This window comes from Lucilia sericata, unplaced genomic scaffold, assembly GCF_015586225.1.
Source record: "Lucilia sericata isolate MDLA Ls3-8-SP2 unplaced genomic scaffold, ASM1558622v1 Contig000627F_arrow, whole genome shotgun sequence".
In the NCBI taxonomy this organism is placed as follows: Eukaryota; Metazoa; Arthropoda; class Insecta; order Diptera; family Calliphoridae; genus Lucilia; species Lucilia sericata.
The window spans coordinates 30,615-174,793 of record NW_023994633.1 but is presented as its reverse complement, the minus strand read 5'-3'; the positions used below and the strand labels follow the sequence as shown (position 1 = coordinate 174,793).

At 29.5% G+C, this 144,179-nt stretch overlaps 7 protein-coding genes across 13 annotated transcripts; 3 read left to right on the top strand and 4 right to left on the bottom strand.

The window, feature by feature from the left end:
* Positions 1 to 10,694: 10,694 nt before the first annotated feature.
* On the top strand, positions 10,695 to 13,018 carry LOC119606832 (solute carrier family 35 member G1). Its single transcript, XM_037960467.1, has 3 exons — positions 10,695 to 10,971; positions 11,041 to 11,298; positions 11,375 to 13,018. The coding sequence occupies exons 2-3, from the start codon at positions 11,090 to 11,092 to the stop codon at positions 12,210 to 12,212; spliced, it is 1,047 nt and encodes a 348-aa protein (XP_037816395.1). The 5' UTR covers positions 10,695 to 10,971; positions 11,041 to 11,089; the 3' UTR covers positions 12,213 to 13,018.
* A 53-nt stretch (positions 13,019 to 13,071) lies between these two features.
* On the bottom strand, positions 13,072 to 16,972 carry LOC119606831 (exonuclease 3'-5' domain-containing protein 2). 2 transcript variants are annotated; one of them, XM_037960466.1, is made up of 5 exons: positions 16,637 to 16,972; positions 15,627 to 16,579; positions 13,737 to 13,905; positions 13,286 to 13,609; positions 13,072 to 13,222 (listed from the first exon to the last, which is right to left on the bottom strand). In XM_037960466.1, the coding sequence occupies exons 1-5, from the start codon at positions 16,831 to 16,833 to the stop codon at positions 13,207 to 13,209; spliced, it is 1,659 nt and encodes a 552-aa protein (XP_037816394.1). In that variant the 5' UTR covers positions 16,834 to 16,972; the 3' UTR covers positions 13,072 to 13,206. The 2 variants fall into 2 exon arrangements, with proteins under 2 accessions (XP_037816394.1, XP_037816392.1); XM_037960464.1 differs by having other exon boundaries at positions 13,072 to 13,227; positions 16,637 to 16,970.
* Positions 16,973 to 18,409: 1,437 nt separating this feature from the next.
* Positions 18,410 to 20,097, top strand: LOC119606841 (transcription factor Ouib-like). Of its 2 annotated transcripts, none has more exons than XM_037960486.1 (4): positions 18,410 to 18,622; positions 18,754 to 19,496; positions 19,567 to 19,812; positions 19,873 to 20,097. In XM_037960486.1, exons 1-4 carry the CDS (start codon positions 18,503 to 18,505, stop codon positions 20,045 to 20,047), a joined length of 1,284 nt encoding a protein of 427 aa, XP_037816414.1. In that variant the 5' UTR covers positions 18,410 to 18,502; the 3' UTR covers positions 20,048 to 20,097. The 2 variants fall into 2 exon arrangements, with proteins under 2 accessions (XP_037816414.1, XP_037816415.1); XM_037960487.1 differs by having other exon boundaries at positions 18,424 to 18,622; positions 18,865 to 19,496; positions 19,873 to 20,086.
* Positions 20,098 to 24,678: 4,581 nt separating this feature from the next.
* Positions 24,679 to 121,509, bottom strand: LOC119606835 (furin-like protease 1). 4 transcript variants are annotated; one of them, XM_037960478.1, is made up of 11 exons: positions 120,769 to 121,285; positions 88,104 to 88,834; positions 65,956 to 66,204; positions 65,758 to 65,886; positions 64,812 to 65,686; positions 64,568 to 64,741; positions 59,517 to 59,635; positions 51,892 to 53,034; positions 51,533 to 51,696; positions 46,813 to 46,891; positions 24,679 to 25,850 (listed from the first exon to the last, which is right to left on the bottom strand). In XM_037960478.1, the coding sequence occupies exons 2-11, from the start codon at positions 88,740 to 88,742 to the stop codon at positions 25,135 to 25,137; spliced, it is 4,287 nt and encodes a 1,428-aa protein (XP_037816406.1). In that variant the 5' UTR covers positions 88,743 to 88,834; positions 120,769 to 121,285; the 3' UTR covers positions 24,679 to 25,134. The 4 variants fall into 4 exon arrangements, with proteins under 4 accessions (XP_037816406.1, XP_037816403.1, XP_037816405.1 ...); XM_037960475.1 differs by lacking the exon at positions 51,892 to 53,034 and adding an exon at positions 121,399 to 121,417 and having other exon boundaries at positions 24,720 to 25,850; positions 120,769 to 121,187; XM_037960477.1 differs by lacking the exons at positions 51,892 to 53,034; positions 120,769 to 121,285 and adding an exon at positions 121,399 to 121,509 and having other exon boundaries at positions 24,720 to 25,850.
* LOC119606836 (leucine-rich repeat-containing protein 15) lies at positions 68,802 to 71,044 on the bottom strand. The gene has a single exon (XM_037960480.1). It carries the CDS (start codon positions 70,936 to 70,938, stop codon positions 69,547 to 69,549), a length of 1,392 nt encoding a protein of 463 aa, XP_037816408.1. The 5' UTR covers positions 70,939 to 71,044; the 3' UTR covers positions 68,802 to 69,546.
* Positions 102,615 to 106,189, top strand: LOC119606837 (uncharacterized protein K02A2.6-like). The gene is made up of 2 exons (XM_037960481.1): positions 102,615 to 103,263; positions 104,955 to 106,189. The coding sequence occupies exons 1-2, from the start codon at positions 102,615 to 102,617 to the stop codon at positions 106,187 to 106,189; spliced, it is 1,884 nt and encodes a 627-aa protein (XP_037816409.1).
* Positions 121,510 to 126,040: 4,531 nt separating the features above from the next.
* Positions 126,041 to 142,598, bottom strand: LOC119606840 (probable cytochrome P450 313b1). Of its 2 annotated transcripts, XM_037960484.1 has the most exons (7): positions 142,389 to 142,598; positions 140,476 to 140,673; positions 135,032 to 135,214; positions 134,332 to 134,401; positions 132,028 to 132,154; positions 131,680 to 131,961; positions 126,041 to 126,911 (listed from the first exon to the last, which is right to left on the bottom strand). In XM_037960484.1, exons 1-7 carry the CDS (start codon positions 142,543 to 142,545, stop codon positions 126,237 to 126,239), a joined length of 1,692 nt encoding a protein of 563 aa, XP_037816412.1. In that variant the 5' UTR covers positions 142,546 to 142,598; the 3' UTR covers positions 126,041 to 126,236. The 2 variants fall into 2 exon arrangements, with proteins under 2 accessions (XP_037816412.1, XP_037816413.1); XM_037960485.1 differs by lacking the exon at positions 140,476 to 140,673.
* Positions 142,599 to 144,179: the final 1,581 nt, after the last annotated feature.

Genomic DNA, 144,179 nt, shown 5'->3' with positions numbered 1-144,179 from the left:
TTATTACTTACTGACACGGAATCAATTCGTTAATCCATCATTTAAATCTTCCAAATCAATCAAAACTAATAATTATGTATCGCAATTCAGTATTTTATTTCACCAATTTTTTCGTTAAACATAATCGAAAAGCATCGGCAGTGTAACGACCAATAAAAAGTTCACGTTAATAATTTTATAATTTAAAAATATTCCAATACATAACTTTTGACATTCTTATAGTTTTCCGATCTTTGTCTTTAAAATATTCTACGGTCGTTAAAAAGTTAGGGAATTGAAAATTCGTTAATGTAACCGATATTTGTCATTACTTTACGATATTACTGAATTCCGGTACTGATGTCCTACCAATATTTTTCCAGGTCAAACACCAATATCAGTACATTTTTTGGCATATCTTGAGGTGTCTCCAAGCATTATTTACACATGTTTTTATATTCCCAGTTCGTTGTTTCCTCAGGAAAGTCCTTCAATTTAATTATTTTGAAAAGTTTAAATAACGAAAAACCTTCAATTGAAAACTCTGAATATAAAACTGAAGTCCTACTTCTTATAAAAATATTCGATTTGGTAACAATCGTAACGATGTTATAACAAAATAGATCATTATCTCATTCACAATTTAGCACTTTACATAAAAATATAAAACAATAAAATCCTATTTTCGCATTACCTGAGCCTGTTTGCATACTTATTTGTTTACAAAAATCTTATTAAAAACGACAAAAACAAAACATCATGCCAAAATACAAAAAGAAAACAGCAACAGAGAAGTTAAACGTTTCTCCACTCTCCTCTCTTTTTTCAAAAAGCCGCGTTGTTTACTTTTTTGTTTTGTTTCTTGCTTTGTTTGTTTGTTTGTTTTTAATTTCAAGAAAACGTACGTGTGACTATTGTTTCTATGTATTAGTAACAACTTTAAACGTTTATAGCTCCTAAAATTCTGAACCGATCTCATTAATATATATATTGTGCACATCTGTGAACAAATACCTTTAAAATGATATATTTTTTGCCAAGATCAGATGTATACGGTAAGAGTAAAAGGGGTCACAAAAAATCGTCTTGCCTATTAATTATATAGAAGATATCAAAGTTAAAACTCAAACGATTCAAATCTGCATTCATTTGTCCCAGAAAAATTGTGCTTTCAAAAAGTATCAAACAATTTACTCGAATTAGGTCCTATATAGGCCTTAGTACTCGAATTCCAAAATAATATACCAATTTAATATTATTATTATTTAAATTTTATAAAAATTGGCTCAATGAGTTTGAATAAAATTAAATTTTCCACTTTTTGGTACTTTTTTTCTCCAGTGAAAAGGCAAAAATTTTATAAAAAAAATTTTATAAATATTAGAGTTTTTTTTATTATTTATTAGAAATAATAAAAAAAGATTGAAATTTCTGGATTTTGTATGAATAGGATTGGAAAAAATTGAAACACGAACAATTATTTTTGAACATTGCCCTCGGAAATGCATTTGTTTGTAATTTTAGATACAAAATGAACCTTTATATATAATCCGTGTAAATACCCAGCTAGCATTTGGAAGATTGTTGAATGATTAATCAGTAAACTGACTCATTTTTGACTCCGTTTGATGACCTAAACGTGATTAATAAGTTGAGCGATTAAAAAATGATTCGAAAATGATGAAAACTGATTATTTGAAAAATAATAACAAAATGTATAGCAATCATAAATTGATCATCCTGGTGTTTAAAATATGATGATTTTAAAATCTTATTTTGTGATCATATTTCGAGCAGTTGGAAGATCAAAAATTGTTTCTTATGTAATTGTTTTTGTTTGCAATGGAATAGCAACACTTACACTTAAGAATGACTCAAAATGAGTCGAAGCTGATTAGAAAATGGGCTCAGAAAAGACTCTTTTAGAAGAGTTGGCAAAAAATTTTGTGTGGCCTAAAATGAGTTGATATAATTCTCATTTCGTTTATAAAATTAAATGTATAAGAATTTCAATTTGTGTGATATTTATAAAGTCGATTTTCTGTCAAGGAAATTGAAATTATAGTATGCTTTAATTATAATAATTTTATATGTTTAATGGTCTTCTACGGAAGATAGTTGTGGGACTAATCACCAAACTAAGTCTAAATAATTCCAATTAATGTTCAAAATCTGATTTATTTAAAAAACAATAACAAAATGTAAAGCAATCACAAATAGGTCTTCCAGGTGTTCGAAATATGATTGTTTATAAATTTTTTATAAATTTCAAGCAGTCGGAAGATCAAAAATTGTTTTCTGTTGTATTGAATTTGTCTGTAACAAACATAAAAATTACTCAGAAAAGACTCAAAAATGACTATAATATGATTCGAAAATAATTCTAAAACGACCAGTCGTCTCATTAATGACTCAAAAAATATTAAAAAATGAGTCAGAACTGATCAGAAGTGGGGGTCATAAAAGACTCGTTTGGAAGAGTCGCGGGTAGGGTACCATTTTCTGTCGACGAATGTATCATTTATGATCAGAATGCTAGCTGAGTAGAAGTGAAGAAAGAATGGATGATTTTAACACATCAAACAAATATTAGATATCAGCTCATATGCAGTGCTATAAGAATTTATAAATTGAAGATATTTACAGGATAAGGTCGAATTAACATAGTAGCTGGTATAACATTTATTTAGGAGTTTATGTCGTTGATTCACATAACACATTTCGGCAAACAAGAACTTATCTTTATGTTCAACAATATATGTAACTCCATCAAAAAACTTACAAGCTCTCATTCTCATAAAGTTACGTACGCGTGAAAGAAGAAAAACCAGAGAGCTCGCTGCGTACGTATGCTTTACGATATGTATTGTGCATTACGATCATAGCTACGTTTTTGTAAGTTGTTTTAGAACTGGAGAAATTTAATTTTTATATGCAAGGAATATGCATATTTCATAGAAATCGCAGAGGGTAAAGTAGAAAACCTGTTCGAAAAACAAACCAATGTAGAAATAAACAATTTTTTAATAAATATTTTACACTAAAGCTGCTTAAAATAATAACTTGTATTTTTTAATAAAATTCTATTGTAATTATGTTAAATAATGCTTTTTATACAATATATTGAAGAAAAATTAATCATATTTTTAAAAAATTTTAAAAATGTTCAGTTGTTTTTAAAATATAAAGTGGATAGCCCATTATTGTCATAATTTTTTATATACATATGTATGTATTTAAAATTGTTATTTAAAATTGTACAGTAAAATTTACTCCATATCATATGGGAAAACTTCATTAAAGCTCTTACATTTTAGCATGTAATTTATAACATCAATGAATGAAATGTCATTAAATATTTTTTTTATATTTTCCTGCTGCTCTTCAAGTGTTCCAAATTCTGTCGATGTTCTATTGGAGCAACAGGAATGTTCCACCTACGTCTGCTTTAAAGCTCTGATGTTCTTTTACAAATATAACACAATATTTATCTGGAGTCTAAAAAATATTGTATTATATTTGTAATAGAATTTTAAATTTATATTTTTTCATACAGATTGTACCCACCAAAAACCTTACAAAGATGCGAAAAAAATAAGAATTTACTCCATGGAAGTACTAAAACAAACTGCAGAAGCAATGATTTTAAAACAGGCTCATCATAGAAGGGATATCCTTTTTTAATGATCCATATTCACTACTTCTGAAGTAATGCTCAAGAAGAAATTTGTATGTTCTTTTTTGGAAATGATTTGGAATGCGATTACATATTTTTCACTTTTATAAACCAAATATTTCCTTACAAATAAAAAGCCTGTTAAAAGTGAGGAAAGAGATGTGGAAAAGTAATTACAAATAACATATTTGAAGTACATCAAGATTTGGTGAAAGAGTAGTGAAATTTACATAAGCGTGTCATTAAGAGCTCAGCAAAAAAATTTTGCAGTAGTGCAAAGTGAATTCTAAATGCCTTCCTAAATTCAACCTATTCCGCAGTTAATAAAATCATTTAAAACTTCAAAAATTAATTCAGATTGTTATTTTAATCAAATGAAATTTATGTGTTATTAGAAATATTTTTGATTATTAATATTATTTTATATATTTTCCCAAGGTTATTATAATATTTTCCTTAAAAATATTTCAAATATCCTCCAAAAATACATACAAAACAAATAGCTTGAACTAATGAAACATCGTTTTCGAATCATTGAAATTGCATTGGTTCGATTATTCGAAATTCTCGCATAAACACATGATCTTCAATGACACGCTAATGTTAAAATCATGCATGTTTCACCTAAATCGAACCACTTCTTCATCACTTGCACCTCTGATTAAACAACATCTTTGTCATGTAACTTTTTGCTGGGAGAATGTGTTTTAGTTTTGACATCCAAATATCGGATTTTTACTGCTTCTAAAAATAAGATTATATGTAGTTCAAAGTTGACAAAAATGACACGCTAATGTAAAATTCATAGGTTTTACACTCAAATTTGAAGCACTTCGGTTTACTAGTTGTGGTGCAAATACTACATCTTTTTCCACACTTTTTTTGCTGGGTATTAATATAGTAATGCAGCAACAATTTATTTCACTTAAATATTATTTATTTATTAAATAGTACTAGCTATATGTGCTTTGCTACCCTAGAAACAATGATTTCAAAATTAGTTTTTGATAAAAAACGTTTCTAGTAAAACCGCTTCTAAAGGAACCTTTTCTAGTGGAACCAGTTGCAGTATTAATCAAGTGAGAACCTGTGTTTAATTTATATGGGAGATGCAACGCCCGCTAATGATAGTTAACCCATTTTTTTCAAATGTTCATATGATATGATTTCAACGTTGCCTATGGAAAATTTGAGATATCTTATATTTAATGCACATGGCAGGTGCCGTGCCCCTACAACACGTACAACCTTCGAGGATTTTAGTTCCTATATTTTCTTAGGTGTAAAAAAAATTTATATAAATAAATAAAATAATAATAAAAAAATAAAATTTAATTCATTTGATAGTTCGGTTATTTTTTAATTAATTCTTATAGGAGGGACCACGCCCCCATGATCCGCCAATTCATTAGGCAAATACTAACATGGATGTCAAAATAAAAATCCCTTATACCTGTGTGTTATACGCATTAATTTATCATTTTATGAAATGTTTTATTTAAATGCGAAATATGTCAATCTAGTAAAATCCTTAAGATGCATTACACCAATACGATAGCTTTTAAAACAATATTTCATTTTTATTTGTTTTATTTTTAAATTTTAACAAAAGATATTCAAAATTTGTTTCTTGATTTTTCATTTTTTCCTAATATGTATTTCAAAAAGTATACACTCGACCCATATGAGATTTTTAAGGTATATTTTCAGATGACTTACTTATAAACAAATGAGACAATCATGAACATCAATCTACTACAATTATTATTAATATATGATATATGTATAAGCTTTACATTTAGCCAGATAACAATAATGAACTTTTTCACTTCCTTAATATATAAATTTGATAGATTGCATTTTTTGCCTTTATTATTGAATTTTTTTTTTGTCTTTTTGGTATGAGGAGTCCAATTTTTAATGGACATTTGTTTTGATACGGCTCGATAAAGAAAATTAAAAAAACTGCCAGTACAGTACTACTACTTGTGTAAAATTCTCAGATTTGAAAACAAAAATTATACCAAATACAAATTACTTACATGTTTTTTAAGGAGTCGCTAAATAACAAATATAAAAAGTGGCACTTCTTCTGAGGGTGTTCAAGTTGCAGATTTAAAGAATTGTTTTTTAACTATCTTTTTTTTTACAAAAGTGATTTAATAAATCTTAGAAATATGTTTTTTACAACTTTACTTTTTGCACAAATTTATTTTTCCATTTATCCGTTATGTTTTCACGACGAATTCGGTAATTCGTCTCGCCTGGCAGCATAGTTGCCAGATGATTTGGGTGCAAAATCCGTCAAATTTCGGGGAAAAAATCCTCAACAACAATCCTTTACAACTTTACTTTTTGCACAAATTTAATTTTCCATTTATCCGTTATGTTTTCACCACGAATTCGGTGATTCGTCTCGCCTGGCAGCATAGTTGCCAGATGATTTGGATGCAAAATCCGTCAAATTTCGGGGAAAAAATCCTCAAAATCATCAATTGATTTTTGGAAATCGTCAAAACTATTTGTTATAGATAATAAACATATTAGATGGTGTTTCTACTAATTTTTTGTTCATTAGTTTAACTATCGTTTAACGAGACGTTTTTATCAATTTCGATTGATTTTAGTTGTCATTATCTGCTTAATTGAACAATTATGTTTTTTTTCATTCAACTTTTTTACATGTTTTTCATGAATTTTTTCATAATTTTTATTTAAATGAAAAAAATTTAAGAATAAAGCATATAATATGATCTAAAAAACTCGAATATGCTTTAAATATTCTATTAAAATCGAATCATGTATATTATGCTCTTATGGGTTAGGTTAGGTTGATAGAAGGGTGTTTACTACATCAAATCCGAAAAAATACACCTAGACCATCGAAAAAATACATCGTGCCTGTTGTGTGCTCTTTTTCATGAAAATTTTTTTTCACTGAATGTATTATTTTTCAATGTTCAGAAACTTAGTTTCCCGGACGAAATTCCTAAGATTATTAAATCAGTGTTAGTCAGGAATGTTATTTCCGGAATGACATCACTTCCAATATTCTCAATGTAACTTCGACGAATGCCTGATAGTGGCATAGAAAATGCTTCAGAATTTCATTGTCCTCTCCACATGCTCTACATTCGTCTGAATCCGCAATTACAATTTTGTATAGATGTGCTCGTAATTCTCAGAATACGTACAGTCATACTAACCGCGGACTTGCTCATTTTGAGGAGATTTCTCGTCTTGCTCTCATCAGGGTCACCCCATATGATCTTTGTGGTTCTACCCGCCGTTTCATTATTCCAACAGGCCTTATGGTATTCTCTCATCCATATTTTTAATTTAGCTTCTGTTGTCACGAACGTTAAAGCTATTACAATCGACCTTTCGTTGCCGACTAATTTGAAAATTTATATAAAAATCAAATTTCAACAGGCTATTTTTGACACTGAAAATCGTCAAAATGACGATAAATCGTCAAATCTGGCAACAGCGCCTGGCAGCAAGATTTTCATGGCTTTTTTGAGTGGAAGTACTATTTTAAAATTTGGCAGCACTGCATCATTTATGTTATATACCAAAGGTAATTGTTGTGAAACTCCGGCAACTTGCCGGAAGTCATGATGGTATAATAACTATAAGGAGGATAGGGTTAAATATCGGCCGATCCTCGTTAAACTTGGAGAAAGGATTTGTTTTTAATTTTTAAGAATTTTTTATTCATCCCTGCATAATTTCTCACACAACTTTGAGCTTGCTCTGTTTTGTTGTTATAAACAATATATTTGCTTCCGAAATTCCACTTTCTGATCTCTCGGATTCCGTTTTTATTTAAAAAAGTCGATAACTCGACTATCGTCTGTGAAAAAAGTCGACTTTGTTAATAAAAGTCGAAAAGTCGAAAAAAGTCGAAAAAACTCAAAAAGTCGAAAAAAGTCGAAAAGTCGACTACATTAGAATGTTTTTACAGTATAATTCAATGCACGAAATCTATATATGTACATACATACGTACATATATAAAATTCTAACGTTACTGACTGACTGATTCATCATCGCACAGCCTAAACGATTTTAGCTAAAGAGCTTAAATTTGGACAGGAGGTTGGTCTCCCACCAAATAGATCCACTAAGACGGGATTTTTGGAAATTCGATTTGGGGGTTAAAAATTGTAAAAACGAGTAAATTCGGTAACCTCATATCTCCTAAACTATAAAAGATACAAAAACAGTTTAAAGCTTATCGTCATTCATTTAAAATATAAGCGGACTATAGACTAGTTCTAGTACTTATTTCAAATTCGGCCCATTTGGGGAATAAACGGGTAGAAATTGTAATTTGGTACTTTTGCACCCCATGTATCTTTGAAACCAGAGAACATTCAAAAAATATTTTTGAATCCTTCATAACTTGACGAACAAGTAAAAATATGAATTTAGTACTTTTTGGATATTCGGACGTTTAAGGGGTGAAAATTGTACCTATTTTTGGTACTTTTTTTTATAAAACATTGTTTTTGGTTTATTAACTTAACATATGAATACATAATAACGGGCTCCCAATACGATGTTGCAACTGGTACTTTTTTGACTTAGAATTTAGAAACATGTAATTAAGCACTTGAGAATCTATAAAAGTGGACTTTTTGGTACTTTTTAGTTCTTCAAAAGGCACTTTTTGAGTTTTCTATTAAATTGAACATAGAAACATGAAATTATGTACGTAGAGCCTGGAGTAAATGAGAATCTATAAAATGGCACTTTTTGGTACTTTTTCGTTCTTTGACTGGTACTTTTTGAGCTTGCTACAAAATTTGAACCTCGAAACATGAAATTAAGCACTTAGAGCCTGGAGTAAATGAGAATCTATAAAATGGGAACTTTATCGTACTTCGACTGGTACTTTTTGAGTTTGCCATAAAATTAAACCTAGAAACATAAAAATAAATATGTAGAGCCCGGAGTAAATTATAATCTATAAAAAGGGACTTTTTAGTACTTTTTCGTTCTTCGACTGGTACTTTTTGAATTTTTTATAATATTGAACCTAGAAAAATGAAATTAAGAATGTACAGCCCGCATTAAGTGATAACATTTAAAAGGGGACTTTTTCGTACTTTTTCGTTTTTCGACTGGTACTTTTTGAATTTCTTATAATATTGAACCTAGAAACATGAAATTTGGAATGTACAGCCCGGATTAAGTGATAACATATAAAAGGGGACTTTTTGGAACTTTTTCGTTCTTCAACTGGTTCTATTTGAATTTTCTATTATAACGAACCTAAAAACATAAAACTAACTAAGCAATCAGGGACTTGAGTGAATGAAAATTTAAACTGGAGTATTTCTGGTAATTTTTCGTTCTTTAACTGGTACTTTTTGAATTTTCTAAAATATTGAATATATAAACATAAAATTAAACACGCAGTATCCTAATTGAACGAAAATTTATCTCGCTTACGTCCATTTTGCAAAAATGGCTCGATATCAATCAAAATTACTATAGGCCATAATTGACCCTGCCCCCTTCAATAATTGATTTTAACGTTTTTTACGTACTTAATAATACCATAATAAAACAATTTTTGTTGGAACGAAAATATGTAATGCAAATATGTATATGAAATCTTCTTGAGAAAATGACTTAAACGCACATAAATGGATTTCAAATGTCGATGTCGACGAAAAAAACATTTTTAGGAACCGAAAAATAAAGTTATGAGGATCGGTCCGCCAATATAACCCTCTTACAGAAAATCAGTTTATAGCTAATACATCATTCCAAAAGTTATCATTATGATAGAATTAAAAAAAATACTTTAAATTATATATATTATTGATCCAAATCCACATTTAAGTCCCTAATCTGAAAATCACGGTGACGTTCTTATTAATCTAATTATCGGACCACTTCCCTAATTTGCTGTTTTACGACATATGATTTGCCGAATATAACTCTTACTTCTTACTTATTTTAATCATAAATTACCGCTAAAATAGGAATAGTCTGCCTTTAAAGTTGCGAGTTTTCATACATTCTAATAATGTTTTCAAAGTGAAACTTTTGGAATATTTTTCAATCTCTTTGTGATCCCTTTAAATGATGTTGTTCTGGAAGAACTTTAACATCCATGTAAACATTTTGGGTAATAAATTGGGGGACTACCAATGAGGGGAGCGGAACCTCCCATATGAATTAAATACAAAAATTCGTTTATCTGGGAAACTAATATAACTAAATTCTTCAAATTTTGCACGAACAACTTTAATATTCATCTGAACATTTTGGAGAAAAAAGGGCGGACTTTCATCTGGGGGGCTTGGAGCTCCCATATGAATTAAATAGTAAAATTCGTATATCTGAGAAACTATTAGAGCTAGAATCTTCAAATTTTACTGAAGACCATTTAGAGAACTTTCAATGGGGGCTTGGCACTTCCCATATGAATTAAATACAAAATTTTGTATATCTGGGAACTATTAGATTATTCAAATTTTTCATAGATTAAATTAAACGTGGAATCTCCCATATGTAACAAATTGTATATCTGGAAAACTATTGTAGTTAGAATCATCAAAATTGTTAAGTAGGTTTCTTATTTATATTGCTTTTAGGGTAGCACAGCACACTGGGTATAGCTAGTAAATAAACAAATAAAATATCTTTGTTTTTACGTTATTGATCATTTTCTTAATGCAAAATTTTTTAGAAACTGATTTTCTGCAAGATGTTTTATATGGAAGATAGGGTTAAATATCGGCAGATCCTAGTAAAACTTGGAGAAAGGATTTGTTTTTAATTTTTAAGAATTTTTTATTCATCCCTGCATAATTTCTCATACAACTTTTGAGTTTGCTCTGTTTTGTTGTTATAAACAATATATTTGCTTCCAAAATCCTACTTTCTGATCTCTCGGATTCCGTTTTTATTTAAAATCGTTGAAAAATTAAAAACTAAACGTAGTTGAAAACTTAGCCTGCTTACAGTCGATTTTAAGCCGCCGCCGACATATTTAGTGTCAGTCGCCGCCGTCGTTAATATTTGTCGGCGCAGGGCTCTGATCCCGAAGAAGGAACTAAAACAAATAATAGGAAAATTATTGTGGTATAAAATATAACGAAGGATTTACTGTTATTCTGTCAACAAAGTTTATAAGACAATCCAAATAAATACATCATAATTGGATCAAAATAACCATATTAGTATAGGAAATATAAAAGATATACTATAAATAATTATTCAAAATAATGCAAATAATTGAACATTTAAGAAAATGCAATAATTTTAAAATAAATATAAAGAAAAATTTCTAGAAGGGTAAAAATCGATTTTAACATTGCGTTAGCACCTTAATTTTATTTAATATTTCTGGCTTTGTCTTTACAGGTAAAATGAAATTTATGGGAGAATAAAAAAGCTTGTGTGTAAACAGAAAATGCCTGAAAATCTTGAATTACATCAGTTTGTGGATGGTTTTCGTAATAACGAAACCTCCAAACTTTGGTTTACTCGAATAAAGTCAAAGTTAAACTGTCCATATTTGGGCATTATATTAGCTACGTTATCATCGTTATTCTTTTCACTATGTTCTGTGATAGTAAAAGGACTAGTAGATATTAATCCTATGGAATTAGCATCATTTAGGTGAGCATTTCTTTCAATTATGATTCAACTAAATATGTAATTATTTTCATATATGTATGTATGTATATTTGTTTAGATTCATTGGCGTGTTATTGCCAGCTATACCCATTGTTGTATACACCAAGCAACCTGTGTTTCCAGAGGGTAAAAGAATCATATTACTATTACGATGTTTCATGGGGACCACAGGACTAATGCTTAGTTTCTACGCATTTCGTCATATGCCCTTAGCTGATGCCAGTGTAATAATATTTTCAACCCCTGTATTTGTGGCCATATTTGCTAGAGTTTTTCTTAAAGAGCAATGTAGTTTATTTAATGTCGTTACTATTGTTTTGACATTGGTAGGAGTGGTGCTAATAACTCGCCCGCCTTTTGTATTTGGCGATGCTGCACCTTCTCTCGAAGCCGAAAGATATGAAGGAAAAAAATATGACATTTGGGGTCCTGTTGCAGCCATTTCGTCAACATTATTTGGTGCCAACGTTTATATACTTTTAAGAGCATTAAAAGGATTGCATTTTTCGGTTATTATGACAAACTTCGGAGCGTTTGCTTTAATATACACACTAGTTGTTTGTGGATCAATTGGTGCCGTTTGTTGGCCAGCTTGTGGACGCGATAGATGGTTGGTAGTCATTTTAGGTATTTTTAGTTTTCTTGGACAAATTCTTTTAACACTCTCTTTACAAATGGAACAAGCGGGACCTGTGGCTATAGCTCGTTGCGCCGATATCGTATTTGCCTTCATATGGCAAATAATATTCTTTGGTGAGACTCCTACTTTCTATTCATTAATAGGAGCATTACTAGTAGTAAGTTCAGTTATCTTAGCAGCTCTTAAGAAATGGGCGCTTTCCCTACCCCGAGAATCTACAGTTCGAAAACGACTACGTTATTTTATTTTTGAGTAAAGATATTGATAAAATTAATATACATACATAAATTAATGAAGTCTTAAATAACAATATTATCATCGACTTTCAAATAACTAAATGCATTGTGGTTTCTTTTTTCTAATGTAGTAATTAGTATTATAATCTCATTACTTTAATAGGAACATAGATTTAAATTGTACTCCTCTTAATGCAAATCAAACAAAATAATTAAACCAAATTGAACCGATATTTATTCATACACACATAATAAATATTCTAAATAAATTGCAGTTCTTTTACCAATTGTTAAGACTTTTTGTAAGTTGCTCAAATAAAAAATCAAATGCTTAGTATAGAAAATGTTATAATTTGTATTCAATGAAGTAAGAAAATCTGCATATAAACGCAGAGGCCTGGCATTAAAAGAAATATAAATAAACGTACATAACATACGTACGTACATACATACATAATATGTATGTACATATGTATATCTAAAATACCTAAAATGCAAGCAGGCGTAACAACCAAAAAATTGAACAATTATTTTTGATTTTTGTTGCAAGTTCTAAGAACACTTGCCAAAAACAACGAGTTTATTAAAAACAAAAGCAAAAGGGCGTAACAACAAATAAGTTATTCCCACAAGACAAAATTGCTAAAAATCAACATATTAAACAATGTCTTGGCGGACACTTACATATATTAAAACGCGTTTGTTGGGAATGGCATATAATACATGTAAGAAAAAATAATTTTTATAACAACAGTTAATTTAATTTGGTTTTTTGTATCTCCTGGAAAATTTTGAAACGTTGTTACGTCCTTTTGCTTTTTAGGTGACGATATGTATGTACATATGTATGTATGTATGTAGTATGTACCATGATAAAAATATGCAAATAATATTAAAAATAATTTTATTGGAATAAATTATTTCAAATTTAATTCTCACTCCTTTTTGTTTAACTTTTGCTCTTGTCCCAAAATTACACCAGCTAAAATTAGATCCCCTTGATTAATTCTTCCTTCATTGGCTTTGATTTCTAATCTAAATAAATATTGTAATATTGCATATGCCAAAGTTTACTAAATATTATATTCCAAACCTGTTTGCGTTGTGATTGATATTCCACAGAGGAGGTAAGTATTTTGGCTGCATAGTATGTATAAAATGTTCTCGCCAAATTTTTTCCAACTCCAAGAGACCACCAAGATTCTTCTGAAATTTTTGAACAACTTTTTCTCCATGTTGCGAATAATTTTCATTATTTTGTTTTGTATCAATTTCCGAAGCTTCTTGCAACAGATTAAGGCAAATTTCAGTTTCCTCCTTGTAGTAGTTTAAAACAATTGATTCTAGTTTTTTTCTCCTATTTTCAGGAATTTGATCTCCACATTTCAATAATGCCCTAGCCGCTGATTTCACTTGTCTACAAAAGTGCATTTAGTTTTAATACTACATATGATTATAAAGTATCCAACAATTATTTACATAGATACATACATATGTGGGTATTTGTTATAATACATACATATGTATATTCTTCAAATACAAACCCAAGTTCAGGAATTTCTATTAATTTATATGCACCTTCCTTATAAGTAAAAGGTGCTTCGCATATTTGACTTAATTTATGACGTACTTTCAAATCGGAAATATTACTTAACTGATGACATTTTGGACATAATAATAGAACATCATGAGAAGTATGCGATTTCATTACATCTGTTTATGAAAATAAAGTACATAAGAATTATTATATACATACAGTGGCGGCCATGAGGTTAGCACATTTGGTATCTGTTAAATATAAAATCAAATATTTCCTATAGTTCTTAACTTTTTTAACAAATTCTTTTTTATGCGTAACACATGTCCTTCGAGGATCACGACACATTACATTTTGTTCCACTACTTTGTTGCATATAGATTTTTTTCTTTCCAAAGTACATCTACCCCCAAAAAAATTTGGACATAAGTTTAGCACAAAATAAAAAAAATCATTAAAAAATTAAAAATAAAGCAAAGAAACCGGATAAATTTATGTAATTGCACTTAAAATTTTATATTTTGTAGAATAGTTGCACATTTTGATAACATAATTTCTTCTCCTGGACATAATCTTCACCAGTACACACTAGAAATTTCATGACATAAATTTTAACTTTCAGCCCATAAATAGGCAAAATTCTTAGGAATTTGTGTTTTATTTGTTGCACCATTTCGTTTAATATGTTCCCTATTGGATTGGGATCTAGAAATTATTCTGGGCGCTGCAAACATGTCAATCTCGCTCGCTTCCAAGAAGCTCCTCTCTGTACTTTTAACATATTTTGGGTCATTGTCGACCAAAAAACGCCATTTAACTGAACTTTTGTCCACTAATTTTTTTACAAAAATATTTAACAGTCTATTTTGATAGTCATACTGATCCATTTGTGCATCCACCTTTGCTTATAAAACCTCCACTACGCCCGGAAAACGCCTCCGAATTCGTCATATTTCACCCATTGTGTTTTATGGTTTTAAATGTACACTTTGGTTGTTGCTGCATGTTTGGAGTACAGCATAATTACATTTTTCCATCAAATTTGATCCTATTAATCTTCAACTAGTATCCTCCAATCATGCAGATAAAGCTAAAGTGTTCCAGAGAAATCATATATCACAATAGGGGGAAATTTCATGGTATTCATTGCATTTTCTTGGCGTGCTGTTGGTTCTATATTGATGTTGGATGCAGAAATGGATCCGTATGACTATCAAAATAGGATCTTAAATACTTTATTAAAAAAAATCGGAGGACAAAGATGGCGTTTTTTGGTCGACATCGACCGTAAATATGCTAAAAGTGCTGAGATGAGCTGCTTGGAAGCGAGCGGGATTGTCATGTGTGCAGTGCCCAGTATATTTTCTCGATTCCAATTCAATAGAGAACATATAACATGATATGGACCAACAAATAAAAGCAGAAATCACCAAGAATTTTGCCTATTTATGGGCTGAAAGTTAATATTTATGTCATGAAATTTCTAGAGGGTTCTGGTGAAGATTATGTCCAGGAGGAGAAATGATATTATCAAAATCTGCAACTATTCCACATAATATAAAATTTTAAGTGCAATAAGATAAATATAGCCGGTTGTTTAGTTTTATTTTTAATTTTTTAATGATTTTTTAATTTTGTGCTAAATTTATGTCCATATTTTTTTGGGGGTAGATGTACTTTGGAAAGAAAAAAATCTATATGCAACAAAGTAGTGGAACAAAATGTAATGTGTCGTGATCATCGAAGGACATGTGTTACGCATAAAAAATAATTTGTTAAAAAAGTTAAGAACTATAGGAAATATTTTATGTTATAGGCAACATATACCAAGTGTGCTAAAATCGTAGCCACCACTGTATGTAAATATATATTTTTTGTTCTAAAAGTAATACTTTACCGGGGAAATGTTTACGATATTCTCGCGGCACCACATTTTTTCTTATGAAGGAATCCCTATAACCACAAACAACGCACCGATTTTCCTTTGGCGTTTGGTAATATTTGCCAACTTCTCCCACAGCTCTTCCAGCAGGTTCAAAATTAAGCCTGACCGTGAAGGGATCTAACATCACTTCAGTTCCAAGACCCTGGTCTAAATACCATTTCGCCTTGCGTCTGTCTATAGTGCATAGCAGCTCACCATCAGGTGCTTCCAATAGACAATTATCATATAACGCTTTCGACCTAGTACTTATTCCTCGAACTTGTGATTTTTTTAAACTCTGGTCAATTTTACTTTTGGAATTAACCATCTTTTTATTGGTTTTTTCTTTGTTTAAATCCTTAATAAAACCTTCTTTAAAATTAACTTCATAAAACGGTTCCAACTTCAGACGGATGCGTTCAAAATCATTTTTCGAAAGCCAAATGCTTTTAGGATTTAGATCCTTTGATAATTTTTTAAAGATTTCAACAGCAACTAAAGCATCATTTGCAGCATAATCTAATTGTTTCTCGCTGAGATCTTTAGCTTCCCAATTAGAGCAAACTATACGCCAGTGTTTGTCTAACTCTATATTTAAGACAGATTTTGACATCTTAGCAAGCCCTTCTGGCTTTTTACCAGTTAATAATGCTAGGAATCGTAAATCGAAGGTACTCGCCACGCCCACACCATAATCATGAGCCAACTTCTTGGCATCATCTTGAGGCGCAACACCCACTTTAACGACTTCATCGTCTTCTAATAGGTCTCTTAAACTTTTAGGAATTTGTTTCATACAACATAGTCTAAAAAGAGCACACAATCCCTCACCAGAAGACAACTGAAGCAATGCTGCTGGACGTCTGCTACCCCCAACGGTTACCCACTCGCAATCAAATCCCAAAACTTTTAGTGTATTACAGTGCCTGCAGATTATTTAAAATAATAAATTTTATTAATTTTGTATGTTTATAACTACTTACTTCTTTAATTGGTTAACTACCCTATGACAATCTTCTACTGTCTGAATAACTTCTATACGCCTGTACTTCAGAGGATCATTTACTGATTTCAAGTATTGGAAGATGCGTTTTCGCTTTGTGGCCACTACAATTAACAATCCTAAACCAGCAGCAGCCATTATAGCTGTTTTTGTAAATTTATTTTTGGCGTTCTCCATTTCGAGAATTTCACTTAATTACAGATCAACAAATAAATAATAAATTTCACATCCTATGACGAAATTAAAGTATGCATCAAAATGTATTAATACAGTGGCAACTAATTTAAACGTAAAAGTAATAAAAACAACAGGGAAACTTTGACAGCAAATTAGATTATAAAAAAGCAAGTAGCAATTTTTGACAATTCGGTAGTTATTTGACAAAAACAATTGTAGGTGGTTGTTGTTGATGTTTGTTGTACAACAAGTAGTATTGTCACCGAATACTCTGTGCTGTCATCACTTTATTAATACACGTTGTCTGTGTACTGACGGCCAATATATATTAATTATTATATATTATAATTAATATACCTTGCTGACGGCTATATGTCTTAAAAAGGGTTTCTGAGGGGACATGACCTACAAACACGTCCTAAAATGTTTCTTCATAGTCAACGCACGATTGTCAATTTTTATTATATAGATTTTGAGAACCGTGCGCAGAAAAACGTTTCAGCATAAATTTTGTGAACTGCTTTCATTGACAAAAGTTATTAATATTTAAGAAGAATTTCCTAAATGTTATTTATTAATTTTTATTTTTTTTAATCATAATCTAGAAGCGGAATTTTAAGAAGAATATATGTTTAACCATGGTGCAAGAACTAAAATTTGGATTTAATCTATCCAATTGATTAATAATGCGACGATTATCTCAGAAATTTCGTTATTGCTGAACTGCCACCACCTTATGTGAATTAGCCTTGATACTTATGTATGTCAAAAAATTTACATGTTGCCATCGTGATTTTTTTTAATTTACCTTAATGTTTGTTTACCTATTAATTTTTATTTTAAAATACATTAAATGTGGCAGCATTGCAATGTCAACCTTAATCGTCTGTTTTGATAACATACACATAAAAAAATGTCCACTTATTTTTGAAAATTAAAAACAAATTTATTTTAATTTTGCAAATTTTACAACGTCTTTTATATTTACGATAAATGTTATTCGTATAAATAAAAGTCGTATATATAAAGCACCTGATATATATGTCATCAAACATATGTTTCATATACAAAAATTTTGATACAACAAACAAATTGTATCGAATCAGTGTTCTATGCATCTTAAAGCATAAAGTTCTTCAAAGACCGGCTACTACGAAGAGACGGTATTAACTAAATTTCAGACGTCTTTACAGGTGCAGCCAACACCGGTTTCGCTAAAAATGGGTTATCTTTTTATATGTAAAAATTACAACTTTGAAAGACAGCTGATTGATTTACATATTTTTGGAGACCCTGATTTGCACATTTTTTCAACAAATTGTTTACCTTTAGAGCACCTATTTCAATAAAAATAACAAATCTAATTTAATAAAAAAAAGGCCCCATTTTGAAAAAAATTAAATTTTACAAACAAAAGTCGAAACTATTTTTTTTTTAAATATTTTTTCCTAAAGATTGAAGATAATTGTTTTAAGTAATTTGGAACAAATTTTGATAAGAATAATAGAAATAATAAATAAAACTTTGACCCACTGTAACTCAGAGGCTTCTTAACCAATGTTATTATAAATAGGTACCTTGATTTTTTTGCGTGTAGCTATTTCATGGCAATTGTTTGTTTGTACTCGCGATATTTTTATTGTTTTTTGAAGTTTTAATTTTCCAAAAGATGTGTGAGGACCAATGTAGAATATGTGCTAAAACTGTGCAAGAGAAAGATGCTACTAATCTCTTCGACATTCAAAATAAAAATATCTTGCTTCAGCTCAAAGATCTTACTGGAGTAAGGGTAAGTTTATTGTTGATTTTAAACAAAATTCTTCATGAAAATCTATTATATGTACATACATCCATACATATGAATGTATGTATGTAAACTAAATATTAAATAGAGTTAATTTCTGAATGTTCCAATATTAGCTGAAAAACAATTTGGGTTTCCCCAAACTTATGTGTTACGATTGCAAAAAGGATTTAATTAGTGCATACAATTTTCGAGATAATTTTCTTAGAGTTCAGGCATCTTTTAAGGTAAAGAGGTCAAGGGGATATCGAAAGCCAACCTCTGAAGTCTTAATAGAAGCCACTGAATTTGTGCAAGTGTTTGCCGTAAAGGAAGAGAGAAATATAGTAATTGACAAGCATGAAGTTATTTCTTCAGCAGATGAAGAGAAGGAAATAAATATTGAATCACAAGATTTAAACAAAAGACAAATATTGACATTTGCTAAAGGAAGCAGAGACGAAATAAATGCATTGGAATTAAAACCTAACGAAGAAAACACGTTAGAAGATACAAAGATTTTAATAGAAGAAGTAATTTGTGAAAAATTAGACGAGAATTTTGATACTTCAAAGCCGGTAAGCGACGAAGAAGCCTTATACATTAATGATAGTGATGTAGATTATAACCCAGAAACTGCAGAGTGTCCAGTAAAGAAGCCGAAAACTAACCGCAAAGGCAAAAAGGCAGAGAGACTACTTGGTGAAGGACAAAACACCAAAATAAAAAAAGAAATAACGAAAAGCAGGAAAAAACGTAAAGATGCTTACGAACATCCTAATATTTTTATATGTGATCAATGTGGAAATCATTTTACTTGTCGTCACCATTTCAAACTGCATTTAAGGCGACATTCAGGTGATAAGAGATGTGCTTGCGAGTAAGAAATAAATTGTTGTTAATATATATCTGAACTTTTAAATAGCATTAGTATGACTTTTAATTTATAGGCTTTGCCCCGACAAATTTTTCACAAGTTCTGAGCTTAGAAGACATATGAGGAGGCACACGGGAGAAAGACCGTTCGCTTGTAAATTTTGCGACAGAAGATTTACTGATTATAGTACACGTATAAAACACGAAAGGACACATACTAATGAAAGACCATTTATGTGCTCCCAATGTGGTAAATCCTTTACTACATCTTATATACTTAAAAATCACATGCTAACACATACTGGCGAACGACTTTTTAAGTAAGATTATTAACCTTATCTATTAATCAAGTAATATTTAATTAACATTATTTCATTTAGGTGTGATGTCTGTAATAGATCTTTTACCAGGAGAACTCATCTTGTAGTGCATTTTCGATCTATCATGCATAAGCAAGCTGTTGAAAAAGATAAACGTCCCACTTCACAAGAGGAATTGACTCAATCACGTTGCTTAATACCACAGTCAACAAATGTTTCAACTTTTCTTGTTTAGAATAGACATACGAATAAAAATAAAACATGTATATGAGGGGTTATTAAAAACTTATTCTACTAAACTAATTCCTTTGGATGGAATCGTTCGTTAAATTTAAAAAAAATTAACATCGTTTGTCATTAGCTAGGTTCAGCTCACTAGTTAAATTAATATTTCTTCATTATTTTATCTGAACCTATTAAACCTCAAATCATGAAGGTACAGCCAATGTGTTCCTGAGAAATCATATATCACAATGGAGGAAATTTGATGATATTCATGGCATTTACATGGCGTGCTGTTGGTCCTATATTGCTGTTGATGCACAAATAGATCAGTATGAATATCAAAATATTAGGAAGACAAAAGTTCAGTTAAATGTCGTTTTTTGGTCGAAAACGACCGTAAATAAGCTGAAAGTACAAACATGAGCTGGTTGGAAGTGAGCGGGATTGACATGTTTGCAGTACCCAGTATAATTTGTGAAATTAGATAAATTTAGCTTGTTATTTTGTTTTTAATTTTTTATGATTTTTTTATTTTGTGCTAAATTAATGTTGTTTTTTTTAGCAAAGTTGCGAACCAAAACAAATAACGGTGTCAGAATTATTAAATTATATTAAATTTATATCGGTATTTGTACCGGTGTTGTTTAGCGTTTTTATTAATGCTGAACACAAATCTTCCAAAATATTTAAAATCGGTTTAATAGTTTTCGAGATATCGCTCATTATGATACTGGTTTGATTAATTTTATTGCAGTGTTTAACCATATAACATTGATTTTGAACCAAAACCTTTTCAACATTTTATTTTTTTTATATTTCTATGAAAAACTCTCTATCTGAAGGATGTAAAAATATGTTCGTAGAAAAAAAGCTCTATCTGATATAAATTTGCAATTAATGCAAAATTTAAATTCTTTTTATATAAGGATTTAGAATATGGTCGTAAAAATATATTGTAGATGAAAAAACTTGTATTATTTTAGATAGAGACTATTGAATATAGTCCCTCGATATATTTTTCTTAAGTTTCATTTAAATCGGTTGAAAACAAAATAATATTCAAAACTATGGTTTCAACAAAATTTCCTAATACTGCATAGGTTTACTTTGATATTCACAGTTTATGGGTTATCATTTTTCGATTTTTCTAAATCTTCAGATGTATGTTTCATATTATCTGGAATTTTATATTCTGAAAAGATTTTATAACAATATAGAATTAAGGCTAAATTAAAAAATAAATAAATAAATAAAAAAGTGATGTTGATCAATTTTTTTACTATTTTATTTCCTTATTCATTGTCCATGAAATGTCTGTTCAATAACAAAAAATTTTTACAAATTATCACAAAATGTTTTTGTGTTTCAATACAAATTTCAAATATTTTTGTGATAATTAAGCTGGCTACACACCATAATATTCATTAAAAGGACATGTCAAAATTTTCAAATTAAATTAAAAATATTATAGTGTAGATACAAAATGTAATAAAACTTACTGAAAATACGGATGGAAAATTGAAAATCGTATGATTTTTTAAATTTTTTTGAAAAATTTCAAAACGATTAGATTTTTTCGTTTTATTTTAGTTTTATATTTATTTAAACCAAGAAAAACAGAAAAACAGAAACAAATTTCAAATAAAAACAGAAACAAAATTAAAATTTACGTTTTTTCTTTGAATTTTTTTAAATTGAAGTTTCATTTTATTTCAAATCGAATAGTGTAAAAACAAAATATATCTTCTATTTGATTTTTTTTTTTTTTTTGATAATCATACATTTTATTTTGTTTTGGCAGTATGAAAATCTAACGACTTCTCTCATAGTGTAGGCAGCTTTAGTAACATCTTTTATTTATTGAAAAGACATAAAATAAAGTTTGAAATTGGCATTTTGAAACTGTCATCTTATTCTCATACTGATTACCCTAAAATAAGGTTTACGTTATCTAATGAAGATAAAAACGCATATTTAAATAAATACGAATATATTTAATGTAATTACCAAAGTTGGCAACCGAAATAAATAACGATATCGGAATTAAATTTTTTATTATTTCGGTATCGGTAAAGGAATTTAAATTGTAACGGTATCGGTCGGTATCAATCAAAAATTTAATAAAACTAAAAAAAATTAGAAGAAAACAAGTAAGTGTTATATTCGCCGAATCTTATAGTACAGTATTACAAGGTATTATTATTATAGGGTCCTACAATAGAACTTATACATACAATTTGGAAAAGTATTTAAAATGTATGAGTGCCACTTCAATGGGGATTAAAAGGGAAAAAATTTTTTACAAATTCTGAGTGCCACTTCAATGGGGATTAAAAGGGGAAAAAATTTTTACAAATTCTGCAACATAAAGAAAGACAACGTTTTTTTCTTCAACAGTTAACAACAACAAAATACTGTGATATTTGTTTAGAGATAAACAAGTATCTTGTGCATAGTTTAAGGCTTAACGAATATAAAAACGTAAAAATAATATTTTGAGTTGTGCGATATGTACAATAACATACATGGGAGTAGTTAATTATATCGACTAATTAATTGACGATTTCATTAGCATTAAATTGAAAAAATTATAATTATTTTTTTTTTCATTAGCATTATTTTGTCTAATGGTAAAGCTTTTTAATGAAACGATTTCATTTGTAATTTAAAAATAAATTTTCATTATTATTCTATGGATATAAACATTTTCGAACATTAGTTCGAATTTCGAAATTAATTTCAAATATCCGAACATTATAATGTATTGTCATTAGGTGCAATAATGCATGCCAAATTTCAGCCCATTCGGACTAGAAAATTAATTTTAACAGCTTTAAAAAATTTTCGAACACCTGTGCTCGAATCTTCAAAAAATGTTTCTTTAAAATTTAAGAGTGCAAAAAAGCTTTTTTTGCAGACCAGTGTAATAGATTGAAAATAAAAAAAAAAAACTTCGAACACCTTGGCGACACACCGAATTGTTTGACTCAAACGGTAAGTTTTTTGATTGTGTTGGTAAAAAAAATTTTGTGAGTGCCCAGCAGTTCGACGGGACAGTCCCGAACTGACCACTTAACCTACCACTTGTGGTGGCCCCTAGCCACCTGACTACCCAGGTGACCAACCATTTTAACATGGGCTTGTCCTACGAGGAAGTCAATCGTCACTCTACACCCTACAAAGATACAGTAAAGAGACGATTGCCTCCGCTCTCGCTTACAAAGGGGATACTAAAATGACGACTGTCTTCATTCTCGTTTACAAAGAGTTTATTTGTGACGAAAGACCAAAAACATACGAATAGGAGGTGGTAAGATATTAAAGGAACTAAAATTTAAAAATTTCAAGTGTCTACTCTCTAGAATACTATGGGACAATAATGTGATGATTGACCCGAAAGATATAAATTTGAGTCAACCAGATGGTGGCACATTAGTAGAAAGTAACAATCATTTCTCCAAAAGATGGGTAAAATAGCTACTTTCGGAAGTACAAAAAAAAAAAAAAAAAAAAAAACAACTTTTAAGAGTATAATCTCTAGGTTACTTGAGGACAGTAAAGAGACGACTGTCTCCGCTCCCGCTTACAAAGAGGACACTAAAGTGACGACTGTCTTCATTCTCGATTACAAAGGGTACATTCGTCACGAATGACCCAAAACATACGAATTACGATCATCCAGGTGGTTAACTATTAGTGGAAATTACTCTTTTTTGTCGAACTGCTGGGTGAGTTTTTTCACTCACACAATCAAAAAACTTACCGTTTGAGTAAAACAAATTTGATGTGTGGCGGTGTCGCTTAACCATCACTGAAACATATACATACATATGTATGTATTTTAAATTTTGTCATATTACGTGCAGTAGTTCCTTAGTTTATCGATTACGAACAAACATTACTTTCCCAGCAGTTCGACAAAGAGTCAATGCATACGAAAAAGACAGTAATTTCCACTAATTTCGTATGTTTTGGGTCATTCGTCACGAATGCACCCTTTGTAATCGAGAATGAAGACAGTCGTCACTTTAGTGTCCTCTTTGTAAGCGGGAGCGGAGACAGTCGTCTCTTTACTGTCCTCAAGTAACCTAGAGATTATACTCTTAAAAGTTGTTTTTTTTTTTTTTTGTTGTACTTCCGAAAGTAGCTATTTTACCCATCTTTTGGAGAAATGATTGTTACTTTCTACTAATGTGCCACCATCTGGTTGACTCAAATTTATATCTTTCGGGTCAATCGTCACATTATTGTCCCATAGTATTTTAGAGAGTAGACACTTGAAATTTTTAAATTTTAGTTCCTTTAATATCTTACCACCTCCTATTCGTATGTTTTTGGTCTTTCGTCACAAATAAACTCTTTGTAAACGAGAATGGAGACAGTCGTCATTTTAGTATCCCCTTTGTAAGCGAGAGCGGAGGCAATCGTCTCTTTACTGTATCTTTGTAGGGTGTAGAGTGACGATTGACTTCCTCGTAGGACAAGCCCATGTTAAAATGGTTGGTCACCTGGGTAGTCAGGTGGCTAGGGGCCACCACAAGTGGTAGGTTAAGTGGTCAGTTCGGGACTGTCCCGTCGAACCGCTGGGTTTATTTATATACATACATAGATTTTTTGTACATAAAAACAAATGAAATAATCCCAACCAAAATTTATACATTACTTGAAAAACTATTATATGTATGTAGTTGATAATGAAATTTTATTTTAGACTGTATGCGCAGATTATATATTTAAAATATTACTTAAGGTAAATAAAATACAGTAGTATTTTTGTACCATAAAAGCAAATATTTTCTTGTATATCCAAAAATCCAATAAATTTATGCATCATTTAATTATTAAATTCAAAATGTTCCCAATGGCGTTAAACGTCGCCGCCACCGCCTTTGTTATATTCAAGCCTTAATAAGGAACCAAAATATACATATATACTTTTGTGGTTCTACGACCAATATTTTGATATGTCACAAACGGTATGTATGTATGTTCTTTACCAATGGCATTAATTTTGGATATACTTTAATCGCAATTCGCAAATGAGCAGTATATGTATACATATGTACAATATTGTGAATAATTTTTTTAATTTACATATCAATTATTGATAAGATTGTCGTTTTCATTGTCGTCCGTGTACATTTTAATAACACACGTATGCGACTTCAGATCATCGTCGTCTTCCTGATTATCTTCATCTGCAAATAAAGCAACTCTATCATAAGTATACGTTGGAATGTCTTCATTGTCATTCAGTTCTCGACGGCAAATTAATAAACATTTTCCTTTTCTATACGTAGCGAAAGAAATGCCTAACAGTACAATAATGATAGAAGGAACTAAAATTAACATAATTGACTTAATATTGAATTCACGAGTTGATGAATTAGTAAAAGCATTTCCGGAGCTTCGCTCTGAAAAATTAATGCAATAAGTTTCATTTGTATGTTTCATTCGTTTCAGTTGACGTCCAAATGAACAACTGCTACATTGTGAACTTAGGGGGCCGTAACATTGTAAGCAGGATTTGTCACATGGCTCGCAACTTAGCGTCACTATATTGTTTACTGTGGAATCAGCCCTTTTCCGATTATATGCACCTGTTTTAGATGTATTTCCATACAAATACATACTTCTCTTCTTCCGATCAATTGATTGTAGCTCTTCTTCATCCTGCAAGTTCTTGGGTCGATTTATTTCTTCATTATTTTCCAATGTATCACTTTCCCTGTTAATATGACTAAGAGCGTAAGTGCGAATTGGGCAAATATCGTAACATCGTCCTCTGTAAAACAGGTTTGGTGGAGCACAAGCTATATTGGAAATAAATAAGAACGTGTTTAAATAAATTGTATATATTATACATATGTATGAATATAAAAAATAAAGCATTTTCTTAAAAGCGTTCAAATTAAAAAAATTGGAAATAATTAAAAAAATAAGATATATTGGAAATAAATAAGAACGTGTTTAAATAAATTTAATATATCATACATATGTATGTATATAAAATATAAAAGCATTTTCTTAAAAGCGTTCAAATTAAACAAATTGTAAATAATTAAAAAAAATAAATACATACATATGTGTATATTTTATAATAAGATCTTTTAATTCTCAATCTGTTTAATAAAATATGTATATAAAGTCCAAAATAAAAACAAAAAATATTTTAATATTTTTTAAACTGAATAGATATACAAAAATATATAATATTATCCTCATCCTATGAGGATAATACATATATGTATATGTAAGTATGTACATTAGGGTTATGACTTTTTTTGTGCGCCAAAATACCATAAGCACTGTCTTAAAGCTAATACTGTCCTGATAATATAAGGCTATTTTTTAGGTCAATTCGGTTAAAAAACTTCCCGCACCGAAAGCAATTTCTAAAATGCTTTCGTTCGTTATTTTTCAAAAATTATTTTGCAATATTATCGCGATTTGTTAAAATTTCCATAACAAGGATTTAAAGAACAATGTTCTCTTTAAGATAATGCAATAAAAATGAAAAAATATTTATTTTTCTCATATAAAAAAGTTAAATTTATACAAAACTTCATCGCCTTCATCGGGAACTTTTTTCACGATCGCGAAAAAATAATATGTATATTACTTAACATCTGTTCACGCCCTACAAGCTCTTGCTATGGTATTTTTGATATTTACAAAAAGTCAAAACCCTAATGTACATACATTACTTAGAAATACATATTTACTTTAGTAATGAGAGATTTGATAAATATTTGATTTTACGAAAAAAAATCTATTTTTGCCAGTTTTTATCAGATTTAAACGTTTCATATCTTATTTTATTCATAAAAATGGACTTAAATAAAAAAATATATTTTCAAATAAAGTGTGGGTCAAAAATTATCTTGAATTGTAAAAAAATGAAAAAAATATAAAAATGTGTATTTAGATCTAGATATTTTACACATTTCCGTAAAAAATATAAAAGTGTGTATACTTTTTAAAAAGGACAAAGGAAACTCTTTTCAAAACAGTTGAAAAATATTAAATCGGTTAAGAAAATTTTGAAATATAATTTTTTGGTCTGCTAGTCAACAAAAAGCTTTTTTCCAATATCTTCCCATTTTTAGGGTATATTGAAGATTCTAAAAATGGTGAAATCATCTACTCATCTAGGTCTATAAAAAGCATTATATATTTTTGAGTGTCACACAGTGTTATTTATTAAAGGACAATAATCTCTATAAGGCAAAGAGAGAATTTTTAAAATGCATATGTGTATGTAAAATATGAAAGAGAACATAAATGAAAATATGTGTGCTTTGTACTGAAAAAAATTATATGTTTGTACTTATTTGTGTTATTCATATTATTTGTATTATAAATGAACAACAGAGGGAATGTATACATCGATGTATGTATGTATTGATGTAAGAATGTATTAATGCATATTTTGATGTATTTATGTACATATGTATGTATGTCCGTCTATAAGTGTTCAAATGATTAACCGTTAATCGATAAAATTTTGGCGATTAATTTCTTGAATAAATGACAATACAAATATAATTGTAAATAATTATTTACCTAATAAATCTATCTATCAAAAGTATTTATACAAACATTTATTTGTAACGGCTTTTGAAAATATTCTCTGCGTATCATTTCATGAAGAGCAACTAAATTAAATTGTTTTGTGTATAGTTTGTTTTGTTGCTGAGAATCAGTGTGACCAGGTCTCAAAAAATGTTGCGGCTAAATCCCATCCAAAATAATGCTAGAAAAAATGCTAGATTGATTTTAAAATGCAAAAAAAAAAAAATGCTAAAATTTTGTAAGTGTTTTTATGAACAATTCATATTAATTTGTAACTGGAATTCATTGTAATTTATAACAAATAAGAAAGTATATTCTGCCGTTGTTGACCATATGAGTATAAAATTTGATTTATTTTTCGTAATAAAGCATTTATGTTGAATTGAACCTTGGTTCCGATATATTTAAACTAATTTTCTGAGAAAGGCATTATACATTTGTATATGTATGGGGGCTAGGTAAAATAAAGGACGGACTTTAACCATTTTTAAAAGGTTTTGTCATTGGATCAAAAGAGTAGGGTAAAAAATTAAGTTCCGTGGTATTAAGATAAACAGAAATGCTAAAAATTATTAAAAAATTTTTGTAAATTTAGCAATATGTAATGTCTCTAACTTAAAAATATTTCTGCATGCAAAAATTACATTAAAACTCTATTAATTACACTAGTTGCTCATGGTATAAAACCTATATGTGTTTTCGGAAGGAAAATTATAATATTTCTAATTTTACTTTTTTTATATAAACAATTTTATTTGTCTTCCTCAAAACACTTTAAAAATGGTTTTCATGTCACAAAAATATTGAAAATTCCATTGAAATAATTTTAAATCTCGATGAATAGATGTCAGGTTTATAACTCATACTTCCAAGATGTTTTCGGAAAAATATATATGAGAAGGTATGAAATGAATTGAGAGATATATTCAAATCCGTAAGTTTGTAATTCTGGAATAAATTGTCAATAATATTTTCGAAATTTATGTATTTTTTTTTTAATTAAAAAAAACGTGTCAACAAAATTACTAAAAATTTGGTAAAAATAAAAAGAACAGAAAGTAGGATGAGAAAGTCTTAATTATATATTATTGATTTTTTTCAATACTTATTTTCAATAAATTAACAAGAACTCCTGAAGGATGATAAAAATTAAAACCTCTTTATTCCGTATAGGAAAAAATAAAATTTGTTAATTAACCGTCATATATAGCCTTTTCCAAAATTATATGTTTCATTCCATGAGCAAACAAAAAGTATTAGTTTGTATAATAGCGTACTGAACGTATTTGTAAAAATATATGAAATCTCTTGAATTATTTCTATCACCTCGAATTTAAAAAAGCATTGGGTTCCAGAAAAATATTTTAGAATACAACATTTTAAAGTATTCACTTGTATTGGCGTAATTTTAAGTTATTTATCTTCATGAATCTTTTTGCATTATTTTGAATTACAGTGTAAATTATTACATTTCTCATATTTCTTGTTGCTTGTGTTTGGGTAGACATTTAATTCTGATTCTTTCCGGTTAAACCTATTTCCAATATAAATCTTTTTTGCAAAAATTTGTCTTTTTTTGTTTATACACTAAAATTGCAAAAAACAAGCTAAAAATGCTAAAAATATTTTATAAAAATGCTAAATAAAATGCCAAATGCTAAATTAAAATTCTACAGCTAAATCAAAATAAAAAATGCTAAATCTAGCTGCAAAAATGCCAAAATGGTCACACTGCTGAGAATATTCGTATTGCATGTGTATAAGTGAGAATAATACAATGCCCGCAGGGGCATGTTTGGCCATCATTGCTATAAGGTAATGTGAACAAATTGCAAAATGTTAATTTTGCACATTTAAAAAAAGTGATATTTATACAAAACTTCATCGCATTTGGTGCGGGAACTTTTTTCACGATCGCGAAAAAGTAGTATCCTATTCCGTAATATATATTCAAGCTCTACAAGGTCATGCTATAGTATTTTTGATATTCGCAAAAATTGCAAAAAGTAATTACCCTAATGTATATATTAGGGTGATCAATTATTCGACATTTTCCAAAAACCGGTTTTCGAATAGTTCAAATAGTTTACATTTCAAACAAACCGGTTGATATTTTTCAAATTCAGAAAAAACCGGTTAACCGGTTTTTCATTATAAATAAAAAAATATATTTTTATTTGAAAAAAATGTATGTTTATGTTTAAATTTGATCAATAAAACATGGCCCGAAATGATTTTTAACAGTTCAACAGATTATAACTTTAGATCTAGTCGTCTGATTTACATTATTTCTTTAATATAATTAATAAAATTAGGAAAAAAGTGGGACACTTCTGTTAAACATAAGGTACTATGTAATCCTAGCTTATTCTAAAAGCCCTGTTTAGGAAATTTTCATAGGCATTCCAACACAACACCATAATATTTCAGCCGTAAATTAATTATTGTAATTGGAATATAATCTTAAGATTGATAAAATTTTATCAAACAGTTATCAATTATACAAATAAAATTTTTTAAATAATTAGGAAAATCAAAAAAGTTTAACCAAAGGTGATTTAGAAAAATATACCTTAGTTCCTCGACTAGAATATTTTTAAAATTTATTCGAAAAATCAACATTTAGAAAAAACCGACACTGGTAAAGCAGAAAAAATCGGTTGAAAATCGAGTCGATCACCCTAGTATACATATATATATATGTACCAAGGACCTAAAATAACTGTTATCAAAATTTTAGAAATACAAAAAATGCCCTTTTTTAAGAAATATAATTAAAAGTTACACAATAACTGTTTTAGGCAACATAAAAAAATAAATGTTGCGCGTAACTGTTATTATTCAATTATTTATATTTTTTCTATTGTTTTGAAACACTTATATTTGACAAATATTTTTTTTTCTTGTCAATAAAAATTTTCTAACAGCAAATGTAATTTTTTTATTATTTAAAACTATTTTAATTGATATAGAAGGAATGGTCAATAATGGACTTAATCTTATAGGAATGAGTAGATAAATGTTGGTTCCTTTAGAGCATTTGGGCTATGATCAAATAATGATTCTAGTCCCAAATTTAGTAGGTAAATAGATTTTGGTTCCAACTTAGAAAACTTCATTATGTCGAATTTTATCGCTATAAAAATTAAAAACATTACTCTTAAAATTAGTAAAAAGTAAATGGACGTTAAACTTGTAAAATCTTTCAAGAATACAAAAGAGTGATTTTTAAACCGTCCATATGTTTACAAATGTTGGTTTACAATTAGAATTAAAGTGTTCAAAATAGTAAAAAGCATCTATCTGCATTTTACGCAATATCGAAATAATTCACTTCACAAACATTTTTATTTTAAAACAAACACAAAAAAAGGTAAACCAAACCCACCTGTTCAATTGTATGTATGTATATAGGATAATTATTACTACATAGTACAAAATAGAACTTGTGTAGTAGGGTGTCCCGAGGACCACTTTTTTGGAGGAATACCTGTCAAACGATGCGTTTAAAATACGAGAAAAATAAAAAACAACATTTTTAAAAAGGTCCTCATTTCCCTACCTGCGATTGAACATATTAATCTCAGTACAATATGTTAAACAAAATTTCGGCAATCTTTTCGAAATGCCTTAAAAGGCTTCATTTAGAAATAAATGAGTCTCAAAAATTCCGTAATTTTTATCTTATCGCGGGAAAAATAATTAAATTTTTAAGATATTTTCTATATTTAATTTAAAATTATTTATACCGTAATCAATAAAAATTACTGAATTTTTGAGACCTGTTTCAAAAAATCGAAGATATTTTATTTTTCACAAATTATACTGGTCAGGATTTTCAATCGCTGGTAGGGAACTGAGGACCATTCGAGGAAATTTATTTTTTATTTTTCTCGTGTTCAGGCCAATATCACAACCTCCGTTTATTGTTTAACAAGTAGATTTTTGTATGTAAACTGGTAATTTTTGTATGTAAACTGTTAATTTTTGTATGTAAACTTTTAATTTTTGTATGTAAACTGTTAATTTCTCGTTAGAACAAAAAATAACAAAATTTTTAAATGATACGATATTCATTTAGTTTAGTAATCTGAAATTTTCAAAGCTATTTCATTAAATAAATAATTTACAGTGATACACGAAAAAAAATGTAGGGATTCTCATATACCAATTCCATTTCGTTATAGTCCATAAAGTACGAATATACTTACTAAATATATTAAAAAAAGAAATCCAAAATTTACGGTCAAATGTCTGAGATACGGCCGTTTAAGTAAAGAAACTCACTATTTTTTCACAATTTTTCATTTTCATCATGCTCTACGTTGGCGATGAAGCAGTAACTTCAGCTTTTATGTTGGGTTTCCAATGCTGGAATCGATAAATAAAGTAGTGTGTTGTGCTAAGTTTTGTAAAAATATTGCATGTTTTTTCCATACAAAAACTTTCATTTTTATACTAAAATATGTAAATTTGTACGGAAAAATGAAAAAAATTCGATGAACATGTTATTAGAAAACATAGCATAACTCATCCAGTTTTTTATAGATTGAAATGACAAGTTTTGGAAACCTTCCTTAATGTGATTGTTTCTTTACGAAGGTAATAAAAGATTAACTTACTGTCTCATGCCCAAAGTAGATCATGATGAAAATTAAAAATTGTTAAAAAAAGTGTGAGTTTTTTTACTTGGACGACCGTAACTCAGATATTTGACTATACAATTTTATATTTCTTCTCTTGGATTAACAATCGGTTGAAAACTACCAAACTTATGATTTGTTTGGTCTTAAAAAGTTAGTTAACGAAGTGATAGGAGAAAACTAAAAATATATTCGTACTCTATGGACTATAACGAAATGTAATTGGTATATGAGAACCCCTGCATTTTATTTGTCTTCACTTTTTATCACAGTGTTATCTATGTTTTACTGATTTGGTAAATTTTGTCTGTCAAGAAGAAATTGTAAAGAAAATGTTTTTTGATTACGTAATGTGGTAAATGGCTGTAAATAGTTTACAAATTAAATATTGAAATGTGTTGTAATAAAAAGCTTTTAAAATATAACAAGTAAATAACTAATAGGATACCATTGCAAGCAAATTAAAATTTTAGTTTACACAAATTAGCGAAAACATGCTTTTTTGAAAACTTTAAAATAAAAATGTCAAATATCAGCCACCAAAAAAAAAAAATTAATAAATAATAAAGTATTTAGATATAAATATGATGTGTTATTAAAATGAAGATCACTTATAAAAAGGTGAGTTTAGGTGAACAATGGAAATATTACAAATAAATAAAACAAAAAGTTGAATTATTTTAACAAAAATTCAAACATGTAAATAAAAATTTTAATACAAAAAAAAAGAACATTGCCAAATGAGGACAATAAACATTATCATAGCAAATCATCACTCACCTTTTTTATTGAAAACGTCTTATTTATATAGCGGCTTTAATTATTTTTTTAAATATCGCGTGCAATGGCACGACAATTAAGAAACATGATATACGATTTTATTCGTTTAAAACATTATTACTGAATATTTGGCCTAAAATGGTCAAATTAGTAGTATTAATTTCAAGCACATTTTCGCTTACCTTGTAAAAAAACTAATAAAATTTTAATGTTACCAATTTTGTGAAAACATTTTCATTCGTTAATTTTTATTTTAATGCTTTTAAAATTACTATAGTGTACTACATATGTATATATTTACATATATTTTTATCATACTATAGTATTATTTCTAGGTATTTACTTTGTTTCATAATCTTATGTATTAATATAATTATATTTCCTTTTACAAATTTGTTAGTAGTTTCTGTAATTATTATAAATTATTTTTATTATTATTTTTTAATGTACATATGTTATTTAGCATTTTGTATTTATGTCTTAAGATTATCGTTTTAATAATTAATGGTTTAGTAAACGTTATTTTTCCCTATTAATTTTTGTTCAACAATTTGGCGTTTTTTTTCTTAATCTTAAGTACCATGTTAGTTCATAAAAAAATTATATAAATTATATCGTACTTGTAATAATAAAATTTGTCTATTTGTTAATGTGTGTAATTATTAAAAAAACATTGTGCTATTATATATGTATGTTTATTTTCCATTGAAATAATACGTTCAAAGACGAAGTTTCATGTGTATGTGTTACAAACATATATACTTTATAAGGATAAAAAGTAAGAATTTTGCTTGGATGAGTCTCATTTTGTTCATTAGTGTCTAAAACTAACTGGTGTTAAATTTTAGTCCAATCGTATAATGGGAATCCCTGTCGGAAATCGATTAAAAAGTGTAAAATTGGAAAGGACTTTTTAATTTCTTTAAAAATTTTATCTTCTAAAGAAAATTATCTTTCCAACAAGGTATAAAATATTAACATCGTGCGACAAATAATAATGTTATAGGAATTTTATTTTTACAAATATGTACCAAAAACGACTAATAAATTCATATTTTATTCGTTTTTTTGTGTAGATATTTTTATATACATCAAAAAAAAAAAAGACCAAACAAAACAAAAAAAGCATGATATGGATTCGGTAATCTTCTCTAGAAGATAACATTTGGTAAAAATAGCTAAATTTTTGAAGAAATTAAAAAATCAAAATTTTACACTTCTTAATAGATTTCCAGCATGGGTTCCTGTTATGTGTGATCGGGCTGAAATTTAAATGTGTGCGTGTATGTAGTTACATTCGGAGACCAATAATAAAACTAATTGGCAAATATTTAAACTTTTGTGACGAAATACATACCCCAATTTGGAAAGATATTTTCCTATGCCATTATTACATATACTTATCAAGTTTTTTTAATTAACACAAAACTCTAGCCGTTTACTCGATTTTTGAGCGATATGTTCCACTGTGTCGTAAACTAAATGGCTAAATAATTAATTACCTTATTAAATTTAGCCTTACTTTTTACGTTTTTTTAGGTCCAAATCTGTTTATTAAATGTCATCATAGAGAATTTGTTAGTTTTAAATTTAATATGGAACAATAATTAACTATTTTTGAACATTATTTACTTTAATCCAATCCCGCCCTTGAAGCCATACAATTTTTTTATTATATTTTTTAAAAAGACCAAACATTAATTTGTGGTTTAATATTACTAAATCCCCCATTTTATAAAAACACATATACCGGATATTATGCGTACAAAGGTTTTAAATCTTTCTAAATTGTAGATAGTTTACAGAAATCATACATATGTATGTACTAGTTTAAAAACTTGGAAGATATGTTTGATTCTAATTTACTAGTTTGAAAATTTTCCTATTTATCAAATTGCTTCACTAATTAGTTTATTTGTGTATCGCCTTCGTTAAATAATAATAATATATGTAATGTTTGATCTAACCGACTTATAATTCCTCATTCACCGTCGGCTATAATAATTTAAGCTGTCATTTCGAAACAGGAACGAGGAACAACAATATGTTCGATTTAATAAATTCTATGTAACTTAAAAATTAAACATAGCAGTAGATAGATAAAAGCAAAAGTAAAAAATATCATAGAAATAACATGAAAAAACAACAACAACTTTTCAAGTATAATGGAAGTCATACATTACAAACGACATCTTAATCACATCCAAAAATGAGATTACATATTTTTTATTTTTATAATCCAAGAATTTCTTAAAAATTAAAACACATTTAAAAATAAACAGATATAAAAAAGTCAATAGTGAAAAATCAATGATATTTAAACAAGCGTGTCATAGGAAGAATGTGGTTCATTTTTTTAGTCCAAAGTTGTCAAAAATGAACAACATCACTCCTAATCCCAGGAAAAACTTACATAGAAAAGTAATACGTTAAAAAGCAGATAAAATCTCTTTCACTACTTCTTCATTAGCATTTTAAGTCAATATTTTAACACAGTGATGGCATTGGAGGCAAGTACTTTCACGCTTACAAATAGGAAGTTAAGAAGTACTTGCAATTTCTCTTATAAAGAAGTTGTTTTGTTTTTAATAATAAAGAGCCAGCGAGAATACAAACCAGGGACTTCGGTTTCTTAGTCAAATGTGTACTCACTACACCACTGATTAGCTATTTTATTGCGTTTTAATTTTGTTTTATTTTTTCTAACACACGATTCTTAACACGCAATTTAATAAAATGTGCAAACAAAATAACAAAACCGAAAATGAAGGACTTCTAAGTAATGCAGACGGTAAGAAGTTGACATTGAAAAGTTTGTTGTTGTACAATTACAAGTCATTACCAGATTTTTGCTGGGAATGTAAATTTTATTGGTTTTTCACTAAAATTAGAAGTACTTCAAGTATGTTATTTGTGGTGAAAATTCTACATCTTTTTTTTTGTTGGATTATGTTACATGTTACATAAAAATAAAAAAATAGGTTATGTCGTTATCCGTTGACATACATTATCAGCAACAGTTATAGATTAAAATCTCACTATAGAAATTTTAAAAATTTACACGAGCGAACAGCTGATTACTATGGTTTTTATACATATTAACTATTTACCATTTATTATTAAACTCTTTCATTTAGTTTTATATATTTTCAAAATTAAAACTAAGAGTTATATTTGTTAAGTAAACATTTAATTTGAATTTTGTTGAAAAAATATTAGTCTTTTCTATCTAAATTTGGTTTTTCAAATCTCATGATTTCTTTCAAAGTTATTTAAGAAATTGTAAAATGCATAAAACATTAAAAGCAGTTTTTCTCGAAACATTCTATTTTGGATTATGCCATCTTGTAGTAAATGAGCGATATGTTATTTGACTAGCGTTGTCGGGATAGTGAAAAAACAACGTTACAGTTACCAACATTTAAAAATGTTAATATTTTTTTTTTTTGCTTTTCTAAATACTGTTTATCTAGTTAACTGTTTTATATGATATACTTCGTTAAAGCTTTTTTTAACTTAAATGTAAACTATTAATAATGAACTCGAGGTTTGTGGTACATGAAAATGTGAGAATATATAAAAACACAGGGAATATATAAAAAAGGCATCAAAAAATAAATTTGAATATATGTGATTTCGAAATGACGTTCAATTATTTAGCCTTTATAAATCTAGATTAAAACTAAAATTTGGAAATTACATGTACATATATTTTTAAAGTCGGAGAGATCATCATAACTTTAACATAACTTAAAACCAGTAGGATTTTTAACAAATAATAGGGCTATTAAATTGTACATTGTGCATAGAAAAAGCTAATTATTTATGTTTCATATAAAATAATTAAAAATATGTATGTACGTATTAATTAAATTGATAACAAATAACTAATATAAAGAACATAAATACATATTTATATGTATGTTATAGTAATAATAAAAATATTGCACATAAGTAACTTTGATTTCATATACATAAACACGATATACATATATGTATTGAACTTACTGTTCAATACATACATATGAATGCATATAAGAATTTCATATACATATTACGCTTTTAACTTAATACTATTTTTCTTTATTAAATGTATAATGATATGAGTTATTATTTAACGCAAATTAAACAAATATTTCAATACGCATGGAAAAGTAAATTGGAGCATACTTAACGATCAATAAAAAATCTGAATTTGTAAATAACGCAACCCCGGGGAAGAAAACTATACATTATTTATTTAATTATAAAAAAATTGAAAAGTTTTTCAAATTCGTGAAAAAATATAAAGAACCAACATATTTTAAAATACATATCTTTAGTGTTTTGAATATAAAATATATACTTCTTTATCCTGATATTAAATTATTTAGTATCTAAAATAAATTGCAGAAAAACTTTAGACTAAATATTAATGTAAAACATCATTTACAAGTATTAGTATATTTCTGGGACGGGTTTAGTTATTCGATTCTCTTTAAAGTTTACATCAATTAGTTTTAGGTCCTGATGCAACATTGATTATAATTTATAAATAACTGAGTATACAGATATGCTCATATGTGAAAATGGTCATTGCATTTTTAAATAAATAATAAAAATATATAAATCATACGGCTCTTATTTTAATCTTTAAATACTGGTGGAATTTCATTTTAAATAGTAAAATGATGTCTTATATATTACTTGAAAGACAAAAATTATTAGTGCAATGCTTAATAACTGATTTTTAATTTCTTTTTTTGTAAAATACTACCAAAGTAAATTAATAAAGTAGCATCACTTGAACAGCTGACTATTTTTTTAAACTAGATAAATGAAGCAAATTGTCAAAGTTTGTTTTGAAAATTGTTAACATTGTTTACGTCGCCATTTTCAAATTGTGTTTTGCTATTTGTTAAAATTTGTGAAAAGTTGAAAAAGTGAATTAAAAGTGGTTTTAAAGTAGTTTAAAAGTGTAATAAATTGTATAATATATAATAATATAATTAAATCGTTAATATCTTTAACTTAAAAGTAATATTTTTTATTTATGTTTTGTTCACATTGTTTTTCAAGGAAATTTTATTTTGACACAATCTTAAATTATTCCAAAAACAAAATACATGTGGTTGTTGTAGATGTTGTTGTACAACAAGAGATGTCGCTACTTTATTAATATACTTTGAATACTACGTTTTTGAATAATATTATTTTGGCTTATTTGAATAGGTTCATTGTCATTAATTAACAAAGACAACAACAAAATGCAACTTTTTTAATTTTATAGACATTTTTATAAGGTTTTTGAAAATATTTAGTAATTGGTATATCCGACGTTATTCGATATAACTTCGAAAATTCGAGCTGATAAGGAATTATTAACATCTCAATAAAATGTAAGGAATTTCGGGCTAAGCTTTTTAAATTCCTTCCATTTAGGCTTCTTTTGTGAAATACTGTCTGTCAAAACATCCCAAACAATTTCAATAAAATGGAATTGCTTCTTCTTTTTCTTACGATTCCGTTTTTTGTTGGAATACCAATTATCGATCGTAGCGTAACTGAATGCGGAAACGTTATCGAAATGCAGAATAGGGGTGAATAAATAGGTCAGGAGAGAACGGAGGCCATTACAAACCTTTTACATTCTGGCTTCGAACCCATCCTTTTACGGCCCTAGCGGTATGTATACAGACGACTCTTCCTTTCAAAAATCGTAAAAATAACAATTATAACCATCTAAACTTTCTAAATTAAACCTTTTTTCGTCAGAAAAAAACAAGGTGTTGCTATTCCTGCAGACAAGCCAACTGGATTCACGGGATTAGTTATAAGTGTTGAAATGTAAATCATAACATAGTCTGAATAAACAATATTGAAAAAACTAACCCATTTACTTTCAAATAGAATCAAATAGAAAATATATTTTGTTTTTACACCATCAGATTTGAAACAAAATGAAACTTCAATTTGAAAAAATTCAAAGAAATAACGTAAATTTTCATTTTGTTTCTATTTTTATTTGAAATTTGTTTCTAACTCAAATAAAACGAAAAAATCCAATCGCTTTGAAAATTTTAAAAAAAAATTTAAAAAATCATACGATTTTCAATTCTCCATCCGTATTTTCAGTAAGTTTTATTACATTTTGTATCTACACTATAATATTTTTAATTTTATTTGAAAACTTTGACATATCGTTTTACTGAATATTATGGTCAGTAGCCAGCTTTAGTGATATATATGAGATCATTTTACTATTTAAAGTTTTAAAAGAACTAATAACTCGATTATTTTTTGCAAAAAATTTATTTGAATGAAAAGAAAATAGTGAAAATATTTACTTAAAAAGTGAACCTATTTTAGTAATTGCATCTTAGAGCATGTGGCAAATGATAGCAAATTTCTATGGTGCATTGTAATTTTCCTATGTTGGGAACATTTTTACATTTTGCCGTGCCAAACAATATCTTTTCTTGCTGTGATAAAATAAACATTTTTTACGTCCTTTATGATTTTTATATATAAATCGCTTTAATATAAAATGGATTTTGAAATGAAATTGTAAACTTTAAAAGTTTTGTTTTTCATTTATTTACTATTTGTTTTGTAAATTTTTTATTTCTATTTGTCAGAAATTTATGTAGCCCAAAGAGCTAGTAACATTTATTCACCTCATATCTATCAAAAATTTACTTTTGTCAGTAAATTGCTATCGTTTGGCAAACACTCTTAGGATGTAATTAGAACATCCTGAAAATAAACATTAAATGCAATTCATAGGCAAGAGTGATATCTGTTTCTAATAACACAGTGATACAGCAAAAAAATGCAGGGGTTCTCATATACCAATTCCATTTCGTTATAGTCCATAGAGTAAGAATATATTTTTAATTTTTCCCGATCACTTCGTTTAGTTCCTTTTTAAGAGCAAAAGATGTGAAAAAGAGCTATTTTTGAAGTTTTAACTTAAAAAAAATATATGTTTGGTAGTTTGCAACCGATTTTCAAATTGAATATTTTGTTTTAAAGATACAAGTGTTGTCTTTCAACCCAAAAAAATAAATCCAAAATTTATGATTAATGTCTTGGTAACGGCCATTTAAGTAAAAAAACTCACACTTTTTTCACAATTTTTAATTTTCATACTGCTCTACGTTGGCCATGAAGCAGTGACTTTAGCTTTTATTACATTTGAAAAAAGGCACATTAAGTTGGGTTTCCAATGATAGTCAATTTATAATAATCGATGAAAAAGGTTATGAGTTGTGGTAAGTTTTATAAAAATATTGCATATTTCTTCCATACAAAAACGTTCATGTTTCTGGTGTTCTTTTTAACAAGTTTAAAAAATGTTTATAAACATTTTTATACAAAAATTAATTTGTATGGAGAAAACCAAAAATTCGAAGAACATGCTATTAGAAAAATTGGCATAAATCATCCAGTTTTTCATAGATTTTTATGAAATAACAAGTTTTAGAAACCTTCCTTTAAGTGACTCTTCAGGAAAGTAATAAAAGATGAACTCACTGCCTCATGGCCAAAGTAGAGCATGATGAAAATGAAAATTTTTTAAAAAAGTGTGAGTTTTTTTTTACTTAAACGATCGTAACTCAGGCATTTGACCATAAATTTTGGATTTCTTTTTTTGGATTAAAAGGCAACATTTGTATCATTAAAAAAAAATATCGGATTTGAAAATCGGATGAAAACTACTAAACTTATGATTTTTCAAATTTAAAACTTCAAAAATGGTTCTTTTTCGCATCTTTTGCTCTTAAAAAGTAAGTTAATGAAGTGATAGGGGAAAACTAAAAATATATTCGTACTCTATGGACTATAACGAAATAGAATTGGTATATGAGAACGCCTGCATTTTATTTTTCTTCACTTTTGTATCACAGTGTAATTGATGTCATACTTTACAAACGACATCTTAATCACATCTAAAAATGCGATTACATATTTTTCGCTTCTACCCAGCAAAAAAAAATTGATGTCATATTTTACAAACGATATCTTAATCACATCTAAAAATGCGATTACATATTTTCCGCGTTTATAAACCAAATATTTCCATACAAATGAAAACCCAATTAAAAGTGAGGAAATAGATGTAGAAAAGTCATTACAAACAACATATGACAATAACAAAACATCAAGTTTTGCTGAAAAAACTAGTGAAATTTACATAGCGTGTCATTGAAAGAATGTGGTATATTTTTGACATAAAAATATCGGATTTTTACTGCTTCTAAATATAAGATTAGATGTAGTTCAAAGTAGTCAAAAATAAACAACATCCCTCCAATGACACGCTAATGTAAAATTCATAGGTTTTCACCCGAATTTGAAGCACTTCGGGTTATTAGTTGTGATGAAAGTACTACATCTTTCTTCAGACTTCTTTTGCTGGGTATAAACCAAATATTTCCTTACAAATGCTTTTAAAAATAAGATTAGATAAAGTTCAAAGTTGTCAAAATTGAACAACACCCCTCCAATGACACGCTAATGTAAAATTCATAGATTTTTCACCAAAATTGTACTTCCAATTCAAGTATGTTATTTATGGTCAAAATTCTACAACTTTTTCCTCACTTTTTTCGCTTGGTTATTTATAAAATTAGGTACATTAAGGTGGTCCGTTTTATGGAGAAGAAAAATGTTTTTTTAAATGTTTGTACTGTGTCAATATTTGGTGTTTTTATTAAAGTTTTCAAATTCTCGTATATTTCGAGCAAAGGATTGTTATGAAATGAAATCCCAGCAAAAAATAATTGATGTCATACTTTACAAACAACATCTTAATCACATCTAAAAATAATATTACATATTTTTCGCTTTTATAAACTAAGTATTTCCTTACAAATGAAAACACAGTTAAAAGTAAGTAAAGAGTTATAGAAAAGTCACTATAAATAACATATTCGAAGAACATCAAATTTAGATTAAAAACCAATGAAATTTACATAAGCATGTCATTGAAAGAATGCGGCTTATTTTTGACATCCAAATATTGGATTTTTATTGCTTTTAAAAATAAGATTATATGTAGTCCAAAGTTGTCAAAAATAAACAACATCCCTCCAATGTAAAATTGATACGGTTTTCCCCCGAATTTGAAGGGTTACTAGTTGTGATGAAAATACTACATCTTTTTCCACACTTTTTTTGCTGGATTGAAATGTTATGATATCATGTGAAAGATCTCTTAATTTTTAATTTCTTAAATTTCTTAATGTCATTAAGTGAAATTAATCATCATTAAATTTCACCGAAATTTTTTTCTGTTTTTGTTTAAAGATGGTAGGCTTAATAATGTTCACCCATATTCCGCATTTCGATTACGTTTCCGCATTCAGTTGCGTTACGATCGAAAATTCCGAGAAAAATCGGAATCGTAAGAAGAAGCAATTCCATTTTACATCATTGCTTTACGATTGTGTGTATTCTGCATTACGATCGTAACTTCGTTTTTCTAAGTTATTATTTTAGTGAGTGAGCTTCGAATTGATATGCAGAATACCAAAGTTGCCAATCGGAGAAAATTTCGATTCGAATTGAAATGCAGAATAGGGGTGGTTATCCTAACATCATAGGAGAACATTATTCATATTAATTTTAATGCAGTCTTAGTAAAAAATTTTGTAAGCGCTGAATACGATTGTCCAGATTGATGTATGTACATCATTGTTCGAGATCTATAATTAAAAAGGTCTGGTATATAAGCGGCGTAGATTTACCAATAAAATGAACAGCTGATTGGGTTATCGCCAATAACATAAATTGAAGTATAAAAACATAAAATTATAAAACTATAAAACATTGGAAATTGATTTATTGTCCAGCAAAAAATCTGTAAAAAGATGTAGTATTTTCATCACAACTAGTAATTGGGTGAAAAACCAATGAATTTTACATTAACGTGTCATTGGAGGGATGTTGTTCATTTTTGACAACTTTGAACTTCTTATTTTTAGAAGCAGTAAAAATCCGATATTTCAACGTCAAAAATAAACCACATCCTTTCAATGACACGCTTATGTAAATTTCATTGGTTTTTAATCTAAATTTAAAGTTCTTCGAATGTGTTGTTTGTAGTGACTTTTCTACATCTCTTTCTCACTTTTAACTGTGTTTTCATTTGTAACCCAGCAAAAAAAGTGTGGAAAAAGATGTAGAATTTTCATCACAACTAGTAACCCGAAGTGCTTCAAATTCGGGTGTAAAACCTATGAATTTTACATTAGCGTGTCATTGGAGGGATGTTGTTCATTTTTTAGAAGCAGTAAAAATCCGATATTTGGATGTCAAAAATAAAACACATTCTCTTAATGACACGCTTATGTAAATTTCACTACTCTTTCACCAAATCTTGATGTACTTCAAATATGTTATTTGTAATGACTTTTCCACATCTCTTTCCTCACTTTTAACTGGGGTTTCATTTGTAAGGAAATATTTGGTTTATAAAAGTGAAAAATATGTAATCGCATTTTAAGATGTGATTAAGATGTAGTTTGTAAAGTATGACATCAATTATTTTTTGCTGGGAAGGTTTAAAAAAACGAAAAATATTTAATCGCATTTTTAGATGTGATTAAGATGTTGTTTGTAAAGAATGACATCAATTATTTTTTGCCGGGTGGTTTATTTTGAATATATATATGTATGTACATCATTGTTCTAGATCTATAGTATAATGAATAAGCGGTGTAGATTTACCAATAAAATGAACAGCTGATTGGGTTATCGCCAATAATATGCATGTATGCATGCATACATACATACATATATACATACATACATACATACATACATACATACATACATACATACATACATACATACATACATACATACATACATACATACATACATACATACATACATACATACATACATACATACATGCCTATAAATGCTTCTACGGAATGTTTGGCAAGTTTGGTATTCTGCATTTCGATTCGAAGCTCCGTCACTAAAATAACAACGCAATAGTTAGGCATTGAAATAAAATGCAATTGCTTCTTCTTTTTCTTACGATTCCGTTTTTTGTTGGAATACCAATTTTCGATCGTAGCTTAACGGAATGCGAAAACGTAATCGAAATGCAGAATAGGGGGGTTTATTTTGATAAACTTTAAAAAGTTTTTCATTTGACATAAATAAAGCGAGGACCTAAAATAACCGTTATCAAAATTTTACGAAACGAAATAAATGCCCTGTTTTAAAAAATAGCATTAAAAGTAATAGGCAATATAAACGTTGGTCGTAAAAGTTATTATTTAATTTATAAAAAAGTTAAAATGGTTCTATTTTAAGCCAGAAAGTGCGCGTTAACTCTGAGAAACGTATTAATTTTGTGCGAAAGTGAAGGAGAAAGAAATGTCATTCTTTTTATTCTCTTTCCTGCAAAAGCAAAAAGTTGCGTAACAAAAGTTGCTAAGTGTGACAGGCACCTATGCCACTACTTTAAATAATATTAAATATTATAATATTTAAATAACAGTTATTACGATTTAAATATTATAACAAATAAAAGTATTTCTATGATAACTATTATGACCTAACTGATTTTTTTTATTTGTTATCAGGCCAACGAAATGAAGGTTTGTGAAAACTTTAGAAACCAATTCGACTGATTTTAAAATTTTAACAAAATATTGTTTTTTCCGAAATTTTCAAAATTCAAATCGCACGTACCGCTAATATGTGAGATATCAACCTAATTTCTATACTATTTTATTCCATTTTTTATTGCCCATAAGTCACATGGAGATTTTCTTAAAAATTTACAATTTGTTTAACAAAATTGTTAAAAGTTTGAAACTGGAGTTTTGAAACTGCCGTCTGAAGGGTTTTCCATTTATGATTACATATATCCCAAAAACGGTTTACGCTGTTTAATGAGGGTAAAAACTGACATTTAAATTAATACGAATATATTTAATGTAATGACATGGTTTTATTAGAAAAATTTCCCAAAATTTGTTAAATCCCTGTAGGATTTTGTGAGTTAACTAAAAATCAAGTTAGCTTTTTCCTAACTTATTAATGACTAGCTTCAAAATAACTCAAAAATTATCGAGGAAATGAACAAATGATGTATATGGTTTTCATCATATTTCTGGCAAATAAACCATACGTAAATTTAGTATCATATGAAAGGTTTTTGGGAAACGGTTTCAATGACAACACAGTTTTGTATATAAATCCAAAAATATTACAAATGTTGTAATTTTTTTTTTAATTTTTTCTTTGCATCAAAGTATTGTTTTTAGTAAGTCAGCTATTTGTGTCATTTCGCTGCGTTTATAATACTTGTCGATGACGTGTTGAAACAGTATGCATTGTCAATGTTTTTATAGAAACAATAGTTTTCATTTTATTTGAGTTTTTGGCTCTCCTGTAAAATTTTTAAAAGAGTTGTTACGCCCAAGTGTCCCCAAGTCACCAGTTTGGTCGACTATTTTGGTGACTTATTGGCGACATTGTCAACGAAGCGTCACTAACAAATGATGACAGCTGATTAATGTGTCGGTAGCATAATCGTTTATAAATCAAGTATTTTTTCGATTGCAATAAAATAGTTATTTAAAAAATGCATGTGATTCACTGGTTCCAAAGTCTACAACATATGGTCCTAAAAGAAGTACCTAGTCAATAGTACCTGTTAAATGTCTATAGTAGAAAGCATTGCATGTCATATAATAAGTCACTAGCATTGGTGACTGCGTCAATAGTAAGTCAGTACAGTTTCACTATTGACATTTCCTGCAGGGTATTTATGAATTGAGTTTGGATTTTTAACAGATTTCAAAATACATACATATGTATGTATGTATCTATAAAACAGAAATACAAATGTCACACTAATTAAAAGGAGACAAAACAAATTACTATTGTATATGGGCATTTCCACCGAAAAGTCAACTTTTGTCACATCACGTCATGCACAATTAACATCTTATATCTAGGGAAACAATATACATATTTTTAATTTGTTTATATTTTTATGTAGAGTGCTAATAGCTCTATGCATAAGATAAAGGGGCGACCGATCAAAAAGAATGGTCCTAAGATATTGTCAATTAATGTCCGTGACGTGATGTGACAAAAAATATACTTTTCGGTGGAAATGCCCATATACAACGGCTTGATATGTTAATTATTAATTTTAACTACATACAGTATATCAATTAAGTTGTTTGTAACCTTTTTAAGAGTTTTTTGCTTTTTCGTGCCTTTTGCTCTTTACTGGCAGTAAATTTATATTGTTCAATTGAAATTAGATATTGAAAAAATCAATAAAAAATATTAAAATATAAATTTTTACAAGAAAAATTTATCGCGATAACATTTTGCTAAAAATAATTTACTTTTTTCTTAAAAATTATAAAATTTTATATAGGCAAATAACTTAATTGATTCACTGTACATTTATAAGAAGACGGTTGATTAAAAAAAGATATTGTATTTAAAAATATGTATAATGATTTTTTATATATCGTTAAGTACATTTGCGGAAATATCATATATTGATTTCCAAATAATTTGTTCCTAAACATTGTTTTATGTAGTCTAATTAGGATCCCTTAATATATATGCATTTATATACACATTTGTATATTAACTATAATTAATATACAGCCTATTTTATTATATTTAAAAAATTTCGTCTGGTTGTTTAAAAAATTGCGCTTTTTTTAAAGTACTTAGCTTGTTGCATGTTTAAAATTACTAAAAAAAAAGAAACGTAAACATAAAGTTATTAACAAAGACAAACCTAAGCACTGCTGATTAATAGTGGTTTTCACACAGCTTGTATTTGTACGGTCGTGAGTCATCATACTTGGTTTTCCCATCTGAAAAAGAATTAATATAGTAGTGTTATTTATTTCACTATGAATCTATAAGTTTATATGTATGTATATACATATGGGTAATTTCATGTCAAGTGACCCAACTCAAAAAATCGATTTTGACGAAATTTGCACCATTGGATAGTAGGTCAGAGACACATTTTCAGCTCTATCGGTCAAGAACTGCCGGACTGAAAGGGGGTCAAAGTTGGACATTTTGGTCCTAGCAAAATTGCCCAAAGGAGTTCAGATAGCTATTTCTTCACTGTTTCCAAGAATTTTTTTTAAATTAAAAAAAATGTTTTTCAAAATGGTCCTTTTTGTGTCTGTCCTACTATCCCATAGTATTAACCTTGATGCAAATTTCATCCAAATCGGAAGATATCGATTTTAAAAGTTGGGTCACTTGACACGAAATTCCCCATATATAATCACTTAGATCTATGACTATTAAGGTGGTCGAGTCGGTTTATCAACCTGTTTTATAAGTTTACTACTGGGCTGAAATAGCTTTTTTTAACCGGATTTCTAAAAAAATTAAAGTAAAAATTCAAGGTGGAAGTACACAACACGCATTGAGGCGGCAACGCGTTTTACGCTTTTCAAACTTTTCGCGCTTTACAAGCAGCAAGTTACACACCACGCGTCATTTTGATCTTTCTTTTAATGTTTTTTAAGGGCCAATATTTAGGTGAAAGATTAGCGATTAAATTAAAATAAATCTTCGAAAGTTGTTTTTGAGTACTCAATTAGTTACTTTTGTCAAGTTTAAGCGCTCTATTTATTAATTAGTATAAATTATGGACACTTCAAAATAATTTTTTTTTGTTTTAAATTTAAGTTTTCATTAATTTTCATATTAAATTTACAATTGATTTATTCTTTATTTATTAAACATGCATTGTTTTGATAACAAACAGTGACGTTTTGTTGTTTTGTATGGCAACACTGCGAAGTTTAGTCTTGTACTCAAATACATCAAATGGGTTAACATCAGATTAAATTTATTTTTAGATTAACCACCTCATTTTTTAAAACTTTCGTTAACGTAAAATGAAGAATACTGGGAAATTTTTAAAAATTTGAATTTTTTCCAAACAAAATAAACGGTTTATAAATTAGATTTTGTATGGAAATTTTGTTTTATAAACCTTTTATAAAATAAAAATGTTGTTTGTGAAAAAAGGGGTAAGACTAATATACAAAGTTGAACAAAATACAAAAGTTACTAACGTATAAAGAATGAACATGTAAAAAGAAGAATAAGAACGTACATGTTGCAGGGTAGCAAAAGTGTAGCTAAAACTTATTTCATTTTAGTTCTTGTTAAATGAAAATACACTATTTCAACGTTTTTTTGACAGAAGCCTACAAAGCGTTGCCGCGTACAACGCGTGTTGTGCACTTCCACCTTTAGGATATTAAATATTTCCATTATAAAAAAATATTTTGACACTAACTGTTGAGTTTTTTTGTATCAATGGTGAAAGAAAGTGGTTTTTGTTGGACAATAGTTTAGTGTTTAGAATAGGAAGTCAGGGACAAAGACAATGTGCCGGAGGAATTAGAAGAAAGCATAATGAGGTTAGTACATGAGAAGTATAGTCATGTTCGTATTGGGAAATGTATGGACAGAATAAGCAAATATTATTGGTTCCCTAATATGAAGGACATATTAAATAAATTCATAAGAAACTGCCTTAAATGTATTTACTAAACATCTGCATGGGTATACTTGTTCTTAAATTCACAGTACTGCATAGTATCAAAATACACGTACACTATTGTGAAAATATTAAACAAGCATGTGCAGGATGTGTAGGTTCGAACAAATAAGTTATAATCACACACTACTTGCTTAATTTAGAAACGGAATATTACACGTCTCGCTCGTTGAGAGTTGTGTAGTGTTTGATATAGTTAAGCAAAAACATCTTCATGATAGCAAAAACATCTCGAAATCTACGAATGATCAGTGTGATCAGTTCGAACTTTTACATACAAACAGCCTTAATGCCAGGGTGCACTTATAAGGTGAAGTCAATTCAACAGCAGATCACTCATTTTTTCATTTGAGGTAGATACAACTGTCAAAGTACACTATTTAGAGTTGCCACAATCCGAAAAAAATATGTACATCTATCTAGGGATTCATTATTTTTTTTAGGACAAAAAATTAATAAATAAATTTTATATTCATTTTAATCCGTAGTAAATTTATGCGAAATACTCAAAAATTGCACAAACTATTTGTCTTAAATATGCATCTATTTTATCAATTATAGGGAACTTTTTACTAATCAATTGAGAGTACAAACATCCCACAATTGTAAATAAAATTATTAAAATTTTTATCATAGATATCTTAACTTTGGTCATTTGGACATTATATATTTCTTATACGACAATAGTAGAGACCTACACGGTATTATAAGTTCCCAATATTGACTGATAAAAAATAATATGTATATAATTTGTATTTTTGCTACTACTTACAATTTTGTAATCTAATACTAATTTTTTGTTATTTTAATTGAGAATTTATTTACTTTTTTAATAAGTAAATAATAAATAATATTCTAACCCCCTTATTCACAAACAACATTTTTATTTTATAAAAGGTTTATAAAAAAAAAAACAAAAAATTTCCTACAAAATACCGTTTATAAAATAAAAATTTTGTTTGTGAATAATTTTTCAATTTATGTATAATAATAAACAGTTGAAAAATATTAAATCGGTTAAGAACATTTTGAATTTTTTTGGTCTGTCTAGTCAACAAAAAGCGTTTTTTTCTAATATCTTCCGATTTTTAGGGTATATTGAAGATTCTAAAAATGGTAAAATGATCTACTCATCTAGGTCTATAAAAAGCATTATATCGCATAATGAGTGTTTTTGAGTGACACACAGTGTAATTAACGTTTTCGTATTTATCATGTGTAATTATTATCTCAGTCAGGTGAAAGATTAGCGATTAAATTAAAATTAATCCTCGAAAGACGTTTTTGAGTACTCAATTAGTTAATTTTGTTTGCTAGTTTAAGCGCCCAATGGAGGTGATTTAAACTTGAGCAAGAAATGCTAAAGTGTAAACAGCTGATGCAAAAAATTTATTACAATTTTTATAAAAATTAACATTAAAATGTTTGATTTATTGATTAGTATAAATTATGGAGACTTCAAAATACATTTTTTTGTTTTAAATTAATTTTCATATTAAATTTACAATTGTCTTCTTCTTTTTTATAAAATATGCATTGCTTTTAAAACAAACAGTGACGTTTTCTGCTGTTTTGTATGGCAACACTGCGAAGCTTAATATTGTACTCAAAAACATTAAAGGGGATTAACATCGGATTAAGGTTATTTTTAGATTAACTAATCTGATTATTAATTGGCATTTGATTGCCAACTCAAAACCCGCTCTAAATGTGGTTTTTGTCAGAAGAAAAAAATTGCATGTATGTAATTCTTAAAAATTTTTTGATTTTTCTCATATGTATGTATTTGAAATCTTTTTTTCGTTTACAATACGAAAATTTTTCAGTTTAAATTAAAATTAATATGCCGTTTACACCAAATCAAAAACTCATTGTGGTTTCAAAAACAATATTTTAAAAACCAATGTGTTTATACCAAGAGTTTTCGATTTGGTTTGTCATATTCTTACCTTAATTTCTACTTTTTTGCTCTTTTAGCCACTTCAATATTATTTTTTAACTATAATATTACACAATAAATAGTTTAATTAATAAGATTTGTTGTATATTCGAAATTTGTTTAAATATTATTTTTTTCAATTTAACATTTTCTTTTGTTTTACTGAAAATCCAGAGTTGGATGTTCTGTTTTTAGATATTTTTATTGGTTTTTGTTCTGATTTTCATCAAAAACTAGCTGAAAGTAGTTTTATTTGTATGGAAAAACAAATGAAATTTTAGTAGTTTTTGAATCGAAAACCACATTAATCCAAAAACTACTAGTTTTTCGTTGGTGCAAATGGCATATAAATTTCAAAGAATAAAAAATATTTTTTTCCTTTGTAAAAAATACTTTTCGGGGTATTAAATATTTTAATAGTGTTGAAAAAAATATAAGTGATAAGAAAAACTATAAAGTGCTATGATCCTCTAATTTTCGTGAAGAAATTTTTATATTTCATTTAATTTGTTTCGTGGTTAATGAGAAAATAATAAAAAACATCAACGAACCGGTTGACATAAGTCTGAAACTAGGGATTAAATTAAGAAAAATTTCGTTCACAATTCTTAATTTGTAATCCTGTTTCCTCGTAAAACGACTTCAAAATTTCAAAGGATCACATTAAAAAAAAAAAAACAAAAATTTAAAATACTTCTGCTTATCCTACTATGCCAAATTTGGTGTCAAATGACCAAGAAGAGTTGTAAAATACATTAAATTTATAGTTTCAGACGTATATCATCCGGTTCATGTCAAACAATGTTTTTCTCTTTTTGTCGGACGGTGTTAGCAGTCAAAAAATTAAGGATTTCTTTTATGACATCACGAATAAAAATATGTGCTTTTTGTAGAAGAAAAGGAAGTAGTCTTTCTTTCGAATTCTACTTACTTTGGGAGTTAAGTTATTGCTGGGTAGAAATCAAAGTATTAAAATGTTACCTGTTGCATATTATTCCATTGATCATTAGGTTCATAGTCAATGTCATTGTGCACCATGTCATTTCTAAATGGACTAAATTGTTTAGAATTTGAAGGCGTAGGGTCATCTGGTTGAGCAGGAATCTCCGTACCATAGAATATAAGATCCCATTGAGTAATTTGCGCTAAGAAAATGAGAATTTTATGTTAAATATAAATGCAGAGTAAAAATATAAACATCTGAAAACGTCTATATTCAAGCTACACACATAAATAAATAGATAAAAAATAAGTTTGCTAATCTACTAAAGTTTACAAAAATCGAGAAAAATAAAAATAATATTAAATTTAAATGTATAATAAATGTAATTTTCCTATACCATTGGAATGTTTTTTATTTGATGTAGCTATGGCCATACTGGGTACTTGTGTTGCGTCAACACCTGCCGCTGCCAAAAGTAATTGCTGCTTCTTCAAAATTTGTTTATCAGGCACAAAACTTGGTGACGATTTCTTAGAATTTTCACGTAAAGGTTTAGTAATGGTTGTACTATCAGCACCTATGTTGGACGCAACTTCCAAAGGTCCCTGTTTAGGTGTGCTTTTTAAAACAACAACATTGTCATTTTTGTCTTTTAAAATTGGTTGGTAAGGCTGGAATTCTGGGAATATGGATTGAATCTTTTCATATCGTTCGAACAATTTAGTTATACGCTGATTAGACTGCATAGAAATAGATCCTTCCCGAATAGGAATTATTATGTCGGTAGTCAATAAAGGCTGTTTTGTGGATGATGACTCTTTTACATGTTTTGTGGCCTTTGCTGCAGATTTTGAGTTAAATTTTCCATTATTAATGTTTGTTGATGAAGTTGATTGCAAATCTCCAATTACTTTACGCCCCGCCTTTTCATCAGGTGATTGGAATCTCTCACTTGATTGCTGAAGTTTGTTAATTTTTTGTTTAATATTAGCATCAAGAGGGTTTTGAGATTTTGAACTTATAGCTTTACTCTGTTGGGAAATGCGGTAAAATTTATTTTTATGTGAACCAGGCGTAACCTGCGTAGAAGATTCTTTTTGCTTCAAAGGTCTTCCGCCATTATTTGAATTTTTATTTGACTTGTTGTTTTCCAGTGATTTCCCTTTGCCATTTTTATTAACTTTTGTATTTTTTGAGGACTGTTGTTGTTTTTTACTGACGGGCCCTTGATTTATGGCTTTAAATAATGGATCATTTCTTATATCGCTATTAGCAGCGACATATACAGATTTATTTAGAGGTAACTTCGATGAAGAAAGTTTACCAGCCAGGCCAAATTTTGAGAAATTTAAGTTATTGTTGTTTGACATACGAGGATATTGGGCAGAGTAAATTTGGTGTAAATTGGTGCTCGCGGAACTAGAATTGGGCGTTGTAATATCAACAAGTGCAGTACGAGCAGTTGATACAGGATCGTTAGGGTAAATAGGTTGTGTTGTGCCGTAAAATATAAGTGACCATTCCCTCAACAACGCATGACCTTCGTTTATATTTAAATTATTTATATACAAATTTCACAGTGTTATTATTTTTATATTGTTTTATCCATATTCCATGGCGGCAATGTTAAAAAATAAATAAAGATAACTATTTAAGCAATATTTTACCACAACCTATCGGTTTTAATGACTTTATGCGATATTTATCAATAATACATATTTAGATTTTTATACAAATGCTCATTTGTAGTAAGTAAATCAGAATCACTTTTAACTTTTTATCTCTTTCAATCGAAGAAATATGTATGTTATACCAAATTTTAAATAGTAATAACACAGAAAAAAGTTTCAGCATAAATATTATGAACTGCTTTCATTGACAATAGTTAATAACAAAGAATATAAAGAAATTGTGGCTTGTCAGTTGATACCTAAAAGAGTTGTCATTCGGTACCTAACTCTAAGAATGTATTGGTAGAATTTTTGTATAAGTATTGGAGCTCCAACCACTTTCACCACTCTTTCCAAACATACATACAGTTGTTTTCGCTTATAGTCCACAACTACAGTTGCACAATTTTTGTGGACTATAAGCGAATTAGGACTATAACCGAATTTCTTTTTAAGCCACTTTATGGACTTTAACTGAATCCTGATATAATACACATTTTGGACTATATACAAAGTATGTACTTTCTTCAATTAAACCACCTTTTTATATAGTCCATAAAGTGGCTTAAAAAGAAATTCGGTTATAGTCCTAATTCGCTTATAGTCCACAAAAATTGTGCAACTATAGTTGTGGACTATAAGCGAAAACTACTGTATTGTGGCAAAGGAATTGTGCTAATGCTTAAATAACGCTTAATATAAAAAATATTGTTAATTTTAATGCAGCTCAAATGCAGTCTAAATACACCCTACATCACACTAATGGGAACGACATTTTGATTATGTCTTGAAGTTAGTAACACCTCCGTCGCTGTAATGATGTTATCCGTCCATAAAATTAGCCTGTTAAATTTTTTTGGAAGCGGTATATGCTATATTTCTTTATAAAATTCGACTGAACAAATTTTATATAGATATTCGTATATTTGACTACATACTTTTATATTCAGTTATGTAAACATCTCTTGAATATAACTTCTACATTAAAAACTACTATATAACTTATTGGAACTTAGTCGCAATGTAGGTATGATGTATTCGGATATAGGTATGATGTATTCGGATATGATGTATTCAAATATACATACATACCGTCATATGAAATCCCAAAAGTCCTAAGTTACAAAAATACGTGTTCCTGCTAAATTTTACACTCCAATTAAAATCAACGTCCCTATCAAAGAAATTCTCAAAGGTTATGTTCTAAAATTACCTTAAAATTCATGAAAATTTTAAAATTCTTTAGAATTTTTAACTTCGAAACTGGGAAATGTTATAAGTTGGCATCAAATAAAATAAAAATGGCACTTTTAGTGAACCCTTGTAATTTAGAGATTATTTTAACAGTTTTAGAATTTTTTCAAAGAAAAATTCCAATATCCGAAAAACAATGGAGGCCTAAGCCTTCCATGTTTCGGCCTATTTGACCAACAAAAACCGATTTAAATATAGTTGAAAATGTTAAAACTTACTATTTTTTAATGTAACTTACGACCTTTTGGGTTGAAGAAAAAACAAATTCTCAATGGCGTAAGTTTCATATCTCCGTAAGTAAAACAAAAACCGCAAATTTTTCTTTAAATAATAATTTGTCAATAAGAAATAAGCTTAACTTGAGAAAATGTTGAAAATTTTTGGTTTATTTATCATTTTAGACGGCTTTTTGCTTCTCCTGAAAAATTTGTTCAATGTAACTTAGGGCTTTTTGGATTTAATATGACGACACATACGTACATACATATATACATACATACATACATACATACATACATACATACATACATACATACATACATACATACATACATACATACATACATACATACATACATACATACATACATACATACATACATACATACATACATACATACATACATACATACATACATACGTTCCTACCGGCAAAAAAAAAATATTTGGATTTAGTGTTGTCCATTCGTGAGCTGGACAGATTTCTAGAAAATATCCTAAAGGGGACACGATTTTTCATGTTCAATTCAATTCCAGCTTCAAAAAATCGTTGTCTTGTTTTATGATGTTTCCCAAAATATTATGTGTCTATCGATGGGCGTTCATGAGCTGGACCGATTACAAAAAGTACCCCTTATACTTATTTTTTTTTAATTTAAGTTTTTTCTTAAACAAAATATACAATATGTAGTATAATTTGAAAGGTTTTTTGATGCCGTGTCTAACTGAGTACAAAACTTGCAAAAATAATACATACATTTTATTTATTTAAACTAAATTTTTTAAATTTTATCTACTATTGTATTAAAACTTCATTATGAATTCATTCGCTAGTTTAAGCTTCTTTCGTAAACGTTTGCTTTTACCTTAATATATAAATGAAATAATAGAATTAACAGGTTATGGGCCAAGCAGCTTCCAACGCGTCAATGAAATAACTATTGGACATTAGAATTTACGAATTGAATTAAGTTAACTGAAGGAATACTTTTAGTACGAAAAGTTTAAGTATGAACAAAAGGAAAAAGTTTTTTTTTCTCGGAAGAGCGTCGTGATATATTACGACGCCATTGTCGAAAACTGGAAAACGAGTTAAAATACGATAAGAATAGAACCTTTAAACAAGCATAATTTTGATACGTGGAAGATCCAAGTATAAGCTCTATTGGTGAAAAATTAATCCTGGAAATACGATTGTGGAAAATCCGTAAAGCCGGAGGATGCTGCCCAAGCCATTTTGCCGACGGAGAAAGACGAAAAAGCTAAATCGGATCTTATACTAACAATCAGTCCATCAGAACTACAACAAATTAAAAACTGTGGCACATCAAAAGAAGTTTTGGACAAGTTGCACACAGTTTATCAATCACGGGGGCCTGCCCGTCAGGCAATGTTGCTGAAGTCTCTCATTTTGACAAAAATGCAAAGCGGTGATGAAATGCGTGATCATGTACGAAAATTCTCCGAAGTTGGCGATAAACTGAACGAAATGCAGTTATTATAGACGAACTGTTAGCTATACTTTTGCTGTATAGCATCTCGAATAAATACGAAACTTTTAGAATCGCCATCGAGTCGCAGGAGAAATTGCCTTGAACGGAATTTTTAAAAGTCAAACTACTTGAGGAATCCGAAGCACGTAAACGGAATACAAATGAACCCAAACACATCTAAGGATCAATGTATTCCAAGAACAGAACACATCATGTCAACAACAATTACGTTAACGGGGACAACAACAAGAACAACAGCGGAAAAGGTAAATTCAAAAAGTCTTGCCACACATGCGGAAAAGTTGGCCACATGGCAAGTGACTGTCGCTCAAAAGGTTTCAACAAGAAGAAGCAGTACATCAAAACAGAAGTTTCATGTAACGTGTACGAAGTTGCGAACAACATAGAAGACTATCATGGTAAGTAGTGTTTAGATTCAGGCGTCTCCGAAATACGAGGTTTGGGAAACGTACAATTCGAAAGCTCGAACTGTAAGGTGAATTTAAAGGGGACATTATTCGAACCCGATTTGAGAACAAATATTTTGTCTGTATCGAAAATTACTCAGAACGGTTTGGAAGTACTCTTTAAACGAGATGAGTCCGAAATCCAAACAACAATAAAGAACTCTTGGTTGCAAAGCGTGTTTGAGGATTTGTACTGCGTAGGCGAAGATTTGGAAGTAGCCTCGGTTTCACAGATAAAATAAAAATCACTGCAAGATTGGCATGAAATGTTTAAACACTTGAACGAAAGAGATCTAAAGGAAATGATGAAGAAAAAGTGAGTGGTATTCATACAAATGTTGAAGCAGTGTTACCAGCATGTGAAGTTTGCATTCAGGGGAAGCAATCTCAAAGTCCGTTTAAGCCATCTCATAGCAAATGTGGGGAATTACTGGAATTGATATTCAGCGACGTGTGTAGCCAAATGCGTGCGCGGTCCTTTGAAAAATTTATTGGGTATAAAAATATGATGGAAAAGAAAACCGGTATGAAGATAAAATGTGTACGTAGTGATAATGGCACAGAATATGTCAAAAATAATATGAAGAATGTTTTCAGAAGCCATGGAATTCGTCACGACCTGACCATCGAATACACTCCACAACAGAACTCTACTGGATATGGCAAGGTGTATGCTAATTCATTCCGGCCTATCACATATATTTTGGGCAGAAGCTGTGAATACCGCCAACTATATAATAAATCGTTGTCCATCTCAGAGCCTAAATGGTAGAATCCCATATGAAATATGGATGAATAAAATCCAAGTCGTCGGAAAATTTGAACCTCTGTGGTATCCAAGGCGTATAGATAGATAGCCAGAAAAATATGTCGAAGCCGAGACGTAGTATTTACACCATCGACCACCCAAAACGAATTTGAGGAATTCATGTCAGTTCATATTGAGCACACTTCGACGAAAGTTCCCAAGAAAGTTCAGAGCCGCCGGCCACTTCAAATCAACAACCAATGAAAAATTAGGATTCTGATATGGTCAATGACAGTAAGAAGATTGAAAATGACGGCAAATTTACCAAACAAGAAGGTGTTTACTGGAAAGAGGGGCAGACCAAAGAAGGTACATAATACAGTTACAGAAAGTACAACTGCAAATGAGCACTGTAATTTTCAGATGATTTTCTAGGTTTCAATGGCTCTGACGTCGAGCAGTACCAATCGTAGAATTTTGTTCAACCTACCGATCCAAAAATTAGCATCGATGCACTCATTAGCCCCTAAGCTGAAGAATAGCTTAATGCAATGCTGAAAATAGTTGAAAGACCAGTTGGCAGAAAATTTGTCGAATCAAAGTGGGCACTACGTACAAAATACAAAATTGATGGCACAGTGGAATGTAGAAAGGCCAGACTCGTCGCAAAGGGATTCACTCAGCATCCCGGTATCGACTACAATGAATCGTTTGCACTAGTCACCAGAATGAGCTCTATACGTTTCTTAATGGCTATCTCTGCACAATACGGTTTAGAGATTCAGCAACTTCATTTTGTTGTAGCCTCTTTGAACGGTGTGATCGAAAAGGAAATTTACATGGAAATGCCCAACGACCTAGATAAAGTCCTGAACGAAACGAGGCATCAAAATATGATGGTAGAGTGTGCCTTCTCAAAAAGGCTATATATGGCCTCAAACAATCTGGTAGATTATGGTACGAAAAGTTGGACAAAAAGTTGAAAGAAATGGATAATGGCAAAATTTCCTTAATCTCCATTTACGTTGATGTGCTTGTGGTAGCATCATGTGATCCAAATAAATTGAGGAGTTTGAAGATAGAAATGGCTAAAGCTTTCGAAATGAATGACTTAGGATCCATTAAATTTTGCCTTGGAATTGAATTTGGTCAAGACATGAAATCAGGAACGATTTCCATGGCGCAGTTAAAATATATTCTACACATGCTTGACAGATTCGGTATGTCAGACTGTAAACCCGTCAGCACACCTATGAATGTTAGCGAAAAGCTTTGCAAGCAGATGTGTCCTAAATATGAAAATGAAAGACTCGAAGCGGGAAAATTGCCGTATCAGGTCTTGGTCGGATCCTTGATGTACTTAGCCGTTTCAACAAGACCTGACATTGCGCACGCCGTGAAGGCATCGGACTCATTTATTCTTCCAGTAACAAACCAATAGAAGGATTTTCAGATGCGGACTGGGGTTCGAACATAGATGACAGAAAATCGTATACAGGTTACGCTTTTACTTACGCAAATGGTGCCATCAGCTGGGAATTCAAAAAGCAGAAAACTGTGGCCGTTTTTAGTACGGAAGCTGAATATATGGCCCTACTGGATTCTACAAAAGAGCCCATTTACCTCAAACGATTTTAACTATCGAACGATGCATGTGGATATCCGTCACCACTTCAAACGTGATTCCATTGAAAGAAGCGAAGCCGAAGTGAAGTATATGAGTTCAAACGATATGCCGGCTGACGTCTTAACCTAGGCACTGGTGGCTACAAAGCACAACAAGTGCACTGGATCTCTAGGATTGAAATTATGTGAAGTCAGGTTTGAGGGGAAGTGTTAAAAATTGCAAAACACAATAACCCTTATTATTTTATATACTATTGTATTAAAACTAAATTTTGAATTCATTCGCTAATTTAAGCTTCTTTTGTAAACGTTTACCTTAATAAATAAATGAAATAATAAAATTATCAAATATATTGTTTCAGAACAGAACTAACATTTTTTAAAAATAATTTAATTTGGACCAGCTCACGAACGGCAATCGCTAGACTTAAAATATTTTGGGAATTATCATAAAACAAAGCAAAGTATATTTTAGAGGGGTAACAAAAACACGTTTTTGCTTTCCATTCAGAGTGAGTCGTAAAATACATTTTATTGAAACTTACCCATATAACGTCCCTCGTTGTGTATTTCAAGTTGCCAATTTCCATGCGGCGATTCTCCCCAAGTATGGACGGACATAAAGGGCCACTGATTAAATCCAGAGTGAGAAGTGTCGTGAACTCTATAAATATAATGTGAATATTATTTCAATTATTTCTCAGATAAACGACATTAATTAATCACTTGTGTAATAATTTCATGTATCATGTATCATAAGTGTTAGAATTTATATTTTTATGTGGAAAATAAGATAGATGTATGAGAAGAAATTGAACCAGAATTTGTAAATGATGTGAATGTTTTAACAAATAATGACCCCTATTCTGCATTTCAATTCGAATCGAAATTTTCTCCGTTTGGCAACTTTGGTATTATGCATTTAGTTTCGAAGCTCCGTCACAAAAATAACAACTTACAAAAACGTAGTTACGATCGTAATGCAGAATACAAACAATCGTAAAGCATTGAAATGAAATGCAATATCTTCTTATTTTTCTTACGATTCCGTTTTTTGTTGGAATACCAATTTTCGATCGTAGCGTAACTGAATGCCGAAACGTAATCGAAATGCAGAATAGGGGGTATATTCTCGAAGGGAAAAAAATTACCTTACGAATATGGTACATAACTTTCATATTCCGAATATAGTAATACATATGTATTTTAAAATCTTGAGTGTGTAGTTTCCACTCAAAATATAGATTTCAACAAGCAGAGTTACCATTTCATTAGCAATAAATACACGGTGTGACATAGTGCAGTTTGTAGGTCCCGAAAATCGGGAGTTTTCCCCAAAATTTTTATCTCAAATTGTTTTAATAAAAAAACAAACTTTTTTATTATTATTTTTTTTAATTTACACACTTCTTTACAAACCTAAGTGATTTATTGGAACTGAATCAACTTTCTTTTTTTTTACCAATTTTGTTAACCGACACTTTATTAAGAAAATCAGTTATCGATATCGAGTGGCTTATCATGTTACTGCAGCAGGCGCATCATATATTTTGGACTGAAAAAGTGTAATTTGTTGATTTTTATATACAAAGAAATCGTATTATTAACAATAATAACTCGATTAAAATAACAATATCTCATTTTAATTGGAAAAAGATTTGCCAAAAGAAAAACAATTTTAAAAGTTCACTTTTTATAATAAATTGTTGCTCAAAATTGGGTTTAAGTTCCAAAAAATTATTAAAAGAATAAAAATGGATTCATTTTCCATTAACTCACTTATGTTTAAATAGTAAAAGAGTTTGTATTTTTACTGCCGTGTAAAAAATTTAACCAGATTAAAAAAAATGTTGATCCAAATTTTTAAGTCCGACAACAATTAAAAATCCGTTTTTCTGTCATAACTCCCGATTTTAATTATATTAAAAATTCTAACTTATATCGATACTCGGTCATTGTTTACAAATTAGGTGAAATTTTTGTGTTTTCTAAATCTGCAAGTTGGTTTTTTTATAATTCTGTATGCTTCTCCTACTTTTTTTAGGGATTCCGCAGGGATCTGTTTTGGGTCCCCTTCTGTGATGAATGTGATGTACTGGAATCAAACATAAATTACAGTCTTAGACGCTTTGCTCAGTGGCTGCATGTTTGTTTTCCAGTGGTATAACATTTTGTTTCATTTGCTATTCTGTGGTGATCTGTATATATTAGGGTGATCGACTCGATTTTTCAACCGGTTTTAAAACCGGTTTTTTCTGCTTTACCAGTGTCGGTTTTTTCTTAATGTTGATTTTTCGAATATCGAATAACCCGGTTTTTTTTACTTTTTAAAACCCGGTTTCGAATACTTTTATTTGCTTTGTATTCAAAGATTATTTAAATGAAATTTTTAAGTAAATAATAATACAGCCCGTCTAAATTTTAAAAATATTCGAGTCGAGGAACTAGAGTACATTTTCTACAGCTCTTTTGGTTAAACTTTTTTGATTTTCCTAATTAATTAAAAAAATTTATTTGTAAAATTGATAACTGTTTGATAAAATTTAGCAATCTTAAGATTATATTCCAATTACAATAATTAATTTACGGCTGAAATTTTATGGAAGAGTTGGAATGCCTATGCAAATTTCCTAAACAGGGCTTTTAAAATAAGCTAGGATTACATAGTACCTTATGTTTAACAGAAGTGTCCCACTTTTTTCCTAATTTTTTTATATTAAAGAAATAATGTAAATCAGACGACTAGATCTAAAGTTATAATCTTTTAAACTGTTAAAAATCATTTCGGGCCATGTTTTGTTAATCAAATTTAAACATAGACATTAAGTTTTTCAAATTAAAATATATTTTTTTTAATTATAATGAAAAACCGGTTAACCGGTTTTTTCTGAATTTGAAAAATATCAACCGGTTTTTTTTAAATGTCAACTATTCGAACTATTCGAAAACCGGTTTTTGGCAAATGTCGAATAATCGATCACCCTAGTATATATGCACGATGAGTAACTTGTACTGGTTGATAACCATAAGCTCAGCGATTGTCATAATTTTACTTTTAAGAGCGATTTAAAGAAAGTTATGATAAATATTTCGTGTGATATATTTATATTTCTTTTAGTTTGAGCAAACGTTTGCAAGTTTTAATTGTGTATAAGTTCTCTCTCTTTCTTTCATGTGTAAACTCGGAAAGATATTTGTTAAATATATTCTTGACTAGGTACCATTCTAGTCGATTAATTGATTAATTTAATTTGTTAAGTGCTTTTTCATTGTTTGTTATAAATTTGTTAATTTTCACATATGAAAAAATCTATGTGCACAGGAAACTGTGGACCATTAGTATTAACTCTGTATATTCAGTTTTTCAAAATCAGCTCTGCTCCTGTAAAAGGACTTTAAGGTTTAATGGACATACGATTTCAAAAGATGGAAACTGTGGACCATTAGTATTAACTCTGTATATTCAGTTTTTCAAAATCAGCTCTGCTCCTGTAAAAGGACTTTAAGGTTTAATGGACATACGATTTCAAAAGATGGAATACCAAATGTATATAAAAAATTTGTTAATATTAATATCAAATGAAGCTGAAAACCTCTGCTTTAAAATAATATTATTTATTTCAATTCACCAGGATTAAAATAGAAAAGGAAGCATAAAGAAAATTTTTCACAAAAAAGTAGTTAAACATTTTTGTTTTAAAAATTAGACCTTTTTTAAATTAATTTTTTTGATTTTTTTTTCTGATTCAAATAAATAACATATTCCCAGTTTTCATTTGATAACAGTATTAGCATCATACATATAAATATTTATAATATTCGTTTGAAGTCCTTTAAACTTAGGCTTCCTTTCAAAAAAACGTTTTTATGATATGACAACTTTTAGGAAGGTTTTGTATCAATAACACCTTCCTCTACATAGAAAAATTTCGCCCAAAATCAGTGTTTTTGCTTCAGATATGTAGATGAAGAAGTTTGAATTTAGCAAAATAAGTACGCCAATGTTATTACAGATCGAAACACTTTCAAAAAATTATACCTGTAAAAGGACTTTAAGGTTTAATGGACATACGATTTCAAAAGATGGAATACCAAATGTATATAAAAAATTTGTTAATATTAATATCAAATGAAGCTGAAAACTTCTGCTTCAAAATAATATTATTTATTTCAATTCACCAGGATTAAAATAGAAAAGGAAGCATAAAGAAAATTTTTCACAAAAAAGTAGTTAAACATTTTTGTTTTAAAAATTAGACCTTTTTTAAATTTAATTTTTTTTGATTTTTTTTTCTGATTCAAATAAATAACAGATTCCCAGTTTTCATTTGATAACAGTATTAGTATCATACAATACATATAAATATTTATAATATTCGTTTGAAGTCCTTTAAACTTAGGCTTCGTTTCAAAAAAACGTTTTTATGATATGACAACTTTTTGGAAGGTTTTGTATCAATAACACCTTCCTCTACATAGAAAAATTTCGCCCAAAATCAGTGTTTTTGCTTCAGATATGTAGATGAAGAAGTTTGAATTTAGCAAAATAAGTATGCCAATGTTATTACAGATCGAAACACTTTCAAAAAATTATATCACAATAACAAAAATATTGCGTGAACCCTAATATACGTAAATATATTTTAATCAGGATTTTGCCTTTGTTATATAGTTAATTGGCCTATTGAGGCTTTATATATTATTTTATTTGAGTTTAAAATAATAAATAAAATAAACATGGTACTTGGACACATGCTGAGTAATTGTTTGCTTCACGGTGATTTTATTGTAAAAAATATATTTTTCACTCGATTTCAGCAGATTATTGACATACACTACTTATATTCAAAAAGTACTAAATCATAGCCTATTTTTCAGGAGAGCAAAAATATTATTTAATTCGTGAAATATTGCACAAAAAAACAATACATTTTTAACAATCTATATCACTTTTTGGTTGACAAAAAAATAAAAATCGCCAATATTTTTGGAATACATTGGAGCGTATGAATTTTGGGGCTAGTTGATAAAATCTTAAAAACATAAAATTTCTTTATATTGAAAAATATTTCAAATGAAAAGAAATAATTTATAATTTTTGAAAACTAAAACTGAATTAAAAAAATTTACATAGAATTGAACTCAAAGAAGTGAAAAATTATAATTTGGTTTGTTTTAGGAAGAAAAATGTTATAAAAAGCAATAAAATTAATATAAAACATCTAGTTTCCTTTTATTAGATTAAGCGAATTACTTCGAATTATCCGATTATTAACCGGCTAACTAAACATATCAAATAACTATTTCTTGAATAAACCGAATAAGTAAAAAACCTGACAAATTGAATACCTATAATATAACTTGAAAACAAAAATTTTGACACAACCGCTACACTTTTTTAATAAACAAATAAAAATCAGCTGCCTTTACATTTTCACCTTACATAGTGCATCCCGTGAATACCCTAGTAATAACACTTAAAAAAAATATTGAAATATATACACAATGTTTGAAGTTTTAAGCATTTTAAAATGGCAAAAACGGGAGGAAATATGCTTTATAAATAGTGTTAATAAACATTGAACAGTCAACTCACCGTGGTGTTAATAGAGTAACTTTAGTGCCTGCTGGTGATATAAGGTTTAGTTGAATATCTCCCCTTCGTTGTGATGTTAAAGTTATTTTAGCTTGAACATGCTCCAAAAAGTTAATATTCAAGCAATTTTTTACTGACAACTGTAAGGTTATATGACCTTTGGGTGGAATAACTCTAGAAATGTATAGAATTATGTAAATGTTATTGCTATGTATTGTTGTTGCATTTGTCGTATAAAATTTACTTATCAACATGTGGAGCATTTATTTCACAACGTTGTTGTTCCGGCACGGTTTTCCAATTCCGCGCTAACCTGACCATCGCTGATGCATCCATTAAACCATAACCAAATGAATGACTTACTCTACGTCCCACTCCGTTTTTAGACCAGTTAGGATCAATAAGATTGGCTGGTTTTGCAGTTCTAACAACAATATGCTGTAAATCCCTCCACGTTAAGTTGGTATTTGATTCCAACACTAAGGCAGCAATGCCCGCTGCTAAAGGCGCCGAAGCTGAAGTTCCAGTGTGAGAGACAGTACATGAGTGATGTAAATCTGTCGTAACAACCTGTTTTTCTGTTTGGCTACCGCTACTGTATGTTGTTGCTAAAGTGGAACTACATTTTTCCGAATACCAGGGAACATGACCCTCTTCGGTGGCACTAGATATTGACAGTGTCCAAATTGAATTTGTATAACCATCACAGTTACAATTGTCTAGTTCGCGTCCTCCATTTCCTGAAGCCCATATAAATATGCTTCCTTTTCCGTTTCTTCCCTTGGTTACTCCTTCTATAAAAGCCCTAGATGCTAACTCTCCTGGACCATCAACTGTTTTCCCATCATCGTCTGGACCCCAAGAAGCACTGTATATATCGATGTGTTGTGGATTTAGTGAAAGCGATCGTGCTTCTACCGCATCTGTGACATCACCATCAAGCATTCGGACACCGCCAACACTGGCACCAAATGCAATACCCACAGCACATATTGTATTGTTGGCAGTAGCAGCAACCTCTCCAGCACATCTGGTGCCGTGGCGGTTTGAGTCTGTTAAATCATAATGGGGCATTGGATCCGGATCATGACTATTCACATCATACGATGCTTTGGGATCCTAAAATGTCAAGAAACCATTATATTTATGAATGTATATTATATCGTTCGATTTATAACTTTAAAACTTACATAATTACTAATAATATCTGGATGATCAGATTCCAGACCATCATCCAAAATTGTTACTACAATACCTTTGCCAGTTATACCTTCTTTCCAGGCTGGTATTACATTCATATCCAAGTCACCACCGCGGTTCTAAAAACGTTAATATTCCAATAAGAAATGTACATATGTATATATTAATATCAATATTAAAATACCGACCAAATACCACATTTGTGGCCATTTTGGATCGTTGAAAGGAACTGCATCCACCATAGAATAAGCTGATATAGAAGAGGTACGTGAAGGTCTCATATGTATAAAATCACGCTTTCGCCGAGATTTTGCAATTTGTTGCTGAGCCCAACTAACTCGATCATCTTCATCTAGTCGAATTTGATGAGACAAAGCAGCCGTCAAAGAACGCTTAGAAACTTTACGATGAGCGAAGTGATAATGATCGTCGAAAATCTTGAAATATAAATGTTAAAAATATTTGGTAGAATTTAAATTTTGACTTGTAAATATTTTATTTATATTTTTTTCACAAATTATTTCACAATTGTAATTATTAATATAATTTAATTTTTAATTTAATTAATTTCACTTAAAAATCATTTTTCGAGGATATATAGTGACAATACACTGGAAAGAGATATTTCAGAAATAAGTAGCTTCTTGACTTCTGATCATTTTCGGCTCTAAACAATCAAAATTCAAACAGATTTATAAATTTAGACAACATTATGTCTCAAGCTAAGGAACTTAAATTATTAAATTATTTGAAAAATTTATTAGTGAGAAAATGGATATTGGTTTAAATGATGACTATATACCAAATTTGTAAGTTGTCTTTAAAAAAGGGCATTCGACTGTGGACGCTTTATCAAAGTTCCAAAAGCTTCTTGTGGAGTACCTCAAGGCTCAATTCTTGCACCTCATTTATACAATATTTTAATTTATGACTTTCCCCACAACCTATTAAACTCAATAGGTGTACTCTATGCAGATGATTCACTACTCAATGCACACAACGAATCTCCCCCAGAAGCACTTAAAATTGTCTCTGGACACTTAGTTAAAGTTAAAGAATTTTATGATTTTTGGGGAATAAAAATAAATGCCTCTAAAAGTGAGGCAATTTGTTTAAGAAACGCGTCTGGCAAATGTCCTTACTATGTTGTCCCTGAAAGTAAAAAACTGAAACTGAAACCAATACCAAATGAAGTAAATTTGGAAAACTATAACAGCTACAGTTCCCAATAAAAATTTTGCACGAACAACTTTGACACATATATGAATAATTGGGGAAAAAAATGGGCGAACTAGCAATAGTGGGTGTGGCACATTCCACACCCATATTGCTAGCCAATACCAAATCACGTAAATTTGGAAAAATATAACAGCTACAGTTCCCAATAAAATTTTGTGCAATAATAGACGGATAAGAAATAGTGTGCGTGTCATCCCCCATATAAAGTTAGTACCAAAATTCGTATATCTGGGAATCTATAAAATTTGGAGCACTCAAATTTCGTCCGAACGTGGTACTTCCCATATGAATTTAATACAAAAATTCGTATATCTGGGGAACTATTGGAGAAGGATGCTCAAATTTTGCAAAAACAGTTTTGACATCCATGTTAGTATTTGCCTAATTAGAATTATATAAAAAATTTGTATATCTGGAAACTATTATATCTAGAATCCTCAAATTTTGCACGAGCAACACTGAAATACATGTGAACAATTTGGGGATAGCAATAGGACATGGTACCTCGCATATGAATTAAATTTTTACATCTGGAAAAATATAGCAACTAGAATTCTCAAATGTTGTACGCGTTGTAGGGGGCGTACTGCTGATTGAATAAAAAACTAATATAGAGAATAGTCAGGTACTTTTCGAATATATTTAAAATACTCAACTTAAAAACATAATATGGGCTTTTTTAATCACTGGATTTATTTTGCATTTATTTTATTTCAAAAAAAGCTATCTTTGAAGGCTGAAATTTCATCCTTATCTGAAAATACACTGTATAAGCTAATATAATTTTAGTGCATAAATGGCGGTTTTGCAGCTAAAAGAAGTAAATATAATTTGGATTTATGAATTTGTATTTTTCAAAATTAAAATTTCAAAATGGCTCTTTTCACATTTTTTGGTCTTAAAAAGCAAATTAACGAAGTGATAGGGGAAAACTAATAATATATTCGTACTCTATGGACTATAACGAAATGGAATTGGTATATGAGAACTCCTGTATTTTATTTTTCTTCACATTTGCATCACATTTTAATTATAGTTAAATTTTGAATAAAATAATATGTATTACTTTGGAATAATGTGCACATTTCGCTGGTTGATTAAACCAGCTCATTGAGGTTACAAAAATAATCTAGTACATACAAAAAAAATTGAGAAGAATTTTTTAGAATTTACAACATTAAAAAGTATGTACTTTAATATACAAAAGTCCGAAATGAATCACTAAAAATAGAATAAGTTTATTTTATATTATACGTTTCATACAAAGGTTTTTTATTAGACTAACATTAAGTTGCATATAATATGCTTATATTGTACGGTCCTTAATATTAAATATTCCTGAATTATAAACTAAATATGTAATATAATAATATCCTCATTATTGTTGAATTAAATTTAAATATAAAAAATGTGAAGTATTCTTAATACAACATATTTCATTTAAAAATAATTAGTTTTATGAAATGAGGATGTGATATAATAAATAGAAGGATAAAATGTGAGTAATATAACTGATTAAAGTGATTAAAATAAGTTTATACTTTTTTATTGATATTTAGATGATCCCATCCCAAAACCGAAACAATGATTTTACATTTGATATTTCCAATTTCAATAAACTGCACAGATAAAGTTTTCAAATTTAATGAACAAGAAAACTTTTTACAATTAAATTCTTAAATAGAATTTATTATATTGATATAATAATATATATATATATATATATATATATATATATATATATATATATATATATATATATATATATATTAAAATTAGATAGTAATTACCAAGTTTATGTAAAAAATTGCATATGTAAAAATATATAAGATAATGTTTAGTTTTTATGGAAACAAACAAATTAAATTTCGAAATATAAAGTTTGTATTGATAAAATGATAAACATTTGTTTTTAAGAAACAACTTTTTTATCATTAGAAGTAGTCAATAATAACAAAAAAAAAAAACATATATATTTATATTAGTAATTAGGTACATACATTTATTATGATTTTAATTATTTATGCCCCAAAAACACAAAAGTTCTATTAGAACTATTAACACTCTCTATTATATCTAATTTAGATATCGTAAATAGTGTTTTATATATTCTCAAATATTCGATTCGTTTAATACTTTACATTGGTCAATCTTTCCAAATATGAAAACTAATTATTATACTATACTGAATTTATCTTTTCTATATTGTACATACTGTTAACAAAAGTTTTTGTAAAATTGAAAGACTTCGATGCGATTTTTAAAGAATTTTTGTTTTCGAGATACACACTTTGAAACAAAAATATATGATATTGTAAAGCTAGCATATGCGCCAATCAAACTGAAAAGGTAAATCGATTTATAGAAAGTTATCTACATACACTTTTTGAAATTTGTTTTCTTTTTTGAATTTTCTTCAAGTCATAATTTGGACTGCAAAGAGTCTGTGATTAATTTTATTGAAATTGCAAATGACAAATTCAACTGCTGCCGGCATTGACATGGATTCTTTCAACTTATGAATATCATATTTTTCATATTTATAATCGTATTTTCATTTCTTCTAATAACCGATAGACTTTGACAAATTTTTTTTCCATTGTATCCATCATTTGCTTAATATCGTTCCGAACTATCGCCAACTCCAGGGCTGCATCAGAACCATCGTCACACTTCTTAGGATTTTTATTATTATATTCATACCAACACGCAATTCCATCTACGTAGTCATCTACTAGTTCAGGAGCAACTGAGTCTTCCATAAAAGATATATTGAGTTTTTTAACGAATGAATTCATTAGCAGTTGTAAAAAATCACAATTCCAATTATTCTGCTGAAAGTGAAAATATTGCAAGTTTTTCAAATTATCGAATACGATAAATTTCAAATTGAATAGGGAATTAGATGATATATCTAGTAACTTTAATTGAGCTTGTTTTTTAAATACACCTTCACTGATCTCGTGCATGTTGGTACTACTTAAGTTTAACCGCAACAAGTTGGTGTATCTCCTGAAAGGATGACCTTGTAAACTACCCAACGGATTCAATGATAAATCCAAACTTGTGAGGTTAAGAGCATTTGGAATATGAGGGATTTCTCTTAAGGAGTTATTACGCAATTCTAGCTCTTTGACGATGCCATAAACATTCAACTTACGTAAATCGCAATTATTGACTACAACAGAATCTAAAATTGGTAAATTTAGTGTCAAATCCTGCAATATATTCCCAGAAAGATCCAAAAACGACAGATGAGTTTGAGTTTTAAATAAATCTGATTCAAAAACTTTAAACCGATTCCTTGCTAGACTAATTCGTTTTAAGTTGACATTTTTCTCAAAAATATTCCTTGGGAAAAGTTCCAACAGATTTCCAGCTAAATTTAAATCGAATAAATTGTTCATATGTGCAAAAATTCCCGACGGCAATATGTCTAACTGATTGTTTTCCAATGAAAGTTTTTTTAATTCTTTTAAAGCATTGAAACTTTGATTATTTAATATTTTTAATTGGTTGTTATTTATAAACAGCGTGTTTAAATTATCAGCTCCCAAAAATATATTCTTCGGTATATCCTTTAGCAAGTTTTGTCCCAAAAACAAACTCATTAAATTGCTAGCACCTTCGAACTGAGGTTTTTCAAATGTTTCTACCGAACAGTTTTCCATGCGCAATATTTGAAGGTCTGGAAAAGTATCAAACATTAGGTGTGGTATTTTCCTAATTGATGAATTGACGAAAGTGAGCATTGTTTGCTTTTCAAAGGGCTCTTGAGACATTATAACGTAATCGTTTCGTCCAATCTCAATTCCACTGCAAACTCCATTTTGACAATGATCTTGCATCCATATCCTTCGCAATTGTCCACAGCGAACTTCATTTACCAAAAGGACTAAAAATAGTCCCATCGATAATTTTAACAGACTCATTTTTTGTTGTTTAAAAAAATCGGTTTGAAAATTTCTTGTGCCTTAATAAGGCATATTAGACTGCGGCAAACCGCGTCTATGATGTGCTTTCTATGATCCCTTCTTTTCAACTAAAATTTCGTTTAATACAATTTCCACATAAAAGACAACGCCATTCACATTTCATGCTGAATATGAAAAATCCCCTATTAAAAATATATTTTAAATCTTCTCGGCTTATGTTTTAATACGTAGTTATGATACATGTATTTATAATTCACCCTTGTTTTTTGAAACGTTATAGCGCTGATTCCCTGATTTGTTTATAATTACATTCATATGTACATAAGTATCCGTTGTGATCACTCGATCTAATTTAATTTAGTACATTTTTACAGCTTCTTTAACGATCGTACAGTAATTCATTTGTTTATATTTTTATTGTTTAACCTAACTTTTAGTTTCATTGATTTCCTCTTTGTCTTCTATGTATATACATACATACATACATACATACATACATACATACATACATACATACATACATACATACATACATACATACATACATACATACATACATACATACATACATACATACATACATACATACATACATACATACATACATACATACATACATACATACATACATACATACATACATACATACATACATACATACATACATACATACATACATACATACATACATACATACATATCGCTTGTTTACTACAAGACCGGCATAACCCAAAAACAGTCGTTTCGAGAAAAATGGCTTTGAATGCTTAATGATATTTTATTATTTTTTAAATAACTTTAAAACAAAACAAGGAATTTAAAAATTAAACCAGATTCAGATAACAGAGTTTAATATGTTTCTCACCTACATACATACATACATACATACATACATACATACATACATACATACATACATACATACATACATACATACATACATACATACATACATACATACATACATACATACATACATACATACATACATACATACATACATACATACATACATACATACATACATACATACATACATACATACATACATACATACATATCGCTTGTTTACTACAAGACCGGCATAACCCAAAAACAGTCGTTTCGAGAAAAATGGCTTTGAATGCTTAATGATATTTTATTATTTTTTAAATAACTTTAAAACAAAACAAGGAATTTAAAAATTAAACCAGATTCAGATAACAGAGTTTAATATGTTTCTCACCTAAATTGAAATATAATTTTTATTTACCTAATTTTCGTGAAAACATGAGTTTTACCCCCCCATTTTATAAAACATAACTTTCGTTAACGTAAAAAATTTGTATGAAGAATATTGGGGAATTTTTTAAAATTTGAATTTTTTCCATAAAAAATGTTCAAATGAGATATTTAATTTCGAAGATGACGAAAATCGTGATACACAAAGTGATGTCGACTTAATTTCTAATAAAAAAGACATTGGTTCAAAAATTATTAAAATGGTATCACGATTTTCGTCCTACTAGAAGAAGTGTTAATGAATTACTTAACGTATTAAAATCTGAAAATCTAAGCACCCTACTACTTGTTATGGTCTCCAGATACTTCAAAAGACGATTATTGTTCTATAAAAGCATTTGTCCTAATGTTATTATAGGATTTTCTGAAGAAAACGGAGGTTATATTAAGGGAACAAATTCACAAACTTGGATGAAAAAGTTATTTAATTCAAATAGTTTATAATTTTTTTATTACATATTTAATAAATGACATACAGGAATGATTTTTTTATTTTAATCTATCTTTAGAAGATGATCTTTTATCAGAAGGGCTTCCAATAGATCTTCAATAGGTCACCTTCAAACATCCCTACTTCGGAATTCATTTTATCATTCCTACTTTAGGCTTCCTTTTATCATCCCTTCTTTAGAGGGCCTTTTACCATCCCTACTTTAATATCATTTAGGAGGCCTTTATCTTAAAGCCTTTTAATATGCCTATAATTAAAAACCGTTTAGAAGGCCTTTGCCGGAAAGCCTTTTAATAAGACTATAATTAAAAACCTTTTAGAAGACCTTTATAAGAAAGCCTTTCAATAGGGCTATAATAAAAACCCCTTTAGAAGCCATGTAAGTAGAAGCGAGCGAGTAAGGCCTTGCTCGCAATGACAATTCCTAACTAAGGAATTGGAGACGTAGTTCTTGTGTTTGCTAAAAAAAGGCCTCTTAGAAGGCATCTTATCTTTTACATACCTGTCCTATCGCTTTTTAACTCCCATCGGGGCATTGCTATATACATCCGCAATGAAGTTGTGTCTAATGGCAGCAACCACCAGGCAGGTATGACACCGAATTTGACTGTCTCTGGGTTAAGTCAGGGTACACTATTTGCACTTCGGGTTTCTTTACAGAAGTTCAAGCTTCGACGCCCTTTATGATTCCATTCTGAAGATTCTTAAGAGTTGTCCGAACAGTGAAGTTGTAGTTTTAATGTTCAATACAGTGCGATGTCCGCTGGACTAAACACATTTTTCAAGTGTCGAAAGAAGCATTCAAGTGTCTTGGCTATTTGAAATGATGTAAGACATTCTTCACTCCATTCCTTGATAGACTAATTCGTTTTAAGCTGACATTTTTCTCAAAAATATTCCTTTGGAAAAGTTTCAACAGATTTCCAGCTAAATTTAAATCGATTAAATTTGTCATACATATGTGCAAAAATTCCCGACGACAATATGTCCAACTGATTGTTTTCCAATCAAAGTTTGTTTGTTGTCATTTATAAACAGCGTGTTTAAATTATCAGCTCCCAAAAATATATTCTTCGGTATATTCTTTAGCAAGTTTTGTCCTAAAAACAAACTCTTTAAATTGCTAGCACCCTTGAACTGAGGTTTTTCAAATGTTTCTACCGAACAGTTTTCCATGCGCAATGTTTGAAGGTCTGGAAAAGTATCAAACAATGGCGACTTTTAGTCTCTTAATTAAGACCCCCAGACAAAGCCTCAACCATATAGTAGCATATATGCGAAAGGAATTGTCAAAGACCTAAGTCCGATGTCAAAAACCTAACTGGTGAGAATGTATTAGTAGAAGCACAAAAATAAACACAGTTGTTCAAAAGGTACCAAATAATAAATGTATTTTTGATACGTTACTGGCATTTCATATACTAGTAAATGAAAATATTAGTTAATTATTTTTTTTTTCAGAAGATATTTCATCTTAAAACATATTATAAACACGTCTTTTTGTTATTTTTTTCCTCACTAATGGAAAAAGAAAAAAAGTATGTGAAATACTTTTTTCATTTTCAATACAAAAATTTCCAACTTTTTTTTTCAGTTTTAATTAAAATGAAATGCCAAAGAATTAAAAATATTTTTTTTTTCGTTTGTAAAATATAAATTATTTTCGGAGTTTTAAATACAATAAAAGTGTGCAAAAAAATAATAAATATTAAGTTTAAGTGATAAGAAAAACTATTAAGTGCTAATATCCTCGCAATTTCGCGAAGAAAATTTTAAGTTTTGTGAGTGCGTTTAGTTCTCTCAAGTGTGTTTTATTCTCTCAGAACCCGTCTGTGTGAAGAGAATAACAAGTTTTGTTTGACAACCCCTCCAGTTTCGCCTATATCCCTACTATATGGCCTCAACAAACTCCAACACACATGTAAAAATGTCACTCTCTCTCAAAACTTCAAAACTTTGAAGCGAAAATTCGTGACTTATAGCACTTTAAAGTATTTTTGATCACTTAAAGTTATATTTTATTATTTTTTTGCACAATTTAAATACATTTAATAGCCCGAAAAGCAAAGAATAATAAGAAGTTGGACTATGACATTGTTTTACAACAATAACATTTCCTTCTCTTCACAGACGAGTTCTGTGTAAATTCAACACACTTGTGAGAACTCAATTCTCTCACAATACTTCAAAACTTTTTCGCAAAAATACCTGGATAATAGGACTTGAACGACGTTTTTTCACAAACACATAACTATTTTTTAATTTCTTTACACAATTTTATCGCATTTAACAATCCGAAATGTTTTTATTTTTCACAAACTAAAAAAATATTTTTTTAATTTTTTTTGACAATTAATTTTTGTGTGTTGAAATTAAAATTGACAAAACAAAGTTGTATATTTTGGTATTGAAAATGAAAAATTATTTAAAATAAACTTATTTTTTTGCAAAAATAGAGATTTTAAGTCCGAAAAATATATTTATTAAAAGTTTACTGATTAGATGTGGGCAAAATAAATTAAAAAATCTGAGAATGTAGAAATTTAAATGTTATTTATTTTTCCTAAAATTTTTATGTACGATTTTATGCAAGTATGTATGTTTGGAAAGTGTGGTGAAAGTGGTTGGAGCTCCAATACTAATACAAAAATTCTACCACTACATACTTAGAGTTAGGTACCGAATGACAACTCCTTTACGTACCAACTGACAAGCCCCAATTTCTTTATATTCTTTGCCGAAAAGAATCTATTTTTTACAAACGAAAAAAATATTTTTTATTTTTTTGACATTAAATTTTTGTTGTTGAAATTAAAACTGAAAAAGTGTTGTTGTTTAAATAAATTATGTTGCAAAATATTTAAAGAAATCTTTTAAAATAAAAATTTAAATGTAATAATTTTTTTTCAATATTTTTAAATCCGACATTTTGCAACTATGTTGACTTGAGAATTCTACTAATACATTCATAGAGTTAGGTACCGACTGACAGTAGACTTAGGTACTTTTTGACAGCGTTTCGCTTCTTGATGTTCAGTGCCATAGTAGAAAAAATAAAGGTATAGCCGTTCTCTCTTTTTGTAGCCATATTAAACTTCTGACGTTTGGGCGAATTATTATTTTATTGCTTATAATCGTGCTACCATATCTTCCTTAAAAACCTATGTTTTTTGTTTACTTTTATATTTCTTTTTCAAATGTATGTAAAAAATATTTTTTCAAACATAAATTAAAAAATATTATAAATAAAACAAATAATCCGTGAGATTACAAAATATAAATAATACTATCTACCAAAGTCTGTTGCTTCCAAATTTGAGTGTCGGGAGATGCTGGCCAGTCTCACTGTTTCAACATACCATCAAAGAAGAAAGTTGATGACGTCTTTGTTCTAGAGAATATAATTTTGTTTAATAAATAGCGAAAATGTTCTGATCAATCTTATATCGTACTAATCTAGCAGCGCTCACGATATTTGATAGTTTTACTTCTTCAGGACCATCGTATATATTGTGTGTGTGTATGTCCGGTAGGGCATTTATTAACACTGTAAAGTCTAATAATATCCCTTTTAATCCCGTGGCATACTACGTTTTACAAAAAGGAAAATATCCTTATTTTGACCTGACTTTAAAACGGATATGCCAGTGGATTCTATTTTCGATTTTCATTGCACACAGGCGACAAGATCTAGGAATACCAGTAAATCAACCAGTACCTTTTAGCAATTCAGAAGCACGTCCTGAAGTCCCTTAAAAACCAAATGAAGAAATTAGGTGGCGTGTCATAATGTCCATGGACGATATGACACACTAAATTAAGTCATAATGCCATGGGCGTTGACAATTTCAAAAGTGTCACAATGTCTACGAGCAAAAGGACATAAAAAAGTACATTTATCAAAAATGTCTTAATATAGCGAAGCCGGTATTCGAAATACCCTAGAATTTAAAACCCCCTTACGAGGACACTTTTTTAATCCAATCCAAAATGCAACATACACCAAATTTAGGAGAAACACTTTTCGGGATGAGTGTCCCTTTCTTTAAATCTAAATAAAATTTCCAAAACTTTTCTTATTTAAAAGTGTCATAATGTCCATGGACATTGTGTCACTGGACATTATGATACGCCACCAAGAAATTACCATTGGGTAGAAGAAATTCCAGCGAATTTATGGTTAATCAAATTCATTCGTTCGTTGTAAAGTGTTAGTTTATATAAAAATATAAAACAATAAAAAAACATAATCGTTTATATTTGCAATTCACAACAGTTACACTTTTGTAGTAAATAAAAATACACATTTTTTAATTCTGATTTCCTAAATATAATTTTCCTTTTAAACTATGTGGCAACATTTTTATTTATTTGTTTACAAAAACTAAATATCAAAAAATCTTATTTACGTCAAAAAATTTTTCATTAAGAGAGAACGGAGTTACCTTGTTTTCTTTATACCATGTTCAGTGCCAAAGAATAATAAGAAGTTGGACTATGACATTGTTTTACAACAATAACATTTCCTTCTCTTCACAGACGAGTTCTGTGTAAATTCAACACACTTGTGAGAACTCAATTCTCTCACAATACTTCAAAACTTTTTCGCGAAAATACCGGGATAATAGGGCTTGAACGACGTTTTTTCACAAACACATAACTATTTTTTAATTTTTTACACAATTTTATCGCATTTAACAATCCGAAATATTTTTATTTTTCACAAACTAAAAAAATATTTTTTTAATTTTTTTGACAATTAATTTTTGAGTGTTGAAATTAAAATTGACAAAACAAAGTTGCATATTTTGGTATTGAAAATGAAAAAATTATTTAAAATAAACTTATTTTTTTGCAAAAAAAGAGATTTTAAGTCCGAAAAATATATTTATTAAATGTTTACTGATTAGATGTGGGCAAAATAAATTAAAAAATCTGCGAATGTAGAAATTTAAATGTTATTTATTTTTCCTAAAATTTTTATGTACGATTTTATGCAAGTATGTATGTTTGGAAAGTGTGGTGAAAGTGGTTGGAGCTCCAATACTAATACAAAAATTCTACCAATACATACTTAGAGTTAGGTACCGAATGACAACTCCTTTACGTACCAACTGACAAGCCCCAATTTCTTTATATTCTTTGTTCAGTGCTATATAGCTTGAAGTAATACATATGTATATAGGCGAAACTGAGGTTGTCAAAAATAACTAAACGCGCTCACAAAACTTCAAAATTTCTTCGCGAAATTCTGAGGATACCAGCACTTTCTAGTTTTCTTATCACTTAAACACAATATTTATTATTTGTTGCGACGCTCAGATCTCCAAAAATAATTTATATTTTACAAACAAAACAAAAATATACATATATATATGTATATATTTTTATTCTTTGACATTTCATTTATTTGAAACTGAAGAAAGAAAAGTTGTAAATTTTCGAATTGTAAACGAGAAAATATACTTTTTTATTTTTAAATTAGTGCAGAAATATGTGTTTATAATATGTTTTAACATAAAATTTTAGCGATTATTAAATTAAAATTTCCATTCACAAGTAACTGAAATCCCATTAATAATACAAAAAAAAAATAATAATTTACTATTTAGTACTTTTTGAACTGTGTTAATTTTAGTGCTTCTACTAATACATTCTCACCAGTTAGGTCTTCGACAGGGGACTTGGGTCTACAATTTAATAAAAAAAGTACAATTGTTTATTAAAAAAAATTAATTAAATTGTTCTAAAAACGCTAGATTGACATTGGTTGTTATGGTTGTTATGTTTCGTTTGTTTACATTTTTAAATATTAGTCATTTATTGTGAACTTCTAAAGAAAAAATATCCAGTAAAAAATTTTCTATCTCTGTTAGAAAAAAGTTAAAATTTCTTCTCTGTTATTCGAATTTGTGTTTTAAATCTATTATTTTTTTATTATTTAAAACATATCAATTATTACTTTCTTCCAATATCCTCAGATACTTCATTTTCAAGAAATTTGCCACCCTGCGACGAAAAATAAGAATGGCAGTATAGTTTTTTAAAAATCGTTCCACAGCGGGGCTAGATAAAGCTATCGAATAGGTACATGACGGAGCATTACAGACAATTAAAACATGTCCTTCACATTTTTATTCTTTTTTTTATATCGAAAATTCATAAAAAAACTTTCATTACAGTGATTTCTAAATAAAATTTTAATAACTTTAAAGCATTTTTAATAAACGCATTATTTTATACATGACAAAGGCATCTCAATCTCTTACAGTAAAATTTGCCTTTTTGAGCTTAATAAATTTACTTTCAAATTATCTATGAAGTCCTTAAATAGCGGTTCTATGGAATATTTGTCTATGGTCATGCTTACACCTATAAAATTTTGGTAAAATACAATAAAAGTATAAAAAGAAGTACAAATACTAAAAAGGGTTATGCAGTTAAAAGTACAATTACTAAAAACGTACGCGTACTGCTGAAAACAGTACGTCTGGCAATCCTAGGTGAATGTCTGATTCTCTCACAATACTTCAAAAACTTTTCGCGAAATATGAATATAATTTCAATTATTACATATTTTCTCACACACATCACATTTTAGCAAAGTTGTACTCAGTTAAATAGCCCTAAATAGTTTTATTTTTTGTAAACTAGAAATACCCCACAGAAAATTTTCAGAGTACTCGGAATTGTAACCAATGTTGTGTGCCTTACTTTGTGTTACTTATAATTTGATTTACTTGTATATAAAATCTGGATATATTTTTAATAAAATTTTTTGCATTACATCTTAATATATGTACTTGTGATTAACATTATATATGAGAACAGAAAATTAAAATATAAAAAAATCAAGTGTGCTGTAATTTAACCAACAAAAAATTTTTCATTTATTGAAAAATATTTTTTGGATCAACATTTTTTCAATGTTTAGATGAATTTTAAGCAAAATTTATTGCTTAAAATTAGGATCATGATCTAGCGATAATTGGAATGGCCTTATACTTATGAATGAATTTGTAGATACATGTATTTGGGTAGCATTTTTTTTTAAAATATACATATTTAGATACTTCTTCATATACATGTATTTAACCTAGAAAGTTGTTGTAGATACTTTTTGATACACTTGTGTTCCAGCTAGAAATGTGCTGTAGATACAATTTTACTTACTAGGTATATCGGTAAGAATGTAGGAATAGCTACCTTTCCACACACAAGTATATTATAAAAAAAGTGTAATCTACACACAATATCACAAACCAAGTATATCAGTTAGTGTGTCATTTTGAAGCGGCCATACCCTGTGTAAAGTAAGCCAGAGTGTGTGTAAGTTTGTAAGCACTTTCGAATACAAAATAAGCAACACAATATCAATGTAGTAAGCTATAAATTTTCTGTTGGGTACATATATTTTTTTAAATAATTTTTTAAGAAATGTAATTTACACTAAAGGGCCCTTCAGACGATCACACTTTACGTACGACAAGTCTAATGAAAAAGTAAAATGAAATTTGCAATAAAAAATTTAAAAATATGCGAAAGTAGAAATTTAAATGTTATATATTTTTCCAAAAAAATGTAAGTACGATTTTATGCAACTATGTACATATGTTTAGTAAAAGTGGTGAAAGTGGTTGGAGCTCCAATACTTATGCAAAAATTATACCAATACATTCTTAGAGTTAGATACCGAATGACAACTCCTTTAGGTACCAACTGACAAGCCCAAATTTCTTTATATTCTTTGCATTGAACCATGCATGTTTCACCTTAATCGAACCATTTGATCATCATGTGCACCCAGCAAAAAAGTATGGAAATAGATGTGGTATTTTCATCACAACTAGTAACCCGAAGACCAAATTCGGTGAAAACCTATGAAAATTTGATGTACTTCGAAAATGTTATTTGTAGTGACTTTCCTACATCTCTTTCCTCACTTTAACTAGGTTTTCATTTGTAAGAAAATATTAGATTTATAAAAGCGAAAATATAAAATTGAATTTTTAGATGTGATTAAGATGTCGTTTGTAAAGTATGACATCAATTTTTTTTAGCTGGAAACTAGTAACCCGAAATGGGTAAGGATATACTTGGTTTATAAAGGCTAAAAATATATAATCGCATTTTTAGATGTGATTAAGATGTCGTTTTTAAAGTATGACATCAATAATTTTTTTGCTGGGATGTGCATTCAAAATTAATATGTATTCAGAAATTTTACAAATAAATTATTTTATTATTAATTTTATTTTAATATGTATTCAGGAATTTTACAAATAAATTATATTATTTTATTATTTTTGTTATTTTTCTATATTATATGGACTGTTAACTATTAAAATCGTTTACTTTTGACGTGCCAAATGTATCACTGTGCTCTTTATCAAAAGCAGAATCGGGTTTTTGTTACTCTCTCAAAATTTACCTTTTTATGATTCGAAATTATTTTGAGTCTAGCCGTTCGTAGGACCGACTTCAAAAAACAATTTTTTAAACATTTCTATTCTATGTTCACAATTTTACGATTTTTGTTCACCATAAAAAAAAACATTTTTAATGATACCCTAATTGTATACTTTCTTTTAGAAAACCAGAAAAATAATAAAAAAGTAACTAAAAAGAACGTTTTTGAACTTAATATTCTGTCCCTTTTTGCGATATTTTTGAAACGGTCCAGCTCACAAACGTTCAAAAATAAATCTAAAATATTTTGGGTGACACCATATGTCATAACGTACATACAATAGTTTGAGAAGCGTATTTTTGTGTCGGTCTAACGTACATATCTCTATACTGGTGTTGTTGATGAAAAATAATGTATTTTTGAGTAGGAAATGTACATTTCTCAATTCTGACAACAAAATGTATTTAAAATTTAATTTAAAATTACAATAACCTGTATTTGATGTCATTTGTGTTTTTAGATTAAAAATGTCGGTAAACCCAACAAGAAATTTTAATTTATGAATTTTGTTTTTTTGTTTTATATTACATATTCACATTTAAAGAATACAAAAAACCGTTTTTTTAAACCGAATAATTCGAAAAATTTCATTTTTCGTTAGATCTACTTCTTAACAAAGAAATATCTTTATGGAGTGTGCTCGATAAAATGCTGTTTTACAAAATTTTAATGAATATTATCTAAGATTAAATTAATTAGGATAAAAGGACGTTCCTCGAAATTATTTTTTTGCATCGTAAATGTTGACGGTGTGCAACTCACTATTTATAGAAGTTTCTTCATGGCCTAAAAATTAAATGATTAAGCCATACGAATACTGAACCAAAATGTGACTATATAAAATGCAATAACAGATGACACTTGTCAAATATTTTCGTGAAAAATTATTAATGGAACTGAAAGTAAACATAGCAGAAATTAAAATATGAACTATTCGAAACCGGTCGGTTTTCAAACAAAGAAAAAACCCGGTTAACTGTTTTCAGCTTTCGAATACTCCACTCTAAAGAAAGGTCCACGAGAGTGAGAATTGACATTTCGTGAAATTATATAAAAATTTGATTTAAAAGTTTTTTTTTACATTTTTTCTAAAAACAAAATTCAGAATCAAGGTAGATTAAGAAGGTATACTCATCAGCACAGCTGATTATCAGCTGCTTAAGGCCAATTTTTTAAAATGTTTGTTTACGTTACTATGGAAAATTTTAAAATTATTTGAATTTGAAAAATCTTTCAAAATAATTGTGAAATATTGTAAAAAAATAAATTTAAGTTTTATATTTTTTATTAATTCAATTTTAAATTAATTTAAAATAATGGAGATTGGATAATAATAATATTGTGTGTGACTTCAATGTGGCACTCATTGCTTTTATGTACCCGGAGTTAAGACTTAACGTGACCTATGTTTGTGTGACACACAAACATAGCACGCATGCAATTTACCTACTTTTATCTGTTCTAGTTTGGCGATGATAATTTTAAATTAAACAGCATCCCAGGAACTGGTTCTGTAAAAGCTATATAGAAGCGACCTTTGTATAAACCACCAATTTAATCAACGAAGTTCGATACCTCTGTAAAAGTTTTAGGGACGCTTGATAACAGATGCACTCACATTCTTACCTACAGTTTTAGAATTAGTTTAATTTTCACCTATTTTTGTTTAGACTTGTTATGCAGATGAAGCTAATTCAGAGAAATTATGGAAAAATTATCATTCTGTTATGCTTTATCTGAAATTGTTACTTACATTTATCTAAAAAATCATGACTTGATGTTAAAATGCATTAACAACCACAAAAGCTGAACGCTAAATTTTACGATATTCAATATTCCGGACACTTATTTACGTAAACATGGATGCAAATAAAGAAATTTCTTATTCTTTCAGTTCTTATTTTAAATTTTTAAAACAAAAATCGCAAATTTCTGTTGTGTTTATTTATTGTTTTTCTATTACACACACACATTTTTTTTGACAGTTTGGCCTATTTTACAATAACAAAATGCCTGTTGTTTTTGTATTATTGTATTTGTTGTAGCGACGAGACTACCTTGTTAAATATACCATGATTCAGAATTATAAAAGAAAAAATCTATCTTTATTTTATTTTTTTTTATTTTTATACTAGCTATACCCAGTGTGCTTCGCTACCCTCATCGTAATGTAATAAAATAAATATTATTATTGTAAATGTATGTATATACATATACATATCTGCAATATCAAAAAGTCCGCTTTTATATACATAAGTTTGATTTTATGATTGTAGACTCAATAATTCAGACAATTAAAAAAAAAAACGGTTGAAGAACGAAAAAGTACCAGACAGTGCCTTTTTATAGATTTTAATTAAATCAGGATGATGCATGTTCGATTTTCAACCAGAAATTCCTCGCAAGGAAGCTGCGTGTCCAAATTTATGTTTTTAGGTTCAATATTATAGAAAATTCGAAAAGTATTAGCAAAAGAACAAAAAAGATAGTAACCTATTTAAATTTTCGTTCAATCAGGATACTGCGTGTTTAATTTTATGTTTATATATTCAATATTTTAGAAAACTCAAAAAGTACCAGATGAAGTACGAAAAAGTACCAAAAGACCTCTTTTATTTAATTTCATGTTTCTAAGTTCAATATTATAGAAAATTCAAAAAGTACCAATTAAAGAACGAAAAAGTACCAGAAAATACTCCAGTTTAAATTTTCTTTCACTCAAGTTCCCGAAATAGAAATTCAAATAGTACCAGTTGAAGAACGAAAAAGTACCAAAAAGTCCCGTTTTATGTGTTCTCACTTACTCCGGGCCCTACATGCTTAATTTCATGTCTATAGGTTCAATATTATAGAAAATTCAGAAAGTACCTTTTGAAGAACCAAACATTCTCCTTTTATGTTTTGTCACTTACTCAGGACTGCATGCTTAATTTATTGTTTCTAGGTTCAATATTATAGAAAATTCAAAAAGTACATTTTGAAGAACGAAAAATTACCAATTGCTTAATTAAATGTTTCTAAGTTCAATTTAATAGAAAACTTAAAAAAGTACCAGTCGAAGTACCATAAAGTACCAATAAGTCCCCTTTTATAGACTCTCATTTACTAGGGCTCTAGTTGGTTAATTTAATATTTCTAGGTTAAATTTTAAAGAAAACTCAAAAAAGTACCTTTGTAGAACGAAAAAATACCGAAAGGTCCCCTTATTATTAATTTCATGTTTCGATTTCAATATCATAGAAAACTCAAAAAGTACCAGTTGGAGAATGAAAAAGTACCAAAAAATATCACTTCACCGGTATTCCAAATAACATCCCATTAGCATATTTAGTGTTTCTAGATCTAAAAATTTTATATAAATTGTGTTTGAATAAAATCAAATTTCCCGTTTTTACCCCTTTTGGTACTTTTTGCCTCCTCATTAACGAAATAAAAATTCTATTCCAAAAAGTTGCAACATCGTATTGAGAGCCCATTATTATGTTTTCATATGTATCTAAAAAAAAGTTAATAAACCAAAAACAATGTTTTATGAAAAAAGTACCAAAAATAGGTACAATTTTCACCCCTTAAACGTCCGAATATCAAAAAAGTACTATACTCATATTTTTATTTTTTCGTCAAGTTATTAAGGAGTCAAAAATATTTTTTGCATGTTCTCTGGTTTAAAAGATACATGGGGTGCAAAAAAGTACCAAAATACAGTTTTTCCCTATAGGGGCCGATTTAAAAAAAATAACCAGAGCTTTATTATGATTGGAACTATATTCCGATTATTCCCATCTTGGTCACTGTAGAGAAGCCTAGCGACTTTGTGGAGCCTGATAAACGCACGTTAGTTAGCTACAACAAAGCCAACTGGCATGGCTTTACAAACTTTATTGACGATTCCCTACGTCAGTTGCCGCCCCCACATGTGCCAGAAAGGGTGAGAAAGCTTTGAGAGAAACTATTCTAAAGGCGGCAAAGCGTTTTATCCCCGCAGGAAGAATTCCTAATATAAGTCCCAATTTTCCATCCATCACCTGCGTGCTAGCAACCCAGCTGATGAACGGATTGTACAGTTGACGAGATAAATAATCTCGTAAATGAACATCGCCGCAACAAGTGGTTAGCCCATCTCGACCAATGTACATCTTATAGAATTTCTATATATTTCTGGTCTACTATTAGAAATCTATCTGGATCAACAAATAATAAAAATCTCGCCGCTGTCACCTTTAATAACATACAATATACAGATGACAGGAAATGTGCAACTCAGTTCTGCCGACAGTTTGCCGAACACCCCACCTCGCAGAACCGGGACAAAAGAGCTATAATCCGGAGAACCAAGAATCTCAAACGAGATTCTGAGCCCTACTCCTTCACTCCTACTGAAGTTGAGAAAATCATCTCCAATTCCAAACCATCAAAAGCTCTTGGTCCTGATGGCATCTCAATGCTAATGTTAAAGAAACTTGGTAAAGTAGCAATAGAATTTCTCACCCACCTTCTCGAACTCTCGATTCGCCAATTGGTGATTCCTGATATTTGGAAATTTGTGCGAATTATTCCCATTCTTAAACCTGATAAGCCCGCTACAAACGGAGAATCATACCGTTCGATTTCTCTATTATCACCGGTAGTAAGGTTTTAGAATCGCTACTATTACCATCCCTGGCTTCAGGGAATCTCATAGTACCACTACAGCACTCAATTTGATAACTACCCAAATCGCTAACGGCCTTAATCAGCAGCGACCGTGTCAACGCACAATTGTTGCGGCTCTGGACCTATCCAAAGCTTTTGATTTTTTTTATTGATACCAAACACTTATATCAAAACCTTGTAGTTTATTAATCGCCACTAGAGTTCGCCCCGAGGCCGAAATTCGACCGGAACCATTGAAGTAAAGATTTTATTCTTATACTGCAAAATAAAACCCTACTTTTATAGTCCAAATGTCTGAAAAAAATTATTTCAATTTCTATTATCAATGCGTATAACTTGCTTTGATCAACGTATTCTTTTAGAAAATATGATAAAATTTGGTTAAAATTCTGAAAGAAGTTTAAAATCTAAGTTCTAAAATTATTTATGCAACATATTTTTCAAAAATATTTGAACTTTTTTAAAAGCAAAAACAACGAACATTTATTTTTTCGATTTATTATCCCCTACATAAATGTTCATAAAATCTATGCAAAACTTACAATATAATATATTCATTCCTTACAATATGATATTTTCCTATGTTTAACAATCTGCCAATTCCTCCAGCAATCATCAATGCCCCTTGTCGTAAACAATGTCGAACCTGCCCAGCACTATTCCTATGTAACCTGTAATAATATTCAACCTATATATCTATATCCCAGCAAAAAAAAGAAAAGATCTAGAGAAGTGATGATTTTAACACAGATTATTTATAGGTGGAATGTCTCTTTTATTTGATTCCAAATTCATTACTCCTGAAGTCATTCTCAAGAATAAATTTTTATAATATATTTTTTATAGTTGAAATTGTAATTTTTTATTTGGCTTAAATTTAAATGTTTTTTAATCGAATTTAATAGTAGATATTCTATGAAGCTGTACTACTTATAGGCCTTTAAGCGAAGACCTTTTAATAGGCATTCTATTAGCTTTCGCATAGAAGTGCATAGGCAAGAGAGATCTTGCAACAGGGATAGATTCTTGAATCTGGAGAATAAGACTTAAACGCCTCTTTACTTCAAGAGTTTGTCCATGATTTAGTTATTATTTAATTTTTCATAATTATTTAAGTACTTCTTAAGAAATGTTTGAAAGAAAACGTTAATAAACTATAAATTCCAGCCTTATACCTATTAACATATGTAAGTTTAATTGCAAGTAAAAGAATAATAAACGATAAATTGCTAAAGGTGGTATTAGACGACATGTATTTTACTCTTATACCACCTTAAGAAAGGGCAGTCATCAACCATAATTTATATTTGACCCGATTCAACATTTTTCTATTTTTATAAAACATATAAGTAACCATCGCCTACACTACAGTTTTCACTTTACACTACTATTTTAACAACCGCCTTTTTCCTAATTGGTTAGAATAACCGGAAAAAGAAGAATATCATCAAATCCTCACTGTGCTAAACCTACGTATTAGCGATATACTGATTAATTTATTACGGTGTATCATGTACCGACATGACAAACTAAACTATCCTACTTGTATTTTAAAAGGCTTTGTTTTTGTCCTTCATTAAAATATTTAAAATCAATAAAAACTAACATTTATGTAGAATTATTGTCCCACCACTGTTTCCCAGGTCAAACATCATCATCCTCTTACATCATTAATATAATAATATATCATTATTACATTCAAAATTGATCACTTTACACTTTTAAAAAATAAAAAACAATAAAATCATATTATCGCTTTGTCTAAGCCTGTCTGTATACTTATTAGTTTACAAAAATCTTATTAAAAACAACAACAAAAAATATCATTGCAATTTGCAAAATACAAAATACAAAAATAAACCATCAACAGAGAAGTAACATGTTTTTACACTCTCCCCTCTTTTATGAAAAAACAGTGTTGTTGTTTTGCTTTCTTATTTTGTTTTCTATTTTTTAATTCAAGCACATGTTTGTGTGATTGTGTATTGGTAGAAACTTTAAACGCTTATATTTCCGAAAATACTGAACCGATTTTGATCATATATAGATTCTGCAGTGATGCTCGCGAATCTACATTCATCAAAAAAAGAATCAGGAAAATCGGTCAAGTAATAGAGCCGGAAAATGTTCCCAATCGTTTTGGCTTTGCGTATTTATATATAATGATGATGATGATGATGTTTTAAGTACCTTTACCCCAATGTGCAAGGTATTATTTTAATTTTCGCTCTTTTCAGTTTTAATAAATTATTTGCAACCTCTAGTACTTAATTACTAAAATAATATTTTTTTTTGTAAGTAACATACCCTTCCTAAATTTATAAATCCGTGATCATTAGCAACTTTTTCTGCTTTTCCGTCTTTATCTCCATCTGGAATATGTACCGCCCACGTATGTGTATAATGTCCACCTATGTTGTTAAGACTTTCTTCTTCATGCAATCCATGTATAAATTTGTGTGTATCTGAGCTGGGAAGAACTTTCTCCTCAAGGTTGGCACTTGTCACGAAACCGATATTTAATGAACACAAAATAACCAGGACACTTAATTGTAATAAAAATAACAAACGAGTACCATAGCTATTATAAATATTATTGTTGCTTCGTCTTCTTCCTTTACCACCATTCAATTGCTGGTAGAAATATTTTTGGCTCTTATCCTTTTTTAAAAATCTACTAGAGTTAACTATATCTTGCACTAAATATAAGTCATACACATTAGTATCACATTTGACGGATAGATTTTTTGATTCATTAAATGCTATGGTTGATAATAACTCATGTGATGTTGTTTTGTCCACATTTTTATCTTTTTCTTCTTTGCAAGAGCACAACTTATGAACAGTTCTTTTATATAATTTGTTGTTATTTGCATAAATATGTTTATTATTACAGCTATATAAATTGCAAATTGTTGAGGACCATCGAACAACGTCGTTTTGCATTTTAAATTTTACTATTTTTTTAGATTTTAAGAAAAGAAATAAAGCGAATTGTGCTTTTGGCCTTATATTGTCTTCATAGGTATGTAGAATATCTGCAAAGAAAGATTAGAATAACATTTTAATATAAGAACATACATAATTATTTGAAAAAACCGATCCGATGAGAAACTTAAAAAAATAGTATCACTGCCCAGGTATTTATTTTTGTCGCACAGTGTTATTAGTGCAAAATTTTGCAATTTATATATTTAAGTATTTATTCAAACAAGGCCTTCATAGGCTAATTAAACTATATTACAGAGGCAAATCCTGAATAGCATACATATGAAAAAAAAAACAAATTGATAATACTACATATGTATGTATGTATGTATGTATGTATGTATGTATGTATGTATGTATGTATGTATGTATGTATGTATGTATGTATGTATGTATGTATGTATGTATGTATGTATGTATGTATGTATGTATGTATGTATGTATGTATGTATGTATGTATGTATGTATGTATGTATGTATGTATGTATGTATGTATGTATGTATGTATGTATGTATGTATGTATGTATGTATGTATGTATTTTAGATGTGACAATTATAATTGACTACTTAAGGTCTAAGATATTTCAATTTATTATGTATGTATTTTAGATGTGACAATTATAATTGACTACTTAAGGTCTAAGATATTTCAATTTATTAATGGGTATACTTTCTTCGGTTTAAATTTCTGTCCCCTATTACGGTTTACATCTCAACTCAGTTGAGTTGAAATGAAAACAACTCAACTTTTTTTGCTTACAACTCTTTTAGTTGAAATTGTGTTGATGGTTTCAACCTAAAAAAAGCCGAATTGAGATTTGATTATTTAGATGATGCTTTTTTGTCATAAAAGTTTATGATTTGTAATTTTTTTCAAAAAAGTTGTAATAAATTTCAAATTTAAATTTTAGGTTGTTATCGATAATACTAAATCGCTAAATTTCAATTAACGAAAAGTTGAGTTGTAAACCATAATAGGGGCATTCCTTTAATAGTTGTTAGTACTAAACATTCAGAAGTGAAACGCTGTCAAAATGTATCTCAAAAAAATGTCAAGTATATCTCAAAAAAAAAGGTGTCTTCGATTTTTAAAATTAGAATATAGTCTCAGTGATCACACATAAAGAATGGGACTATTATATTTTTTTAGTGAAATAATCAAAAGTATTTTGAATTATTTTTGTTTATCAAGTTTTAAACTGGAAGTTAATTTTGTAAAGATCTTCATGGTCCCTTCAGATTTTTTGTATATGATGTGTTGACATAATAATTTAATTTTAATATAGAAAAATTCCATTTTAAATTTCAAAACAATTTCCCATAGTCACCGATTTATACAAAATTTTGTACACACGTAAAGGAAGGTCCGCGAGAGTGAGAACTGACATTTTTTTACTTAAATATTAAAAACTGTGGCAACCCTATAGCTTTAAAAGTGCTTAACAGTTTCTTAAAAAGTGCCATAACTTTTACGTGTTCATGATAATTAAAATTTTATTTTTGCATAAAATTCTTCAAAACAATCATTTTGTGAAATTATATAAAAATTTTATTTATAATTTGTTTATGCATATTTTTTTCTAAAAACAAAATTCAGAATCAAATAAAACAAAATATCTACCTTTATTTTTTTTAATTTTTATATTATGTAGCCACATAGGTTTTATAGCCTTCTTTAAAAATTTAGATTGGGATACCTACTACCTAGGAATACTAGTGACTAATCCATTACATATAGGTGTTTGGAGCTCATAAGGAACAAAGATTTTCATCCGAAGAGCAAAAAGTTGCTTAAGTTTCGAACATCTATTTATGGAGTTAATTCAGTTTTTATTTTTTTTGTTACTCAGAGCGAAATGGAATTAAACTTTTGTTGTTATTATTATAATGTAGAGACATAATATTATAAAAATCAATTATGTTATTTCGAATCAGAGATGGGGGTAGTGCACTAAATTATTAGTTAAATCAATATTTAACTAGCACTAAATATTATTTCAAAAAATATATTTTTCACTAATTTTCAGGAGCTTAGTGGTAGTGAAGCTTACATTTTTAGCACTAATATTATTTAGTGATAATGTTATTTTTTTAACTATAACTCAATTGAGAGGTAGTGTAGAAAAAAGCACTACACTCAAATAGTTCAAAATTTGAACAGTAACTAACTAAAAAATTAAAGAATTTGTAAGACAATAAATGATTCAATTTTTTAAAAGATACATCTATTAAAATGGAAAATACAGATTTTGTTACCGATGACACTATAATGGACCCTACATATGCAGTTACCCCAACAACATCTCATGCTTTAAAAATAACTTCAGCTGCGTTGCAAAAATGATGTGGTTACTGGATGTTTTTAGGCAATAGCTTGGAAACTTTGTAAATAATGAACGTTTTACTCATTAATAATATTCGTCCAATGAGTTTTTGGTTGACTTAAACCATTTCTAGACTGACCTATTAACTTAAACTCTCAAATGAGTGAAACAATTCTCTGTTGAAAAAAAAATAGCGCAAGAATATTTTTTGAACTAATAATTTAGTGTAGAAAAAATTATTTCACTAAGCAGTAAAAACAAATATTTTAACTATTTTTAAAATATTTTTAGTTAAAAATTTTAAATATCACTATTACTATTATTGAGTGAGGCTTATATTTTTCAATTCATCACTAAATATAAATAAAAGTAGTGAATAATTTTGAACTACCACTAATTATTAGTGATAGTTAAAAATTAGTGCACTACCCTCATCTCTGTTTCGAATAAATCAATTAAAATAGAAAATATAGGTCTTTGTATAAATTAACAAAAAAAGTTGCTTAGGTTTCGAACAATACTGTATATCAGAAAATATACAAATTTAATGCCTTTTAGAAAAATATATCGTCACCTAAAACGCAAACGGCCCTATCTAACATTTTTAAAATTTTACAGGAGAGGCAAAATACTATTGAAATTGGAAAGTTTGTTTCTATCATCGCTATTTATTTTTAGTAAATAAACAAATTGTTTAATAGTGAAACCGTTATTATGATAGTTGACAATGGCGTATACAAAAATGGATAAATTGGACTTTTCGGAGGAGGAGGACATATGTTTTGATGGACATATGTTTTGATGCAATACATTATAATCAACAATAAAATCGATTTTGAATTTTTGGTTAGTTAGGGCCGTTTGCGTTTCAGGTGACGATATGAACTTTGAACCTCGATAAAATCAAAACCGTAATGAATTTGGAAATTTTGAAGAACTTTTAATTTTATATGTATGAAAAGAATTTGTGAACCGAATTTCATTAAAATTACAGAGAGAATGCTCAAAATTTTTTGATATGTATTACATCCCAGCAAAAAATAATTAATGTCATACTTTACAAACTACATCTTAATCATATCTTAAAATGCAATTACATATTTTTCACTTTTATAAACCAAATATTTCCTTACAAATGAAAACCAAGTTAAAAGTGAGGAAATAGACGTGGAAAAGTAATTACAAATAACAACTTGCAAAAGTCATTACAAATAACATATTTGAATTACATCAAGATTTGGCGAAAGAGTAGTGAAATTTACATAAGCGTGTCATTAAGAGAATGTGTTTTATTTTTGACATCCAAATATCGGATTTTTACTGCTTCTAAAAATAAGATTAAATGTAGTTCAAAATTGACGAAAATGAACAACATCCCTCCAATGATACGCTAATGTAAAATTTATAGTTTATAGTATATATAGTTGTGATGAAAATACTACATCTTTTTCCACACTTTTTTTGCTGGGATATGAGGAAAATTTCCTGAAAAAAGCGAAATTAAAAATGCCTAGCAATTAAAAATACCATCTAACATTTTAAAATACTTTTAGGAATTTGGTCTATTAATTGTCTACTTTCATTTCCCTTTGGTCTCATTCGGGAAAATTTTTAATTTAACACAAGCGTTTTGTTTTATTGCGTCCTGTAGACGAAGTGTACAAAATTTGGTAAGTGTCGGTCGACAAAATCTCATAGGCCCTATACAAGTGGCCACGGAATACAGTTTAAACAAAAATGTGCAAATTATACGCAAACGTGATGAAATTTTGGTCTCATGTGTCCAGAAGTTATGTAGTTATGGCGGACATCGGACTATATCACTCCCCTTCAGATAATAACTTTAACACTCACAAATTCCTTAAAAAAATCAGTATAGCAAATACAATTGCTATATTAAAAATCTTATGGGTTTCAGGCCATAATTGACGATGTTTAGTATTTTATAATCTCAATAGATTATGTTTTAACATGTGGTTTTTGTAGTAAATGTTTTATTTTGAATAAAATATTATGAGAATTGAAAAATCAACAAATACAAATATTACTAATATAAAAATACAATCAATATACAAAGTATTATACATAACATAACAATTTAATTCAACACTTTCCCTTGTTATGTGATGTTGGAGATTTCTAAACCGATCTGATTACAAAGCATCTTCAATCTTGTAGGTTGTAAGGGTTTTGTCATCAAATCCGCTAATTGATCTTGAGTAGAAATTTGTTGAATTTCAAGTTCTCTTTCACTGACTTTTTCACGAACAAAGAAGTGCTTCAAACTAATATGTTTTGTTCGTCTATGATATTGTGGATTTTGGGCCAATCGTACAGCAGCAGAATTATCAACGTAAAGTAATTCTGCATATAAGCGCCTTATCCAAATAACTTCTTTTGTTGCTTCTGAGGCTGCTACTATTTCGGCTTCCGTTGTGGATGTAGCAACCATAGTTTGCCTTTGGCTTAACCATGAAATAACTCCTCCAGCAAATTTCACAATAACACCTGTTGTGGACCTTCCTGTTTTTAAACATCCACCAAAGTCTGCATCACTGTAGCATTTAAGTTCTTGGTCTGACTTGTTTTTATAAGAAATACCGTACTTTACTGTTCCAGATATGTAGCGAAGAACTCTTTTGACACGGATAACATCATCATTGGAAGGATTTTCTAACGTTCTAGACAGGAACCCAACACTATAGGCTAAATCAGGTCTTGTTCCCAACATTAAATACATGATGGCTCCTACGGCTTGTCTATATGGAAATTGAGAACCCTTCATGTTTTCTTTCCCTGGTTCGAAACTTTCACCTTTTAACATTGGCGAGGAAACCGATCTGCTTTCTGAAAATCTGAATCTTTCTAAGACCTTCTTTGCGTACGCCTCTTGGTTAATAAAAATGCCATTATCATCTCTTTTTATTTCCAATCCTAGAAAATAGCTTGCATCTTTGGTAGTTATTTTGAATTCTCTTCTTAATTCTGTTAAAAACACTTCCAACTCTTTGGGATCTGTAGCAGCTACTAGGCCATCATCTACATATAGGGCAAGTATTAACTTCTTACCATTTTTATCTCTCATATATAAGCATGGATCCGCTTCACTAGCCTTAAAACCAAGCTCCAATAAATACTTCCCAAATCTTCGGTTCCAGCATCGTGGGGCTTGCTTCAATCCATATAAACTTCTTTTAAGTTTGCATACCTTCTTAGTACAATCATCAAAACCTTCGGGCTGTTTCATATAAATAATTTCCTCAAGATGACCATAAAGAAACGCTGTTGAAACATCAAATTGAGATATATGCATGTTTTGACTAGCAGCTACACTTAGAATAGCTCTAATTGTTCCCAATTTGGCTACAGGGCTAAATGTTTCATTGTAATCTACACCTTTACGCTGTTTAAAGCCTTTTATTACCAATCTTGCTTTATATTTGTCTATACTTCCATCAGGATTAGTTTTCACTTTAAATACCCACATTGATGGCAGAGCTTTGGAATCTTTTGGGAGATCAGCCATTTCCCACGTTTGGTTTTCCTTTAACGAATTCATTTCGGAATTCATGGCTTTCATCCATTCTTTCTTTTCTGCGCTATTAATTGCATCGCCAAATGTAACCGGAGTTTCAATTTGACTTACGAAATCTTGGGACGCCATAACGTAATCATCAAATCTTGAATTATGTAATAAGGTGCGATCTCTAAGTCGTTTGCTCATCGGTTCCTCATCGTCATTAGTAAATGATCTCTTACGCTTATTTACCTCGAAACCGTGGAAATCACTTACATCTGAGTCTGAATAACCATCTTCTATACACTCTTCATAAAATTCGTTTTCTTCAGTATCTGAATTATCTTCCTGGTGACTAGGTTGGGATTCGCTTACAGCATACTGACTGTCCTGAGAAGTGCTTGGCTTGCTTAGATCCACTTCCTCAATTGGCTTTTCGTAATTTTTAAATTTTAATATAATTTCACCACTCCTGTCTTCCGAAATATTCTCACTAGCATCTTGAAAATCATCATAATTTATTAGTTCTTCACTAAACTTAACATCTCTTGATAATAATATACTGTGATTTTCTTTTACATAAATTCGGTAACGTTCTTCTGTGTCATATCCAATTAAGTAGCCCTTGGTTGCTTTTGGATCCATTTTCTTTCTCTTCTGACTAGGAACATAGCATTCACTTCCAATTATTCTTAAATGATTTATTCTAGGCTTTGTTCTAAACCATAGCTCATGTGGGCTCTTACCTTCAACAGAAGTCTTTCGAGTTCGATTTAGTATGTATATGGCTGTGCGAACTAATTAAGCCCAAATGGCTTCAGGAAATTTAACGCTCTTATTTGAATACTTAAACGTTCGAGCCATTTCAATCACTGTTCTATTTTCTCGTTCACTTGCACCGTTTTGTTGTGGTGTATAAGGAGCAGTCAACCTCTGTGTCACTCCATATTCTTTTAAAATTTTACGTATTTCATAATTATCAAACTCACCTCCATTATCACTCAAAAATTCTTTAATTGGATTTTCTTGGTTCTTTGCAAGAGCTAAAACTTCTTTCAGTGCATCTTTAACTTCAGATTTTTCTTTTAGTAAGTAGCCAAAACAGTATTTAGTATATGAATCTTTAAATATAACTAAATATTTCTTTTTACTAAAAGATACTGGAAATGGACCACATACATCGGATGACATTAACTCGCCTGGACTACTAGCCTTCTCTCTAGTTCCAAATGGTTGCCGATGAGACTTTCCATAAATGCAGGATTCGCATAACTTGTTGTCTAACTTAACATTAATACCAAGTTCTGTCTTGAGTTTTTGTTGAACATGTCGTTTATCTTGATGTCCCCATCGCTCATGATATAATTGCAAGGTATTATCAGCTTCTGTAGAGTTAATTTCATTTATTGTTCTTGGGATGACTGGTTCGATATCTGCTTTGTATAGGGAACCTCCTTTTTCTCGATGTCCAACTAACAAAACTTCATTGTTTGATAAAAGTTTACAGATAGTAGCAGTCGACTTAAATTCACTATTATTTATTTTATCTTGGGTAGACAATACGGAGAATAAGTTCCTGGATATGTTTGGAACATACCAAACATCTGTCAGATCAAATATGAGTACCTTGTTGTTTACTTTTGATTTGATCTCTATAGTTCCCTTCCCAAGGACATCCAAAATTTCTTTACCGGCAGCCTTAATTTTGCACGAGTTATTAAATTTTTCAAAGGTTTTAAATAAACTTCTATTATTCGTAACATGGCGGGTTGCACCATTATCAATCCACCAATCATTTGAAAAATCTTCATTAATTGCATTTATTTCGTCACAAATTAATGGTAGTATTCGGTGAGATGTACATTTTACTTCACTAATCTTTTCTTTTACTGGCTTACCGTCGTTGATCCATTTTCTGCAATCACGTACCCAATGGCCTTTCTTGTTTCAATAATTACAGACATCAGATTTCTTATTCTGTTTGTTACTTGCTGATGATGACTTCTTTTTAAAATTATTCACCACTAAAGCTTCATCATTTTTCACATTTGCTCCTTTGCAATTTCTTTCATACATACATAGTTGTGCTGACATTTCATCAAAATTCTTTTCTTCATTCTTGGTTAAAAGCATCCAGCTTGATTTAAACGTATCAAATTGTGTTGGCAAAATCTGAAGAATTTTACATACTAATAAAACATCTGGCAGTTGATTTTCGTTCCTTGCTTTTAAACCGTTGTTCAGTTCCAACCATAAGCTTTTTAGTTTTGCAATATGTAGACTCACATCTTCATTTGTGTTCCACATGAACGAAAAGAAATCAATACAGATTTTGAATAATTGATCTTTGGATCTCGCTTCAAATTGTAGCATTAATGATTCCCAAGCTTCTGCAGCAGTTTCTTTATCCATTATCTTTTGGTATACTTCATCACTTACTGCGCTTGTAATCATAGACTTCGCATAACTATTTGCCTTTCTGAACAAATCTGTTTCATCTCTGTGTATCTTCTTTTCTTCAGCTGTTGCGGTGGTTGGTAGTGGTATTGGTTTCACTAACTTACCATCTATAACATCAACTGCTCCTTCATGATAATCCAATAAATCACGCATCTTGCGTTTCCAGATTGGATAATCCAATTCATTTTGAAGAGGCTTGATGTGTTTTGAAAAATCCATTTTTACTTACAGATTCTTCTTATAATCTTGAAGTATTTTAATCTTGATAAAATGTCTTTAATATCTTGTAAAAAATCTTGCTTTTCTTAATATCTTAAAAAAATTTTCTTTATTTGAAGTTTCTTGAAAATTTTCTTAATTTAATTTTCTGAGTTTCCTGGGCACATAACCTTTTGTAGTAAATGTTTTATTTTGAATAAAATATTATGAGAATTGAAAAATCAACAAATACAAATATTACTAATATAAAAATACAATCAATATACAAAGTATTTATTGTAATCTCTTATTAAAAGGCAGTTATTTTATATTTAATATAAAATTCGTAATCAAATTTATTTAAGACACAAAACACAAATTCTATTGTAACGATATTTTTAACACAATGAAAATTTCTGACAAAAATATTTCTACTACAAATTCTCTGATTGCTTTGTTTTCAACACCCCCTCTCAATCAGACAATCCCAGAATTCTAACAAAGTTTTGGAAACGCGTTGGATCAGTAGCTTTTGTAAATATATCTGCCAGCTGTTCACTTGTATCAATCGGATTTATCTTAATTTTGTTATTAGTTACACAATCCCGAACAAAATTATGTGTTATGTCAATATGTCTGGCACGTTTGCTTTCTAAATTTGTAGCCATTCCAATGCAGCCATGATTATCTTCATATAGTACAACAGGAGTATCTTCTGACATAACATTCAAATCGTGAAGTAAACCCTTTAACCATATTGCTTCCGTTGTAGCTAAGCTCAGTGCCATATATTCAGCTTCACTAGAAGATTTTGCTACGGTTTGCTGCTTTTTACTGCACCAGGAAACAGTTGATCCAAATATCTTAAAAACGTATCCACTTACAGATTTTCGATCTGCCACATCTGACGCCCAATCCGCATCAACATATCCAACAATTGGTTCTGTACTTGAGACTTCAAACTTTAATTTAAATGATGATGTTCCTTTTATATACCTTACAATACGTTTTAAGTGCTGCCAATGAGTTTCGTTTGCATTTTGTTGGTATCTTCCCATATAACCTACAGGATAACAGATGTCAGGTCTTGAGCACAACATAATATACATTAAGCTTCCAAGTAGTTCTCGATAGGGTTGGTTACATTCAGATCCTGGCTCTTGCTTTAATTGCAAACCCTTTTCCATTGGGCTTTTTACAGCATTGCAGTCTACCATACCAAATTTTGATACTAATTTATTTATACTAGCCTCTTGTGATACTAAGATTGTATTACTATTGTGTTGAATCTTCATACCAAGAAAAAACTTGAGAATTCCACAATCTGACATCTCAAAACGTTTGGATAAATCCTTCTTTAATTGTTCAATACTTGACAGCTTGTTGCCGGCAATTAGTAGATCATCAACGTACATTATAACAATAATATCATCAGTGTGATTGGGACTTAATCTTGTATAAAGACAATAATCATGCCGCGATCTTTCAAATTTAAGGGAAATCAGGAAATTGTTAAATTTTATGTTCCAACACCTCGGCGCTTGTTTTAAGCCGTACAACGATTTATTTAATTTACAAGCCATACCATCATTAGCTTTAACTCCATCAGGTATACACATATACACGTCTTCATTCAGATCACCATGTAGAAATGCTGTCTTTACGTCAAGTTGATGAAATATATATTTACGATATAAACCAACTGCTAAAACCACACGAATTGTTGTTAATTTGGCGACAGGGGCATATGTTTCAAAGTAATTTACACCTTGTTTTTGTTGGAACCCTGTAGCAACGAGCCTTGCCTTATATTTAGTTGGATTACCATTTTCATCAACTTTGATATTAAATACCCACTTTGACTTTAACAGCTTTGTTTCCTTTGGAACTTCTACTATGTTCCAAACTTTATTTTTGTCCATTGATTTGAGTTCTTCATCAACGGCTTTGAACCACTTATCAGAATCTTTTACAGATGCAATATCGTAATAAGTTTCGGGTATTTTATCATTTGAAACAGTAGCACCTAAACCAGTAATATAGCTTAGAAGTTTACTGGGTAAACGTCTTTCACGGCTACTTCTACGAACTGGAACTGTAACTGTTTCTTGGATTCCATTGGCGTCTTGAGAATTAGAACTGTCTTGGGGTAAAACTTCTTCATCCTCATCTTCAGTCAAATCGATTGTATCATTGTAACCTTCACCATTTATATTTTGCTCGACCAATGCTTCATCATTAAGTACTTCAGACACAGCACAATTATTTTCACTTTCCCCCTCTTGCTCGTGTCTTCTTTGGACTATGATACTATCTTTGCTGATTTCATTGTGAAATCCTTCAAAAGGGAATTCGTTTTCTTGAAATTTTACATCTCTTGCAATTATCACTTTTTGTTTCTCTAAATCCCACAGCCGGTAACCATTCGGTGCATATCCAATCATCACGGACTTCTTGCCTCTATCATCAAGCTTTTTCCGACACTGGTGGGGAATCCATACATATGCTTTACAACCAAAAACTATAATTTTATCAAATTTTGGTTTGACGCCTTCCCACAACTCCGAAGGAGTTTTTAAATCTTCAAGACTTCTTGTAGGACATCGATTTATTAAATAAACAGCAGTAAGAGCTGCTTCAGACCACATTGTTTTAGGAGCTTTTGATTCAAGTAACATTGTTCTTACTTTTTCTGTTATCGTCCTGTTTAACCTCTCTGCCACACCATTCTGTTGAGGCGAATAAGCTACCGTAGACTCTATTTGTATGCCTTTTCTTTTGTACCAGTTAGATTGTTCAGTAGATAGGTACTCTCTGCCTTGATCAATTCTAAGATTTGAAATAGAGGTGCCACTGAACTTACTTGTAACAAGTGCTTCATACTCTTGAAAATATTTGAAAACCTCCGATTTCTTCTTCATCAGGTATATTATGGAAAAATGTGTAAAATCATCTATGAAACTGACAAAGTATTTACATCCGTTCCATGAACTTGGACTAATGGGGCCACAAACATCAGAATGTATCCTTTCCAGCACCCTTTTCGCTCTTATGCGTGTGTCATCAAATGGTTCTCGACATTGCTTACCTTCAACGCAAATATCATAAAATCCAAGAGATTTTGATTTAAGATTTAGTCCACTTATAAGATTCGCTTTTTCTAACTTCTGAAGACCACTTTCGCCAACATGTCCAAGTCTACGATGCCATAGGACAGCATCATTTGAATTACTCAATAACGCAGATGAATTATTTATATTAATCGCCAGTTCATATAAATTTCCACATAATTTTGCAGTAGCAATCACTTCTTTATTTTTTAATATAATTGCTTTATCATTAATGAACTTTACCTCTAAATCAGCATTATTAAGTTTACTAACAGACAGCAAATTGTCTCACAAATCAGGGACATACAGTACATCCTTCATAGATATTTGAACCCCTTTATTACTAAGGCCGTTAATCTCTCCATGATGTTTTGCTACAATAAATTCTTTATTCTTGGCCACATTTATTTCAACTGGTTCTTTCAATTCTTTTAAATTTTTAAAACACCACTTTTCATTTGACAAATGATCACTCGCACCTGAATCCAACTTGAATATAATTTGTCGGCTTTGATCATTGCGTCTTTGTTTATTATTACCGCCAACCATGAAGCATACACCCTTATTAGCAACTTGAGCATTAGCACTTCTACAATCTTGTGCCCGGTGACCAAATTTGTTGCACTTGAAGCACTTACCATTGAATTTCTTGAACTTATGGAACTTCTTACCAACAAAAGCTGTTCTTTGTTCAATATCTTCTTCGTTTCTGTCTGACAATTTGGCTTCTTCTGACATTAACCTCTCCTTAACTAAGTCAAACGACAGCTTACCATCTTCAACATTTTGTAATGCTGTTACCAATGGATCAAATTTTTCCGGAAGGGTTAGAAAGAATTGTGCCAATAAATCAGCCTCTTCAATTGTAGCACCAGCCATCTTCAACTGACGAATCAAATTCTCAAAAGCCATTATATGAGCTGTCACATTGTCACCTTCATTCATACGCATTCTTGATAACTTCTTACGCAAAAGTAATTGGTTTACCACTGATTTCTTTGCAAATACAGATTGCAAACTATCCCACATTTCTTTCGCTGTATTCTTCTCCCGAACATAGCACAAACAATCCGAGTGTAAAAATCCAACCAAACGATCTTTTGCTTTCTTGTCGTTCTTCATAAAATTAGGAATTGCATCCGCATTTGTAGGAGGAGCGCCGGTTAGAACGTCCAATAATCCTAGAGAGTCTAAATGCAATTTGACACGAAACTGCCAATCATCGAAACCAGAGCCGTTAAACTGTGGTATACCGTGAGATTCTTTTGAGTCGCCCATAACTATTGTAATCTCTTATTAAAAGGCAGTTATTTTATATTTAATATAAAATTCGTAATCAAATTTATTTAAGACACAAAACACAAATTCTATTGTAACGATATTTTTAACACAATGAAAATTTCTGACAAAAATATTTCTACTACAAATTCTCTGATTGCTTTGTTTTCAACAGTATTATACATAACATAACAATTTAATTCAACAGTGGTGACAACAAAACCTTGTAATCAAATGGTATTTTATTTATATTCTTCAGTCAACGAAAAATGTCTCACTTTCTAGATATACTGTTAGGGGGTAACCCTATTATGAGGCATAAACATGACAATGTGGCATCACTATGAAATGCAACGCTGCATGCCTCATTAGCTTTAAGTTTTTTTGTACAATTAATATAACCGTTTTTACAGCAAGTTGTGACACGCTAAAGTGAGCACACCTCAATCAATGAATTAAAGTTATTTTATTATTAAATTAAACAAATCGTCTTTTATTCAACATAAAAGTACAACAAAAGTGGCGACGAGGACGGTGAAATAAAAATTATCTATTTTTATATAAAATGCCGCAAACAACAATGTCCGACGACAAAGTTCTTCAACTGTTGGAAGATCAGCAAAACGCTATGCACCAACAAACCCTCTTGCTACAGCAAATGGCACAATTATTACAGGCACAAGGTATTGCTTCAACAAGTAATCCAGGTACGAGTTCATCAAAAGCTACACTAATGGAATCATTGTCGCACTCAATGACAGACTTTGTGCATGAACCAGAAAGTGGTTTAATTTTTCAAGCTTGGTACAACAGATATGTACATGTTTTCGAAAAAGAGGCGAACACTCTAGAAGACCATGACAAAGTTGCACTACTTTGGCGTAAAATGTCTAATTACATGAAAGATTTTCAAACTACATTCTGCCAATGAAACCAGTTGACATGTCTCTAAAGGACACTGTTGACAAGATGAACAAACTATTCGGCAAAGCTGAAACACAAGTTTCACAACGCTACAAATGCCTGCAACTTGCAAAAGCAGATGGTGAGGATTTTAAAGAGTACGCAAGCCGTGTAAATCTTCAATGCGAGCTCTTCAAGATGACAGACTTAAAAATCGATCAGTTCAAGTGTTTAATTTTTGTATTGGGTCTTAAATCAAGTAAAGACACAGATATTCGCGTACGTTTATTGAAAATTTTGGATGAATTTTCCGAAACAACAAATTTGGATAAACTGGTAGACGAAACACAGCGTATAATGGATTTGAAATCTGATAACATAATGATTGAACACCAACCAAAATCAATTTGCTTTGCTAACAAAAAGGAGAACAACAACAACAGTCACAAACTTCCGAAGACACCTTGCTGGCTCTGCGGGGATCTACATTTCGTAAAATTTTGTCCCTACGTTAAACACAAATGCACCAAATGTCAACAAATTGGACACAAGGACAACTACTGTTCCAGCTCCAAGCCCATTAAAACAAAATCAACACAAAATTACTACAAAGACAAATTTCAACGGAAATCAAAATTTCGTACCAATGCAGCATTCACAACAATGAAGCTTCAATTCAAAGAACTTCGTAAGTATACAACTGTGACGATCAATAATAACACTATTCGACTTCAGATAGACACAGCATCGGATATTTCAATAATTTCTGTTGAGACATGGGAAACCATTGGCAAACATTGATGCAAATACCAACAAAATTAATCTCCTAGCTATGTTTGAATGCGATGTAACAATGAATGACGTCACAAAAACAGTAAGCTGCTATATCACAGATATAGACCAACTGAATATCATGGGAATCGATTGGATTCAAGCTTTCGATCTCTGGGATAAACCAATATCTACTTGTTGTAGACAAATTAAATTCGATGACGAAATAGCTAAACTTAAGGAAAATTATCAACCCGTTTTTGATAACAGTACTTTGGAACTTTGTACAAAAACAAAGGTACATATTCAACTGCTTCCAAATGCAAAGGAAATTTTCGTTCCTAAACGCCCAGTTCCTTACGCAGCAAGACTTGAAATCGAATCAGAACTACAAAGATTGGAAAATGCAAACATTATTTCTCCTGTGGATACATCAAAGTACGCCGCACCAATTGTGGTCAGTAGAAGAAATGGTAAAATTAGAATTTGCGCAGATTATTCTACGGGACTAAACTCAATAGTTGAACCGAATTATTTATTTATTTAAATTTAATCGTTTAACACCTGGTATAAAATCAGCTCCAGGAGCATTTCAAAGGATCATGGACCAACTATGCTCTGGCATAGAGGGCGCCAAGGCTTATATAGACGATATCATGCTTGCAAGTAAGTCAATTGCAGAACATAAAACTAATCTCAATCTGCTCTTACAGAAAATTCAAGATTTTGGATTCCGTCTAAAATTTGAAAAATGCCAATTTTTCAAAAAGCAAATTACATATCTTGGACAGATTATAAACAGTAATGGTATTCAGCCTGATCCAACGAAGATTACAGCAATTCAAAATTTGAAAACACCGCAAAACATCTCTGAAGTACGTTCACTCCTTGGCTCGATAAATCATTATGACAAATTCGTGAATAACATGCGAAACCTCAGAAAGCCTCTTGATGACCTATTAAAAAAGGAAAACACATTTAATTGGACTTCAGAATGTCAGGAATCTTTGGATAAATTTAAACAAATTTTGACCTCAGATATGTTACTTACACACTACAACCCAGATTTACCGATTCACGTAGCAGCTGATGCATCATCTCACGGTATAGGTGGCGTGATCTATCACACATTTCCTGATAACAGCATGAAGGCAATTCATCACATATCAGAACGTAATTATAGCCAAATTGAGAAGGAAGGGTTAGCACTAATTTTCGCCGTACAACGCTTCCACAAGATGTTGTTTGGACGCAAATTTACGTTGCACACCGATCACAAACCACTGCTCGCAATTTTCGGCTCAAAGAAAGGTATTCCTGTGTACACAGCCAACAGACTACAACGCTGGGCTTTGACGCTGCTAACCTATGACTTCGATATCAAATATACGAACACTAAGGATTTCGGTCATGCGGACGTATTATCCAGACTCATCAGTGATAATTAAACCAACCGACGAGTACATAGTAGCTTCCGTATCGCTTGAGGACGACATTCGCATCGATCTGGACGAAGCAGTATCTACATTACCAGTATCTTTCAAGATGATAGTCAAAGCCACCAAAAGCGATAAACTCTTCAAAGTGTTATACAATATATGAACACAGGTTGGCCAGAAAATAGTAAAAATATTCATTCTTCAATTGTACCATATTTTAATCGAAAAGAATCGTTATCGACGACAGATGGTTGCGTTATGTTTAACAATCGTATTGTAATACCGGATCCATATCGTCAAAAGATTCTCAGACAACTTCACAGAGGACACATTTCTGCAGAAAGATGTAAGTCAATCGCTCGCAGTTACGTTTATTGGCCTTGTATTGACAAGCAAATTGAAGATTTCATCAAAAAGTGTCAAAACTGTCAACAAGCCGCAAAGAATCCTGTCAAAACCGACCTTTGCTCGTGGCCAATAACAACACGACCGCTCGAGAGATTACATATTGACTATGCTGGACCTCTTAAGAATAAGTATTATCTAGTTAGTATCGACCCATTTTCTAAATACCCTGCTATTTACGAAACACCAACTATTACATCATTTGCAACAATAAAAATTATGAATGATTACTGTGCACAATTTGGAAATCCTGAACAAATAGTTTCGGACAACGGAACGCAGTTTTCCTCAGAACAATTTCAAAACTGGTGCAAGGAAAGAGCTATAGAACACACAAGAACTGTACGTTTCCATCCCAGCTCCAACGGACAAGCGGAAAGATTCGTAGATACACTAAAACGCGCTCTCAAAAAGGCAGAAGGGGAGGATACACCTACCACATCACTACAAACATTCTTGGAAGTCTATAGATCAACACCTAATCCAAATTCTCCAAATGGTAAGAGTCCTGCGGAATCATTTATAGGTCGAAAAATGAGAACAGTTTTCGACATCATCAAAAAGCCTAAAGTTACCAATCGTGAAACCAATCAGAAAATGGAGAAACAATATAATACCAAACACGGTACCCGAAAGAGAACATACCTCCATGGCGACCAGGTCTACGCTTTAAACTTCAAAGGAAACAAACAACACTGGGTGCCAGGGGAATTCATCGAGAAAATTGGTAACGTAGTTTACAATACCCTGATCTATGTTGCTAATAGAAAAATTCTCGTAAGATCAGACACAGACCAACTCCGACTTAGGTATACCGAAAGCGACAACTCATCAGAAAAATCTAATCTACCTTTGGAAATATTGCTTGAAGAATTCAAAATAACCCCACCATTGCAAGAAGAAACTTTTGCAACACCTACAGCTTCACCATGCCCAACTCTAATGCGTATAACCAGCCGTAGAAAACCAGTGGAACCATTTTCAAGATCACCGCAATAGTCTTAAGGAGGGAGATGTTAGGGGGTAACGCTATTATGAGGCATCAACATGACAATGTGGCATCACTATGAAATGCAACGCTGCATGCCCCATTAGCTTTAAGTTTCTTTTGTACAATTAATATAACCGTTTTTACAGCAAGTTGTGACACGCTAAAGCAAGCACACCTCAATCAATGAATTAAAGTTATTTTATTATTAAATAAAACAAATCGTCTTTTATTCAACATAAAAGTACAACATATACATACTTACAATAAAACGCTCTACTTAAAACGGCACGGAGAACTTATGCTCACTTATAACAAGTGACTTATATTTTAAAAAATGTTTTGATATTATGTATTATAATAAAAAAATAAAAATAGCAAACAAGAAAAATATATTCAAAATCAAGAGTTATAATACAGCAAGACCAAAAATCAAAATCAAAATACCATAGCAAGAGCTTGTAGGGCGTGAACAGATGTTAAGCAATATGATATTATTTTTTCGCGATCGTGTAAAAAGTCCCCGCACCAAAGGCGATGAAGTTTTGTATAAATTTTACTTTTCTATATGAGAAAAATAAATATTTTGCCAACATTTTTGCATTTGTATTACATTATCTTAAAGAGAACATTGTTCATTAAATCCTTGTTATGGACATTTTAACAAATCGCGATGATATTGCATGTTATAGAAAATAGTATACTTTTATATGAAAATTATTAAAATCATTTTTGAAAAATGACGAACGAAAGCATTTTAGAAATTACTTTCGGTTCGGGAAGTTTTTTGACCGAATTGACTTAAAAAATAGCCTTATATTATCAGGACTTTATTAGCTTTAAGGCGGTGCTATGGTATTTTGCCGCGCAAAAAAAGTCATAACCCTAATGTACATGTATTAGAGAGCTCCAAAAAAACGAAGTTGCGAATTTTTTGCTCCCCCCTCTAGAATTGTTCTATTTGTTGTAAAACTACCCAGCAAAAAATAATTGATGTCATACTTTACAAACGACATCTTAATCACATCTAAAAATGCGATTGCATACTTTTCGCTTTTATAAACCAAACATATCCTCACAAATGAAAACACAGTTAAAAATGAGAAGAGATGTAGAAAAGTCACTACAAATTTTGATGAAAAACCAATAACATTTACATAAGCGTTTCATTGAAAGAATGTGGTTTATTTTTGACATACAAATATCGGATTTTTACAGCTTCTAAAGATAGTTCAAAGTTGTCAAAAATGAACAACATCCCTCCAATGACACGCTAATGCAAAATTTATAGGTTTTTCATCTGAATTTGAAGCACTTCGGGTTACTAGTTGTGATGAAAATTCTACATCTTTTTCCACACTTTTTTTGCTGGGTATGTCATACAAAAAATTAGACCGACGTGATAACGTTAACAGGAGCCGCAACGGCTCTGAAGTTTCCAAGTGCATTTACAATGAAAAAAGTCGATTTTTCAGGTTTTGCTCAAATTTTGCCATTTAATAATAAACTTTGCACTTTATTGTGAAGGAATCATAATGTACACATAATAAACATTTTGAAATGATATAAAACACAAATATTGGTTGAAAAATTTTAAAGTTATTGCAAATTCCCCAGACGTGTCTCACTGCACATGAATTCGAAATCCGACAAACAAATTAACATTTTATTATACTACATTAAAACAATTGTGTTTAAATCAATCTTCTTTAAAAAGGCAATAAAACACTTTCAATGTCGTTTTTAAATATACTTTTTAACTCCACATTCAATAAAACTATCTTTCACTTTTGAAACTTGTTTAGAATAGCATTAAACAAATACAAATAAAATATTTTAATATAAATACATTTTAATATAAATACATCTCTACATAATTAGTTGAAGATTTGGATACGTGAAGGTCAAATGAAAAGTGAATGATCGAACAAATAAAGCAATTAACTTTGGATTGATAAACCAAAATCTTATATTGATTTCGTTAGCTCATCAAGATGTTGGTCGTAGTCTCACAAAAGTACATATTGACACCTAAAACGCAAACGGTCCTAACTAACCAAAAATTAAAAATCGATTTTATTGATGATTCTAATATATTGCATCAAAACAAATGTTCACAAACAAAATTGGACTCCTCGAACCAAAATTTTATTTTATTTTATTGACAAAAAACAAAAGGCCCTATCTACAAAAACATTTAAATATTAAAGGTAAAAAGTCCAATTTATCCATTTTTCTATACGCCATTGTCAAATACCATAAAAAATTAAAGGTTTCACTATAACAATAAATCGCTTTGATAAAAACAACCTTTTAAATCTACATAGTTTTCGGCTTCTCTTGCAAAATTTTGAAAATGTTAGATAGGGCCGTTTGCGTTTTAGGTGACGATATGTACATATGGGCAATTTCGTGTCAAGTAACCTAACTTTTAAAATCAATGTCTTCCGATTTGGATGAAATTTGCACCAAGATTAGTACTATTGGATAGTATCTAAATGAAAAAATTTTTGCTAGGACCAAAAGGTGAAAAGTTACACTTATTTGAATTAAACCCTGTATGACCAAAATGTCCAACTTTGACCCCCTCTAAGTCCGGCAGTTCTTGACCGATAGTGCTGTCTAGCCTACTATCCAATGTACTAACACTTGCGCAAATTTTATCAAAATCGATTTTTTGAGTTGGGTCATTTGACATGAAATTGCCCATATGTATAATATTCAGGGTTCTTATATAGCTCAGGAAAATAAGGGTTTTGCTCCGGAATTTCTGATAGCTAAATGAAAATTGGCACATAGCTTCTCCTTAATTATTAAAGGATTAAAAGTTACAAAAATCTGATTTTAGCGCATATGTTTTGATGTTATTATAATTTCTATAGAGAATTTATTGGAACTTAATAAATTACAAACAACTATTTTCAGTTTCTAAAGTAGACTGAAAATTTGAATTATAAAACGTAATAACAATTATTTAAAATTCAAATGTTACTAAAAGTAAATTAACAAAGTTCTTTTGTTGATAAGCAAACAATTTGATCTAACAGAATTTCCTACAATTTGGCTTGGTTTCCATTCAACTAATATTATCAAATCTTAATAGAGATTGTACTAATAACAAATTTGAATTGAAATGATCGGAACTCATTTGACCCATACACTTATAAACACTAGTAATTTGAAGTAAAGAATGTCGAGTGGGAAAATGATTAAAATTAAATTAAAAATTCTATGCAAAATTAAAAAAAATCAAATTACGCAATTTATATGGCTAATTAGAGCCAAATATTCCCAAAACAAAAAATGGTTTTATGTGTTTTCGACGGCCGCGTTTAAAATTTTAGAAATGCCCATGTACAATATATGATACAATTTTCCACATGTTACTTCTAAATATCTTCTCGAGATTAACCTTTTAATTCAAAAAAGACTGTCATATATTTCAACTTGTTTCTAGTTCATATTTCTTTTAATTTCTTGAAACTCGGAAAAATTTTGTTAATGCGTAATAAATTTATATTGATAATTTTTATTTAAAATTTTTAGTGAAGAATTTGATTAATAGCCCATTTACACTACAACTAGATATTCCATACAAAACAAAATCTACTTCGTACCTAGATTTAAAAAATGTTTGGGAAATTAGGAACTCTAGTTAAATATGAAATTTTAAATTAACAAATTTTATAAAAACCAAAAAATTTAATTTTTATATTATTTGACTTTAATAACACTGCTAATACAACTTATACTAAATGCCTTCCTAAATTCAACTTTGTCTATAGCCATCATATAGTGTTATTTTTTAAATATTGATTACACCACATGTAATTTACATACATAAAATATAAAAAACTGTTATACCCCAGCAAAAAATAATGCGATTGCATACTTTACGCTTTTATAAACCAAACATATACTTACAAATTAAAACACAGTTAAAAATGAGAAAGGAGATGTAGAAAAGTCACTACAAACAACATATCCGAAGTACTTCAAATTTTGATGAAAAACCAATGAAATTTACATAAGCGTTTCATTGAAAGAATGTGGTTTATTTTTAACATACAAATATCGGATTTTTACAGCTTCTAAAGATAAGATTAGATGTAGTTCAAAGTTGTCAAAAATGAACAACATCCCTCCAATGACACGCTAATGTAAAATTCATAGGTTTTTCACCTGAATTTGAAGCACTTCGGGTTACTAGTTGTGATGAAAATTCTACATCTTTTTCCACACTTTTTTTGCTGGGACTGTTAGGGTCTTATTCATTAACATTTATCAAAGGTTTATAAATCAAATTTTCATACAATATTTGTACTATAAACCTATTTGACGATGCTATGCCAATTTTCATATTTGCAAAAAATGTCAATAGTTACCCAGCAAAAACTCGCTTACTTTTCAATGACTACTACTTACCGTCTGCATTACATAGAAGTACTCTAGTAATGACTTTCTTATAATCTGATATAGAAGTACTTTATTTTCGGCTTTGTCATTTTGTTTGCACATTTTATTTAATTGCGTTTTAAGAATTGTGTTTTAAAAAAATAAAACAAAATTAGTTTTGTTTGTGAAAACCATTATTTGACGCGCAATAAAATAGCTAAGCAGTGGTGCAGTGTGTAGAACATTTGACTAACAAACCGAAGCCCCTGGTTCGTATTCTAGCTGGCTCTTTTTATTATTAAAAAACAAAACAACTTACTCAACAACTGTTTTGTAAGGGAAATTGCAAGTACTTCTTTAAGTCCCTATTTGTAAGCGTGCATAGAAGTACTTGCCTCCAATGACATCACCGTGTTAAAATAATGACTTAAAATGCTAATGAAGAAGTAGTGAATAGAGGTTTTATTAGCTATTTAACTCATTACTTTTCAATGTAAGTTTTTCCTGGGTATATCCCTAATGTATATGGTTTATACTTTATTTATTGGTTTTACATAATAAATATCAAAGAATATTTGTTTTATATTTTTATACTCAAACCCAGCAAAAAATAATTGATGTCATACTTTACAAACGACGACATCTTAATCACATCTAAAAATGCGATTGCATATTTTTCGCTTTTATAAACCAAACATATCCTTACAAATGAAAACACAGTTAAAAATGAGGAAAGAAATGTAGAAAAGTCACTAAAAACTACATATTCGAAGTAAATAAAATTCTGGTGAAAAATCAATGAAATTTACTTAAACGTGTCATTGAAAGAATGTGGTTTATTTTTGACATCCAAATATCGGATTTTTACTGCTTCTAAAAATAAGATTAGATGCAGTTCAAAGTTGTAAAAAATGAACAACATCCCTCCATTGACACGCTAATGTGAAATTCATAGGTTTTTCACCCGAATTCGAAGCACTTCGAGTTACTAGTTGTGATGAAAATACTAAATCTTTTCCACACTTTTTTTTGCTGGGAATGAACTAAAATTTCTTAAAAATCAAATGTGTATCTGGTTAGATTTTGAGTAGATTTTGAGTAAGCGTCAACAATTTAATTTAATCAAATGAGATTTATGTGTTATGTATTAGAAATAATTTTGATAATATAATTTTAATATTTTCCGTATTTTTTATAATACAAAACAACCCAGCAAAAAAAGTGTGGAAAAAGATGTAGAATTTTCATCACAACTAGTAACCCGAAGTGCTTCAAATTCAGGTGAAAAACCTATGAATTTTACATTAGCGTGTCATTGGAGGGATGTTATTCATTTTTGACAACTTTGAACTACATCTAATCTTATCTTTAGAAGCTGTAAAAATCCGATATTTGTATGTCAAAAATAAACCACATTCTTTCAATGAAACGCTTATGTAAATTTCATTGGTTGTTCATCAAAATTTGAAGTACTTCGAATATGTTGTTTGTAGTGACTTTTCTACATCTCTATTCTCATTTTTAACTGTGTTTTCATTTGTGAGGATATGTTTGGTTTATAAAAGCGAAAAGTATGCAATCGCATTTTTAGATGTGATTAAGATGTCGTTTGTAAAGTATGACATCAATTATTTTTTGCTGGGAAATATCTTCAAACAATGAAAAATCGATTTCAAATCATTGAATCTGCACTAGTTCGATTATTTGAAATTCTCAAAAACACATAATCGCCATTGACACGCTAATGTTAAAATCTTGAATGTTTCACCTAATGTACTTGCACCTCTGAAGTGACCCAACATTTTATTTCAACAAGTTTACTATTGTTTCTTTATTATTAAGGATTTTATTTGTTAAGTTTAGCAAACTGACTCTAAGCTAGCTCCAATGTAATGTGGAATTACCCCAAAAAACTTAAAGAATTGTGTTTCCACATGCTTTCTCATCAGTATTAGTAAATTGACAAACAAATTATAAAAGTTTAAATATTACAAAACTCGGTCTCTAAATAGAAAATTCTGCTTATTTATACTGTAAATATATTATATTAATAGTTAACATTACATTTAACATTTAAGTTTATTTTAGATTTGGAAGTTTTGATCAATTGTGGAATTAATTAAGAAATCATACATAATCTTTATGTATAACGGTGGAAAGTTCCCTTGCAGGAAACTGATGTCTATTAGTTTTATCCATAGTATTTTCAACTACTTAGGGCCAATATTTAGGTGAAAGATTAGCGATTAAATTAAAATTAATCCTCGAAAGATGTTTTTGAGTACTCAATTAGTTAATTTTGTTTGCAAGTTTAAGCGCCCAATGGAGGTGGTTTAATCTTAAGCACGAAATGCAAAAGTGTAAACAGCTGATGCAAAAAAATTAATAAAATTTTTATAAATATAAACATTAAAATGTTCTATTTATTGATTAGTATAAATTATGGACACTTCAAAGTACATTTTTTGTTTTTAATTTAAGTTTTCATTAAATTTCATATTAAATTTACAATTGTCTTCTTCTTTATATAAAATATGCATTGTTTTGATAACAAACAGTGAAGTTTTCTGTTGTTTTGTATGGCAACACTGCGAAGTTTAATCTTGTACTCAAAAACATCAAAGGGGATTAACATAAGATTAAATTTATTTTTAGATTAACTAATCTGATTATTAATTGGCATTTGATTACCATCTCAAAAACCCGCTCTTAGTGGATCTAAAGAACTTGAATTGATAAATTGCTTCAAAAATAACACTGTAACAATCAAGGAGCTCAATACCTTACGAAAAGCCAAATGATGATGAAAAGAAGCAAACACATATATATCAGATACCATTATACTTATAGATACTTATATAGTACTGTAACATTTAAATTAGACTGACTTCCAAAACGTCAGCAACTGTGTACCAACAAAGCAGTATTTCATAACGCCGTATAGTGTTTTATAAAACGTCATCGACAAGTATTACAAACGCAATACTTTGTATCTTCTATATTCTAGAACATGAAAAAAAAAAAACAAAGCATCGTTGCAATGTTTTGCAACTTTACATGTGTAGAAGATTTAAATACCGCAGAGAAAATGCTAAAAGTTGAACTGGCAATGTTAATGTGTAAGATTGCTTTTCTGTACAAAGTTTTGGAATCATACATTAAAATATATGATATAACAAATAAGAATTCTTGCGATAGATCTGCTCAGGAAATTATATCGTAATTTGTTTCCTTAGCCCTTTCCATGAAGACTTTATAAAATTTATAATTTATCCCAGCAAACAAATAATTGATGTCATATCACTATATTTTTTCGCATTTACAAACCAAATATTTCCTTACAAATGAAAACCGCTATAAGTGAGAAAAGAGATGTAGAAAAGCCACAACAAATAACATATTCGAAGTACATACTTCAAATTTTGATGAAAAACCAATGAAATTTACATAAGTGTTTCATTGAAAGAATGTGGTTTATTTTTGACATACAAATATCGGATTTTTACAGCTTCTAAAGATAAGATTAGATGTAGTTCAAAGTTGTCAAAAATGAACAACATCCCTCCAATGACACGCTAATGTAAAATTCATAGGTTTTTCACCTGAGTTTGAAGCACTTCGGGTTACTGTTGTGATGAAAATACTACATATTTTCTACACTTTATTTGTTGTGATATTTTGCAAGAACTTCCGTATTTTTAAGTATTTTGAAATCTGGTTTTAAGAAATAGTCAGTTACGACTACTTCTTAAAAAGTGCTTTTTAACATCCTTTAAAAAACAGCTTCATTTAATGGACAAAAAATGTGTTTTAGGAGATCAGCCTATACAGATTTAAATTGTATTGTATTGATATACAGTGTCTCTCATAATTATTCGAATTTGGGTAAACTATAAAAAGAAACCAAATTTAATAATATATTTTGTGTGCAAAATAAATAAATTAATTTGTTATATTGTCTAGATAGTCCTTATGTTTGATATCACGCTTTTTAAAACTTGAAAAATTTGCATTGATTTAAATTAATTGTGCTTTTTTAAAAAAAAGTCCATAAAATTGCCTCATAAAAGTATACGAATTTTTCCTGTATTTCATATTTGATCATATTATACGCAACACAAATTTTAGAATCGAATGGTTTTTATGCGTAATATTGTTTTAAGGGGTTACTATCCACGGAAAGGATATATTTTTGGCCCATTTGGTCCACAATTTTGCGGAATTTGTACCCTCTTTTCATGTAATATCATTAAAATAGCGATTTTTGGCCATAATTGTAAATTTTTCTCCTTTTTTCCAGAGATAAAACAAAAATTTGATATTGGGACTTAAAAGACCCTTTGGGGTATCTAAAAATAATATCTTTTGTTACAAGAATCTGTATTTAAACGTTCCAAGATAAATTATTCGGATCATTCTTCTTTCGCTAATTCAATATATTGGAACTTAAGTCCATTTTTATAATACTAGGATCAACTATTTTCGGGAAAAGTTTTCTGGTATATATTCTTTTAGATATCAGCTTTTATACATTTTAAGTTTTCAATGTGTTGTGAAAGTGTACAACTCCAAAACATGCCTCGAAGAAACACCATTCAAAATAGTAAAATCATTATTTTTATATACCACTGGACTCCATGCTGCATGGCACGATATCATTATGATCACATCAAAAATGTTGATATGTGTTTAAATATTATTTACTATGATCAAATTGAAACCAAAATTTAGGACTTACAGTGTTATTGTAACGGGCAACATAAGCGTGAAAGTTACGAGTAGTAAAAACTGAAATCTACTATATAGGATGACGTTTTGTTAAGGCATGTTTTGGGGTTGTATACCGCTATAATATATTGAAAATTTAAAATACATTAGTGCCAATATGTACATGAATATACACTAGACAACTTTGTCGAAAAATATCGTCCCTAGAGAAACGAAAAGGGACTTATGATCCAGATAATTCAATTAGAAACTGAAAAACGATACCAAAAATACATCTTGGAACGTTTAAGTACAGATCCTTATAACAAAAAATATTATTTTTAGATACCCTATGGGTTCTATTAAATTCCAATATTAAATTTTAGTTTTATTTCTGGAAAAAGGGTGAAAACATTACAAATATAGCCAAAAATGAAAAGAGGGTACAAATCCCCCAAAATTGTGGACCAAATGGGTCAAAAATATATCCATGCGGTTGATAGTAACCCCTTAAAGCCATATTAAGCATAAAACCATGCGATTCTAAAATTTGTGTATCGTATAATATGATCAAATATGAAATACAGGAAAAATTCGCATACTTTTGTGAAGTAGTTTCATGGACTTTTTTTTAAAAAAGCACAACTAATTTAAGTAAATGTAAAGTTTCCAATTTTTAAGGGGCGTGATATCAAAACTAAGGACTATCTAGACAATATAACAAATTTATTTATTTATTTTCCACACAAAATATATTATTAAATTTGGTTTCTTTTCATAGTTTACATAAATTCGAATACTTATGAGAGACACTGTATGTAAGTGTAAGAAGACATTTCACAAAACAATTGGTGGTACTTTTTGGTGACTGTTTTTCGAATGTCGAATATATTCGACATTTAACTTTGACCTTCCATATCTCACTAGGGAAACTCAAAAAATATTATTTTTTCAACTCAAATTATCTTAAATATAATTTTCAAGTTTTTTTCTCGACATAAATTATTTTTGACCCTGAAAGGGTTAGATGGAACATGACATTGACCATATAAATCGTAAAACGAAAGATAAATTGATACCAATAACACCCACTAAAGTAATCGAAAATATAGGATTTTTAACCAATTTCATGACAAGTTTAAGTTCCAATATGTTTTGTCGAATGTATTTTTTACTTCCATATCATATCCTGTTCCTGTTCCATATGGTTAAATTTATAAATATAATAAAACAGTGTTGCCATTATAAAATTTAGAGTTCAACTTCTTTATAAATATGTAATTTTTCTTTATAAAAGAGAAAATAATTGTTTTATTCCATAAATATGTAAAATGTAATTTTTATCTAATATGTGTTGGCCGACAGTGTATATAACCTCTTACAGAAAATCTTTTTCTAAAAAAAATTGTTCATTCGTAATTCAGCTCTGGGTGGAGGAAGACCGTCGTGCGTCGTTGCCATTATCGCTTAAGGGTAATCAGGCCGACTTTTTTGCTCTGCCTTCGAGAGTTTTGCGTTTCAAACCGCATTGGCCAATGTGTGACGTCAGATAACTGTACCGAGTTACAGTTTTTTCTTGAGGTGCATATTGACCATGTGCAATCGTGTTAACTTAACCTAGGTTTTTAATTTTGATTATGGTGGAGAACCAAAGAAAACTCAAATTTGTAACTTTTGCTAGTATTACTAGCAGTACTTATCGTGGCGTTATGTTTTTACAACAGGCCAAATAAATCTTAACTGGAACACAGTTAAGTAACTTTAAAGTCAAACAAACAAACAAAACAAGTAAGAAAGTATAGTCGGGCGTGGCCGACCATATGATACCCTACACCAGTTATGAATATTAAATGTGATTTATTTTTCATAATATCGCATTTATCTTCAATATTCTCTTGTTCCGATACATTTAAGCAATTTATGGATGAAAAACTAATTTTCTGAAAGAGGCTTTATATGGGGGCTAGGGGCAAATATGGACCAAGCCCGATAAAATTTTGTGAATATATTTATATTTACATAATATTTTATTGTGCTGAATTTCATCGCGATATTTGTGTTTATAAGTTAATTTGGGACATTCAAGTAATTTTCTGAAGGGGACTTTGTATGGGAGCTAGGGTCAAATGGGGCCCGATCTTTATGAAATTTGGCAGGGTTATCAAGACTTCTATAAAACTTAGTTGTGCCGTATTTTATCGATATATCTGTATATTTAACATAATTATGAGCTCAGAAGCCCTTTTCGGGCGGTTCTGTTCTATGGGGGCTAGGTGAAATAATGGACCGATTTTAACCATTTTCAATAGGCTTCGTCCTTGGGTCAAATAAAACGTGCGTGCCAAATTTCATCCAATTATCTTGAAAATTGCGACCTGTAGCTTGCGCACAAGGTTTACATGGACAGCCAGCCAGCCAGCCAGACGGACGGACATAGCTTAATCGACTCAGAAAACGATTCTAAGCCGATTGGTATACTTTAAGGTGGGTCTAGGACGAATATTTTTATATGTTACAAACATCAGCACAAATCCAATATACCCTCCCCACTAAAGTGGTGTAGGGTATAAAAATGTTTCAATATAACGGAAATAAAGCAAAATTTTACATAAATGCGATAATATTTAAATTAAATCCTATTTTAAATAAACTTCTAATTGTTGTAGGGTATCATATGGTCGGCCATACCCGACTATATTATCTTGTTTTAATATGCACAGGTTCGTTGTTTGAATGGAGCTAGTAAGCCTTCCCACTTTCAGAAATTCAATATATACCATCTAAAGATGATCCTTAGCCTTTATAATTACATATTGCTATTATCGATATCGTAGTTTCGTTAAATTGGTATTAGAGTACATAAAGCGATAGCTCTGTCATCAAGAACCTATATATTTGTTGTCAAAAACTTATGTTAAAAATATCTAGCTATAAATATCTACTTAAATACAGTAAAAGACAAATTTGTGATTTCAAAAGTTGAGTAAGTAAGTAAAATTACAATGTTATTAATAACAAAAGCAAATAATAAAAGTTTTTGTTTTTACGTTAACAACAAAACGCTACACAGAAAATAATAGACATATTTGAAATTTGATAAAACTATATGAAAGACTTTAAGCACGTTCTGTAGCCCTCAGTCCCAAATTTGAATTATGCCAGTCTTGTAGTAAATAAGCGATATATTAAAAATATAGACTAATATTGTAAAAATTAAAGTCTTCAAATTAATATTTAATCGACCTTTGTTATAATTTACCAATATATTTATTTAGAGAATCTAAATGTTTTGTTTGTTTGTAAATTAAATGCTAAATGTCTGAGTATAATGTAATTATATATGTAGTTATATTTATGCCATTGTAATTTATATGCAGAAATTATTTCCTTTTATTTCCTTTTATGAATCTAAGTTATACATAGATACGAATTACTAAATACATTCCATTGTAATTACCAAGGCAAGGATTTTCATGCACTAAAAAATTAAAAATATGCGCTTATAACATGCACTATAAAATGGTGCTAAAATGTACTAAAAATGTGGAAAATATGCACCAAAAAATATTTCCTTGGGAAATTTATTTATTAACACTAATTTTTCTTTTATCATATTTAAGTAAATTTTTATAGATATTTAGAAGTTTTTGACAAAAAAATCGATTTGAATGAAATTTGCACCAGTACTATTGGATAATAGGCCAGACACGTAGGTCAAGAACTTTATCGGTCAAGTACTGCCGGAGTTAGAGAGGATCAAAGTTGGACATTTTGGTCATACAGGTTTTTTTTCAAATGAGTGTAACTTTTCACCTATTGGCCCTGGAAAAATCGTCCAAAGGAGTTTAGATAGACATTTCTTTACTGTTTACAATTTTTTTAATTTTAAAAATATGTAAAAAATTTGCTAAATATGCTATACAAATGTAAAAATATGTAAAATATATGCATTTTAAAGGCAAATTATTTGATTCGAAAAGAAAACTACTTAAAAGTTATTTTTAGTTACTGACTGCAAACATGCATTTGCATACATTTTCTTGCCCTGGTAATTACTACCAATTAACCAATAATTATATTTTGATGTTAATTTGTGAATTTCAGAAGGCGGCCCTGTGAATCGATACTGCCACGATTTACTGATTTGTTAGATTTATACTGAATTCTATTACCATATGACCTGAAATGTAAAAGGGCGTAATAACACTTTTCAAAATTTTACAGGAGACAAAAAATTAAATAAAATAAAAACTATTGTTAAAAAAATACATTCTCTTTCATGTATTCTATCCTAACATCAATAATAATGTTCGAATATATGTATGTACATAAGTGTGCCCAACACATGTATATGTTGCTTTCTGGCGGGTGTCTAATTTGTTGTTACGCCCTTTTGAACTCCATGATAATAAAGTCGGTGTTTTTGACAGTATTGCTCCAAAAATTTGCAACATGTATTTTGATGCAGTGTACCATTTCCAATCAGAAAGTCGATTTTAAATTTTTTGGTTGTTACGCACTTTTGCATTTCAGGTCACTATATGTATACATGTATTTTGATGCAATGTTTCATTTCCAATCAGAAAGTCTATTTTCAATTTTTTGGTTGTTACACACTTTTGCATTTCACGTCACTATATGTACCTACATATATGGATATTAATGTGGATATCTAGGTGATTTCCCAAAAAGATTCTTAAATAAGGAATTGGGTAATTATTGAGGTATTTAGAATTTAATTTAAATAATTAATTTCGAAAACAAAAAATAGCTAGGTATTTGTAGAAATATCCAGGGGCACCTGCATGTGGATTAAGCAAGGCTTGTCATCATCCAAAAATCTAATAGAGACCCAGGAAAACTATTTTTTACTCTCTTAAATTTCTGATAAGTACCTACCTACATAGTAGGTACAAATGAAATGTAGTTGTAAACTAAAAGTCAGTTTTTTTAGTTGCAATCAACATTGTTTATATCATAAAAAATTTCGGAATTATTATAAAACATACAGGTATGAAGGTAAATACAAAGTAGGTCTAATGTTTATACGTATATATGTATATACATACAATATGGATGAATGTACATACTTACTATGTATAAACAAATATTACTTAAATATTACAGAAATGGCAAAAAATATTCACAAAAAATTAAGGAGTCTTTTTAGGTATTTGCAAATTGATCAATATAGATGTTTTGGAAAACGCCCGCAAAATTGGCATTACAATAAATCGACAATAAGATAAAAAACAAAGTAGGTATATAATAATATTTATACTTTGTTATTAAACATAAATATGTATATTTATTATGTACAAATTCTATATGAACAAAAAAACATTTTTGTATTGTGTTTGTTTTGTTAGCATTGATTTTAAAAATCATGGTAAAATACGAACTTATTCATTTTTCATTTTTTTGTGTACCTATATTATTTTTACTTTTGGCCATTATCACCCGTATTCGCATTGTATGTAGTTATTACCTTATTTTTTGGTGGTTGTATATCTTTGGGTCTTTTTCACTTTATTTAATATCAGGTTTTTATATTGTTTAATTGAGCACTGAAAATAATTAACACGTTGACACAATTTTGATTTTACTGATGAAATGTTTCCTTTGTTGTTTTTTTATTTATTTATTTACAATGGAAGATTTATTAAATTTCGCTCCACTTATGTATGGATGTTTGTGCGTATAATCGTGCATATATAAATTTTTACGTTTTACTCGGCTCTTATGGGCTCTCACAACCTTTAACGAAGAATACTATCTTTGAAATTTTTTTTAATCAATGATTGATTTCAAATATATTTTTTAAATTTAATCCGATTTTATTTGTATTTGCAATTTCTGTTCTATTATAAAAAAACTGCAGAAATAAGAATAAACACAACCACGAAGCTAAAAGATTATTAGAAAATGAGACAGTGATACCAGATCAGATTGATAAAATAGTATAGGCAACGATGACAAATTAATGCATAAAAATTATTAGAACCTTGAAAAAACTAGTGAAAATCACAATATCAAACAATAAATTCTTAATCTTTTTTGATAATTTTCTTTTTTGCACATGATATTTGGAAAATATTATTTTAGTATTGATTTATACCTTATTTAATTGCAATAGATTTAATATAAAGCACTTTTTTCATAAACAAAATACATGAAATTGACTATCAACAATATTTTGACGTTTTTTATAAATAACATACATTTTTACTTAACCTCACTATGAGCCCAGAGCTGACAAATATTAACGGCGGATGAGACTAAAAATGTCGGCGGCCTCTTCAAATCGACTGTAAGCCGGCTAAGTTTTCAGTTATTTTTAAATTTTCAGCGATTTTAAATTAAAAACGGAATCTGAGAGATTATAAAGTGAGATTTTGAAAACAAATGATATAAAAATCGAAATTGTCTACCTGAGTAAAAATTTTTTGTTTTTTTTTATTTATTTCTCTTGTTCTGCAACTCATTTTCATGAGATTTATTTTTAAGCTCACGAGAACTATTTCACCTTCGTGAAATTCATTCAACTATATCCAAAACTTTAAAAATTACTTATAGGAATTAAATCAAAGTGAATGAGTTTGAAGAATTAACAAATTCTTTTAAATATAACTCAATTTTAAAAAAAAAAGAAAAAAATGCAGACTTATTTTTATCGAAATTGAAATCGCATTCATATATATGGGAAATTTCATGTCAAGTTACCCAACTCAAAAAATCCATTTCGATGAAATTTGCACCAAGGTTAGTACTATTGGATAGTAGGCCAGAAATTTTTAGCTCTATTGGTCAAGAACTGCCGGACTTAAAGGAGGTCAAAGTTGGACATTTTGGTCAAAAAAAATTAAAAAATTTCTTGGAAACAATGAAGAAATATCTTTCAGAACTCCTTTGGACAATTTTTGCTAAGATCAATAGGTGAAATTTACACTCAAGTGAATAAAAACCTGTATAACCAAAATGTCCAACTTTGAACCACTCTTAGTCCGGCAGTTCTTGATAGTACTCCAACAGTACTAACCTTGGTGCAAATTTCATGCAATTCGGAAGACATTGATTTTTAAATTTGGGTCACTTGACACGAAATTGCACATATATTACTGCTTATAACTGAAATATAAGGAATTGAAAAGATCTCTAATTGAATTATGAATGGATAGTTATCTGCTGTTTTCATACCTATATCCTCTACAAAAAATATTTTAACAGATATACATACATACAGTTTTCTAAATAAAATTGGTACAATAATAACACCGTGCAACAGTCATTTTCACACATGAAAAAATCGTTCTATTAACTCTGTGTATCCAGTTTTTCATAATCAGCTCTTATTGAATTCCAAATTTATATACAAAATTTGGTATTAATATCAAATGAAGCTGAGAAACTCTGCACCAAAATAATATTTTTTATTTCAATTCATCAGGATTAAAAAATAAATGGAAACTTAAAGAAAATTAGTCAAAAAAGGTATTTAACATTTTTTGTATCGAAAATGAGACCATTTTGAAATTTAATTTCTTTTTCGATTTTTTGTCTAAGTGAGTCAAATAAATAATATAGGTAGAATGTACAGATTCACAGCTTTCATTTGATACCAATAATAGCATCATACAACATATATAAATATTTAAAATATTCGTTGGAAATTATGATAAATACCCGATAAAAATTAGAATTTCGAATGAATGAGGACATTCATTCTAACGTAATTCAAACTAAATTACGTACAGCTGAAATTTTGTATGGCTAATCATGTCATTCAGTTTGTAATTGGGGGTTGAATGATGAATGAGAGCGTGAATGACGAATAATTGCATCATGTTAACGGGGTATTAAAAATCTCAGCATAAAACTTAGACGGCTTACAGTCGATTTTAAGCCGCCGCCGGCTTACCGTCGTTAATATTTGTCGGCGTAGAGCTCTGCCACTCATCAGTTTGTCCCGGTTCACACAGAGCAGGGTGTACTGAATACAAAGTGACCCCATTAGCCCAGCTGGTCATTGTTTACAATTTTTTATACATAGACTTCTTACAGTCTTGAACCGTACGTTTGTCAAACTCCATATAAAAAAAATTGCCAATTGTGCGTTTGCTATTTTTAAGGTGAAAGTACACAACACGCATTGCGGCGTCAACGCGTTTTACGTTTTTGAGTTGGGAATTAAATGACAATTAATAATCAGATTAGTTAATCTAAAAATAAATGTAATCTAATCCCATGATGTAATAAGTAGTGCATCCTGGATAATCCCCTTTGATGTTCTTGAGTAGAAATTTAAACTTCGCAGTGTTGCCATACAAAACAACAGAAAACGTCACTCTTTGCTATCAAACCAATGATTGTTTTATAAAAAATAAGAAGACAATTGTAAGTGCATTATGAAAATTAACGAAAACTTAAATTAAAAGCAAAAAAATTGTATTTTAAAGTCGCCATAATTTATATTTATCAATAAATAAAACATTTTAATGTTTATTTTTATAAAAATTGTACTAATTTTTTGCATCAGCTGTTTACACTTTTGCAACTGAGTACTCAAGGAATCGCCCTTAATGTTTTTAAAATCAAAATTTTAAGTTTTTGTTTATTTTATTCATATTTTTCTTTCATTGTTAGTGAAATTTATTTAATTTTAGTTTATTCTTATTATATCATCGTCAAAAGATGCTGAACTTTTCGCGTTGTACGCGGCAACGCGTTATAGGCTTCTGTCATAAAAAGTTGAAACAGTGTATTTTCATTTAACAAGTTACATAGTGCAGTTTGTAACGCGTCTGCCGCGAAAAGTTCAGCAACTTTTGACGCGTCGGCAGCTGATAATGGTTGTATTTTGTTTTGGGTAGAATAAGAACAAACTAACTTTTGATTTTGTGTGTGGTAGAAAGAGATGGTTGACATTTCGTTCTCTTTTTCTCACACACAATGAAAATTTTGACAAAAAAAGTTTTCTTGTGTGAACCGGAAACATGAACCTAGAAGCATGAAATTAACTATGTAGAGCTCAGATTAAGTGAGAACCTATAAAAGGGAACTTTTGGTACTTTTTATTCTTCAAAAGGTATTTTTTGCATTTGGTTGGTTTTGGTCATACAGGGTTTTATTCAAATGAGTGTAACTTTTCACTTCTTGGTCCTATCAAAAATTGTCCAAAGGAGTTCTTCATTGTTTCCAAAAAAATTGTTTTAATTTTTTTTAAATTTTGTTTTTAAAAAAACTCCTTTTTTCAATAAAGTAATTTTTATTTATTCAAACAAAGAAATTTATTTAAAAAGTGGCTTTTATGACAAGCTTTTATGTATTATATAATTCGTTAACTATTTCAGTGTTATCAGATGATATACACATAATCCAAATTTCAATATATTTGTGCAACAGTGGTTTAAAACTCTGAATTTTCGAACGTTTTTTTCGATTATTCGAACATAACAATGCATTGTCTTCAGGTATCTTTATGTGTACTAAGTTTTAACCAAATGGGGCTACGGGAACTGGTCGAAAATTTTACTATTTTTGTCGCTCTTTTCTATTTAATTGCTACCAGTGTGAAGTATAAACGTCCCAGATTTTATGAAAGATTTCAAATCAAATCTGCTAGAATTCGTTGCAGTGTAAATAGGGTATTATTGTTTAATACGAACTCTGTGATATTATAAGGATATTCTAAACAATATGAATTTTGATGCAGTTAACTATTTTCAATCAAAAAGTCGATTTAAATTTTTTTTTTTGTTGTTTTCATTTCAGGTGATGAAATACAAGTGTTTGGTAATGAAAATTATTTATTAGATTAATAACAAATATTAATTAAATAATATTTTTTGTTATCAAATTATTGTACATATTAAATTTAGCATGGAAAATTTGTTTTATAAACCTTTTATACGATATCAAAAAAACAAGAAAATATTGCTTCTATGATTTTCTACCAAATGATAAGATTGCAACATTGCATTGATATCTTCTATGAACAAATGTTTGTAGGGTTTATTGGTTTTAATTCATTATGTTGCTTATTTGGTTGTATTGGTGTTACAGTACTTTTTGCTTATGGTCCATTCCACTTAAAGGCCAAAAACGGATGTAAGCCAAAACAACCCTATTCACTTGCAGGTTTTTTTCGAATTTCATACAAATTATTTGTTCTTAAGTCCATTTCGCCTATAATCCATTTTCGTTTAAAGGCCAAATTTTCTTTGCATGCATAACTAATATTGTATAGAAAAAATATTTCATATAGTCCACCCTTATTTTATTTTTTGAAAAAATAGAATCATTTATTGTAAATTCTTTAAAAAAGAAACAATCTAAGATTACAGAATTCTTTTAAAAATGTTCAACAATTTATATTTCATATAGAAATTGATATATATCTTGTGTTTGATTTATGCCCGTAATTTCCCTTGGTGTAAAAATATTTGGTAATTTTAATCCATAGGTACTGATTTGAAATACATGTCAACTTACTAAAGAGGTATAGATACCTGCTAGATATTTTGCACAGTAGATATCTATTTGTTGAAATTACGGGCATTTGTCATCCAAAGACCTATGCACGAAATCAGAAAGAAAAAAAAGAAAACAATTTTTAAAATTTTGAATGAAAACTACTCAGTTTTTGTTATTGTTTTTCATATAAAATTTTAAATGTTGTTTTACATTCTTCTTTCTCAATACGGGCCTTAAAATGGATCTCATAATTTAAGTTTTTTGTTTTTTATTACAATAAGCTTTTATTTTGTTTAAAAAAGTGGTTTTATTGAAATGTCCAAAATGTGTATTATATCAGGATTCAGTTATAGTCCATAAAGTGGCTTAAAAAGAAATTCGGTTATAATCCTAATTCGCTTATAGTCCACAAAAATTGTGCAACTGTAGTTGTGGACTACAAGCGAAAACTACTGTATTGGTTTGATTCATTTTGTCATAATTTTAAGATGTCCTTTGTTGGAGCTCACATAGTGGATATTGGCACAATTTCAGTGATATTGTCCCCTTTATAATTAAATCGGACATCTTTGCATCTGTGTGTATGCGAAAATTGCGAAATATTTTTGCCAACATTATTTTCATCAATATTAAAGCATAGCGGTAACCAATGCACATACGTAATCCCTTAGTGAATGGTATGAACGCGAATGGATGTGGTTTATGGGTTGTGGCAAAATGTTTGTCTGGATTGAAGGTTGTGGCATGGGCACCCCAAACTTGTTCACTTCGTTGCATGTTGAATATATCGATACCAATTTGTGTTCCTTCGGGTATAATAGTGCCATTACCTAATTGAAAATCACAGGAAGCTTGTCGCAATACCATTGGCACCGGAGCAAATAGACGCATGGCTTCATTAATCACCATTTCCGCATATGTCATACGCTCGAGATGTTCTAATGTAATTTCGGTAAGTACGAGATCATCGTATCCACCATTGCGCAATTGGTTTGGAGATTCTTGTAAATCTTTTTTTCCCGAGTTGTGGGCTCGTGTTTTTCTATTGTTAGTGGGAAAAATTTCAACAAGCTCATTGTATAATTTATCTTGATATTCTGGATGCATTGCTAAGCATAAGCAAACTAAATACAATGCAGTTGATGTAGTCTCAAATGTCTAAAAAAATAAATAACAAAAAAACTCTTGTTTATATAAAATTCGATTTTATATTAAAACATTTAAAATTTTTTAAGTTAAAAAATACGTATTATAAACCTTAAAGTATTTGCCGCGGAAACGTTTTTAATGCTCGGGAAAAAATTATATATTTTTTCAATGTACTTTTTATACTCTATATGAAATGGATAGGACCGATTTGAAATTTTCCAAAATTGTATAAAAGTTAAAACCGTAATGTATATGGGAAATTCCGTATCAAGTGACTCAAGGTTGCTACCATATAGCAGGCCAGAGACAAATTTTCACCTCTATCGGTAAAAAACTGCCGAAGTTGGAGGGGGTAAAATTTGGACATTTTGGTCATACAGGTTTTTTTTCAAATGAGTGTAACTTTTCACCTATTGTTCCAAGCAAAAATTATCCAAATGACTTTAGAAAGCTATTTCTTTAATGTTTCCAATTTTATTTAAAATTTTTATTTTTTTAATGTGTATTTTTTGTTCAATCTTAAAACGATTTTGTCAGCATCTTTGCAAAAAGTTTAAATTCTCGTAAATTTAGCAGAATTTATTTTTAATTTAAAAAAATTTCCAAAACATGACTAAAAATCGGGCAAAAAGAAAACAAGTAAGAGTGTTATATTCGGCTGTGCCGAATCTTGTGTACCCAAAATCAAATCATTGCCGAAAAGGAATGCTTTCTTATAAATAAACTTTGATTTTAAGAATCGATGCTTTTGTTATTATCAAAACAATTTTCTAATAATCTATGTATAATTTTACCATCATATCGATAGGATCAATTATGGATTGATCCTCCTAAAATTGGTAGAGAAATTTTGGCTAGAACAAAACTTGATTTTGTTGAATTTCGTCGCTGTACTTGTATTTTTAAGGTAGTAAAAAGCGTTAAAGTCATTTTCTGAGAGAGACCTTATTTGGAGGGGAGGTTTGGTCAATTATGGACCGATTCTCGTAAAATTTTCTAGAACGATTTTAGTTTAGGCCTTATATGGGGGTAGGGTCAATTATCAACCGATCCTTATAAAATTTTACAAAGCGATTTAGGTTCCTATAAAATATGTTCATGTCGAATTTCATCGCTATAGATGCTCCTTTTAGACAGTTATGAGCGTTAAAGTCATTTTCTGAAGGGGAACTTATATGGGGGATAGGGTCAATTATGGACCGATCCTTATAAAATTTTACAATGATATTAAGGTTCCTATAAAATATGTTCATGTCGAATTTCATCGCTATAGATGCTTCTTTAAGGCAGTTATGAGCGTTAAAGTCATTTTCTGAAGGGGACCTTATATGGGGGGTAGGGTCAATTATGGACCGATCCTTATAAAGTTTTACAAAGTGATTTAGGTTTCTATATGTTCATGTCGAGTTTCATCGCTATAGCTGCTACTTTTAGCCAGTTATGAGCGTTAAAGTCATTTTCTGAAGGGGACCTTATATGTGGTAGGGTTAATTATGGACCGATCATTATAAAATTTTACAATGATATTAAGGTTCTTATAAAATATGCTTATGTCGAATTTCATCGCTATAGCTGCTTCTTTTAGTAAGTTATGAGCGTTAAAGTCCTTTTCTGAAGGGCACCTTATATGGGGGCTAGGCGAAATCGAAATCAATACCAAACAAACTGCATCAATATGCTTCTTTTAGCCAGTTCTTTACAGTCTTCCATTTAACGTTAAAATACAACATAATTTCACTATTAGAAGTTGCATTTGTTTGGTAAATTTTCAAATATTTTTGGTTATGCTTTTGTCAAATTTGATATCGATCAGACCAGCCGAAAAAATTTCGATTCTGACCAACATTGCCACGAAGTCGAAACTTTTTATACCCACACACCACTTTAGTGGTGGTGCAAAAGCGGTGCGTGGTGGTGCGCTCATGTTTCTAACATAAATAGTACTGGTCCTTTACCTACATTTAAGTCGATCTGTAAACCTTGTAATCAAACTATAGGTCGCAATTTTGAAGATAGTTCAATTAAATTTGGTACATGATATTTTATTGTACCAGGGACAAATCCTATTGAAAATGGTTAACATCGGTCTATTATTTCACCTAGCCCCGTACAACTGATCCCCCCAATAGGGCTTTTCAGCTCATAATTATGTTTAACCGTTATCTCATTACCCACGTACTCGATATATAGATATTGAGATATATCACTTCGAAAATGAAAAACATACCAATTTCGAAGTGATATATCTCAATATCGACCCTGGGTTTGCGCTGATATTTGTAACGTAAATAGTACTGGTTCTATATCAAAGTAATGTTTTCTATAAAATTTTCAAAAACTATTTCGATATATATTGTTTAAACCGATTTATGACCGATTTTCTACTTTTATCTCGTACATCAAAACCCAACATACTCGGGTAAGCATAAAATAATATGTCAGTTATCGGACAAAAATTAAGTTTCATTATAAATTTTATGTTTTATTATCTGAACTTTATATATTCTTGTATTTTATGGGAAAAATTTTACCTAAACAACAAATTTTGTTTAAAATACACAGAAATAAGTCATTGTTCATAAATCTCTTTTGGACCCTGTAACCGATTTTGATGAATTAAATATTTTTCATTGCATATGACTGTAAATTTATGCTTATTTTAATAATTTTATTCTTATATAAACAAAAATATTAATGTTTGAATTTTCATGTTTTCATTTTTGACCATGACTTAACAATTTTTTTTGCTAATAAATTCCCTACTAACGAAAACAAAAACAATTTATTTAATGCTAATCGATTTTATATACCTTAATTAATAATATAGAAAAAAATTTTGTTCAATTATCTTTCTCTGTCTAACCCCCATTATTTTAATGTCTGGTTATATTTTATCGTAAGGTTAAATTGACAGTTTTCATACAAAATCCGCAGAATATCTACAGGTTAATCGATAACCGGAGGTGGAGTTAACGGGAATAAGAATAATAGCTTCTTGAAGTAAAAATTTTACAAAGTCAAATTCTACATAATGTACTTTACACACTATGCAGGAGTTTTTCTTAAGGTTTTTTGTATATAATATTTTTGTTAATAGGAAAACAATGAGAAAACTTTATAAAATGGCTAAAATTTGTACAGATGTTTTATTAAATTAGTTTTAACAATTATATAAACTATACAATGAAATTTATATCGAGCCCTTTTTGCAAAATGGACGTAAGCGACTTGATTTTCGATTTTCGTTTTTTTATAGAAATCGATAATTTAGGTATATTAGCATCATCTCTGAAAATTTCGTAGCTATAGATCCAATGGTTTCAACTTTACAAGAAAAAGAAAAAAGACGTAAGTACACATTTATTTTTTGTTTATGAATTTTGTAACAGCAAGGTGTCGGTTACGTCTAAATTTTCTTTTAAAATATATTAAATTTATAGAAAAATTTTGAACAAATTAACGTATTAAATTTGTTTGTGAATGAAATGCCACATATCTGAGTATAATTGTAATAAATTCATGTAATTATCACTATTCCATTGCAATTTATGTGCTAAAATTTATAATTTTCTATAACTTTTTATGAATTTAGTTAATTCTAATTACTAATTACATTGCATTTATATTATTACCATTTAACCAACTCTTATATTTGGTTGTAAATTTGTGGATTTCGGAAGGCGGACAGTTAGAATCTTCAAATTTTGCACGAAAAACTTTAACATTCATCTAAACATTTTGGGTAAGGAGGAGCCACGCCTATATTAAGAAAATATTAAATACGTATATTTTATATAATATAACAGTTAGAGTCCTCAAATTTTATCGGAGCAACTTTAGTGTCAATATAATTATTTAGGACAAAAAGTAGGCGGACTATCATTAGGGGGCGTGGCACCTCCCATATAAATTAAATTCAAAAATACTTTTATCTTGGAAACTATTACAGTTAGAATCTTCAAATTTTGCACGAAAAACTTAACATCCATCTAAACATTTTGGGTAATAAATTGGCGGACTACCCATGAGGGGAGCGGCACCTCCCATATTAATTAAAGACAAAAATTCATTTATCTGGAAAACTAATGGAACTAAATTCTTAAAATTTCGCACGAAGAACTTAAATATTCATCTGAACATTTTGGAGGAAAAAAAGCGGACTTTCATCTGGGGGGTCTTGAAGCCCCCACATGAATCAAATAGAAAAATTCGTATATCTGAGAAACTATTGGAGCTAGAATCTTCAAATTCTACATGGAGAACTTTGAAACTCATGTGAACATTTAGAGCATAACGGGCGGACTTTCAATGGGTGGCTTGGCACAACATATATGAATTAAATACAAAATTTCGTGCATCTTGGAAACTCTTATATTATTCAAATTTTTTATAGATAGATAGAAATTGGCGATAGATAGAAACTGGCGAACTTGCAATAATTTGCTTGACATCTTTCATATGTAACATATAATAAATCTGGTATTTATTTATACATATTCCTTTTAGGGTAGCAAAGCCCACTGGGTATAGCTAGCATAAGAATAAAATTACAACAATTACCATAATTTTACTTTACTAAGTCATATGCAATTAAATAAATTCAATTCATCAAAATTTTTCCATATTTATAAATGTTACAGTGTCCAAAAGATATTTAACATTGAAATTTATTTACGTATACGTTTTGATGATGGGCACATAATACTTGGTGTAGCCGAATAAGTATGACACTCGCTTTAAATGATCGTGATCAGAAAGCAAAATATTTTATACTTACAGCAGCCACGATTACATTTGCTTCGTCTCTAACGTCCTGCCATGTTAGTTGGCCTTCTTCAATATGTTGTTTAACTTGTTTAACGAAAACTCGTGATTTTGATTTATTTACTCTTCCAATTTCTTCCTCATTATCACATTCGTAAAAGTTTTGAAGATTCGCTTTTACCTTGTTTTCATTATCGTGCATTCTCATTCCGGTCGACATTGGTCTTTTTTTAACCGCAGTCGTTGTCGTTACTGTTGAAGGTGACGTATTAGAGTTTTGTTTCACTTCTAAAAGCTGTAAATCGAAAACACGAACAATAAATGTCAACCTTAAATAATGCTAAAAAATAAAAAAACTTACATTTTCGACGAATTCATACAGAATATTGATGTATTGACGCTGCCGCTTAAATAGCGATGAATATCGATATACTGTGTCCGAATATAGCCATGGTGATAACATTCTTTTGACACACACCTCAGTTATTCTAAAGTTGAGTAACAATACGTGAAATAAAGTACGACATTAAGTATTTATATTTTTTTGTATTAATATGTGCATTATATGTGTCCAAAAAATATCGACAAATAACAAACTTATAGACATTTTCTTTTCACAAATATGTTGCAAAAACGACTAAATAATTCTTATTTTAATCGTTTTTTTGCGTACTAAGCTAACGATATGTACATGTGTATGTATGTACAGTAGGATGTCCCGTGGACCACTTTTTTGGAGGAATACCTCTCAAACGATGCGTATTAATGTACTAAATACGAGAAAAATAAAAAATATTTTTTTTGGAAAGGCCCTCAGTTCCCTACCAGCGATCGCGGGAAAAATAATTACACTTTTTTTAGACTATTCCTGGTCCGCAAAACGACTTTTAGTGTATTATAAGGGATATATTAATTTCAAAGTAATCTAAAAAATTCTAAAATGGACCAAACCAAATGCCAAACTATTTTTTTAATAATTCTCTGTATAAACTAAAAATTACGACAATTTTGACACCTATTTCGATAAAAAGCGAGAAAAATAAGCCTTTTCAACCAACTTTTAATAATTCTCTGTATAAACTAAAAATTACGACAATTTTGACACCTATTTCGATAAAAAGCGAGAAAAATAAGCCTTTTCAACCAACTTAAAATAATTTTATGGACCAAAAATACTCTAAATTATTTTAAAATTATTTTTCCCTTAATCACCTCAAAATTACAGAATTTTTGAGACCCATTTCAAAATAATCGAAAATACTTTATTTTTTTACAAATTATACTGAGATCAGGTCAAGTGTAGGTATTCCTACATGAAATTCTTAAAAAGGCTGTTCCTCGGGACACTCTAATGTACAGTGAACACTAGACCGACTCACAAAAAATGGTGCTTGAGTTACCCCCTCAAAATATTCGCTGTTATGTAATATGATGTTATCCAAAATATTTTGGGTTTAGTGTTGTCCGTTCCTGAGCTTCAAAAAATATTTGTTTTGTTTTATGATGGTTCCCAAAATATTTTTGTCTAATTAATTTTTATACCTAAATATATGTACATACATACATAGAAATTCTTTTTTTGTAAATGTATTAACATATTTTTTTGAAGATTTGCTAATAATAAATAAAAAACTGCACTAAACATAAAAAATTGATATCCAAATATCGCTCATTTACTACAAGTATGGTATAATCCGAAAAAAGTCATATCGAGAAAAATGTCTTTGAAGGTTTAATGACGTTTTACTATTTTTTTTAATAACTTCTAAACAAATCAATTAATTTGATTATTATGAGATTCAGATAGTAGAGATTATTTTGTTTCTCTTCTAAATTGAAATTAAATTTTTATTTATCTAATATTCGTGAAAACATGAGATAAGTTTTTACGATTACAACCTATTAGAAATTGGATAAATCTATACGAAAGACTTTAGTATGACGCATGTTTTATAGTAAAAAACCCGAGTTTTGCATTATGTCAGTTTTGTAGTAAATAATCTATATGTATACAGTAAAAGATACATACATGTGTAGATGTACATACATACATGTGGGGGATTTCATGTCAAGCGACCAACTTTTGAAACCGATGTCTTCTGATCGGGATGAAATTTGCACCAATATTAGTATATTGGATAATAGTTTAGACCGAATTTTTTAAGAAGATCGGTAAAGAACTTTCAATATTACGTTGGGTCAAAGTTTAATTTTTTTTGTTTTGTTTCATCTTATCTATGTAACTTATTACCTATTGTTTGTAGAAAAAATTGTTCCAATTAGATAGCTATTTCTTCAATTTTTCGGAAAAAATTTTGGACTAAAATTCTTTTTCTTAACTTTTTTCCAAAACATTTATTTTGATACATATTCCACTCGCATCCAAATAAACAACCAAAAATTTCTTATAGGAAAAGAAAAAAAAAATAAAATTAATTTTTTCCGAAAGATTAGGGAAATAACTAGCTAAACTATTTAAAACAAATTTTCCTATCAGAGGAAAATCATCTCTGTAGGAAAACAAATTTTCCTACAGGACAAACATTGTATGATAAGTTAAATTGGCAATAATACTAACATTGGTGCAAATTTCATCTCGATCAGAAGGCATCGGGTCACTTGACATGAAATCCCCAATTTTTTAATACATTTCCATTTATCTTACCCATTATATGATTCAAAAATTCCAGCTGAGCCATCGTTTTGAAAGTTCATTTTTTTGCCCATTGTCGTCTCTAAGTGGCATCCATCAAATCCGATTTTTGAAAAAAGTTGAATACGAAGAAAAAAGATAAAAACTCTGTTATATGTACATACATACATACATACATACATACATACATACATACATACATACATACATACATACATACATACATACATACATACATACATACATACATACATACATACATACATACATACATACATACATACATACATACATACATACATACATACATACATACATACATACATACATACATACATACATACATACATACATACATACATACATACATACATACATACATACATACATACATACATACATACATACATACATACATACATACATACATACATACATACATACATACATACATACATACATACATACATCTATTGTACCGTGTTAAATATATAATTTGTTAATTGTTTTTGTTTAGTTTGAGCACAAACCAAGAAAATTCAAACTAATTTCTGTTCTTTTAACAAAGGGTCAAAATTCGGAAATGGACATTGCGAAGAAGTTTCATGTGTTAGAATTAGTAAAAGTTCTGCAGTTAAAAGTGACTAATACTTTTAAGCCAAAGCAAGGTAAATGTAATAGTGTGAGATAAAATAAATTACGTTGAACTTACGGCAGGCAGTCTCCAATACGCTTCTTTTCAAAATTTCATAAATTTCCAATGGTTGACATTGAGCCATTATCAGTTTAGTTAAAAGAATGTTGGCTTCTTGATTAAATATAGGCAAAAATGTATGGATGACTTGGCGACTAAAGGCTGGATTTATAAGACGTCTGTGTTTGTTCCAACGCGGTGCTGGGTGAGAATAAAAAGAATCATAATGCAATCAATAATTCTGTAACTTCTAAACCATTAGTCGGATTTGACCAAAATCACATGTGTAAAGACAAAATGTTGTCGAGTTTAGGTTGCATCCCATGTGTCTAGCGTCCTCAATTAGGTCACGTAAGTACAGTCTTTAAAATGATCGAAATTCTTAAAAATAACATATATTAGACCGACTCACAAAAATGGTGCTTGAGTTACCCTTCTTAAAATATTCGTTGTTATGTCATATGATGTTACCCAAAATATTTTGGATTTAGTGTAGTCCATTCGTGAGCTGGACAGTTTTCAAGAAAATATCCTAAGGGGGATACGACTTTCATGTTCTATTCAAAATCCAGCTTCAAAAAATCTTTGTTTTGTTTTAAGATGGTTCCCAAAATATCTTGAGTCTATTGATGGCCGTTCGTGAGCTGGACTGGTTACAAATAAAGGCCCTTTGTAGTTATTTTTTAAAATTTTTCAGTTTTTTCTTAAACAAAATATACAATATCATTTGAAAGGTTTTTTGAAGCCGCGTCTAACGCTGTACAAAATTTGAAAATTTAAAACCCCTTTCAAATGATACCCCATATTTTATATATTGCTTCAAAACAAAACTAAAATTAAAAAAAAAAAAATCAAAAGTACCTTTTTAAATTTGGTTCAGCTCACGAACTTATGCTTAATTTCACGTTCCTAACATGAGCAACACGTTCATTCGTACCGTATTATTCTGTGTATTGTTGTTTGTTATTTGTGTCTCAGCCAGTGATGCCAAGTGTAGGGATTTTTCCCTTTTTGTAGGGATTTTTTTCAAAAATTTCACGTGTAGGGAAAAAGGGAAAGATTTTTTACTATTGTCAAGTTGTAGGGATTTTTTCAATTTCATGCTTTTTATCAACTAAAAATATACTATTTCATGTATTAAACTTTAAAATTAAAAATTAAATCAATTTTAAGTGTAACGTTAGTAAAAATTCCGCTTGTAATTTCTACAATATGTGTACCTACATATCGCTACAAGACTGGCATAATCCAAAATTCGGGTTTCTTGAACTGAGGTCTACAAAACATGCGACATACTAAAATCTTTCATATAGTTTTATCAAATTTCTAATATGTCTATTATTTTCGATGTGAAATCGATTTTTTGTAAACGTAAAAACTAAAACCCACGTTTTCGTGAATATTAGACAACTAAAAATTGAATTTCAATTTAGATGAGAAACATATTAACCTCAACTATCTGAATTTGGATTTTTAAAATCCCTTGATTTATTTAAAAGTTATCAAAGAAAATAGTTAAATGTCATTAAATATTCATATCCATTTTTCTTGAAACGACTTTTTTGGATTATGCCAATCCTGTAGAGCGATATATTCTGACTCCTTATAGATAGAGTAGTCGGGGGCTTAATGCAGTAACTCAGGATTGAAAAAAATAATTTAATGTTCTGAAAATGTATAAAAGTAAACGCAAAAATAAACCTTATTTAAAATAATTATATTAAATTTTAGTTTTTTTTTGTTATTTTTGTATTTTTATAAATAAAATAAACTTGGAAAAAATGGAAAAAACTAGTGTAGGAAAAAATGTAGGGAAAATAAAAAGTGGGTGTAGGGAAAAAATGGATTTTTTCTCATAAGCGTAGGGATTTCGGAAAAAAATCTCCTCGCATAACTGGTCTCAGCATGCATCAAAAACCGAAATTTTTTATGAAATTTTCAGAGGTTATGTTGGATTTTTGTTCATATCCCGAATATAAATATGTATGTGGTGTCTTCAGAAAATTGATTTTTAACAAACTTACAGACACTCAGATGGACATAGCTTAATCGACAAAATTTTAAAACGTCGTTTTTATTTTGTTAATTGTAAAAAAGTTATAGCGGTTTAAAATAATAAAATTTAAAAAACCGTCAAAAATACGGGTTAAGCTATTTTCAAATAAAATAAGTACCCATTAGTAAACATTTATAAGGACTATCAGCGCATGTTAAAATAGTTATCGCAAATTTCATATTTCAGAAAATACACTGATAATAAAAAAAAAAAAAAAAATTTTTTAATTTTTTAATTATTTAATTTTTTAATTTTATTAATTATTATTTAATTTTTTTTTGCAATTTCTTTCCAAACTCAAAATTTTGCAAATAAAACAAATTATAAAAAATTGTCCTAAAATTAGAGATGATTTTCAATGCATTGCAAAATGAACTAGGTTAATATCTCAGTCGGTTTGAAAAATATAGGCATTTGAAGTAGCTTTCTCGTATATTTTTGTATCGATTTAAAGTAAGATATTAATAATTTTTTATTTTTGCAAATTTTTTTCTTCGCCGCATTTGAAAACATAATTTTAATTAGTCATTATTATGTATGAATTCATAGTAATTTTGCTATATATGTGAAATTTTATAAGAAGAAATTTTATAAGAATCAACATAATTTACTGCATAAATTTACAACATTTTTGCATCACGTCTTTGGTTAAAAATACAAAGAAAGAAATTAAATTTTGAAAATATTTTAAAATTGTCATAAAAAGTTCGCATTTAAACATTTTTTAATGCGCATTTGACTCGTTAATTATAATGAAATTAAATTTATGCGGTATTACAACTGTATTCGTAAAAAGCTATGAATGTCATATTAAAAAATGTCACATTTTTAAAAAATTTACGCCTATTTTTGGCAAGTTTGTCCTTAGAAATTATTACACCTATTAAATACCGTTGCTTTAATTTAATTTGATTAATGCTCGCACATGGACTTAAAAAAAAATAAAAAAACGCAAAAATTTTGGTTACATTTGTTTCATTTTAATTTTTGTTTTTATTTGCACCAAAAAGTATTAATGAAATGGTATGGTTTTTTAAATGTCCAAAGTCTTGTGACTCTTGTTTATAAAGAATGGCTCCGTAAGTTTTCAACTAAGAGTACAGTTTTGAAATGAATGAAAAAACTCTGGTAATTTTCAAAGCATTTTTTTCGTTTTTAAAGTTTTAAATGTTCATAAAGTGGTTTGCAATTTTGGACATACATGCGTTTGGTACATTATACCGAAATGTATCAAAACATTTACTTATTTTAAAAGATTAACAAAATACGAGGCATTTTAATTCAGTTTTATCGATTCTTAAAAATTTTTGATTTTGCGCAAATATAACAAATAAGAGTGTTATATTCGGCTATGCCGAATCTTATATACCCACCATCAAACCGTATGCCGTAAAAGGAATGTTCCGCTATAAACATCAGGGTGATATTTGGAATAGGGCTAACGTCAAGCTTATGAGATCTTTCAATTAGCAAAATATTAATTTTTAAAAACAAAACATTTTTCCAATTTTTAAAACATGAACATACATATATAGATATATGGGCGGTAAGATCAATTAAGGACCGATAGTCGTAAAATTTGATAAAAAGATTTCGGTTCCCATAAAACTTTGTATACCAGTAATTAGCGTTCGGTAGGAAGATTTACGTTCCTATCAAAGTTGATTATGTCGAATTTCGAATACGAGTAGTATTTTTAAGACAGTAATGAGCGTTATAGTAATTTTCTTAAGGGGACCTTACATGGGGGGTAGGGTAAATTATGAACCGATCCTCATAAATTTGGTAGACCGATTTTGGTTTATATATGGGGAATTTCGTGTGAAGTGACAGAACTTTAAAAATCGATGTCTTCCGATTTGAAAATTTGCACCAAGGTTAGTACCATGGGATAGTAGGCCAGACAGCTCTATCGGTCAATAACTGCCGGAGTCAGGGGGGTTGTACATTTTGGTCATACAGGATTTTATTCAAATGAGTGTTACTTTTCACCTATTGATCTTAGCAATAATTGTCCAAAGGAGTTCAGATAGCTATTTCTTCATTCTTTCCAAAAAAAAATTATTTTAATATTTTAAAATTTTTTTTTAAATAATTTTTTTCAAAATGAGCCCTTTTTTATTTGTTTGCTTAAAAGAAAGCTTATACAATTTCCTTGAAGGGCTTTACAGTGGGTAGTGGTCTAAGCTTTCTTTTGAGCAAAAAAAAATACAACAAAAAAGACCATTTGAAAAAATACGGGAAAATTATTGAAAAAATGTTATTCTTGAGTTAAATTTTTTTTTTTGATAGATAGATCATGATAGTTCACTCGCATCCCATTATGGAACTATAAAGCTCTTCATTGTAGAATTGTATAATATAAAAAAGGCCCATTTTGAAAAAAATATTTAAAAAAATTTTAAAAAATTGTTTTGAAAAGAATGAAAAATTACTATCTGATCTCCTTTGTATGACCAAAATGTCCAACTTTGACCCCCTCTAAGTCCGGCAGTTCTTGATCGATAGAGCTGAAAATAGTGCAAATTTCGTTTGGACCGATTCTCATAAAATTTCGTACCTTTAAAACATTTATGACTGTTAAAGCTGTTTTTTGGGGGGACACTTTAATGGGGGCTATGCGAAAACGTGGACTAATAATGCCCATTTTATACCAATACCAAACAAACCTATTCACAATCGATGTCGTACTGTTGTATCATTGTATGTCATAAAAATTCTCAAATATGATACCCTACAGCAGTTATGTTAAAAATGTGGAATATACATATTTTAATAATAAAGCATTAATTATGATTTTTACCTTAATTCTGAAACATTTTAACAATTTCTGGTGATTTTGTATGGTTAAATGAATTCCGATCATTACGAAAATTGGCAGTATCATTTGACTTATATAAAATTAAGTTTTGCCGATTTGATTTGAGAGATACAATAACATATTTATGAGCCTAAAAGCCCTATTCGGGGGTACATTTGTATGGGTGAAATAATGAACCAATTTTAATCATTTTATAGGCTTCGTCCTTGGACAACAAGAGTATGTTCCAAATTTCATCAAATTATCTTGAAAATTGCGACCTGTAGTGTGCGCACAAGGTATATATGGACTCAGACGAACATACAGACAGACGGACATAGCTAAATCGAAAGTTATTCCGAGCCGATTGGTATACTTTAAGGTGTAGGTCCAATATTTTTGGGTGCACAAGCGCATAATACCCTCCTCCCTAATATAGTGGTATAGGGTATAAAAATTACGACATACTATGATACAACTACTATGATACAACCATACAATACCGATTGTGAATTGAATATAGTATGTGTTTGAGGTTTTAAGTACACATCCCTACTTATTGCATTTATTGTTAGTGTATTGTTGTAGGTTTCAATTTTAACTTACAGCTGGAAGTGAACAAGCCATCTCCGATGGCAGTTGCCATGAAACGATAAAGGTCTCCTTTGTTCGTACAGCAGGCAGAATTAAAGATGGTTTCAATTGTTTCCGGATCATTAACATAAAGGAAACATTTGGTTCCCATCCATGATACAAATGGGGCTTTGTATTGCTGCCCCTTTTGCTGCATATATTGGAGAAATCCTATATAAGACACAGTATTATTATTAAATATTATTTTAACAATTATAAAGACAATAAATAATAATATATCGTCACCTAAATCGACTTTTTCATTGAATTTGATGTACATATGGCATCAATTGGACACCGCCGACCAAAATGATCGATTTAACTAACAAAAAACAAAAAATAAACGGCCTAATATACAAAAAGCTGTTACATCAAATGACTAAAGAATAGGGGTATAACTTTTTTGGGCGGCAAAATACCACAGCACTACCTTATAGCCAATACTGTCCTGATAGTAAAAGGCTATATATACCTTACACCACTATAGTGGGGAGGGATTTATGCGTTTGTGCTGATGTTTGTAACACCCAAAAATATTCGTCCTACACCTACCTTAAAGTATACCCATCGACTCAGAATCACTTTCTGATTTAGTTATGTCCGTCTATGTGTCCATGTAAACCTTTTGCGCCCTCTACAGGTCGCAATTTTCAAGATAATTTGATGAACTAAGGACGAAGTCTATTGAAAATGGTTAACATCGGTCCCTTATTTCGTATAGACAACATACAACCGTACCCCAGAATAGGGCTTCTGAGCTCATAATAATGTTAAATGTTCTTGTATCACTTCAAAAATCGACAAAACTTAGTTTTATATAAGTCTTAATGAACCTGCTGATTTTCGTAATGATCGGGCCTCATTTAACCCTATCCCCCACAAAAAAGTCCCTTTCAGGAAATGACTTGATGGTCAAAATTCACTTATAAACACTTATGTCACGATGATATTCTGCATAAATAACTGATGTAGACGTAAATCCCTCTACAAACATTTATAAGGGTAGGGTCATATTAATACCCTGCCCCATATAAGCCTTCTTTTAAGAAATCTCTTTTTTGTCAACAAATTGTTAAAATATTCCTGAATTAAGCTAAAAATTAAATTAAACACTTTATTATTAAAAACAATAATCAAAATTTATAACATAATCACTGGTGTAAGGTATCATATGGTCGGCCATGCCCGACTATAAATTCTTACTTGTTTTTAATTCAACTCGGTGAAAAGCAATTTCTAAAATGATTTTGTTCGTCATTTTTACTAATTTTTTTTTAATAATTTTCATATAAACAATTAAATAAAGCAATTTGTTAGAAACTCCATAACAGAGGTTTAAAGAACACCGTTGTCTTTAAGACAATGTAATACAAATGCAAAAATGTTGGCAAAAATATATTTTTTTTTTCTCATTTAGAAAAAGTAATATTTATACAAAACTTCATCGCCTTTGGTGCGGGAACTTTTTTCACGATCGCGAAAAAATAATATCATATTCCTTAAAATCTGTTCACGTCCTACAAGGTCTTGCTATGGAATTTTTGATATTCGCAAAAATTTCAAAAAGTTATTACCCACTAAAGAACCTAACGAATCGTTTCCAAAAAAGAAAAAACATCAATACAATCTGTTAATCGTTAAACAATCTGTCTATGGCATTTCCACCGAAAAGTCTACTTTTGTCACATCACGTTACGCCTATATCTAGGGAAAAATATATATTTTTAAATTATTTATTTTTTTATATAGACCTCTAATAGCTCTATGCATAGGATATAGAGGCGATCAATTAAAAGGAATGGTCCTAAGATATTATCAATTAATATGCGTTACTTTTTGGTGGAAATGCCCATATTTTAAATAGTTTAAAATATATTATGACTCACCTTCTGGTTTCATCATTTGCAATCCTAAACCTATAAATGGCAGTCCAAGTGGTCCTCTAAGTTGCAAGTACAGTTTGTAGAATCTGCGCCTCGACCATAAAAAATAAATCCATAACGTCATAACAAAAATAGACAAAAATAAAAATACTATTGACATGTTGTAGTGGTTCGGCGCTTAAAACGAACGACTTAAATATTCAAATACTGAAATCACACTAAATTATTGTTTGCATTTCACAAAACAGCGTTTAGTGGGAAGTAGAAAAATATTCGAGTTCTCCTCCCCTCTTGCGTCTTATATCTGCAGTCATGATGTTTTGTTTACTTAACAAATTATCAATAATCAATAATAAATACTACACAAAATCAATTTAGGTACAATGATCAGTATGCGAATACTCTTGGGCAATTGTAATGAGAATCCGTATTGCAATTCACGATGTTCAAAGAAAAGATACATATTAATATTATTTTCCGTACGTAAAATAAGTGTTATCGTTCTTTAAGACCTTTAGTTCTTGTTTGTATGAACAATTATAAAAGTACCATTTAAAGAACGCAGAAAAGTACCAAAATTACTTTCTTATAAATTCTCATTCAATCAGGACGGTGTAGGTTTAGTTTCATGTTTCTATGCTCAATATTATAAAAAATTAAAAAAAGTATATTCGAAGAAAGTACCAAATGTTCCTTCTTATAGATTCTCGTTCACTTAGGACACAGTATGTTAAATTTGATGCTTCTGAGAGAAACGATAAAGTACGAAAATGTTCCTTCTTGTAGATTCTTTTTCATTTATTAATATTATATGTTTTAAATAAATTTTATAAAAAAAGAAAAAAAGTAAACTGAGAAACGTTAATTAACAATATTTTTTAAAAAATAGTTGTTTTTTCTTATACCCTACACCAATATAGTCCGTAGCTATTATTAATTATTAAAAGAACTTAACAAAAGAATAAGATGCATTTTTCCAAAATAATTGAAAATATGTAATGAAAAACTTATTGCGTTTAGTGCGTGAACTTTTTTCATATTTTTTAATGCTCTATACGACTATGCTATGTCAATTCTCATATTCTCTAATATACATACATATATAATTTTTAATGGGCTATTTGTAATCTAGTCATATGAATTATAAAGTTGTCTTCTATACAAAGAGAGAAGTGAGTGAAGGCGACAAAATAGTTTGTATGTGAATACATTTACAATATGAATATCGCACACCCAGTACAAAAGTGACACATTTTTTTACAAATTCTGAAACAGAAAGAAAGACGTTTTTTCTTGAACAGTTAACAACAACAAAATACACTAATATTTTTTTAGAGATAAACAAGCATCTTGTGCATAGTTTAAAACTTAAACTTAAAGTTTAAAGAATATAAAAACGCAAAAATAAAATTTTGAGTTGTGTCACTTTTGTACTGGATGTGCGATATGTTCTAATGTGCAATCGTACGTTTTGGAATTTTGCACAAAATGCAAAAAATTTGATTTGTATTTAGTACGAATATGATTACATATCTTTTTATTATTTTCTTTAATTATACCCTACACCACTATAGTGGGGAGGGTATTATACGTTTGTGCTGATGTTTGTAACACACAAAAATATTGGTCCTACACCTACCTTAAAGTATACCGATCAATTCAGAATCACTTTTTGAGTCGATTAAGTCATGTCCGTCCGCCCCTCTGGCTGGCTGTCCATGTAAACCTTGTGCGCAAGGTAGAGGCCGCAATTTTCAAACATGTTTTTTGGCACAGGGACGAAGCCTATTGAAA

Bases quoted from the DNA above. Each gene is read 5' to 3' on its own strand.
- LOC119606832 (XM_037960467.1), top strand. From the start codon at position 11,090: ATGCCTGAAAATCTTGAATTACATCAGTTTGTGGATGGTTTTCGTAAT. The intron at 11,299-11,374 runs GTGAGCATTTCT...ATATTTGTTTAG, and splicing joins ATGGAATTAGCATCATTTAG to ATTCATTGGCGTGTTATTGC.
- LOC119606831 (XM_037960464.1), bottom strand. From the start codon at position 16,833: ATGGAGAACGCCAAAAATAAATTTACAAAAACAGCTATAATGGCTGCT. The intron at 13,906-15,626 runs GTAAAGTATTAC...TTTCATAAACAG, and splicing joins ATATCGTAAACATTTCCCCG to ATGTAATGAAATCGCATACT. The intron at 13,610-13,736 runs GTTTGTATTTGA...GCACTTTTGTAG, and splicing joins ATAGAAATTCCTGAACTTGG to ACAAGTGAAATCAGCGGCTA.
- LOC119606841 (XM_037960486.1), top strand. From the start codon at position 18,503: ATGTGTGAGGACCAATGTAGAATATGTGCTAAAACTGTGCAAGAGAAA. The intron at 18,623-18,753 runs GTAAGTTTATTG...TTCCAATATTAG, and splicing joins AAGATCTTACTGGAGTAAGG to CTGAAAAACAATTTGGGTTT. The intron at 19,813-19,872 runs GTAAGATTATTA...TATTTCATTTAG, and splicing joins ACTGGCGAACGACTTTTTAA to GTGTGATGTCTGTAATAGAT.
- LOC119606836 (XM_037960480.1), bottom strand. From the start codon at position 70,938: ATGAGTCTGTTAAAATTATCGATGGGACTATTTTTAGTCCTTTTGGTA.
- LOC119606835 (XM_037960478.1), bottom strand. From the start codon at position 88,742: ATGCAAAACGACGTTGTTCGATGGTCCTCAACAATTTGCAATTTATAT. The intron at 64,742-64,811 runs GTAAATTTTATA...ATACATTTCTAG, and splicing joins AATGCTCCACATGTTGATAA to AGTTATTCCACCCAAAGGTC. The intron at 59,636-64,567 runs GTGAGTTGACTG...TTATATTTATAG, and splicing joins GTTACTCTATTAACACCACG to AGTTCACGACACTTCTCACT.
- LOC119606840 (XM_037960484.1), bottom strand. From the start codon at position 142,545: ATGTCAATAGTATTTTTATTTTTGTCTATTTTTGTTATGACGTTATGG. The intron at 131,962-132,027 runs GTAAGTTTTTTT...TTCGATTTACAG, and splicing joins TGTATGAATTCGTCGAAAAT to CTTTTAGAAGTGAAACAAAA. The intron at 126,912-131,679 runs GTAAGTATAAAA...TTATTTTTTTAG, and splicing joins CAAATGTAATCGTGGCTGCT to ACATTTGAGACTACATCAAC.
- LOC119606837 (XM_037960481.1), top strand. From the start codon at position 102,615: ATGTCTCTAAAGGACACTGTTGACAAGATGAACAAACTATTCGGCAAA. The intron at 103,264-104,954 runs GTAAGTATACAA...ATATGAACACAG, and splicing joins GCTTCAATTCAAAGAACTTC to GTTGGCCAGAAAATAGTAAA.